This window comes from Leptodactylus fuscus, chromosome 4 (assembly GCF_031893055.1).
Source record: "Leptodactylus fuscus isolate aLepFus1 chromosome 4, aLepFus1.hap2, whole genome shotgun sequence".
Lineage (NCBI taxonomy): Eukaryota > Metazoa > Chordata > Amphibia > Anura > Leptodactylidae > Leptodactylus > Leptodactylus fuscus.
Window position 1 is genome coordinate 135526030 of NC_134268.1, and position 127303 is coordinate 135653332.

The 127303-nt window shown below is 40.7% G+C and overlaps 3 protein-coding genes across 9 annotated transcripts in view; 1 reads left to right on the top strand and 2 right to left on the bottom strand.

Annotated features, from left to right (window-relative positions):
• The window catches only part of NKD2 (NKD inhibitor of Wnt signaling pathway 2), a 71073-nt gene extending 46666 nt beyond the window's left edge, over positions 1 to 24407 (bottom strand). The window contains exons 1-3 of the mRNA XM_075271173.1: positions 24204 to 24407; positions 23319 to 23345; positions 22185 to 22282 (exon numbers count right to left, since the gene is read on the bottom strand). Coding sequence (XP_075127274.1) covers positions 22185 to 22282; positions 23319 to 23345; positions 24204 to 24228 — 150 coding nt within the window. The 5' untranslated portion in view covers positions 24229 to 24407. The remainder of the gene's footprint in view (positions 1 to 22184; positions 22283 to 23318; positions 23346 to 24203) is intronic.
• Positions 24408 to 33498: 9091 nt separating this feature from the next.
• TRIP13 (thyroid hormone receptor interactor 13) lies at positions 33499 to 71103 on the bottom strand. Its single transcript, XM_075271144.1, has 14 exons — positions 71082 to 71103; positions 59507 to 59613; positions 55261 to 55420; positions 54133 to 54262; positions 50579 to 50634; positions 50239 to 50329; positions 49999 to 50071; positions 49366 to 49429; positions 47789 to 47875; positions 41720 to 41826; positions 38687 to 38840; positions 37401 to 37513; positions 36419 to 36488; positions 33499 to 33601 (listed from the first exon to the last, which is right to left on the bottom strand). Exons 2-14 carry the CDS (start codon positions 59596 to 59598, stop codon positions 33506 to 33508), a joined length of 1293 nt encoding a protein of 430 aa, XP_075127245.1. The 5' UTR covers positions 59599 to 59613; positions 71082 to 71103; the 3' UTR covers positions 33499 to 33505.
• An 86-nt stretch (positions 71104 to 71189) lies between these two features.
• On the top strand, positions 71190 to 100277 carry BRD9 (bromodomain containing 9). Of its 7 annotated transcripts, none has more exons than XM_075271051.1 (16): positions 71190 to 71386; positions 76744 to 76967; positions 79464 to 79596; positions 79687 to 79744; positions 81722 to 81866; positions 83080 to 83190; positions 84582 to 84760; positions 85442 to 85462; positions 87105 to 87237; positions 87330 to 87402; positions 89979 to 90074; positions 93728 to 93860; positions 95579 to 95690; positions 96110 to 96212; positions 96366 to 96533; positions 99692 to 100277. In XM_075271051.1, the coding sequence occupies exons 1-16, from the start codon at positions 71302 to 71304 to the stop codon at positions 99778 to 99780; spliced, it is 1863 nt and encodes a 620-aa protein (XP_075127152.1). In that variant the 5' UTR covers positions 71190 to 71301; the 3' UTR covers positions 99781 to 100277. The 7 variants fall into 7 exon arrangements, with proteins under 7 accessions (XP_075127152.1, XP_075127151.1, XP_075127156.1 ...); XM_075271050.1 differs by having other exon boundaries at positions 79684 to 79744; positions 99692 to 100276; XM_075271055.1 differs by having other exon boundaries at positions 84642 to 84760; positions 99692 to 100276.
• The last annotated feature ends 27026 nt before the right edge of the window (positions 100278 to 127303 follow it).

The following is a 127303-nucleotide window of genomic DNA, read 5'->3' on the forward strand; positions in this document are numbered from 1 at the left end:
CATCTTTTTAAGTGGTGGAACTTGCACTATTGGTGACTGACTAAATACTTTTTTGCCCCACTGTATATCCCAATTTTCAAAATGTGAAATGCTCTGCTTTTCAGACGGTCATACCAGCCAAATACATTAAAGGGATTCTACCACTAAAACACTTTTTTTTCTAGTTACCACGTCGGAACAGCCTTTAAAAAGGCTATTCGTCTCTTACCTGTGGAAGTGCTCTCCGCCGCGCCGTTCGTTCAAAATACCGGTTTGCACCGGTATGCTAATTAGTTCTCTCGCAGCGATGGGGGCGTCCCCATTGCAGCTCGAAAACCGACCGCAGCGCCGCCTCTCTGGTCTTCGGTGTCCTCCCCTTGCTTCTTCAGCGTACTGTCGGACGCCTGCGCAGTACGCTCTGTTTGACGAAGATTGCCGAATGTACTGCGCATGCGCGAAATTGCGGTCCCAGCCATAGTGCGGGCACCGAACTTTCGCGCATGCGCAGTACGTTCGGCAATCTTCGCCGAACAGAGAGCATACTGCGCAGGCGTCCGACAGACGCTGAAGAGGCAAGCGGAGGACACCGAAGACCAGAGAGGCGCCGCTGCGGTTGGTTTTCGAGCTGCAATGGGGACGCCCCCATCGCTGCTCCTGCGATGGGGACGCCCCCATCGCTGCGAGAGAACTAATTAGCATACCGGTACAAACCGGTACTTTGAACGAACGGCGCGGCGGAGAGCACTTCCACAGGTAAGAGACGAATAGCCTTTTTAAAGGCTATTCTGACGTAGTAATTAGAAAAAAAAGTGTTTTAGTGGTAGAATCCCTTTAATAACTGCTCTCTACCATTTCTCTGTTTATCGTGTATATTTAATCATCCTTTAATTTATTTTGGAGGTTAGAAGACTTAAAGAGGACCTTTCATCAGATCGGGCACATGCAGTTTTATATACTGCTGGAAAGCTGACAGTGCGCTGAATTCAGTGCACTGTCGGCTTTCCCGATCTGTGCCCGGTGTAAAGCGCTATCGGTCCCGGTACCGTAGCGCTTTAGTGTCAGAAGGGCGTTTCTCACAGTTAGCCAGGGACGCCCTTCTGCCCAGCAGCGCCTATCGCGCTGTACAGTGAGAGCGGGGAGGAACGCCTCCTCCCTCTGCTCACACAGCTCGTCCATAGACGAGTGTTATCAGGAGCGGGAGGGGGGGCGTTCCTCACACTGTACAGCGCGATAGGCGCTGCTGGGCAGAAGGGCGTCCCTGGCTAAGTGTCAGAAACGCCCTTCTGACTGTAAAGCGCTACGGTCCCGGGACCGATAGCGCTTTACACCGGGCACAGATCGGGAAAGCCGATAGTGCGCTGAATTCAGCGCACTGTCAGCTTTCCAGTAGTATATAAAACTGCATGTGCCCGATCTGATGAAAGGTCCTCTTTAAAGTGTAAGACCAATTTTCCAGATTTACAAGAAAATTTCCCAAAATAATTTTTTAGGGACCCTGTTCTGAAGGGAATAATAAAGGCCTATATATTAGAAACCCCCATGAATTACCCCATTTTTAAAACTGCAAGTAATTCAAAACATTTTGGAAGTTTGTTAACACTTTAAGCATTTCACAGGAATTAAAACAATATGTTAGTGAAATTTAGACATTTCATTTAATTTCAATTATCTATTTCTTTAGCCCTACATTGCATCACAGATTGTTATGCAATTTTCCTTGAGCAAAGAAATACCCACCTATCGGTGTAAACACTGAAGGGAAGGAGTGACACTTAGCAATTGAAAAGGATAGTTTTATTCTCTATCCTGCTTTGGCCCCAATGCATGTCTGGCCGCCATCTTTTCCCAGCAATCCTGGAGAAGCTTTTCAGTTGGGGGCCCCTGTGCCTCCCAGCAAGCTGATCAGAGGCTTACACCATCATCCACATGGCCTGCCGGCTTCTCCGCACTGCATGAATGCCCTCATCGCGCATCTGCTGCTGATCCCATCAGTTTGCTCCCCCAAGCAGAGTTTAAAAGACTGATGGCACCAGAACTTCAGCTTGTTGTGCTGCATGGCCGCCATCTTGTTATCATTGCCCAAACCTCTCCAACTTCAACACTGCAGGTAAATACTCCTGCACTCCTCCCTTTTATCTGGGGAAAAACATAATTCAGTGTTTCCCTGAACCCTTGGTTCCCACCTTTACCTTCAGTTCTACTGCACGGAACCCTACTGTCCTCCCTGCAGACTAGGCCCATTTGCATTACATTGCTTTGTTTGAGATCAGCAAGAATACTAAGTCCCAGGTCCTGAGCTTGCTCTTATACCCAAAGTTAATAGGTGTGAACCCGCCAAAATTCTGACTGTCACTGAAAATACCCATTTTGCAGGTGCCTTAGTCGATATGTTCTTTTGTACACACTTGACGACCACTGAATATAATTTTTTCCTTTTTTCCATTGCAAGCCTGTTACATTTATCTACCTGACTTTAGGTGCTACAGGGTTTGCTGAACTCCTTTTAACCTTTAATGGTACTGTTGCTTATTGTTACTCTTTTCCCCCTTTTGCAGCGCTGCTTTTACATGGACTGTGTTGCCCTCTTTCCGTGCAATTATTTAACTCCCTCAGGAACCCGTCCCATGAGTAAGATCATATTGCATAATGTAAGGGGGTTTAACTTCCCTCGATAATGCCACAAGGAGTTACTTCTAAACGACAAACTGAAACCTGACATACTCTGTAACCAGAAGTCTCCCTTCACCCTCACCTCATTCCCTAAATATTTTTATTCTTGTTATACCCTCATAACCATACCCCTAATCAGTCTAAGAGCAGAGAAGTGATCTTCCTTCAAAATTCTTTCCCCATCCAGGTTGATAGTACGATTGGAGACCTCCATGGTTGCTACGTTATTCTCTGGTGACACCTCTATAGCCACCATCTCTGATCTGGTCAATTTGTATGCCACTACAGAATCCAACATGGCTTATATCTATGAACTACGCACTCTACTAGAGCAATTAGACTCTTCTAAAATTGGTGTGGGGATTTTAAACTTCACTATCAATGCCTCCCTGGACCACTCCTCCTACGCAGACAAGCTCTCCTCTAAAGCCAAAGTCTATAGTGGCAACCAGGGAGGGTACATTATATCTCTCCAGTTTATCACCATTATAGAAAAGATAGCATTCTCCTCTCCACCACCATGCTTCCTGACCTTATTTACACAAACCATTTACCCTGTGCCTGATCAAATTATGACCTAGTGATGATTGATATCACATCTACTATCTACCACCGCATGTAGTGGCGTAACTAGGAAAGGTGGGGCCCCGTGGCGAACTTTTGACATTCCCCGCCCCACCCTGACGCTGAAGACCTTGACCGATCCCCTCCTCCGCATTTCTGAGCGCTCTATTATGCCCCTAGTGGCCCCTGTACACAATATTATGTCCTTTAGTGGCCCCTGCACACAGTATTATGTCCCTTAGTGGCCCCTGCACAGTATTATGCCCTATAGTGGTCCCTGCCCCCATGTGATTCTCTATATGCCATCTGCCCCTCCTCTCTGTTTAATGTTGGTTTTTGACTTTTCTTTTTCCACCTTTTTCTGCTATATTACAGTACCATTTTACTCATAAAATTTTGATGGTTTATATGGACAAACCTGAGGAATTAAAAATAATGGTTTTAAGGCTCTCAAAACACTATAATAAAAATCTTTATGATCAACATATTGCAAATGATCAGTGCATTACAATAGGAGAAGTAAATGACAAATAAGGAAAACAAATGAACCAGCAAAGAGACTAAATGAATTGTCTATGCCCTAATATCATACAATGAACCAACACATTATGGTGGTTGAGAAGTCTCCCAAAGCTAAGCAAATCCCCAGCAGATACTGTATGCACATTAGCATTAGTTCCCAAACCATTACTAAATACACCGTATGTCTCTTGTCTGGCAGTATGCATGTACCCATTCTGTTTTAACATTTTAATTAATATACTATGTAAAAGCAAGTGACTGTTCAAATATGTGCAGTATCCTGCACATCAAGAAACCATCATGCAGTACTGAAATATGGGAAATATTATACATGTTACATGACACAAAAAATGTGAATGCACCTCAGATAATTGGAGAAAAGAGGAACAAAAGATATACAAACCAAACATTATACTTGTTTGATTAGTGTGTCACCATTTCTAAACAACTGCTTACAGTAATGCTTATCACGCCTTCTGTGGTGGTTTCTGAGGAATCTAGGATTCCTCAACATATGTTGAGATGAGGGTGGTCAGTGGATCAAAGGATAAATATAACAGTTGCAGATTCACAATTTAGGTTTTTTTGTTTGTTTTTTTAAATTAGTACTTATTAGGCTATACAAAACCAGTAAATATTTCTTTACCTGTGTTTTGTTAAGAAAATGCACGTAAAAAGGAAATCTGGCACCAACTTCATGCTGAACGCAGCATATAAGTAGTGACAGAGACACTGATTCAGGCTCAGACTAGCCTAGGATCTCAAACCTGATGACTCTGGATCCCGACATCAGGCCTGGGCTGTATTGATAACAGAAAGGGGCACAGCATCATGTTCCACAGGGCCCCTTTCCAAAAGAAGCCTGTCTAGGGGACAGGAGAATATTATACTCTGGGGAGCATATTATATGGTGTGGAGCATTATATACCATGTGGAGCATAATACTGTGGCAGCCCTGTGTGCTATGTCTGCATCATAGCTCCCTCACTATCAGAGCCGCCATCAGCACCCGGCAAATCCGGGCAAGTGCCGGGGCCCCCCCGAGCTATATATATATATATATATATATATATATATATATATATATATATATATATATATATATATTATATATATATACTGTAAGGGTGTGAACCTAGAGGACGCTGTAGAGCGACCAAAAGCAGGGTTAAAAAGGACTCTGATCACACCCAGAGAGAAAGGGGCTCTACTCCAGAGGGAGTGCACACAGCAGGAGAGTGCTGTTAGTGACCTGCAGGAGGACTGTGGAGCAGTTGGAGACAGACACGAGGTCTGTCCCAGAGGACTGGATTCCATAAAGGACTTTGTTAAGCTCAGTGTGAACTGGACTGGTGAGCTGAAACCTCAGAGTATCTTGCCCCAATAGATTAGTGAGGGTTCAAGAAGTGAGGTATTGCCCTGTGTGTGGGCTAGGCTTTGTTTGTTGTTTTGTTCCTGCATTATGCTGAATAAAGCCACTTCGTTTGGTTTGCATTACCCGATCTGCTGTTTGGCACCCAGCGTCACCACACCAACACCTCTGTAAATCCAGGAAAACTGCTTACCTTTGATGCTAAATTACCCCCAATTGTCACAATACTTATACTCACCTGTCCTGGGCTGAGCATCTGCACCAGAGCTCCTTCCTGCGGTAGATGCTAAATCCTAGTGGGCTAAAGGACCTTTGATAACGTTATAATGTCATCAAAGGTCCTTTAGCCCACTAGGATGTGATCACACTCTTGTGTGGATGGAGCTATTCAGGATTGTACAGGACAGTATGGAACTGCTGGGAACGAAGTCTTATGGAAAATAAGGAGGACATATGTGTGAGCAAGAGGGGGACATGGGGGTTAAGGCTGTGTGTGAGCAAGAAGAGGGAATTGGGGTGCAGGTTGTGTGTGAGCAAGAGGAGGAATGGGGGTGTAGGCTGTGTGTGAGCAAGAGGGAGGAATTGGGGTGCAGGCTGCATGTGAGCAAGAGGGGGGAATGCGATGCAGACTGTATATGGGCAAGAGGGGTATATGGTGGTGTAGGCTGTGTGTGGGGATGGGGGGGGGGGGGGTTCAGGCTCTGGGGGGGGGGGGGGAACTGCTAGCACATAATACTGTGTGGGACCATTGTGAGCATATAATACTGTGTGGGGGCCACTGTGAGGTACTCCGGTTTCCTTACACACTCCAAAGACATACTGATAGGGAATGTAGAGTGTGAAGCCTATATGGGACAGTGACTGACTAGGTCTATAAAACGCTGTGGAATATGATGGCACTATATAAGTAAGAATAAAATAAAACCTGTTTGGGGGCTGGCCACTATGGAGCATGTAATACTGTGTGGGGTCTACTGTGGAGAACATAATACTATGTGGGGTTCACTGCGGAGCATGTGTCCCAGTATTGTTTACATGTCAGGTGCTGAACTGCTCACTCACCGTATTCTGAATAACTGCAGTTGTGGGTACTAAAGCCATATCCCTTTCAAGTATCTGAGATATTGCTTCAGCACCTATAACTGCCACTATCAAGAATTCGCTCTAGGAAGTGGTGAGGGGCCCCGGACGAAAGTTTACAACTGGGCCCACAAGATTTAAGTTACACCACTGGTGGCCGCCATTAATACATCATTTACTTTTAACTAGATTGGAGTCTGCAAAAACTAATCTAGTTAAAATGCTTCCAGCAACTTGTAAACCGCAAGCCACATGAGGTCTGCGTTTTACAAGACAGCGAGAACGTAGACAGACGTCTGTTTCTCAGCACGGGTGCCGCGATGATGTCATAGCATCACGCTGCCTGTGCTAAGACAGATGTCCTGCGTGTGGAAACAGAGGAGGAGGCGGCTCTGTTCATCAAGATCACAGGTAGGAGGGGGAATTATGAATATAAGGGGGGCATTTATATAAGGGGTATTAGGGGGCATTATGAATACAAGGGGGAAATTATTTAAAAAAGGGGGAATCTTTGATGTTAGGAGGCATTATGAACATAAGGGGGTGGTCATTGATATAAAGGGTCACTGGGTCGAGGTATTTATGTCGGGGGAATCGGGCATAATATGAGGGGGTAATTAATTTCATTAACGTGGCACTTGGGCTTTATTAATACTAAGGCTGCAACAAAAGGCCATGTAGCGGTCTGCAACAAAATAACACTGAAGGGAAAAACGCGGCAGTAGCTGCGTTTTTTTTCCCGCAGGGCTTTTCAAGGAAAGTACACAGAAGTTTCCGATGCGGACTTTCTGCTTCCATTATACCTACAGGGAAACCACCAGGGTTTTCGTGGTATAATTGACATGCTGCATAATCTCAGCGTTTCCAGTGTACAGATTTTTCCACAATGTATGAATGGGATGTGCTAGAATCCCATTCACTTTGCAGGAACTATAAAATACCAGGGTATTTTTCTGTGGTGTTTTCGCCATGTGGGGCCCCATCCCCACTTTGTGGTAAAATAAAATACATACTGCGATTTCCAAAACAGTCACGTTTTTGGAAATGGCAGCATAACTATGGAAATGCCAGGGGTTTAGATATAATTGAAGCAGAAAGTACAAAGAAGAAACCTTTGCAAACTTTCTGTGCAAAGGGCTGCAGGATGAAACGCGCTGTGTCACCGTTGCAGTTTTTGCAGCAGCACTTTTTTGCTGCAGGATGCTACATGGGGCCTTAGGCTTTATTAATGATCCATCCTCAGAACAAATCATCATTAAAAATCAGTGACTCCCCAATGACCAGCTGTATGAAGGGGCTATGGCGCCTGTTTATATCACACGCTTTACGTTTATACAGCCCGTGTGATGTAATTCCTGCCTAGTCACATAGACGTGTATAGGACGAAGCTGTAGTTACATTACATGGCCTCTATGAAATGTATGATACTATACAAAACAGCAGTGGTCATGGCACTTAAACAGGTACCATGGTTCATTCAAACAGCTAATCAGTGGGGGTCCTGGGTATTGGGGGATTATTCATTATGGGGGATATATTATATATTTTATAATTGGGGGTAGCATTAGTATGGATATGCAGGTAAGGCAATGTGGGTCAGATGACTGGAAAAGTGAGGAGCCTAAATTGTGTGTGCTGCAAACTTTACAGAGACTGGAATAAACGGCAGTCCAGATGAAAGAGATGGGGAATGTGAACGGATTAGTTAGAGACATCACCTGTAAGTCAAAAAATTACTGTATTCAGTTACTGCACTGTATTCACCTAAATTGTCTGCAGAGCTCTGTGTAGAGCCGATATATACCACTATACGGTCACCATATAGTGATATCATCAGTATACCTAAGTTGGGGGCCCACTTGAACATGTTTGCCCTCCCTTGTGCTGAACCCCTAGCTACACCTCTGGCTAGGTGGTTTGGTTCAGACCGCTATGGGACTTTATGCCATGTGCAGAGGCCACTACGGGACATTATACTGTTTGAAGGGGCCAGTGTGGGATATTATAGTGTGTTTAATTGGGGCATTATACTGTGTGGTGGCCAGGAAAGGGGGCACTGTGCTATGGGGGCACCCAAGTCAAAAGTATTCTATGGGGCCGAGTCTTTTCTAGTTACGTGCCTGTATATATTTATTATACCCCGTCTGTGTATATATATCTGTGGCCCATTCAGTCTCTGCATTGAGCACTTCCATTAATACAGATGAAAGTGTTCATTGCACTGTTAACAGAATCCCTGTTCACAAGGTGGAATCTGGTGCTGATTTTCTCAGCGGCAGATTATTTCCTCATTCTGCCTGCCATTGTAAACAAATAGCGCAGGATGCTGAAAAAAAAAAAAAAAAAAAGAAGGATCTTGCTGCGGATTCTGCAACAGACTCAGAGGCTGTGGCACGAGAGTCACCCCTGATTAGACCCAATTGCACATGGGTTGCTCCAAAGGCCCACAAAAACCTACAGCCAGCCCTGCTCACTATAATCTTGCACATACGTGTAGTGCTCCATGGTTGTGTCATTCCCCATATAGTACTGTGAATGAATCGGCCATGCAGCTATTGGGATAGTAATACTGGGAAAATATTCAGGATGGTTAGAACATATGTAAGATTTCAGTAAAATAGCAGTGGTGTAAAGGATTAGTAGGAAGTTGTTGGGTAGGCCCCCCCCCCCCAAAACAAAGTTCCTCTGGTGGGCCCTAGGAACTTCACTCCGACGCTGTGCTGATTCCACTGGTGTGTCACAATCTTTCTAAGCAAGCTTGTAAAAGTAGTTGTAACTTCTTTAGAATACATGTAATTTTACAATGTAGACACTTCATTTCAGAAGCTGCTGAAGTGGCTGTCTACGTGTGAAAAGAATATGGACATACTTGTAGAGCAAATGATTAATTCAAATATTATATTAAACCTAGCATCTTCTAAAAATAGCCATCATTACATAAGAGTTGTCTATGTTCACGTAACAAAGTAATACATCAAAACTCTGTGTCAGACAAAAATATAAAATGCATCACCATGGCCAAACTATAGTAATAGGAAAGGTCATTCAGAAATGTTTCATATATAATTATGAAGTGGAATAAAAAGGTCCATAAAATACAGACTTTCATGCCCATTTGTCAAAGTTGATGACCGCTGGGTAAGTAAAAGAAAAACAAGGTAAATCTATATCAAAGTCAGCCAAGTGTTGTAAGGGAAAAGGTTTCACAATTGAAACAGGAGGTTCACCATGTTCTTGGCGATCATGTAGAATTTGCAGGCCTACATTCCCAGCAACAGGCCTGTCTAGGACACTCATGGTGTTCATGCAATAGCTTAGTTTAAGGGATCTGTTTTACATTCCAAAAGCAGTCTTCAAATCTGTCAGCCCAGCTAAAAAAAACTATTCCTTTTTTTAGTTAGGGCAAAACTTTCCCAACAAAGAACAAACAAAATATATCCACATCACTATACACCATCCATGTGGTCCATGTATAGGCTGGCCCGAAACACCCTGGCCAATGACTTTTTCATGATGATCCCATCTTACTTCTCTCATTAAGCTCAGAATTCATTGAGCAGCAGGTCCTCCTTCGGATAAACTCCTATTTCTGTTCTAACTCACTACTTGATCAGTTATGATCTAGCTTCAACCCCATCACTCCATTGAAACCGCCATAACCAAAGTTACTAATGATCTACTTACTGCCAAAAGCCAAACAACACTACTCTGTTCTCCTTATTCTAGACCTGTCTTCTGCCTTTGACAACAGGGCTGAGAGCTGTCAACTGTGTCAAACTCTTATGCCTTGGCATAACAGACGTGGCCCTCTCCTGGGTCTTCTCATATCCCTGATGTTTCCCTTTGCCCTTCTTTTCTGTCTGTGTCCCACAAAGCTTTGTTCTTGGCCCCTACTCCGCTCCATCTATATCTTGGCCCTAGGATAGCTCATATAATCCAATGGCTTTCAATACCACAATTATATGAGTGTCAAAAATATCTCTCTGGAACAGACATTGCTGCTTTGCTATCTAGAGTTTCTATGAACTGTAGTCTCATTCTTGTTCTCACATTTCCAAAAACTGAACCTTAACGGGGCTCTATCAGCAAAATTATGCTGTATGAGCCCCACATATGCGTGAATAGCCTTTAAAAAGGCTATTCAGGCACCGGTAATGTTATTTTAACCCCACCGCCCACCCCCACACGTTTTAAAGTAAAACCATAAAAACATATAGGTATGTAAATTATCGTGGGTGGTGATGCACAGCCCGACGTCATCTTCTGGCACGCCTTCCTCTTCTTTCAGCAACGCCCTCTGGTCCTGGCTCTTCCCCAGGTTCATCGTCCCCTTCTTCCGGCGGGAGTGGTTGAAATCCGGCGCGTGCAAAGTATCGCTTGCCCCAAGGAGCGTACTGCCATTGCCAAAAATTGCGCAGGAGCGTGCCCAGTAGCGCTCCAGAGGGAGCGCTACTGCGCACACACCGGATTTCAACCAATCCCGCCGGAAGAGAGGACAATGAAGCCAGGGAAGAGCCAGGACCGAAGGGTGTCACTGAAAGAGGAAGGCGTGCCAGAAGATGACGTCGGACGGTGCATCACCGCCCACAATAAGTATAATTTACATATATGGTTTTATTTTAAAACAGGGAGGGGTTTAAAATAACATTAGTGGTGCCTGAATAGCCTTTTTAAAGGCTATTCACGCATATGTGGGGCTCATACAGCATCATTTTGCTGATAGAGCCCCTTTAAACAAAACTAAGTATAATACGCTCTACAGTGGCCCCTGCACAGTATACGGTATAATATGCTCCACAGTGGATTTTGCATGCTTCATACAAGAGACATAAAAAGGAAGTAAAATTATTTATAGTATTTTTCAAAGTTTTTAACTTTTTGAAATTTATTAAACCAAATTTTTAAATTATATAAATTTACAGAGAATGCCATTATAACAAAACCGTTAGAAAATGCAACAGATGTAGGTTTTTTTTCTAATTCTACACCATTCTAAATTTTGTTCCAGCTTCCTAGTACATTATACGCAATATTAAAATGTTATCATTACAAAGTACAACTTGTCCCACAAAAATAAGCTTTCCTCTGTGAATGGAAAAATACTGCTTTAGGAAGCGAGGGGTAAAAACAAAAATAAGGAAAAAAAAAAATTGTTGTGGCAGGAAGGGATTTAATGTTAAGTTTTACTTTTTGGATGGACAACTCCTATGAACTGAAAACAGAGAAAATGGTTAGGACAATTTCTCCCACCATGTGAACTTATAATGCAGAGATCATATCTCTGTACCAGCTAGTATTTCCTTGGCTGAATTCATTATTTAGTTTATTTGTAAAAGATAAGCCAAATTTTGATAAAGCTCTCTAGAAGTCAAAGAGGGATTATTCAAGAAAATCCCTGAAACATCTATTTTAATGGACTAACCAGAAGTATTCCCCTCAATCACATTTAGAAAATAAGTCCAAAACATTTATTTCACCAGTTGCACTGGATAGATTTGTTTTTTTTTTTTGCTTTTTGTTTTAATCTGACAAAGTTCTCATGAAATAAAAAGAAAAATAAATTGTCCCGTCAAGGAAATATATTCTAAATTACCTGTTAAAAATGTATACCATTTATATAAAAGTTTGTGTTTATATAGTAATAAAATACATTTTGAGCATGCTCAGCCTCTCAGTTGGATTTTAGATGAACTGCCAGCCACAACTGTCTGGAAACACAATTCAGACCTTGAAGCTGTGTTTTCCATTCCAACTATTAAACAGTTTCAGATGTGACAATGCAGTTTTATAGGTTGAATACCACCAACATTTGTAAAAAGAGGTTCTTTAGGGGGAACATCAGAGACGTATTGTAAGATATGTGCTGTCCTTCTGAGCTTTCTTACTCAGTACTGAACAAATTATACACATGAATGTATTACAGGCAACATATATATCCCAAACAGGACTTATTATTATTCTTCTATCCTATTATTCGGTGTTGTCAGAAACAAACATAATATAATAAAGCAGCACAGCACATAAATGCCAGGATATATAGATGCATTCGGACCTTTTAACTTCTGCATATGTTAATATCTTCCTCTGGTGTTGAAATGTATTTTCCCTTTTAAAAGTGAAAAGGAAACAAAATCCTGCAGAAATACAAGAATTCCATTTTACTAAACTAAACTGTGTGTTCCCTCTACGAAAATAAACGGTGAACTGCTAAAACAGTTATCTCTGAATTCAGTAATGGGACCCCAACTATTAAGGGTAATTGGGAAATACTGCAATAAACTTTCCCCCTATTTTTTAACCAATTGACATAGTTTTCTGTGGAAAAATACCTTGCACACGAGAATGTAATAAACCTTTAAGCCTGGCTCTGTTGTTTTTGGCCAGAGGATGCAAAGGATCAAACAAGGAATTAAATGTGGCAGACCAAGTTAAAAACGTGTAGTTCAAGTCAAAGTATTTTCTTTAGTCTTTGATATCAAGTACTGGGAATCTAAATGTAATTTAAGCAGCTAAAAAAGAAAGCTTAACTTTAAAAAAAATAAAAAATCTAATGTCATATTTGTATGGATGGAATTTAAAATGAACAATAAATGTCTTGTATTTTTTAAGGTATTGACTGTGTGAAGAGAAAAGATACCGTATAATATGTTTTTTTAACTATTGGCAAATAATGTTTTGAGGTTTTTTGTTTTTTCTATATAGTGGGCGGATTTAGCAAAGTCAGGATTCTTATGCCAATCTTTTAAAGGCCCCAATTGGTGCACCAGCCTTTTAGTAAATCAGGTGCGCGTATATTCGCCAGAGTGGTGATCTTAGTCAGGAACTGGCGTAGATTTCCTGTTTAACACTCAATTTTCTGGTGCGAGTTATAAGTAAGTATCTCAGAGTGATGCATCACTGCCCCATATCTTCACCCTGCGCCAAAGATATACAACATTAATGCCCAATTAACACCAGAAAACTGGCATAGATGAGTTGATAAGTTCCCCACTACTGTATTTTCCTATAGTACTATGTACCGGTATATGACTGAAGAACCCTTACTTCCCATTAATATAAATATGCATGCAAACACAGCCCTAACTCTTAGGCTTCATTCATATGAACATGAGAAACTGACATATGATGGCAGTTTTATGTAATGATCATCACATGGCCATTTACAAAACCCATCAAAACACTGGAACTATTCACAATTTTTTTTTTTTTCTTTTTATATTTAAAAGGATCCTATCACTCACACACTATTTTTTTTTCTAGGTACCACGTCGGAATAGCCTTAAGAAAGGCTATTAGTCTCCTACCTTTTGTCGTCTAATCCGCGCCGCCGTTCACCTACAATCCCGGTTTTTCTCGGCATGCAAATTAGTTCTCTCGCAGTACTGTGGGTGGGCCCCAGCGCTCAAACAGCCCCAATGCTGCCAGAGAACCCTCTCCAGTGATGCCTCCATCTTTGTCAGCAGTGTCCTCTTCATCCTCTTCTTCCAGCGGTGGCTTGTAAACTTCTAGGCCTCGGGCATTGGGCAGAGCAGACTGCGCATGCCCACAAGAAAATGGCCGCATACAATACTGTGCAAGCGGCCATTTTCTCGTGGCCTGTGGGCATGCGCAGTCTGCTCTGCCCAAGGCCCAAGCCCTAGAAGTTACAAGCCACTGCCGGAAGAAGAGGACACTGCTGACGAAGATGGAGGCGGCACTGGAGAGAGTTCTCTGGCAGCATTGGGGATGCCTCCAGTGCTGTTTGAGTGCTGGAGCCCACCCACAGTGCTGCAAGCGCGCTAATTTGCATACCGAGAGAAACCAGGATTGTAGTCGAATGACGGCGTGGAGAAGACAACGAAAGGTAGGAGACGAATAGCCTTTCTTAAGGCTATTCCGACGTGGTACCTAGAAAAAAAAATAGTGTGTGAGTGATAGGATCCCTTTAAGTTAAATTTTTTGAATATATTTACGTAACAGTAACCACCATCCTTGTTTAGGTTAGAATACAGAAAGTGAGAAATAATATATACTAGCTGGTACCCGCGACTTCGTCTGCGGTGATTGTAGCAGTGGGTATATACAGGCGCGGGTAAGGTTTTCGTAGTGTGTATAAGGTATGAGATATGAAATGTAACTTTGTATCTTGTTTTTGCTGTAATTCAGAGAATACGTGAGACTTTTGTGTTGGATGTAATTTGTATTTGAGCTGCTATATATACGGTGTTGTGAGAAACTTTGCATAGTGACTTTGGGACAGAAGTATTTGAAGTTAACCCTTTCCCGCCGATGGCATTTTTGTGATTTTGGTTTTTAGTTTTTGACTCCCCTCCTTCTAAACCCCATAACTTTTTTTATTTCTCCGCTCCCAGAGCCATATGAGGTCTTAATTTTTCTGGGGCAAATTTTTGTTCATGATGCCACCATTATTTATTCTATATAATGTACTGGGAAACAGGGGAAAAAATCAGAATGGGGTGGATTTGAAGAAAAAATGCATTTCTGCGACTTTCTTACGGGCTTTGGTTTTACGGCGTTCACTGTGCAGCCAAAATGACATGTCCCCTGTATTCTGTGTTTCTTTACGATTCCGGGGATACCAAATTTATATGGTTTTATTTACATTTTGACCCCTTAAAAAAATCCAAAACTATGTTAAAAAATGTTTTTTTGAATAGTCGCCATATTCCGACAGCCGTAACTTTTTTATACGTCCGTGTACGGGGATGCATAGGGCGTCTTTTTTTGCGGGCCCGGGTGTACTTTGTAGTTCTACCATTTTTGGGAAATGTTATTGCTTTGATCACTTTTTATTCAAATTTTTATCAGAATCAAAACTGTGAAAAAACGGCAGTTTGGCACTTTTGACCATTTTTCCCGCTACGGCATTTACCGAACAGGAAAAATATTTGTATAGCTTTGTAGAGCGGGCGATTTCGGACGCGGGGATACCTAACATGCATGTGTTTCACAGTTTTTAACTACTTTTATATGTGTTCTAGGGAAAGGGGGGTGATTAGAATTTTTAATCCTTTTTATTTGTTTTTATATTTTTTTTACTTTTTTTTAAACTTTTTTTTTTGCATTTATTAGACCGCCTAGGGGTATTGACATGGGTGGGCGGTGTCTCGGATTGTCAGAGCGGTGGGGGTCGGCAAACATGGCTGCTCCGGAGCGTTATAGAGCGCCTCCTGGAGTATCGTTAAGGTGAGGGGCAAAGTGGTAAAGTATATGTATATGTGATTGTGTGGGGTTAGGGGCGAGGCTGTAGAGGGCAATATGAATTTTGTGGCTTGCTATGGTCCAAAGTGTGTGAGATTGCAGAGATGGTGGTGTGAGTTTGGGTTTTGTGGGGGTCCTGGCACAAACGTATGTGCGCTATTGTGACGAAAAGTAGCCTATTGCGCAATCGGGTGTATTAACTATGTTTGTGGAAAATTTCAGCCAAATCGGTCAAGCGGATTTTGCGTGATTGAGGAACAAACATCCGAACATCCAAAACTCACAAACCCACAAACTTTCACATTTATAATATTAATAGGATTTAACAAATAAATTAGAGGCATTGGAAAAGTATTGAACCGTAGATGAAGTATATTAAATTAAGATGCATAGCAATATACAAGGTAAAGAATAACATAAAAACCACAAAGATAACGTTAATAAGAACAACAAAAACATAGTATTAGAGCAACAATAGGATACTAAGAATGATTCAATGTACAGTGACTTGAAAAATTATTCATACCCCATGTCCACTTTGTGGTTATACATGACAGACCAACACAAAGTAGCACATAATTGTGAAGTGGAATGAAAATGATAAATGGCTTTCAAAATTGTAATCAAATAAAAAAAAATCTGAAAAGTGTGACATGCAAAAGTATACCCCTAAATATAATCTAGTGCAATCAACTGCCTTCAGAAGTCAGTTAACAGGTAAAGTCCAGCTATGTGTAATTTAGTGTCAGTATAAATACACCTGCTCTGTGAAGGCCTCAGTGGTTTGTAGAGAACACTAGTGAACACAAACGCATTATGAAAACCAAGGAGCTCCCCAGACAGCTCAGAGATAAAGTTGTGGAGAAGTTTAAAGCAGGGTTCGGTTATAAAACCATTTTGCAAGCTTTGAGGAGCCCAAAAAGCAGTATCCAAAATTGGAAAAAGTATTCTACAACTGCAAACCTACTAAGACATGGCCGTCCACCTAAAATAACAGCAAGGAGAACACTGGTCAGAGAAGCAGCCAAGAGACTCATGTTCACTCTGGAGGAACTGCAGAAATCCACAGCTCAGGTGGGAGAATCTATGCACAGAAAAACTATAAGTCATGCACTCCACAAATCTGACCTTTATGGAAGAGTGGCAAGAAGAAAGCTCTTGTTGAAAGAGAAGGACATAAGTGCCATTTGCAGTTTTCCATAAGCAATATATGAGACACAGCAAACATGTGCAAGAAGATGCTCTGATCAGACGACCAAAATTTAATTTTCTTTACTTAAATGCTAAGTGTTACGGTATGTTTGGCGGAAAAGTAACACTTATCACCCTGAGCACACCATCCCCACTTTGACACATGGTGGTGGTAGCATCCAGTGGCGTAACTACCATCATAGCAGCAGAGGCAGCTGCCACAGGGCCGGGACATTAGGGGCCCGGTGACAGCTGCTACCGCTGCTATCATTATTCTTGGAGGTCTTTTCGGACCCCCGAGTATAATGATCGGGGCCCCCTGTTGGTGGAATACTTTCCACCAACAGGGGGCCCCGAAGCTGCAGCAACGGCTGACACACAGGAGCTGCAGGTCTGGCTCCTCTCAGCGCTTCAGGACGCTCCCCCTCCCCCTCTCTCCCCCCTCCCTTTCTCTGCCCACCAATGAGATGGCTGAGGAGAGCCCAGGAGGCGGGGCTTATCCCTGCCAAGCTCCTGCCGTCCTGCACACAAGAGGAGAAGAGGAAGAAGGAAAATGAAACTAAAGATTTACAGGTACCAACTGGGGTTACTGTACTTATTAATGTCAGGCATTTGGGGTGATTACTTTTGTTTTAGTAACTCCATGTGCCTCATATTAATAGCAGTTAACCCCATCATGTCCCTCACATTAACCCCTGTGTGCCTCACCATAAGAGTTACTAATATGTGAAACATATGGGGGTAATAATAATGAAGATACTTTATTATTACCTCCATGTCTCTCACATATCAGTAACTCTTATGGTGAGACACACAGGGGTTAATGTGAGGAACATGATGGGGTTAACTGCTATTAATATGAGGCACATGGACTTACTAAATTGTAATGCACGTGACCAGATTTTTTTATCCACAATTGTCCTGGTATAGCGGTCAGCGGTGACGTGACAGTATTTAGTCCTGTAGGGGCCACTAAGGGACATAATACTGTGTGCAGGGGCCACTATGGGGCATAATACTGTGTGCAGGGGCCACTATGGAGCATAATACTGTGTGCAGGGGCCACTATGGAGCATAATACTGTGTGCAGGGGCCACTATGGAGCATAATACTGTGTGCAGGGGCCACTATGGAGCATAATACTGTGTGCAGGGGTCACTATGGAGCATAATACTGTGTGCAGGGGTCACTAAGGGACATAATACTGAGTGCAGGGGCCACTATGGGCTGCTTTTTTTCACTTCGGTGTCGGGGGGGGGCCCCCATGTCAAAAGTTCGCCACGGGGCCCCGCCATTCCTAGTTACGCCACTGGTAGCATCATGTTGTGAGCATGCTTTTCTTTAGCACGGACAGGGAAGCTGGTCAGAGTTGATGGGAAGGTGGATGGAGCTAAACACAGGGCAATCTTGAAAGAAAACCTGTTGGAGGCTGCAAAAGAATTGAGACTGGGAAGGAGCTTCACCTTGCAAGACAATGACCCTAAACATACAACCAGAGTTGCAGTGTAATGGTTTAGATCAAAGTGTTAGAATGGCCCAGTCAAAGTCTAGATCTAAAACTCATTGAGCATCTGTGGCAAGACCTGAAAATTGCCGTTCTCCATCCAATCTGGCTGAGCTTGAGTAAAAATCTCAGTCTCTAGATGTGAAAAGCTGGTAGAGACATAGCCCAAAAGACTTGCAGTTGTATTTGCAGTGAAAGGTGACTCTACAAAGTATTGATATAGGGGGGCTGAATACTTTTTCATGTCACACGTTTCAGATTTTTAGTAAAAAATAAAAGTACCCGGCGCCTCAGTGTCTTAGGTTGGAAAAGGATTGAATGCAGTGTCAGCTCCTACACGGACAACCACCCATGGGTGGTGAGGATAAATGACCATTCCTGTGCCATTCCCGTCTGTCTTTTGGAACCATTAAATGAATAATTTATTTATTTTTGGCTTCCTTGGACTTTTTCAGTGGCGCTCTCTACACATCCTGGGTTTTTTTCACATTTTCAGATTTTTATTTGATTTAAAAAATAAATAAATACATAGCTGCAGGAAAAACTGCGGCAGCAATGCATCTCAGTTCTTCCTGCAGTGCCTTAAACAGAAAGTTTGCCGAGTTTTCCTCCACGGACTTTGTTTCAATTATATCTATGGGGAATCTGGCGTTTCTGTAGATATAACTGACATACTGCAATTTCCAAAACTGCACCTAAAGGGGTTTTCTCTGTTTCAACAGGTCTGTCAATAGACTCAAATAAAAGGGTCCCATATGGATGCAAAACTGGCATCATAAACACACCAATAGGCCATTTTTCGACAACTGCTACACAGTCACTGTTGTATGAATATAGTCTTGAAATGCATTATAGTGCACCACTACAGCTCCAAAAGTTTAGCCACAGGTCAAAAGCAGATCCACCATAATCAGTAGGTTTAGAAAATTAAATAACGGCCTACTAGCCGATAATGAAGACCGAGATTGCTCCTCTGCAACATTGACAAGCGAGACAATATTTGTTTTTCTTTGTTTTATACCCATTAAGAGAAGCCGTTTGGCGTGGATTGGTAAACTTAGCCAGGATATTCTAGTTTCACAATCCTACAACATTAAAGAAATGGTTCACTCACACAGCTAAAACTTTAATCAAAGATAGATTTCTGAGATATATTGCGAATGAACCATACTGGATTTCCTTACATTGCCTTGAATCAGATGGCTTCATTAAAGCTATTAGTATAGACTTGATCCATCTAACTAAAAAGGTGCAGCATGGCTACACTCAGTAAATGTATTGAACCAGTGGCGTAACTACTGGGGTAGCAGCGGTAGCAGCTGCCAAAGGGCCCAGGACATTAGGGGCCTGGCGACAGCCACTACAGCTGCTTTTTTTTTTGTTTATTTTCACTAGGCCGTTATCGGCTGGAATTACATCAAACATTAACAGGCCCTATTTACTTACTGATCCTGACAGACCCCTGAGTATAATGATCGGAGGCCCACAAGAGGTAAGGGAACATAAAAAAACACTGTTACTTACCTCTTCGGGCTCCAGACAGGCTTAGGCCTATTTGTGTGACATCCCTGACGTCACATAAACCGGGCCTGCGTCCCAGACATCATTGAAGATGGCCAGCACCACCGAGGAGTGCAGCGTAGCCAGGGAGAGTTAAGTAACAGTGTTTTTTTATGTTGGTATCCCTCCTCGGTCTCCAATTATTATACTCTGGGGTCTGAAAAGACCCCAGAGTATAATAATTGTTCATGGGTGCCCACAGTGGGACAATAATACTGTGTGCAGGGGCCACTATGGGGCATAATAGTGTGTGTAGATGCCACTATGGGGTATAATAGTTTGTGTAGTGGCCACTATGGGACATAATAGTGTGTTCAGGGGCCACTATGGGGTATAATACTGTGTGCAGGGGCCACTATGGGGCATAACAGTGTATGCAGGAATGGGGGGGGGCGAGGTTTCGGTGGGGGGCCCCCTCATGTCAAAAGTTTGCCACAGGGCCCCGCCATTCCTAGTTACGCCACTGTATTGAACAGCTGATTGGTTAATGACTTTAGGAAAAAACGCTAGCGTAAAAGCACTGATAATCCAAGCACTGACTGTGGCTGTATTGCAGCAGATGTACTGTGTAGCAGCACCCTAAAAGGCACAAGATTTAAGCTCCTCACCAACTCAATGAAGTTCTGCTTGTGCCAAAACTGTTGCCTGAGGGAGTGCTTACATGTTCGTCTTCCATATGAAATTGATTTTTTCCCCCTCAAATAGCTTTTCATTCTGCAAAATAGTTACATAGTACAGTTGAAAAAAAAAAGACATATGTCCATCATAAATATCACTGAGGGATTGTCACTCTATAGAAAGCAGTTCACTGAAGGAGTAACTAAAATTTAACTTTTATTGGATCCGTTAAAACAATTATTTCAAGGATAAATTAAGTCCTAAAAACACCAAAATGTGGGTGGCTGGACCTTTCAATAGTGTGTGTGGTCTAAATATACAGCACTTTAAATCCTCCCACAGGTCTCTGCCCAACCTCACATCAAATAGAAGCCTCAATACAAAAACTCCAAGGCTCCTTCAATAGCAAGACATCTAGAGTCACATAGATTAAAGGAGAACCCTGACTTAAAGGCAAACAGGACTAGTCTCATTCATATTGTGTGCACCTAGACTCAATCTCTATTCTTAATAAAATGGTTATAGAGAGTTTGCCCTACATCCTTTTATCCCCTAGTCCTGTTTGCCTTTAAGTCAGGGTTCTCATTTAATCTATGGGACTCTGACTAGATGTCTTGGTATTGAAGGCGCCTTGGAGTTTTTTGTATTGAGGCTTCTATTTGATGTGAGGTTGGGCAGAGACCTGTGGGAGGATTTAAAGTGGTGTATATTTAGACCACACACACACACTATTAAAAGGTCCAGCCACCCACATTTTGGTGTTTTTAGGACTTAATTTATCCTTGAAATAATTGTTTTAATGGATCCAATAAAAGTAAAATTTTAGTTACTCCTTCAGTGAACTACATATGTCCATCATGTTCAGCTAGGGAATTGGAAAGGGTATGACATTCTATAAATTTCCGTAACGAGCAATGCTACTTTGCTTTAAAGAAGCATTTAATCTTTTATTGAAGCTGTCGCTGTTACCAGCTCCTGGGGTAGGCTATTCCACAGATTTACAGTCCTTACAGAGAAACAGCCTTGTCTGCTCTTGAGATCAAACCATTTTTTCCTCCAAACCGAGGGAGAACCCACTTGACTTTTGAGAGGATTTTACATGGAACAACTTTTCAACATATTTCTAGTATGGCTGGGTTCACACCAACGTAGGTTCTCTGTACGGGAATTCAGTTCCCCTTCTTTGCATGAAAAATGCGGAGAGAAAAGCGCTGCAAGCAGCGGGGAACTAAAGCAGAACTAAACACTACCGCCACGTTTTTTTCCTTTGGTCCTTTTTCATAGAAAGTTGACTTTCTCCTTCCATTGTACCTATAAGGAAACCACTGGCATTTCTGTAGGAATAACTGACATGCTGGGATTTCCAAAATCGCAACGGTTTTGGAATAACGAAGCATATCCGCTGCACATATTTTTCTGCAAGATGTGGATGGGATTTGCTACAATCTACATTTCCCCTTCCATGCAGCAAAAAACTCAACACAACTGCTCAAATAGTGAAATTATTTGTGACTTTCATTGCGTGCACCCCAGAAGCCATAATAAATCTACTCATTTCTGTGCTATAAATGTAGGAATTATCTTCTGATATGTCTTATACACCAGTGCATGCACAGTACAGCATTGAAGCTAAGGACTGTGCACATGTTTGGGAAGCACAACACCATGGCATGTCAATCAAGAATGTTTTTATAAATCACTGTCACCAATGGTGGTTCCTAAGTGGCAGCGCACTTTGAAGTCCTCACATTCTCAAAAGTCACGTTTTATGAAACAAAAATCTTGCAAATATTTAAGCAAAACAATTTTAAAAATACATTTTTCAAAAATTACATAAAACACCATATCGTACAAAGTGAATATACAAGAAAACATGACACAAAAAAAAACCAAAAAAAAAAAACCCACATTTCCACATCATACCTCATGTCCGTTCTTTAACTTGCTTTCCAATCCCATAAAACGCTCACAGCCGTCAAAGCCCTTGCGATTAATGTAAGAATTCACAACAAAACTGTCTCCTGGAGCACAGAACATAAAAGATATTAGCAAGACAGTTGAGAAAAAAAAATTACATAAACATCACAGCCTTCCACCTGAAAGCATCACAGAACTCCACAGATTAGTAACCTTTTGTATTTTCTCTGGCAGAGGAAACATTGAGACAGTGAAGACTTTGTTGTGTGCTGGTGATCAAAGCCTCCTGTCCTGGTCATCAATCATTCCTCCACAGACTAAGGGTGGGAAAAAGAGTAGAGGACTCAGCTAAGGGTGGGGGAGGCTCTGGCCAAACTTGTTCCTCTTTTTCTACATAAACAAGCTAACTTTCCACAGATTCATTTACTGCACATAGAAGAGATCAGAGATTAGGGATATGGGCCCATATTTACCAATAGTAAGACGATGAAAATTTAGGCTTGGTCACACTAGTGTTCAGGGACTCCGTCCCCCATTCCACTTAAAACATGGAGAGAAAAGTAGCAGGACTTTTCTCTCTACCGATTTGGACCAGAAACATGGATTATAGTCTAAGGGGGTCTGTGGGTTCTCACAGATAACTGCTTTTCCAGTGTACCCGAAGAACGAAAACCTGAATGCTAGTGTGAACCTAGTGTTATGCGGTTTGAAAATACAATAGTTTTAACAAAGTGGATGATGAGGGATGAGAAATATTAGGGTACATTCACACGGCGGAAAATGGTTTCTGCCGTGCAGACTTCCACTTCATCAGCATTCAGTTGCGACATCCCGCTCCTGATTAGGCACAAATGTAAGAGCCTAAACAGGAGCGTGTCTCAAGCCGCGGACATTGCGGCTAAATCAGCTGCAGAATCCGCGGCAAGATAGGGCATCTCACTTTTTTCTGCTACTAGCTAACTTCTTCCCACTTGGGAGAAGTGGTTAAAGTCCATAATATATTGCATCTGAGTGAGCGGACTGCATAACATCTCCTATGAGGAGCAGATCCTAATCCATTAGTACAGGAGCTCTGGAACATGCAATCTATCAAATGCCAAGTTTGGATCCCTCTCCAAATGATAAATGAAATCATCTCACCTTCAGGATTCTCTCTTCTATTGCTTGCTGACAATTCCAAAAGAGAGCCCAGCAATCATAGGGAAAAAAAGAGGCAAAAGGGTTTTAATATGACTAGTTTAGATTAATCCACAACACATCATTAACACAGGGCATACAGGTATGTAATTAACCAGAGGATATGCATGTGCAATGATGTGTAAGGATACACACACTTATACTATGTGATGATTACAGGGACATGTATGTGCAATGCTGTGTAATGATACACACACCTATGCTATGTGATTACAGGGACATAGGGATATACATGTGCAATGCTGTGTAATGATACACATACCTATGATATGTGATTACAGGGACATGTATGTGCAAGGCTGTGTAATGATACACACACCTATGCTATGTGATTACAGGGACATAGGGATATACATGTGCAATGATGTGTAAGGATACACACACAATACTATGTGATGATTACAGGGACATGTATGTGCAATGCTGTGTAATGATACACACACCTATGCTATGTGATTACAGGGACATAGGGATATACATGTGCAATGCTGTGTAATGATACACATACCTATGATATGTGATTACAGGGACATGTATGTGCAAGGCTGTGTAATGATACACACTTATGCTATGTGATTACAGGGACACGCATGTGCAATGCTAATTATACAGGGCATGTAATTCACAGAACTATGTACTATATAATGACACAGTGTTGCACCGTTAGGTCTTGTTGCACACCTAAAGTGTTTGATAGCATACACACACGTAGTCACACATGTATGTAATTAATCAGCACATGCCAGTAATACTCTGGAGCTACATGCACAATACTGTGTAAGGTCTATACAATTCTAAGGGCCATATATGACAGAAGTCTCTACTCACCGTGCTTGGAGTGCAGCTTCCCCATGTTTCCCCCTCACTCCACTTCACGCTGACTCTCTCACTTCAGGAAAAGCTACAGAAACACTTTGTGATCCAAGTTCTCATCCCAGCACAGAGACCAGACTCCAGCAAGTGTCTGCCGAGTCCGCACGGTTCAGGTCATTGTCGTCAGTGAGGCCACATGATAACCTGATAACGTGTTAGGTAAATCTCCCTATTGTGCTGAAGAATCCCCAATTCCTGCTGTGTACCAGATGAGCTCGTCTGCGTACACATGCAGGATGTAGCAGCAGTGACTGCGCCCCTAGCGGCCTGCCTCGGTACTGCACGGTCCCTGCCCCTCACTTAGGCCTCCCTTTCTCCCTCTCCTAATGTCTTTCATCTGGAGTCAGGCGGAAGAATGCGGCGCTGCTGGGGTGGAAGGAAACCATTCCTTTAAAGTGCCATATACTCTGAAAGACTTTGATCAATTAGAGGAGGGCTAGTTATGTTCATGCAAAGTTTCTGTACAGCTTCAGGCTCCAAATATGGTCCTCATTATATGTGAGCTGGTAAAATGCCTACAAATCATTGTGTTCTTCCTCAGAAAGTGGCTGCTTAGTGGAAAATTCCGAATTATTTACCACATACTTTTTACATGGAGATTTACCATTGTGAATGATACAGAGCTGATGATTCAGTTGGAGTATGGCGCTGTGGGCGTTGTTGGATTATAGTCCCATACAGTGAATGGGGCATCGATCACTCAATCGCCCTTGCACTCCATTTATAAGGAGGCCTTGGGGGGGCCTTTTGATCCTCCATGCTCCAGATCACGGGGGGACCCAGCAATCGATCACCCAGTGATCAGTCCCTTATTCCCTGTAATGTGGATAGGTGATAAGTGTCCACAACAGCACAACCCCTTTAAGATCTTTTCAGGGCAGCCATAAGTTAGAAGGAGGACTTCTAAAAGGCATCCGTGGTGGACTTGGCTGCTAAGTCTCTGACAACTACAGCAAACTTAGGGGGCATTCACACGGAGTAACGCCGGGTGTGTATTACAGCCGATAGCGGCGTTTACGAGCGCTCCCATTGAAGTGAATGGGAAGTGTTTGGCAGTCTGCCGTAACGCCGGCGTGTACGGCTGTAATACACACCCGGCGTTACTCCGTGTGAATGCCCCCTTAGCGAGCATTCACACAGAATAACACTCCACTCATTCTGACACGTAAACACGTGTCGGAGTGACCACTGTAAAACAGAATCCAATTGACTTCAATGGGTGCCGGTCTTATGCGCACTACACATTGAAATCAATGGGTTTAAAAGCCCCCATTGATTTCAATGTGTAGTGCGCGTAATACCGGCACCCATTAAAGTCTATGGGATTCTGTTTTACAGCGGTCACTCTGACACGTGTTTATGTGTCAGAATGAGCGGAGCGTTACTCCGTGTGAATGCACCCTTCCTATACTGATCTATGACGGTCATCACATGAGTATAGTCAGATCTGCTAGGTTTGAGCTTGTGGTGGTCGTTGGCTACAATTTCCAATAGTTGGTGAATTATTATGGGATGTAGTAGAGCTTTCTGGTCAGACGTCTATCCCTTGCCAGGGCACAAGTAGTGTTCTCCCTGCCAGCGGCGCACCACTATCGGAGGGGTGGCAATTTTACAATTTTTCCCCCTAAACTAGCACAAGAAAGGCCGCTCTGAAAACAAAACTGAGCGGACCTGTCCTGGGTTGGCTTAGACCTCTGCCTCTCGGCGCAGGCGGCAATGCTAAGACGTTATAACGCCTCCTGAGACACAGACTTGTTTTGCTTGGGTGAAGAAAAGGAGGCGGCGGCGGTTCCATCAAGGGATCGCAGGAAGGTTGTTTGTAGGACTTTTTTCTCTGCATTTTTCATACAGAATGGGGGATAGAATCCCCGAATGGTCATACAGCGCAAGTGTAAACACAACCTTAATTGCTTCCCTTTTGACGTTACATGGATAACGATCCAGTTAAACATCTAAACATTGGCCATTTAGCAACTTCCACCTGAAATAAATCTTTGGACTGAATTATCCGAATCTAAGACAAAATGAAGAGGTTCGCCCATCTCTACTGCAGATCATCATCACAGAAAGCAGTAAAATCTTGCTTCTGTTTCTAACAGCACCCTTGGCATGGTGTAAGCAGCGCTAGTTTGTTTTAACCCCTTTCCGACATTTTCTGTAATAGTACGATGGATTCTGGGTCTTTAAAGGTAATAGCCACTCTGCTGCATGGTAGCCGCCATTGCTACCGGGTCTCCACTGATGCCCACTTTTTGTCAATAGAGACACGCATGCCTAAAACCAACAAAGTTGGTTGTAAATTGCTGTTTGGAACACAGCATGGGTCAGAAGGAGAACTGCACTTTTTAGTTTTTATATTTGGAGCTTTTCAGATTTAGAGGGACTGGTTTTTTTTGGTTTTTTTTAATACCATACTTAACAATATCATATGTGGGCAACTATCTGTTACAGCTGACACCGCTCTGCAGGTACCATTACCACAACATAATAGTACGTCATGGAACAGGAAGTTGGCCCGTTCCATGACATACTATTATGTCATGGTGTGGAAAGTGGTTACGAAAGATGGTTCATCTTCATAGGCTAACATCAAGAGGAGGAGGGGTCTATACACTCAAAAAATGCACTTTTGTCCAGTTGAGAAACTTTGAGATGGGCACATCATTCGGATGTAGGGATGGTCATTTCAATGAAATGCCCACCATCTTGGCCATACTGTACTAGGATGATATTGGGAGCACTGGTTATATGAGGGCAGCGGTTACTTGAGGGCATGGATATATGGTGAGTTTCAGATGGCCCAGACAGACTACCAGTAGAGAGGATTGTTTGATTCACCAATAAGTACAAGCAGCACCCACAGTTTCCTGTGCTCTGATACTGCAATCACATATTTCAACTCCTTCGTGGTGCATTTTTTTTGTAACTGACTGTATTAGCAGGTTCAATATGATAACTGAGTATTTTGCTATATACAGTTGTGCTAAAAAGTTTACATAGCCTGGCAGATTTTTTTTTTTTTTTTTTTTTTTTTTGGGGGGGGGGGGCGGCTTTTTTTCCCCAGAGAATATGAATGATAACACAAACTTTTTCTCCACTCATGGTTAGTGGGTTTGAATCCCTGCCAGGAATCACATCTGCAAGGAGTTTGTATGTTTTCCCCGTGTTTGCGTGGATTTCCTCCCATTCTATAAAGACATACTGATAGGGAAAAAAAAAAAGTACATTGTGATCCCTATATGGGGCTCTCAACCTACATAAAAAAAAACAAAAAAAAAAAAACAACACAAAATAGACTTCACTGCCAGAAACCAGGTGACAGTATGATTTATCTATTTATTTTTTTAATGTTTGACCTACCCAGCCTCCTTTGTCCAATTTCTGGACAACCCTTTAACAGAAAAGGGGCATTAGTTTGCAATATTTATGTGAGAGGGTATAAATAATAATAGGGTAATTGGACAATATTTCCAAATGGCATGCTCACTGTACTAGCTCAGGTTACCGTATTTTTTGGACTATAAGACGCACCCAGGTTTTAGAGGAGGAAAATAGGGAAAAAAAATTTGGAAGCAAAAAATGGTAAAATATTTAATATATGGGAGTTGTAGTTTTGCAACAGCTGCAAGGCCACATTGACAGGTGACCCTGCAGCTGTACGGGGACGCATAGTGTTTTTTTTTGCGGGGCCAGAAGTACTTTTTAGTTATACCATTTTGGGGACTATATATTGCTTAGATCACCTTGTATTGAAAAAAAAAACGGTGGTTTATGATATATGATTTTCTACTTTTATATATATATATTCTAGGGACAGGAGGTGATTTAGAACTTTTATTTATTTCATATTTTTATTATATATTTTTAAAGTTTTTTTTGTTTTTTTTTTACTATTTTATTCCCCCCCGGGGGCTTGAACCTGCGGTCACTTGATTGCAAGTCCCATAGACGGCAATACAACTGTATTGCCGTCTATGGGACATTCTGTCTATTAGTATTACGGCTGGTCCTAGGCCCAGCCGCAATACTAATATATAGCAGTGACAGGCCTGGGAGCCTCATTAGGCTCCCGGCTCTCACCCGAACAGGTCGGCTCCTGCGATATCGCCGCGAAGGAGCCAGCCTGCAACTTCACAGGTACGGGGCCGGTGGGGACCGGCCCCGGGGGAGAAGGGGCCGCTGATACTGACCCGGCATCCGCTGTACTAGAGAGGCGGATGCCGGCGAGGGATAGACGCTGGCACAGGTGCCGGGGCCTGAGACATCGCTCCTCTGCCCTGCATGAAGCCAGCGGCAGGGGGGACGGAGGAGCGGAATAGCATCGCCGCTGCTGGCTTCATGCAGGGCAGAGGAACGCAGCGATGTCTCAGGCCCCGGCGTCTATCACTTGCCGACATCTGCCTCTCTAGTACAGCGGGTGCCAGGCGCCACATTCAGACTATAAGACGTACCCTTCTTTTCCCCCCAAATTTGGGGGAAAAAAAGTGCGTCTTATAGTCCGAAAAATACGGTATTTTAGCTGCCAGAGCCATGATCGCACACCAGTGGAAATGTGTGCCCTGCTTGAAGGTAGCGGAATTCATCCAGCATGTCATTCTGGCTTATACCTTGGAGAGGATTTTAGCATCTAAGAATCATGGGTATGCTAGCTTCCGGTTTAAGTGCGTACTTTGGTCTGACTATGTGGATCGTATTGGTGGTCTTCCACCCAGCAGGCCTGACTCCCCCTTCCCTGTAATTTTCCTCCATATGCTCTGTACCATGTTTTCAGACGCACACTATTGGTACTCCTAGCTTTAGTTTACTCTCTTTATAAATTTATCGAGCTATGTGATGTTATGTTGTTCTGTTTTATCCTTGCCCCATCTCCTTTCCCATCCAATATGTGTGCGCACCTTTTGTCTGCCTTTTTGTTTTTTGTTTTTTTTTAGGTTCGGACTTTGTCTGGGTACTCACTTCACACACAGTACTTATACTTCTTCCTGTTTGAAACTGCAAACTGGTTGTATTATATCGTTGTACTGGATGTTGATACGTTGTATTTACTTTCCTTTTTCTTGTCAATTTTTTTTCCCTTTTTCTCAATAAAAACCATATTTGAAAAAAACAATCTATGAGGTAGAGGGGTCACACAAGAGGTAGCAGGAGTGGCATCAGAGATAGCATTGCTTATACGGTGGATTATTAATGTGCCCTTTTTAAAAAACATTTCTTGCCTGAAAAACCCCTTTAGCTAAGAAGATGTGGGTGCTAATGTGGAGTAGGGAAAACAGCCCAACTTAAAGGGGCTCTATCACTGGGAAAAGTCATTTTTATCTAAACACATCCTTGCATAGGCTTTAGAAAGGCTATTCCACACCTACCTTTTGTATGTAGATTGCCTCAGTGGTTTCTGAATAAGTCCGTTTTTATTAATATGCTAATGAGCTTCCAGCCAGCTCAGGAAGTTCCCAGCAGCCTCCTCTCTCCTATTATCTTCTGTGTGTGTGAAGCAAACAGGAAGCTGAGTCATCATCAGCAGCAGTCTCCCATAGAAAACAAAAGGAGAGGTGTACACCATCTATCGTGCACCAGTCTAATTAGCATATGAATAAAAACGGACTTATTCAGAAACCACTGAGGCAATCTACATACTATAGGCAGGTGTGAGATAGACTTTCTAAAGGCTATGCAAAGGTGTGATTAGTTAAAAATGACTTTTCCTAGTGATAAAGCCCCTTTAAATAGAGATATCCGAGGGGTCAGGAGACTATAAATATAATAAAGGAGGAGAATAAGTTACATACCATAAGGGAAGAAAGAAGCTGGAGGCTCGTGGATGCCACAGCAGAAACATGGGAATAGTAACCCAAAATAGGATTAAACAGTGGTTTGATGCATGAGGACATCATCACGCTGCTTCACTGATGAAGTCACCACACATCCTCGGCCCCAGCAGAATACTTGAATGGAGATTCTGTTGCCGGAACTTATGACAGTCATATGATTTCTCTAACTCTTCTTTACAGTGCAGATTTGACACTACAACCTGACTAGTTTCCTTGATGGTAAGAACAGTTATCTCCTGCCCCTTGATTCCCCCTGCCTCCCCTTTTGTACCCCCCTCCCCTTCCCTAGTTCTCCCCTTCTCTAGTTCTCCCCTTCCTTAAGTTCCTAGTATCTGCTAATAGGTGCAGCTCCACTGATTCCAGTGTAATTTTAATGCTTGATGTACTGTTTGACCTCTGTAATGTCAGATGAACACTGTCAGACGGGGGCGTGATTCAAGAGTCCCAATGATAGACAGCCAGTGTCAGAGCTCAGAATCACATCTATTATCTGCTCCTGTCTAACACTGTCCTTCTGATAGTACATAGCCCTTCTGTACATTAGAGCCCTAAAGAGCATACAGTGTTGGCCAAAAGTATTGACACCCCTGCAATTCTGTCAGATAATACTCATTTTCTTCCAGAAAATGATTGCAATCACAAATTCTTTGGTATTATTATCTTCATTTAATTTGTCTTCAATGGAAAACTACAAAAAGAATTGTCAAAAAGCTAAATTGGATATAATTCAACACCAAACATAAAAAAGGGCGTGGACAAAAGTATTGGCACTGTTTGAAAAATCATGTGATACTTCTCTAATTTGTGTAATTAACAGCACCTGTTACTTACCTGAGGCACCTAACAGGTGGTGGCAATAACTAAATCACACTTGCAGCCAGTTGAAATGGATTAAAGTTGACTCAACCTCTGTCCTGTGTCCTTGTGTGTACCACATTGAGAACGGAGAAAAGAAAGAAGACCAAAGAACTGTCTGAGGACTTGAGAAGCAAAATTGTGAGGAAGCATGAACAATCTCAAGGCTACAAGTCCACCTCTAAAGACCTGAATTTTCCTGTGTCTACCGTGCGCAGTGTCATCAAGAAGTTTAAAGCCTAAGGCACTGTGGCTAACCTCCCTAGATGTGGACGGAAAAGGAAAATTGACGAGAGATTTCAATGCAAGATTGTGCGGATGGTGGATAAAGAACCTCGACTAACATCCAAACAAGTTCAAGCTGCCCTGCAGTCCGAGGGTACAACAGTGTCAACTCGTACTATCCGTCGGCGTCTGAATGAAAAGGGACTGTATGGTAGGATACCCAGGAAGACCCCACTTCTTACCCAGAGACATAAAAAAGCCAGGCTGGAGTTTGCCAAAACTTACCTGAGAAAGCCAAAAACGTTTTGGAAGAATGTTCTCTGGTCAGATGAGACAAAAGTAGAGCATTTTACTTTCTGGTCAATTTCCAGTGAATCCCTTAAAGCAGCTGTAAATTGTGCTTAGCCAACAGAAGCACGAATGAAATGCATGTGAATGTTTTGCAACATTATGGCCTGGAAAATCAAATGGTGTTATCTCCACTCGATTCTTGATCGCATCAACCACATTGCAGACACCGCACCATGTGGCTATGTCCTCACTAGTGTTCCCATAGGTCTGAACAGCATTTTATCATTCAGTAATTGGAAAAAAGAATACAGCATTTTTTTAAGCTTGACAAATATGCAAAAATAGAAGAAACTGGGAAGGAGCAAATAGTTCTTCACAGCACTGCAGCACAGTTTAACTATCTTCAATTAAATAAACAATTGCAAAAAAACTACTTGACTTTTTCAGTAGATTTTGTGATAATATACAACACTACAGCAAATTAACCCTAGCAAAGTGGACATACTAGTTGCCGGGTCTCTGATTAACTCGCGTTTAACGACTTAGGTGCCATTTCATCTGAGTGGTTACTTTCACTTTCTTTATTACGATCAGTAACGAGACTTCCCCCCAATAGTGCAATTGAGGGAGCCATTCAGTTACCAAGAAAGGAAATAAAAATGATCAAAAAAATAACACATTATCCAACATGGTATGAAGAAAAATTACATATTGACCTACAAAAACAAAAAAAAAAAACCACCTTACACAGCTTTGTACATTGAATAAAGCTAAAATAGTATTTTTTACTGCACAGTGGAAGCCATAAAAACAAAACCCATAAAAAGTTGTGGTACTGCATTTTTAAAGTATTATCTTATCTTATTTTTATCCAATTCCACCTCATTCAAAGGACCAGGGAAAGGTGACTGGCACATGCTGTACTGGACAGTGGACACCGAAGCCCTGGGGACAAGGAAGGATGTTTTTTTTTTATATTTTATGTTTCACCTTTCCAGGTCTTCCTAGACAACCCCTTTAAAATTTGCTACATCTGTACATTTTCTCTGAAATAAGCAAAAACACAAGACTTTCAATTATTTTACTTTACAAAACATTTAATAAAAACAGGTTTTTTTTTTCTGTTATTTAAAGAGGACTTGTCACCATACACAAAATGCTAAATGTCATTCACTGCTACTCTGCCCCTAAACAATTTGACATTTATTGACACTTAAATTGTTCTGGGGCACAGCGGCAATTACATAATGTATAGCATTTAGCATTAAAGGAGTTTTCCAAGATTTGAATATCAATGATCTATCCTTAGACTATTAATGATCATTGATATGGAGATCCAGCACCCCACTTGTCTGCTGGTCCTAGAACAATGTTTGGAGAGAAGCAGAGAGCTCTGTGATTGTGTTGGGTTACTGTAGTTGAACTCCCCTACACTTGGACAAGAGCTGTGCTATAATAACCAAGAATGGCCACTACAGTTCTCTGCTTTTCAACTCTGCACACAGCTTCTATCTCCCAGGATTAGCTGTGTGTGGGTGTGCCTGATGTCTCCCACCAATCTGGTATATTCCTAGGATAGGTCATCAACATCTAAATGAGGGAAAACGCCTTTAACCTCCATGTCATGGAGTGTAGTAGTTTCATGTTTCTCCTTCAACATTTGCTAAAACACATCCAACAAAGTAGGAAAATAAGCAGATAAAACCAAGAGGATACATGAGTTGTAATAGATCAAAAGGAGAGGAGATTAATAAAAATTGGTGCAAATGAAACTGGAATAACTACCCATAGTAGCCAGTCATGTTAAGTGCTCCTGTCGACAATATATTTTAATCATTTTAGTTGTCAAAGCACAAGTGTTATTAAGGCACAACTCAGTAAAGGAATGGTTGATGCTGTGTTTTAAAATTATGTTGAGCTTTTACTAAACAACATGACAATAATTTCCCTCCTAATATACCACATACAACAGAATAAACCCTCTATGCACATTTATAAGGATATGTATTTATAACATATTACAACAAACATTTTTCAAAAAAAATGTTACAGTCGTTGTTAAATGTCCTCCTTTAGGGTTCTCCTTTCTTCAAATTGCTTATCTACTGCCAGTGAAAGGGCTTCAAGGAATTTTTCAATTGTAACTGTAGGAGACTTAAAAGAAAGTGTAAGGAAATAAAAGTAAATACTATGACACGATGGCAATGAAAATATCATTGTCTTTAATTTTTGCCAACCCATTTTGACATTTGTTAGAGATATAAGGATCCCTAAAAAGAATTTTTTTTCCCAAGAACAAGACTTTACGAGAGACAGTAATAACTTTATTTAACCCTCTAATAATCACATTAAAATTGTAAAAACCTTTCTGAAATTGTTACTTATTTTTTACTGCAGATTTTGAATTTATGGCTCAAATAAATATTACTGAAACATAACTCCAATGCCTTATACGGTCATTTTAACCCTTTAGGGTTCAAACCCATTGTAGCCTTAAAACCAGTAACATTAACTCTCTATATTCCAGCTTTCATAACTTTTTGCATTTTATTTTAGTGGTTGCTACAGATGTGGTCATACCAATTGTGTTTTTTTTTCTTTCATTAACAAGGAGGCAGAGGAATTCTATTTTTACTTTTTTTTTTTTGTCTGTAAAATAACTTAGATGCTGCAATCATCATTGACCACAGCATATAAAAGGATAAATGGCAAGTCTGCTTCTGAATGGTAATGGGGGTCTGATAAACAAAAATTCATAGTATCCCTGACTCTGATATTATTTGAAGTGAAACAGAAAGGAGGATGATAAAATAATTTTCTTCTCTTCCTGCGTTGTCAGTTGCTTGTGTTCTCCTGTACAATAGTGGTAACTAAATCTATGTGGGCTATAGACATCATCTTATTTTAAAGCCATACTCAAGTATGCCTCATCATTGTGAGGTGTCCAGGAGATCCCGTGCACTCGGGGTGCTCTGTAGCAAGGATCACTGAGTCCATCTATATCCCCTGATGAGCAGCCATTTGTAGGATGTGAAATGCGTCAAAAAGGAAACAATAACAGGGATCAGCTTTAGGGTCAGCTTTGGGACCAGCCTTGTTATGATGGGAGTCATATTTCTGCAGAGATAGGGTTGTGTAGACTATTCCCCTGTACCCAGTACGTTCCATCTGCCTCTGAATAACTTGTGACCCTAAGTGTGTGATGACTTACTATGTGCTGGCACTGGTAAGAGCGTTCCAAATTATTTTTATACACCACTTAAATTTAGGGTTGATTTGTCATTCCATTTTATTAGCAATTTATTAATTATGTTAAGTTTTATTAATATATTTATATTGAAGGATCTATGCTTATAGGTATAATAACTATGTTTTATAAACGCTTTTATTTAAGGACTATGGTGGATTTGGTGGAGAAAGTACCAAGGTACAAGTACAAGAAGATAGTGTGCTCCCTACATTTAATTGTAGTGTCCCTACAATTAAATGTAGGAAGCACAGGGAGCACTATATTATAAGTATTACTCGTGGTCATTAGCCGATGGCCGTGAGTAACCCTTCGTAGCAAAAATAATTCCAGCACCCCTGTGTTGGGTTAACAGGGTCACGTGATTTAACTCCTGTGATCCTTGTTTGCATTATAATATCCCGGAAAACAATCGGGTAGCAGACGTGCCATTTCAAATGAAATGGCATGCCTGAAAAGAAGTTGGAGAGAGCTATATCTGAAGGTGTGGGTCCTAGAGGAGGTACCTTTATCTTTCAGATAATTATGGCATATCTTATTGTTTTCTCATAAATGTTTTTCTTCCCCAAATGTTTGTGACAATAAATAAATATACTGGGTTCTTCCATGATTTCCTTTTTGTACAACCCCCTCTTAACGGAGGGACTTACATCAGCTTTGGTGCGACCATGGAGTAGGCTTGGCCTTTTCCGTGTCGCTGACTTAATAGACCCGCTGACGTTGGTGCTTAGGCCCTTTGAGTATTTTGTGTCAGAACTGCATCTACCCGCCACTGAATGGTTGCATTACCAGCAGATTGTCCATTTCATTTTTACCCACTACGGCTCTCTGAAGGTGTCCCCACCGACTGTCTTTGAAAAACTGTGTCGTGCGAGCACCTCTACTACAGGCCTTATCTCTGGTATTTATGGTGTCCTCTCCTCCTCTAGACGGCAGGGCCCCATATCGGATAAATATATGGAGAGGTGGTCTGGGGCCTTGAACAGGCAGATCTCCCCAAACCAATGGCAAATTATCTGGTCCCGTGCAGCTAAATCCTCCACCTGTGTTACGTTCCAGGAGACCCAGTACAAGCTACTTATGCACTTGTACCATACACCAGCCTTGCTCTACTCCCTTAATCCTAACATTTCTTCCCAGTGTTGGCGTTGCCGGGCAGGAGTGGATACCCTGTATCATATTTTTTGGGACTGTCCAGGGATCTGTCCATTCTGGCTGGAGGTCAAGTCCCTTACAGATGCTCTATTTATTCAAGGTGTCCCTTTAGATCCCCTCATCTATCTCCCCCTTGCTCATCTGGGTAAGCACACCTCTAAATTGTTTCTTTATCTCTGTACCGCAGCCAAAACTCTCATCGCTCTCCAATGGAAGAGTGCCTCTCCTCCCTCTGGCTCTGATCTTGTAGCCCGAGTTAAGGATGTCCGTAGCATGGAGAACTTGACAGCCACACTTAATCATACTGTTGAGGCGTTCCAGGCTATATGGTCATCTTGGGACGCATACTGTATTTTGAATGGTCTCTGACTCCTTCCCCTTCCTCCCCCACCCCCTCATTTCTACTCTCAGGTTTTTGTGATGTGTATACATTCCCAGTCTATTCGACATTATATGCATTGCTTCATGTTCATGTTTTTTAGGTTTTCAACTTTTGTGTTGTATTGTATTTTACAAAAATCCTTTCAATAAAAATTACAGTTTAAATAAATAAATATACTGGTACCTACTTGTATAAAAAGCGCATGTGCCAAAAAAGGAAGTTTCCTAAGAACTCGACCACTAAGACCTTCACTTTTTCTACAACACAAAGAAAGGAAATAAGCAAAAATATCAGTAGCAAATCAAGAAACAAGGATTTGTGTTTCAAAATATTACACAGTAAAAAGCTATATGAAAACAACTTTCATCTACTTAGAGAGCATTAAATAGTGCGGGATTTGGATCTCGCTGAAGATACTTGCTGCTGGTGACGCAGTGAAGAGGATGAGAAGGAGCATTCATATGCAAAGAAGTGGGCATCTTTAAACAGCAAGGAGGTGGAATGCATGTGATGATGATGCTGTGCTCGGAGCCTTGGCTCCCTGACCTTAATTAGCATATCAGTAAAAAGGGTTTCATTCAAAAACGGCTTTCAGTAACAGAAGAAGAAAGGTAGGAGTAGAATAGCCTTTCTAAAGGCTATTCCAACATGTGCTTAGCTAAAAATGCATATATCGAATGATAGACTCCCTTTAAAGGGGACCTTTCACCAACTCTACCTCTATGGATGCCTGATCTCGATCTGCTACAGCCCACCTGACATTGTGAAACTAACTGCACTTATTGCTCAGGAATAATAGGGGCTTTAAAAAAAAAAAAAAAAAAAAAAAAAACCCTCCATCGGCCCCAGAATCAGTTGAGAATAGTTAGCATCCACTGAAGAATGCCAACAGTTGGAGTTGCTAGAGGTGGTGAAAGATCCCCTTTAAATGGGATTTAAATGATGCAGTAGAAAAAAAAGCACTGCAGTAAAAGCATGAGTAAGGTTTTTTTTTCTGTCTATTATTTTATATATGTGCTAATCTGTCCATTACCACATAGCGCATGTGAACAGCAGCTACATTAAAATAAAAACTGGAACACAAGCAACAAAAGTAGAAAACATTTCATTATAGGTAGAATCAAAATCATTAGACTAAGTATTTGACCAAGTTAATAGAAACAACTTACCTGGAAATATCATTTAACAATAAACTAAGCTTGGATACATTGTTTTCCACAAAGCCAATCATCTCTAAATCTCTTAATGTAAGTAGCTGTTGTCTGGGATAAATTATCTGACACTAAAAAAAGAAACAAACAAAACCAAACACAATGAAGCCATTGTGATTATTTATTATTAATGTATGTAAAACATTTACAAATAAAAGTACCGTATTTTTCGGACTATAAGACGCACTTTTTTCCCCCAAAATTTCGGAGGAAAATGAGGGTGCGTCTTATAGTCTGAATGTGGGGGGAGGAGCGGATTTACAGCATGGCCGCGCTACTGCCACCGCTGGTTTTCTTCAGCGGCAGGAGCGTGACAATCTGCAGGCCCCGGCAGCTAAGACACTCCCCGGCATCCGCCGGTCTATTACAGCATGGCAGTAGCGCGGCCATGCTGCAAATCCGCTCCTCCTCCGCAGGTCCCGGCAGTCAGTTAGCCCCGGGGCCGGTCCCCACCGGCCCCATACCTTTAGTGATGCAGGCCGGCTCCTGCACGGCGAGGCCGCAGGAGCCGACCTGTTCCGATGACAGCCGGGAGCCTAATGAAGGCTCCGAGGCTTGTCATAGATATATATTACTATCGCGGCTGGTCTATGACACTCCGCGATAGTAATGTATAGAATCTCCCATAGACGGCAATACACTTGTATTGCCGTCTATGGGACTTGCAATCAAATGATTGCAGGTTCAAGCCCCCTAGGCGGGGGATAATAAAATAGTAAAAAAAAAAAAAAAACACTTAAAAAAAATATAATAAAAAATAAAATAAATAAAAGTTCACCTCCTTTCCCTAGAATACATATAAAAGTATAACATTACTGTGAAACATACACATTAGGTATCCCTGTGTCTGAAAATGCCCGGTCTACTAATATTTTTATGTACAGTGAACATCAAAATCAAAAGTGCTAAACCGCCGGGTTTTTCTCTCTGTTTTGCCTCTGAATTAAATAAAAGGTGATCTAAGCAATAAACATTTCCCAAAATGGTATAACTAAAAAGTACACCTGGCCCCACAAAAAAAAACGCCCTATACATCCCCGTACAGCTGCAAGGTCACCTGTCAATGTGGCCTTGCAGCTGTTCCAAAACTACAACTCCCATACATTAAATATTTTACCATTTTTTGCCTGAAAATTTTTTTCCCTATTTTTCTCCTCTAAAACCTGGGTGCGTCTTATAGTCCGAAAAATACGGTATGTAGTAAAGTAACCTTTTATTCTAAGAATACAAATTGTAAACATTACCTTCATAAGCTCTTCTATGCACGAAATGTAAATGTTAAAAATTGCTGCAGGAGATGGTGGGCCAATGTATTGCTTTATATCTGCTCTGTCAACAAAGGCCATATCTATTTTCTCTGTAATGTTTGACGTTGTCAAGATAACTACATTGGGATACCTAAAAGAAAAAACACAGAACATGACATCAAACTCACATAACGTTTAAGCCTTTGGCACACCATTCTGTAACAGACACAGTGACTAAGCGATGATGGCTGATGTCATCAAAGAGAGCCAATCACTATTAATGGGCCTGGGACCAATTGAATTGGTGCAGACTGACTAACCGTAGCCAAAGTGTAAGTAGGAGGAGCGACTGGTACTGGAGCCCGTGCTCCAACTGCCTTATATCAGAAAAGAAGTAATTGGAGAAGAGAGCTTGGATTGATCCTGCGGTTATAACAGATCACATTGCTAATTTTGATTTTTACTGCTTTACCCCTCAGAACCCCTGTCGTCCTATTCTGTTGCATAACTGCCTGATCAGGATCCCCATCTCCTCAGGATCACCCCATTGACCGTATCAACACCACCATCTTCCTGAGCATGAGCACCCCCATCATCCACATTGCTGCACCAAAATTACAGGGCTCTAGGGCTAAATGAACATATTAGCAAAAATAAATTGAAAGATGTAAATTTTATCTCAATGTTGCCTTAAAGGGGTTGTCCGGGATAAAAGCTAATCCCTACACTAATCTAAACACCCTCCCCCAGCATTACTTTCTAAATAACATAATTTATCATAATTTACATTTGCCCATATCCCTGGGGCGGACATTTGCTGGTTATCCAGTGCCAGTGACAATCTGTTTCCCGGACATGGAACATCACTACTGCTCCCCTCCATCCACACCATTACATTTACTCCATTTCTCTTCCTTCCAGGATTCCTATTGCACGACGGCTCCTCCCTCTTTTCTTACTGCCTACGTACGCAATAGTCCCAGTGCTGCTCTGTTCTTTACAGCTGATTATCTACGTCTACTGCGTAGTTGTGGGGGAGGAGTGAGGTGAGAGGGAGCTAGTGTGGAAGCTACGTAGCAAGAAGCTGAAAACAAATGCTGAAGATGCCAGGAGCTCCCAGAGACACCAAGATATCACTCAAAACACTGAAAAAAGTATATGGGTGCATTTATTAACCCATTAATAGCGCTAAGACTTTTTTTTAGAGAAAACATTTTTTTCCTGGAAAACCTCTAATTCCTCTGAAGCGCATATAGGGTCAAGAAACTTTGTATCTGCTGTTTTTACTTAATCAGGGGGTGCAGCTTTAACAATGGAGTATATCAAATACTTACTTTACCTACTGTAATGGCTGACACCCGCTAGGCATACTGCGCATGCACTTTGTTGGTTGGGATTAAGTATAGGGATAGTTTTTTTTTTTAGGTAGGTCAAAGGGTTGCCTTTATGTGAGTGTGTGGATAAGATCCATATAGTTACGGGTGGTTTTAACGTACACTTTGAAGTATCTTGGGTTCTGTATTCTGTATAGTTCTATCTCTAGAGGTCTCGACCCCTCAATATGCTATCTTGGAAGTGTATTTTACATCTATACCAATATGTTTTTATGACTATGCCTGAAGCTTAAGGCTGTATATTAAATGAGCTTCTGCTAAGGTATGTTCACCCAAGGGGGTCACAATACTTATGATGAAGGATTGAGTCTCTCCTATTTTTTAATCGGAAGTATTGCTTTGAGCTTGACTCACTATTTTTTAAAACTGTAATTCTTCCTGCTATTGTTTATTTATTTCAATGCTATATGTTTTTTTATTTGAACTATATTATATGTTCAGTATTTCATACTTTTTTAGCTAACTAGGCAAGATGCATCCCTCTTCATGAGGTTTTACTTGTGTATATGTATGTATTCTCTTTTAGCTTTGTTCTTGCACTTGAAGAGGGACCCTTGAAGGTCCGAAACGCGTCGTGCTTTTGTTTCTTAATAAATCCATACGTGGACAATTGGTCTTTGTGTCACTACCTATCAACAACCAGGGAGCGCAGTTTTTCCACTTCATCTTGAACCTCTGGTTCTTGCCTTCCACTGGGTTCTGTATTCTTGGTATTGTTTTGTGTATTTGTATTTACTGTTTTATACATATAATCTGGATAACATATTGTGAATTAGTATTTATTTTGTATTTAGAGTTTAGTGTATTATTGTTAGGTAATAAACATTTTATTATACTATGTTGAGTATACATTGTATACAATAACATGTATCAATCCTTCATTAACATTGAATAAACCCCACAGTATAAAAGCTTGTGAATACTTTAATAACTAAACTGAAATAACTGACGTGCTCAAAATCAGATTATCCAGATTGACAGTCAATTCTGGTAATTTTTCAAATAATTACTCAGCCCTACCTAAAGGTAGTCTACCTCCTTCCCTCAAGTATATTCAACTGACTTTTCCATGTTAAAGAGTACATTACAGGTTTAAAATTTTAAACAAATGAGACAGTTGGTGCACTGGGGATGGATCTTCAGCTCCCTGGAGCACTGCTCTTGCCACTCAGACGCCTACCATCTCCTGCCTGCAGTACCCTCTGCAGTGAGAGTTGATTCTCCCACTGCTATTAAATCACCTCTTTGGCAGGAAGAGTAGTGCTCAAAGGAGCTGAAGGTCCGCCCCCAGGGCACCACACGCTTCATTTGGACAAGACTTCAAAAAATATTTTTCTCCAATTGTAAGTGACATATATAGCAAAGGTATCATTTTCATCACTGTAATGTGCTCTGTGTAAGAACACTGTTTGGCATTGTTCTGGGAAATTATGGTACATAGCAGTCTTGTGTGGGGTATATTTATTTTGTATTGTGGTATTTATTATTAACATAAATTATATTGTGAAACAAAAACTGACGGTGTCCATTTTGCAGAGTCTTTTTTTTTTTTTTCCCTTCAATATTTGTGCTCTTCAGGCTTTAACATTGTTGACAAAGCCAGGTTAGAGCCATTAAATAATTGAAAAACATATACCTTTTTATTTGATCAATCTGTGTAAGAACAGCATTCACTACACGAATAGCATCAGATGGTTCAGTGCCTGCTCTGGACGCACTTCGTGCTGCAGTGAGACTTTCAACCTAAATATGAGAAAATATTTACTTCTGCAAATGCTAAAGTCAGTCAAAGTTGTCAATTTAACCTGAAGAACAATTATTATTTTTATTATATTTATTAAAAATGCAGGTAAATTCTGTTATATTTCTACAGTAATAGCTTACATACCCCTATACATGCATCAACTACAAAAACTCATTCTCTCAAAAACAATGACAGAAGACAAGCAATATTTTGCTGTTATTCATTACTAAGTTAAAAATCTATACTGCACCTAGCCGACTGTGACAGATACCAAAATCAATTTTTTTTGAGATTGCACAGCAATATATATATATATATATATATATATATATATATATATATATATATATAATTTTTTTTTTAAAGGTGTAGGAGTTAAAGAAATGCCAAAATCGCAGAAATGCGCCAAGCTATTTTATGCATGCAAAATAAGTAGGAGCTTACATAAGTATATAATTTTCTATCCCACTATGAAAATTGAAGCAATTTATACGTTCATCTCTACTGATAATCGGTATTGCTATTATTTTAGCGTGCAACAGATATCACTTGGGAGGTGTTTAACCGGTTAAGGACCAGGCCCAGAAGTACATTAAGGACCGGGCCTCTTTTTTCAAAACTGACATGTGTCACTTTAAATGGCAATAACTTTGAGACGCTTTAACTTACACAAGTGATTTTGAAATTGTTTTTTCGTAACACATTATACTTCATGTTAGTGGTAAACACTAATCAATATTTTTGTATTTATTTATAAAAAAACTAGCAAATTTGATGGAAATTTGGAAAAAATTGCAATTTTCAAAATGTGAAATTCTCTGCTTTTCAGGCAGATAGTCATACCATCCAAATACATGAATAAATATTATCTCCCATATCTCTGCTTTATATCGGCATCATCTTTTGATCGTCTTTTAATTCATTTTGGATGTTACAAGGCTTACAAGTGTAACAGCAATTTTCCAGATTTACAAGAAAATTCCTCAAACTAATTTTTTAGGGACCACTTCAGTTCTGAAAGGAATTATAAAGGCCTATATAATAGAAACCCCCATAAATCACCCCATTTTCAAAACTACACCCCTCAAATTATTCAAAACAGCATTTGGGATGTTTGTTAACCCTTTAAGCATTTCATAAGAATAAAAATAATATGGAGGTCAAATTTAGACATTTCATTTTTTTTCACTAATACATTCATTTAGACCTAAAATTAACACATTCACAAAGGGTTAAAGGAGAAAATGCATCTCACATTTTGTTATGCAATTTCTCCCGTGCACAGAAATACCCCACATGTGGGTGTAAACTGATTTTTGGGCACACGGCAGTGCACGAAAGGGAAGGAGTGACACTGGGTGTTTGAACAGCATATTTTGCTGGAATAATTTTCAGGCACCATGTCACATTTGCAGAGCCCTTAGCGTACCAAAACAATGGAAACCCCCCAAAAGTGACCCCATTTTAGAATCTACACCCCTCACGGAATTCATCAAGGGGTATAGTGAGCATTTAGACCGTACAGTTGTTTCACAGATTTTACTAACATTGGAATGTGTAAAAGAAAAATTACTAAAATGTCACTTTATCCCCAAAGTTTTCATTTTCACAAGGGGTTAAAGGAGTAAAAGCCCCCCAAAGTTTGTTAAACAATTTATCCTGAACACGGCAATACCCCATATGTGGCCATATTCTGCTGTATGGGAACATGGCGGGGCTCAGAATGGAAGGAGCGCTATTTTGCTTTTGGATGGCAGATTTTGCTGGAATAATTTTTAGGTGCCATGTCGCATTAGCAGAGCCCCTAGAATACCAATACAGTGGAAACCCCCTAAAAGTGACCCCATTTTGGAAACTACACCCCCCACAAAACATATCAAAGGGTAGAGTGAGCATTTTGACCCTACAGCTGTTTCACAGATTTTATTAACATTGGGACATGAAAATGAAAATTTACTTTTTTTCCAACAAACTGTCAATTTAGCCCCAAATTTTTCATTTTCACAAGAGGATAAAGGAAAAAAAGCTCCCTAAAGTTCGTTACACAATTTCTCCTGAACACAGAAATGCCCCATATGTGGTAATAATCTACTGTATGGGAACATGGCGGGGCTCAGAATGGAAAGAGCGCTATTTGGCTTTTGAAGGGCAGATTCTGCTGGAATATTTTTCAGGTGCCATGTCGCATTTGCAGAGCCCCTAGTGTACCAATAAAGTGGAAACCCCCTAAAAGTGACCCCATTTTGGAAACTACACCCCTCATAGAATTTATCTAGGGGTTTGGTGAGCATTTTGGCCTCACAGCTGATTCACAGATTTTATTAACAATGGGACGTAAAAATGAAAAATTACTTTTTTTTCCAATTAATCGTCCATTTAGCGCCATATTTTTAATTTTGCAAGTAGCTGAAGAATTAAAAGCCCCCCAGAGTTTGTTACACAATTTCTTCTTAACACGGCAATACCCCATATGTGGCCATAATCTGCTGTATGGGTATACGGTGGGGCTCAGAATGGAAAGAGCGTTATTTGGCTTTTAGAAAGCAGATGTGGCTGGAATAGTTCTCAGGTGCCATGTCGCATTAGCTGAGCCCCTAAAGTATCAATACAATGGAAACCCCCCATTGTGACCCCATTTTAGAAACTACACAGGTGACAGTAAACTGGAATTCACCAAGAAGTGACCCCATTTTGTAGGGACAATTTTAGGGCCTCTGCAAATGTGATGTGGTGTCCAAAAACAAAGAATATAAATCTGCACTCCAAAAGCACATATTGCTCCTTCACATCTGCGCCCTGCTGGGTACCCAAATAGCGGTGTATGCCCACATGTATGACACTGGTGTACCCCCGGATAACGGACTTAATGCCATATGTGGGTATAAATGGCTGTTTGGGCACAGCCGGGCACAGAAGGGAAGGAGCGCTATTTTGGTTTTTGGAGCACAGTTTGGTTTTAGGACACCATGCCACTTTTGCAAAGCCCCTGAATTGCCAATAAAGTGGAATCCGCAGACATGTCACCCCATTTTGGACACTAGCCCACTCATGGGATTTATCAAGTGGTGTAGCGAGCATTTTTAACCCCTGAGTGTTGCATTTATTTAGTTTCCAGAAATGAAATCACAGCTGATAATGAGAAGTTAAATATGAAAAATTTCCAGAGATTCGCCATTTTAGTGCCCGATATGTTGTGCCCAACTTATGTCAGCAGAGACACTCCAAAAACTGGTAAGCGGGTATCCCGGGCACAACAGCTTTTAGAGCGTTCATCTCTGATACAAGGCGGGCACAACATATTACGCACTGAAATGACGTATTCCTGGAAAAATGGTCATTTTCACCTTTCACAATCAGCTTCGTATTCATTTATGGATAATAAGTTATAGCAACACTTGGGGGTTAAAAATGCTCTCTGTACCCCTGGAGAAATCCTTCAGGGGTGTAGTTTCCAAAATAAGGTCTCATATCAGGGGATTCCACTTTACTGGCGTTTCAGATCTACAAAAGTGTCATGGCATCCAAAAACCAAACCGTCTGTGCTCCAAAAACCCAATAACCCTTCTTCCCTTTTGCGTCCAGCTGTGCCCTAATATCAGTTTATACTCACATATGACATTACGTCCGATATAACGGGTACACCAGTGTCATACATGTGTCATAAACTGCAGTTTGGGCGCACAGCAGGGCGCAGAAGCGAAGGAGCGCGATGCGGCTTTTGGAGTACAGATTTTGATGTTTGGTATCTGGATGCCATGTCATGTTTGTAGAGCCTGTAAGGTACCAGAAAAGTGGATTCCCCAAAGGAGTGACCCCATTTTGAAAAATGCACCCCTCAAAGAATTTATCAGGGGGTGTAGTGAGTATTAGTATCCGGACGTGACTGCACAGCGGATGGCGAAGAGGGAATATATAAGCTGTGCGGAGAACATTGCAGACACCAAATTCCCTACTATGTCCCAGTAGCTCCTATGATTGGGGGAGTCACTCTGGGGGTCACTTTGGGGGTCACTTCTGGTGTTTTTTCGCTCATAAGCTGTAAATCTGAGGTGTCCCCTGATATTCGCTCGCACAGCTTATATATTCCCTATCTGCCGCAGCCAGTTGTGTTCTAATAATTTGGCGATTTTTGGGGGGTTTTGCCTTGACATTGCTAGATGCTATATTTTCTTTATTTTTCTGGTGACATGGCCATATAAGGGCTTGTTGTTTGCAGGATGAGATGCATTTTGTAATGGCACCATCTTTGGGTGCCTACAACTTACTGATTACATTTTATTAACTCTTTCTTGCTGGATTAAAAAAAAAAAAAATCAATCCTGCATTGAGTTTTACATTTTAAATTTTTCGCCATGCAGCGTACAGCATAAGTAACATGTGTCCTTTATTCTGCGGGTCGGTACGGTTACGGCGATACCTCATTTATGTTATTTTTTTATGCGATACTAAGTCTGCAGAACAAAAACACATTTGGGGACATAAATCAGTGATTTTTGCATCGCCATCTTCTGAGAGGCGTAACATTTTTATTTTTCGGTTGACAGTGTTGGTTGAGGGCTTATTTTTTGCGGGAAAATGTGCGCTTTTTATTGGCACTGTTGTGGGGTGAATATGACTTTTTGATCACTTTTTATAGCATATTTTGTAGGATGAGATGGCAAAAAATCATTATTTCCGGCGAGTTTTTTCCGGTTTTTTTTTCCGACGTTCACCGTGTACATTAAATATTATTTCAGTTTTATTGTACAGGTTGTTACGGACGCGGCGGTACCAAATATGCATTGCTTTTTTTAATTTTTAGTGCTTTTTTTTATATAATTCATTTTGTATAGAAAAAAGGGATTTTTGGACTTTAGAACTTTATTACTTTTTTCATACACTTTATTTTTTTTTTTTTAACTTTTTTTTAACTTTTTCATGTGTCCCTTTAGGACACTTGAATCAGTTGATGCTTTGATGAAAGCATCAGCTGATTCTACACAGTAGCAGACAGGACACGAGCAGGACATGAGCCTGCTCGTGTCCTGTAAGCTGCAGAGGAAGTGAGACACATCGCTCACTTCCTCCACCGCCTGGCAGGATCACCAGGTATGTGGGGGCTCCGGTAGTCTGGGGTCACTGGCCAGACCCCAGACTACCTTCTACTGACATCGGCACCCCCCGATCTCGCCGCGGGGGGTGCCGATCTGGTTAACTTGTCGGCGGATCCCTTTCGATCGCGCCGCGATGTTTGACGGCGCGATCGAAAGGGTTAACACGTCCAGTCGGACTCAGTTCCGACTGGACGTTATGGAGGAAGGGGTTAGGTGTTAGTAACACCTAACCCCTGTCCCCCCCGCACCCCTCCCCCCGCCAGAAAGGTACCTAAAGGCCGGACGTATTTCGGCAATAGTCCGGTCTTTAGGTACCAGCACATGAGGCCGTAAATTTACGTACGGCGGTCCTCATGTGGTTAAAGATCAGGTATGGACACAAATGTAAACTTTATTGGTGACTTTGTATATGTATACTGTGGTAGCGCCAGGGAAAGTTTCCTACCCCATTCCCATAGTGGTGCACGCTGCATTCGGTATCCGGTTGCTTGGCATAGGCACAATTGTGACATAGAGATCTTAAAGCCAAAAATCTATTTAAGGCTGCAAACGCGGCGGAAAAAACCTGGAATTTTACAGTGACAGCAAAGTGGATTCTAGCAAATCGCATCCCCCATGTTGCATATAACAAGCACTGCTGATACACCGTTGCAGTTTTGGAAATCGCAGCACGTCACTTATACCTACAAAAACACCAGCTCTTTCCCTATAGGTATAATTGAAGCAGAAAGCTGCAGAGGAAAACTCTGCAATCTTTCTGTCAAAAGAGCTGCCGGAAGAACCACCATGCATTGCCGCTGTCGTTTTTCCCACAACGATTTTTTGCTGCGGGATTACCACATGGGGCCTTAGGTTAAAAATGACTTACCTCATCTATTAGCACAAATACTAGAGAATCCTTGTCATCAATGACTTCATGAATCTTCTGAAACATCTTTGTAACTAGCTTGCCACTCTGAAAACACAAGTGAAATAAATGTGATTAGGTGTAATATTTATACAAATAAAATATTCACAGCAACATTATTATTCATACAAAGCTACATAATACAACTTGTTTACATTAAAAATAGTTTGGGCCGCTTAATATAGCATTGAGTGTCAAAAACTTCAAGCAAACCTGCAGCTTTTGATCAAGTTTTATTCAGAATTCTTTCAGGCCGGGGCCCAACAAAGCGGAAAAATTGTAGAAAAAAAATGTGGCGGTTTACAGTCCCTGCATAGTGGATGGGATTTTAGAGAACTCCATCCATACACTGCAGAAACACGTGCAGTAGATACGCTACGATTCTTGCCTGGACAACCTCTTTAAGGCATTTGAAGAGTAGCGATTCATGAACAATCAGCTTAAAATGCACTGACCTTCAGCTGCACTGACAACTTTCAGAGATGGCATAGTATTTTGGGACCAATTTACAGCGGTGCTTGGATTTTTGAGTGGTCATGTTGTGGATGAATGGTATGGTAGAGTTTCATTTTATGACTTTTCCCCTCCTCCCCCTTTTGTTCACACAATTATATATTTGATATATATATATATATATATATATATATATATATATATATATATATATATTTTTTTTTTTAAAAGTCACCAATTTTAATGGTGGGTCAATTAATAACGTTCGTTTCTAAAAAAAAAAAAAAAAAAAAAACTTATTGGTCCAAAATAGATTCCAAACGTTTACACAGACAAAATAGTCAATGGGTGTCTGTCAAAAAAACTGTCCGTGATTGACAAAACCACTCCCCACTTTTTTCATTCTGAGCATGTGCAGAGGGAAAAACGGATTGCAAAACGGACACAGACTACTATCTTTTGGTAATCAGTTTGTGCTTGTCTTTCATAGACCTTAATGGTAAATGAAACTGATTTATTGCTGTCCATCTGGAAGTCTTATTGTTTGGACGGAGAAAAAGTCATTCAAGTACAAAAGATAAATCCTCCAAGGTCCATTCATCCAGGCCTAATCTGATGCAATACATCAGCATCCCATCACAGCTAGACTTTGGAGAAAAATGAAGAAAAATTCCTCTTCATTTTCCGCCACGTGGACATACACTTAATTTTGCTAAAGCCGAATTTTCAGCTAGGAAAATTTCCTGTGTGAACTGCCCCTAATACAGAAAGTGAAGAGGTAGCATGATTTGGACAGTCACATGATACTGCTGGGAAACTGAACCAAGCATGATAATTATGGAAGAATGTGCATGGTAAGAATATTACCTACAGTACTATTTACTCCATGTCTATTACAAACTGGATAAAAAATAAAAAATTGTTCCAAGAGTGTTGCTTTATGTGGATTGACAGTTCCTTTGCAACTATTTTTCAAGTCCCATGCAGACAAAAGCAATGTATCAATAAATTATCCATTCATGCCAAGTACTACAGTTATAGTAAAGGAATTACATTTACTTTTCATCTTTATTTAATATGCTTACCTCTGAAAACCATTTTGAGAATAGACTGTGGCTATTAATCTCTATGAGTTGACCATATCTATATCTAGAAAATAAAAATGTACAGGGTTAATCACTATAATCATTTTAATGTCTAAAGAAAAAAAGTCAACAGCCACCCATTAAGATTTCTTGTCTTACTTATGCTTCGTTCACACTTGCTCCCCTGTCTAGTATTTGCCCTTTCACCGGGTTTCCGTCCTCAGCTCCGGCGAAACTGGACAGGGGATGGAACCCCAGCGGTCAGCTTTAAAACCCATTCACTTGAATAAGTTTGTAAAGGTGACTGCCAGTGTCCGCCCGCGGCCTGTCCGTGGAGAAACACGTTTTTTGGGTTTTTTTTAGCTGGACACAAAAACGGACATGCAGGACTTTATGTCCGGCTAAAAAAAACCTTGCTTGACCATTTGCTCTTTATTTAGGAGCGTTTAATCCTAATCCATTTTACAAACCATTGACTACACTGCAGAAACTGTAGCTTGCAGCAGGAGGAGAAAGTCACTTTTAGGCTCAGTCCAGAAGGGGTTAAAATGTTGACATGAATTTCAACCACTATTGGTGAGGCCGTATTAGAAAACAAATGCTTGAGAAGATTTATATTATAAATAGCACTACCTGCTTGACAATCTGATGGACAGCTTCTGAGCCAATGCTTTACAAAGTGATGTTTTCCCAGTACCAGGTGGGCCTAATAGATGGGATGTAAAAACAGGGCATGTGACAAAAATCAGATTATACAATTCTAAGCAGTTTTCCAAATCATACCAATTTCTGTATCATGGTTATATTTTTAAAGAGACCATTTTAGAACTGTTCAAAAAACCTGAAAACTCACACAACACAATAAAAACTCACCATGCAAAAGGACAACTCTGTTCCATGCAATCAAATTGCTATCAACATTTTTGTCAGAAAACAGCAGCGTTGTTGTAACATAATCTAAAAGCTAAAGAAAAAATGATGACCATTTATATAGCAATTATTAAATACAGTAGGACATTGAATGTGAATCATATGTCCTGTAAGACCGCTTATTCCTTGTGTGAATCACATTACATTACATGAAACAAGAGACTCCCAAGGTTATTTATTTGGTTACAGGGAATAGGAGAAGTCAGATGTAAATTGTATGCAAATTTAAGTAACCATTTAGCCCTCGTAATATTTTTTTTCTTTCCACATTGAGCATACTTACATTTGACTTTATTTTGCTGTCATATATCAAACTTTCCCAGAGCCTATGAAAGTCAGCTGAAAAGACAAAAATCAAAGAATAAAGCACGAGTGCTACATTGTATATACTCACAGTAAACATTACTTAACCACTAAAGTATATCTGTCATTTCAATTGACTTTTCACAAAAAGCTGCCATCTCTATTGAACGCCAACCATCAGCCTACGCATGGGTTTACTTTTATTTTTCTCCTTGTCACTTCTCCCTCATTCCCTCTCCATAGACCATGGAGCCCCCTGAACCTGTGGCATATACCTCTTGGGGTATGTGTAAAGCAGGATGAGAACCACTGGGTTAGCCTTATTTGATACACTTTCACGCGTTCTCCAGCTGAGAACAATGTGGAGTGTACGCAACTGTATAGCACACTGCCCCACAGAGTACTTTGGCATAACTGGAAAAAAAACAGTACAGAAAGTTCCCAAAAATGTTTGCAAGCTGTTAACTTTAGATCCACAATGCCCATGAGAAAACTTCCTCTGACAATATATAAACAATGATGGCAATGATTTTGACCAGTCTGATGTAAATTAGTGCACATGTAAATCAAAGTGAATGAAACACTGGTTGAGAAATCCATAGCAAGCCTTGGGATCTCCATCATAATGTTTCGATATAGGAAAAAGAAGACCAAATGAACCACTGTGTAGAGGAGGATGTTGCTAAAATAAGGAACTGTAAATTGCAGGGTGCTTGGAGCAGGAGTAACCAGGAGCATAAGTACCATGGTAGCAGCTGTAGCGTCTGCCATAGGATCCGAGATCTAAGAGGGGCCCATGGGAGGCGAGAAAACATAAAAAACAATGTTACTCGCCTCTCCTGAGATCTGATGTGACTCCCTGCAATTTTCAGGGAGTGCGTTGGAGCCCAGGAGAGATAAGTAATGCTGTTTTTTATGTTTGTCAGCTTCTCTGAGCATTATACTCTGGTTTCTGAAAAGACACCAGAGTACAATAATAGTTTATGGGTGGTCACTATGGAACATTACACTGTACGCAGGGGCCACTGTGGGGGATAATACTGTGCGCAGAGGCACAGTAAAATTATTTAAGGAACCTCAAATTTGGTATTTTCTGAAATAATACCTGTACCATAGGCCAGACAGGAGATTAGGAGGTAAGCAATTGGTCAATAGTTAGTGCAGCTATGAGGCTTTGGGATTTTAGAGAATTGGGCCGACAACTGGTTCTATGCTAGGGATGGGGTGCACCTCAATAGGAGGGTGCTGGGGGAGAAGATGGCTAGGCGGTGGGTGGAGTTTTTAAACTAGGAACTTGAGGGAGAATCATAATAGACATATAATGTATGTAATGTAATAGATATTCGAGACAAAGAACAAGAGCTAAGGAAGTTAACTGGGATGAAGCGATGGGGAGGTGAGAACAGTCATTAGGGAGAGGAGGAGGATAAACACATAAAATGTATGTATACTAATGCCAGTTTAAATAACGAGAAGTGACAGTATTGGAAGAGGACTATGACATAGTAAGACATGGCTGGACTCTAGCTATGATTGGGCTATAAATATACAGGGAGTTTGTTTATAAAAGAGCATACAAATAGGAAAGAAGAACGGCTTTGTTTATATATGTATTATCCTTATGGGTAGAAGTAAGAGGAGGGATAAAGAGTAATAAAACACTGTTACGAGTTTGTTATAAGTACCCAAACATAATGGAAGAAGCAGAAAATCTAATAAGACAAACAGATGAGGCCACGGAACATAATTAAGTTATTACTTTGGGGGACTTCACCTACTCCAAACTAGTAGCAGCGTGGACAGCACCATAGTATATAGCACTAAAGCGGATGTCAGGAAAGGGTTAAATAAATATTTTTTAAAAAAAATCAACAACGTTTTAAAGTACTAAAACAATAAGACTATGTTCACACAGTGGAAAATTCCTCTTCATTTTCCTCTGCTGGCATTTTCGCCTGTGACGAGATGCTGATGCAGTGCATCCCACTTCTATGGCCAAGATGTAAGGGCCTAATCAGCTAGGAGTCTTGAGCTACGGACTTCGTGGCTGAATCAGCCGCAGGATACATGGCAAGATTGGGGCAGAAAGTTTATTTTTTCCTTGTCCTTTTTCTGGGCAAAATTTGCAGCAAATTCCGTCATGTGAACACAACCTAAGGTAGTGACGCAGCATTAAAAAATTCTAAAGAGAAAAACAGATTGTATAAAAGACAAAGGCTTCAAAGATCGAGGCAGAGGGAATAATTGCCAAGGAAATTAAAATAATCCAGAATTATTCCACAATTACATAAATAATATAAAAGAAAAAACTGACAATATGGGCCCTCTCAAAAATAATCTGGTATATAAAAGGTCTCTACTGTAGTTACACTGAAAATTCATTGACCATAGACATGACTGGGTTCACATTGGCTCAGTTATGGGAAAGAGCCCCATAGGGTTTATTTTGCCTTCCTCTTCCTCTCAACAATGTAGGGTTATAAATTCAACTTGATAGACCTGTGTCTTCTTCAAACCTATGTAGCATATTCTCTGGGTTAGCGCCCAGCATCAGACCTACAAAATTTTTAGAATTTTTTTTTAAATAAAAATCCTCCAAAAAAAATAAATTAAAAAATGTTTAACATAAAAGTTGATTGAAAAAAGTAATTTTATGGTGATACATTAATATTTTGGTTATGGAGGAGGACTCTGAACATTGACTCCTCAAAAAGTGAAGAACTACAGGCTGCTTGAAGATAAGGAAGGTGTCCTTTCATATTACAAAATTTCATATATTTGCATATACTGTTCTATGTTCTACACTCTTTCCATTACTCCCATTTACCTCTACAGAAGTTAAAAGGAGTCTACCACCTATCCCAAGCATATTCAACTGCCTCCACAGTGTTATAGAGCAAAAGACAATGATTAACAACATACGTTTATCATGTATGTCACATTTATAGATTTGTAGAAAATCAACTATGACACTTTAAGCAAATGAGGCAATTGATGCACCGGGGGTTGGATATCAGTTTCCCAAAGCACTGCTGTTGCTGCTCAGACCCGCTACGATCTCCAGCCTGCACAATCCCATGCAGTAACAATTGATCCTCCCATTCCTCTGATTTCCAAGTTGTCTTTCTCCAAATCTACAAAAGTGACATAAATAATTGATGTGTGCTATATGCCATCACTGTAATGTGCTGTGTAACATTGTGTTGACAGTTGAATATTCATGGGGTTGTGGAAATAGCACTCCAAGCTTGCCATTTTCCGTATCTCGCAACCAACATAGGGAGGCAGAGACAGGGCTATTCACATCTTAGCCATGAAAGGCTGTTATTTATCAAGGCTGGCATTTCATACATCAGATCTCCTGCACTCCAGATTGAGATGTGTCTAATTTATTAAGAGGCACGTGCTTTATAAAATTAGTCACATCATTCTTGTCTCTGTGCTCCAGAACCAGGAGAATGATAATTTTCCTATGTCACCAATTTGTACGATACATGCAAGTGAAAGACAAGATTTTATCAAAAGAATTCTCACCAGCAGGTAGGAGCCAGTGGTTAGCTGCCACAAGCTCCTCATTCTCTTCTTCTAAATTCTCTGTACTTGGTCCTTCTTCATTCAGTTGAAATACATGAATACATATATTGCACTTTGTAAGCTCAATAGGCTTAAACACAAAAAAAAGTCAAATACATTAACTGTAACAGCACATCGAAAAACAGCAAAAGCAACAAAAAAAAGTGCAAAATACTGCAACATTGCAGAATATTGTAACAATCATGTAAAGCTAGGGTCACATCTGTGTGGTAATCACCAGTGCAGATATGTCTAAAATCAGATCAGATGGACATCCAATGGACCTTATTATAGTCAAAGAAAAGATCTATTTTGCTGTTCTTTGGGTTCTCTGACAACCAGAAGAAATGAAATACCGATCTAGGTGTAAACCTAACATTAAAGTGTTGTCCCATCACAAGGATCCTATCTATTCTGCTAGTTTATGTGGATTTAAGACTTTTCCTAAATGCATTACTTTATAAAAACTGTTTTTTTTGGCCGCTATCTTAATTTATTAACTTCATTGTTTACACTCCGTTTCTATGACCCTTGGGATTATCTGCTCATTTGTCAAGTGATGTAGCTGCCTGCTCTCAGGGGGGGAGGGGCTGGGAGCAGCTCTGAGCTGTTTGAGAAGCTCTGCTACTTAAATGACACAGAAAGAGGAGGTGAGAGCTCTGGGATTTCTTATCAGTCGGTTTAATTGAATTTGGCTGATAAGGGCTGAGATAGGGAGTCCGATACCTCTGTATGTAATGCAAGCTGACTCAAATCCAGCTCTGCTACATCAGCTTCACACTGTGGTAATTCATTTACAACCAATCCCGTGCAAGTGAAACCCCGCCCACCTATGTGCCGAGAGACGCAGGAAGTGAAGAGAGCACAACAGCCTGCAGGTTAGTGAACAAGCGTCATGAGAATACCCCTTTAAAGATATTCCTACGTGCTAGGGAGAAAAAAAACGGGATTCAAATGCACTTAAGACACCTTAGTTATGTGCCAAGTATATTTACTTGAAGCATGAATTAAAAATATACAATAAAAAAAATATTTTTTCTTACTATTTCAATGTGTTAACCTTTGTTAAGAGGTTAAACATTTTCTTACCTTTCTGTCCTTTAGCTCTGTATCCACTACAGCGACAGAGTTCACATGTTTAATCAAAAAAGGGTCATCAAATTCTGTCCAGGTGTAATCTCCAAATACAAGGCAGTGTCTGTGTACTAACTGTATCACATGAGCTTTCACATCTTCAATCTTCGCAGTGCTGGAGCATGAAAATAAAATACTAATGTATTAATGGTCACAGCAACAAACAAAAGGTACTGTTAACCGATCAAAAGATAGTAAATATACAGTCACAATAAATTAAATGAAAGGGAATGTGTCGTCAGAAAATGGACATACTTCAAAACAGAAGCGTGTTTCTCCCTTCTGCATTTCCTTATTGAGGGAAATAAACCCTGCACATATACTGAAATTCCAAAAACAATATGGCGTGAATTATTATATTTATTTATTTTTTTATGTAGATTGTGAGCCCCATATAGAGCTCACAATGTACATTTTTTTTCTTCCTATCAGTATGTCTTTGTATGTTCTTCCCATGATTGTATGTATTTTCTCCCATTCTACAAACTCCAGATGTTGTTCCTGGCGGAACTCGAACCCAGGACTCCAGTGCTGCAAGGCTGCAGTGCTAACCACTGAGCGACGGTGTTGCCCCAACTGACGTGAATTAGTAACAAATGAACATCCAAAAGTGGTGAAATTAAAAGCCAACATATACCTCAGCACTTTACAAATCAGAAGTTACATGAGCAGACAGTATTAGACGACAACGTAGTGTGACAAAAAAAAATAAAAAATTACCATATCACACAATAGGAGTGAGGGCCCTGCTTGCAAAAGCTTACAATCTATGAGGAAACAGGGAGACACCAGAAATGAGATGAACTGTTCAGTACAATGGTCCAGCCATCTTTTAATAAAGTCATACAGTGGCTTCCATAAGTATTCACACCCCTTGAACTTTTTCACATTTTGTCACTTTCCAACCACAAATTTAAATGTATTTTATTGAGATTTTAAGTGATAGACTAACACAAACACAAATTACAAAATAATTGTAAAGTGGAAGAAAAATGATACATGGATTTCAAAATTTTAATCAAATAATGGGGTATGTCTCTACCAGTTTTCTGCATCTAGAGACTTTGGCCCATTCTTCTTTGAAAAAAGCACAGGCTCAGCCAGATTGGAAGGAGAGCGTCTGTGAACAGCAATTTTCATGTCTTGCCACAAATGCTCAAGGGGATTTAGGTCTGGACTTTGACTGGGCCATTCTAACACATGAATATTCTTTGATCTAAACCATTCCACTGTAACTCTGCCTGTATATTTAGGGTCATTGTCTTGCTGGAAGGTGAATCTCCTTCCCAATCTCAAGTCTTTTGTAACCTCCAACAGGTTTTCTTCCAGGATTGCCCTGTATTTAGCTCCATCCATCTTCCCATCAGCTCTGGCCAGCTTCCCTGTCCACAGCATGATGCTGCCACCTCCATGTTTGACAGTGGGGATGGTGTGCTCAGGGTGATGAGCAGTGTTAATTTTCTGCCATACATAGCGCTTTGCATTTAGGCCAAAAAGTTCAACTTTGGTCTCATCTGACCAGAGCACCTTCTTCCACGTGTTTGATGTGTTCCTTTTATGGCTTGTAGCAAACTGCAAATGGCACTTCTTTTCTTCTATGTCTATCTTTCACCAATTGTTTTCATCTTGCCACTCTTCCCTAAAGGCCAGATTTGTGGAGTCCACAACTTATAGTTGTACTGTGGACAGATTCTCCGACCTGAGCTATGGATTTCTGCAGCTCCTCCATAGTGACCATGGGCCTCTTGGCTGCTTCTCTAACCAGTGCTCTCCTTGCTCAATCTGTCAGTTTAGGTGGAAGGCCATGTCTTGGTAGGTTTACAGTTATAGAATACTTTTTAATTTTTGGATTGATCACTGCTCCTTGGGATATGTTTTAATAACCTAACCCTGCTTTAGGCCGGGGCCCCACGAGACGTAAACGCCGCGATTTGCCTGCGGCGGAAACGCTGCAGGAAAAATCACGGCTTTTACAGTGCAAGCAAAGGGGATGGGATTCATGTGAATCCCATGCCCACTGTGCGCAGTGCGGACAAGCTGTGATTTGCAAAGTCGGTGCAGCTTTGCAAATCGCAACATGTCAATTATATCTACAGAAACGCCGTTGGCTTTCCCGTAGATATAATGTTAAGAGAAAGTCCGCAGAGGAAAACTCTGCGAACTTTCTCTTAAAAGCGCTGCGGAAAGAACCTCAATGCGTTCACACTGCAGTTCTTCCGCAATGCTTTAACGCTGTGATTACGGCCCATGGGGCCTTAGTCTTAAAGGGGTTTTCCAGGCAAAAAAAAAAACAAAAACATTTTTTAAAAAAGGTCTATTAGTGCTGTTAATGGATTATTAAATGCCAACAAATAACTTTAGCAGTGTTTTGAGTGATTTCTGGGGCTCAGCAAGCTAATAGTACCCTCTGCATTTGTTTACATCCCTAACGCCTGGTTCACATCTGCATTCGGGGAGTCCACATGGGAACCCCGAAGGGAATACCGAATGCATTGAAAAGCGGTAAGCTTATGAAAGCAGACGGACTCCATAGATCACAAACACTTCCTCTGGTCCATGTTCAGTGTGGTACACACCATTTCACCTAACAGCACAATGAGTATCTGTAGCCCTATATACAGGCCCACTGACTCATTACATTGTAGACTGTAGACACCTGTGACGCATCATATTATTTTCAGGGGTACCATCATTTCTGTTCAGGCCTGTTTCATGAGTTTTATTTATTTGTTTTATTCTGTTGAAGCATGGTTGAAAAGCAATGTTTGACTTTCATTTGTTCATTTTCATACTGTAGAATTTTTATGTATTATTACTTTCGTCAGATTCAAGTTATTTCTGTGACCATTGTGGGTTTTTCTTTCATTAAACGAGAGGAACCAACAATTTTGTCCATGTGTGTATGTGTGTGCGAAAGATCATGTCACATATGTGGGCATTGCTATATATCACGCAAGTGATTCAGATATGTGATGTTACAAAACCACAAATCATAGTTTACAAACTTGTTCAACCCTCTCATAAACTACTATAGAAGGGAAATATGTCTGCTGGTAGTAGTAGTTCCACATCCGCTGTAAATCCAAACATTATGGCCACAATGTCATTGTGGCTTGTATGTCCCTGTTTATACTGATCTCGGCAATGTAGTTGATGTTTTTCATGTCACTGTGACCTGAGCATCTATAAGATTTTTTTTTTTGTATGTCTAATCCATGTCTAATACATAATACTTTATGTCACACAATAACCACAAAGCTCCACGAATAAATTCTTCTATGACTTATATTGCATATATCAAGATTCCATCCATTTTCTTTTTGCTTTACACATATTTTGATTTGCACACCTATATCACATTGTCCAGCCTACTTTACCATTTTTTTTTTTTTTTTACCAGGATACAGTGTCACAATCATCTTGTGTGCTGTGAACAAAAGTAAAGATCACATAGTTGAACAAGTTTGCCATTATATAAATTCTGTAAAAGTTCTTTTTCTAAAGCTTATTGGTGCTGTTGTAGCACACGGCTTATCTGTATCGTGGTGTATTTATTATCTTATGTCCATATAAGAGGTCATTCACACGGAGTAATGCCGGCGTGTATCACAGCCGTACACGCCGGCGTTACGGCAGACTGCCGAACACTTCCCATTCACTTCAATGGGAGCGCTCCCATTGAAGTGAATGGGAAGTGTTCGGCAGTCTGCCGTAACGCCGGCATGTACGGTTGTAATACACGCCCAGCGTTACTCCGTGTGAATGCCCCCTAACCTATGCGAGATCACACACATATTAATTCTGTATGGGTTGTGTCTAGAATGGAGTAGGTAAGTCTTCCATCCAACAAATAGGATCTAGTCACCTTCCTAGTGAATAGTCTAGAATGGACCTGCGACTGAAACCGAGATAGCCTTAGTACAGCACTCTGCTATCTCTATTGCCTTCATTAAAGTAAAAGAGTGAGGGATGCCTCTGCATCATCCAAGGGCTGCATCTGCCTTCGCTGTGGCTACATTGTCAACAAGGGTAAAACACCTCACCCCCATTCTTGGGATCTTTGTAGGTCTCAGTAGTCAGGCCCCCACCAATCAGCAATTTACTTCTATCCTCTTGGTAAAAGGATAAAAAAAAAAAAAAAAAAAAAAAAAAAAAAGAGTGTACACTGTAAGCAATTAACAGACATCCCTACAATACAAACCTGTGGGATTTTTGATGTACTTCTACATGTACGTGAAGAGAATCAACTAAAATTGGAAGGGCTTGTTTTAGATCTCCTGCTGCTTCATCCATTCTCTTTGGTAGATTCTGTTTAAATAAAATAAAAGATAGAATTCGGAAATATTTTATTGTAACAAATGGTAGTCAAACACATTAGATAAACTTAACAAAACACAATTCCTGATTCATGCATAACTGCGAAAAGAAAAATCCATTCCATTACATTATGTGCATAGAATTTAGCAAAAATTGAATAGACCAGTTACAATTTCTGTAACAAATCTGCTACTTATACAACATGCCAACTGCATATAGCCATAAAGAAAGAAAAATAGTTTATTATTTAAACGGGTTGTCCAGACAAAACTAGACGTTAAATTTAATCTTTAAATAGGCCGGAGGCAGTGAAAGGGAGAAAAAACAAAAACAAAACTATACTAGTGCCTCCCAGCACGGTCCAGTCTTCTTGGTCCAACGATGATATATGTAGTGTAACACGTAACTACTGAGGACTACTAGTCCTACCTTTCTTCTTCTGTTTCTGACATCCGTTTTTGAATTAACGGTCACATGGCAGTGCTTGAAATGGAAAGAGCACCAATTGGTTTTTGAAGGATAGATTTTGCTTGGATACTTTTCATGTACCATATCCCATTTGCAGAGCCCCTGAGGTACAAAAACTGTGAAAACCCCCTCATAAGTGACCCCATTTTGGAAACTAGAACGCTATCCACAATTTGTTAAGCAATTTCTCCCGGCGAAATGCCCCACATGTGGATATAAAATTCTGCGTTGGTGCACAGCCTGGAAGGAGCACCACTCAGCTTTTTGGAGGGCAGTTTTAGCTGAAATTGGTTTCAGTTGCCATGTTGAATGGCAGAGCCCCTGAGGTACTCAGCACCGTGGAACGCCCCAAGAAATGACCTTAATTTATAAACTAGACCCCTCAAGGATTTATCAAGCACCCAAATGTGTTTCACCAAATTTATTACCAATGGGATGTGAAAAAGAAAAATAACTTTTTTTTTCCAATAAAATGTCACATTAGGCCCTCCCTCATTTTCAGGTGCCTTGACGCATTTACCCACAAGGTACTAATGCAATGAAGAATAACAAGAAGTGACTTGATTTTGGAAACTGCACCCCTCAAAGGGAATAGTGATCATTATGACCCCAAAGACGCTTTCCAAAAAAGAAATACGCAGCAGATGGTGCAAAATGAAAATTTTAATTTTTCCCAGATAGGTCATTTCAGTGCCCAATTTGCCATGTCCATCGCATAGCACTGTGAAAAGTCAGCTTTCCAGTTATTGTGCCGTTTTCTATTTTTACATGAAACATTTCATATCATCAGAAATTTGGATTTTTAAGGCTTTATTCATGTATTTTTTTTGTCTTCTGATCGCTAGTTCAACATGTACTGTATACACCACAAAACACTTATACTGCACAGCAAAGGAGGCTGACAAGCTATAAGGACACAAAGGCTCATAGCCTACATTATGGGCAGGATCAACCAGGTATGTGGCAAAGCAGCGGCGGGGCAGACAAATCTGAACACTGGCACCCCTGAACATGTTGTGGGGAGCTAGAGGATGGGGAAAAAGTACAGCCCTAATATATAGTAAAACCCCTGAAATGAACCCTCCTGTGGTCATCTTGGGGGTTAACAACCGTGATCAGAGTTCAGCTAGGCACGGTGTGCACATAATTTCTGTAATAGTAATAGCATGGCAACTTGCGGGAAGTGCTTCTCTATTATGGGTGATGTTGGGAAAGTGTTAAAGATTTTCTCTAACTATCTCATTGCTGACAGTCTGTTGTCTTCATTGGTTGCTGATGGATACAACCTTGAAAGCAAAGCCTTTCTATACCCTGAAAACCAACCATGACTTTCTTATTATAGTCAACTTTTCTTCTTATATGTGTAGTGTCTCTATCTGATAACCTGTCCACAATATTACAAGTCCCAGACAACAGAAGGTCCCTGCATTCATGGCCATATCCATAGACAACAGGCTGTCACCACTAAAACGGTTAGAAAAAAATCCATCAAAGTCTGGCTATTTATATTAAAAAAATGTTTAACTTTAATGATGAGATCCAACAGAAACAGCGTTGTCCACACCTGGGAATCTGTTCCTTTTGGAATGGAAATACTAGTTTGACAGTAATCCCCACATCTTGTTATTAGGCTTATTGAAAAAAGTCATGCATGAGGTTAAGGGGGCATTGTATTCCTACTTACATCCTGGAAAAAAGATTTGCATATATTTCCCATAATCCCCCAATACAGCGAAAATGGCTTGTAAGTCTCCATACGCCTGTAAAGGTGCCCACCCCCTAAGGAGTGGTATTATCCCCTGACTCTGGTCTATAGTCTCTCACCATGCCAAACTAGCATCCCTACTCTGTGCTGATCAGATCCAACAGATTGAAAAAGCACTGTCCACAGCTGGGAATCTGTTCCTTTTGGAACAGAAATACTAGTTTGGCAACAATCCCTGCATCTTGTTATTAGGCTTATTAAAAAAGTCATGCATGATGTTAAGGGGGCTGTCCTAAGAGACAGCGAAGAGAGGCATTGTTTTCCTACTTACATCCTGGAAAACAGATTTGCATATATATCCCATAACTTTAAATAGTCTGCAAATCTAAATGGCTATGTTTGTTGGACTACCCCTTTGTTGAAGGAGGATAACTTTCCTAGCAGTTGGAATCTCACTGCTAGGATGTCTTTCAAGGACAGCACATAGGTAAAACAAAGCATTTCTGCTCAATCATTCAGAATTACTATGGTGGACATGACAGAGCTATACCAAACAATACAGTACAGTACCTAACATACTGTTGGGTGATTTAGACTGTAGCCCTGTATTGCATAATGACTGACTGTTTGTGCAGTCATATTTTGGCGCTGTAGTATTCAGCAAAATAAATATAAACTAAATAAAAGTGACCACATTTTGGAAAGAAAATTTGCAAGAGGTATATAGTAAGCAGGATTTTCACAGAATTTATTAACATTGGGCAGTAAAAATGAAAAGACACTATTAACCCCTTCCCGCCGATGGCATTTTTTGATTTTCGTTTTTGACTCCCCTCCTTCTAAACCCCATAACTTTTTTATTTCTCCGCTCCCAGAGTCATATGAGGTCTTAATTTTTGCGGGACAATTTTTTCTTCATGATGCCACCATTATTTATTCTATATAATGTACTGGGAAGCAGGAAAAAAATTCAGAATGGGGTGGATTTGAAGAAAAAATGCATTTCTGCGACTTTCTTACGGGCTTTGGTTTTACGGCGTTCACTGTGCAGCCAAAATGACATGTCCCCTATATTCTGTGTTTCGGTACGGTTCCAGGGATACCAAATTTATATGGTTTTATTTACATTTTGACCCCTAAAAAAAATTCCAAAACGGTGTTAAAAATTTTTTTTTCTAAAAGTCGCCATATTCCGATGGCCGTAACTTTTTTATACGTGCGTGTACGGGGATGTATAGGGCGTCTTTTTGCGGGGCCGGGTGTACTTTTTAGTTCTACCATTTTCGGGAAATGTTATTGCTTTGATCACTTTTTATTCAAATTTTTATCAGAATTAAAACAGTGAAAAAACGTCGGTTTGGCACTTTTGACTATTTTTCCTGCTACGGCGTTTACCGAACAGGAAAAATATTTTTATAGATTTGTAGAGCGGGCGATTTCGGACGCGGGGATACCTAACATGTATGTGTTTCACAGTTTTTAACTACTTTTATATGTGTTCTAGAGAAAGGGGGGTGATTTGAACTTTTAATTCTTTTAATATTTTTTAATATTTTTTTTTACTTTTTTTTTTTTTTTGCATTTATTAGACCCCCTAGGGGTGTTGAACCCCAGGGGGTCTGATCACTAATGCAATGCATTACAATGCTAATGAATTGCAATGCATTGCAAAAAATCATCATCTCTTTTGCAGGCTGTATACACCAGCCTGCAAAAGAGAGAATTTGCAGACCGGCTGGGAGCCTTTAACAAGGCTCCCGGCTGTCATGGCAACGGGGGGTCGGCCCTGGAGAATGCTCCAGGAGCCGGCGATCCCTGCCAAAATGGCGGCGCCCATGCGCCGCCGGGAAAATGGCGCCTCCGGCGCCTTTGACAGCAGCGCCGGAGGGGTTAATGCCTCCGATCGGTCCGGGGACCGATCGGAGGCATCAGAGCCGGTTGTCTACTGCTTAAAGCAGTAGACACCCGGCGGCTATGACGGCCGCCCGGCTCCCGGGCGGTCGCCATAGTTACAGACCCGACACGCGCCGTACTATTACGGCGCATGTCGGGAAGGGGTTAAAAACAAAATATCCCAAAAATCAGCGTGCAAATTTCCACATTTTTAAATACGCCAATTCAGTGTCCAATATGGTCACTTTGTGTCAACAAACATAAGCACGACTTTTTAGCGGGTTATTATGGTTATATCAAATTTGTATATGTAGGCAAAAATTGCAGTTTGAGCAGGATGCAGAAGGGAAGGAGTGGTATTTGGAGAATAAAGTGTCTGATAAAAATGAATTTATAAAGCCCCAAAAATTCCCTTTTTTTTTTAATAGAAAATTATATTTAAAAAAACAAAAATTAATAAAAAGAATGCATATTCGGTATCATCGCGTCCGTAACAATCTATATATATAAAAACTCAAAATCTGTAGTAGTCTGCTCCGTACAAATCCACAATTCTTGTCCGATTTGGGTGAAATTTGGCACACCCCCTCTCCACCCACAGTAGCAGAATACTGCGCAAGCGCCCCCCCCCCCCCCCCCCCCCCCGTCATGAGATTTTGGCCCCCGAAGTTATTGTGAAAGAGACGGATTATAGCGACGGTGCCTAAGAGTCGCTGCTAAAGGGGCCACACCACCACACACAACAATCTCACAAACACCATATGAATATCACACAAACAGCACACGTACACCAACCCACAAGCACACCACCACACAAATGCCGCAACACACAAACACCAGACCACTCTAGACACACACAACACCAAACACAACCCCATAAATAACACATGCACACCATACACACGCACGCAACACAGTCGGATGGATGCACACTATACACAAAAGGACGAACAGAACACATGCGTACTTACACACAACTACCACAAGCATGGACACTTGCACTGCGCACGCATAACACATGGATCACATGCGCACATACAAACATACGTGGACCACATATTTGCATGCACACACGCATACATATACGTGGATCACACGTGCACGCACGCGCACACACACTGACAAAACACCTCTGGTATCCTTAGTGGCTGCTTGCACACTGCAGTATTTTTCACAGGCCTCCAGGCCATGGATTTGGTAGCTCCATAGACCTCTTAGTGCACAAAGCTGTGAATTTTGCAGGCTCCATAGAAGTCTATGGAGATGTAGAATCCACGGCCTGGAGAATGTAGTGTTACTGTAATGGGCAAGCAGCCTGAGTAGCAATATTGGTCAGGTGAAAATTGCCTCAATATAAGATTGTCATTATTGCTTACTATACAGGGAGCTTTCATCACTGAAGCTGCTGAGGTAAAGGGAAAGCTGAGCTCTGATTGGTTGCTATGGGCAACTACACAAGCCTGCCTATAACTAAAGCGCACATTGCGGAAACGCAGCTTTTTTTTTTGTTGTTGCAGATTTTTCTGCGTTTTTTTGAGCCAAAGTCAGGAGTGGATTGAGCAGAAGGGAGAAGTATAAGAACTTCTTATATATTTCTCATTCTTTTTGTAGCCATTCTTGACTTTGGCTCAAAAGACCGCAAGAAAATCTGCAACAAAAAAAGCTGCGTTTCCGCAATGTGGGGCCACAGCTATGAGGCAGTTTTCATTACTAAGATGTGAGCTCCTTCAGGTCATAGTAAAACTGTGTGAGGGCTGCTCTGTATTTACTCTTTATCCAATACATCTCTTATCAGCGTCAGGTGAATACTAAGGGTCCATTCACGCAGACGAAAATGGTGAGGAATTTGGTGTGGAATTTTCCACGCTGAAAAAAAAAAAAGCCTCCCATTGACTTCAATTGGTGCTCATAGCTTTTTTTCCACTAGCGGAATTTTCCGCTAGTGGAAAAAAAAGCTAGTGGAACCCATTGAAATCAATGGGAGGCATTTTTTTCAGCGTGGAAAATTCCACACCAAATTCCTCACCACTTTCCTCCGTGTGAATGGACCCATAAGGGTCATAGTTTCATAGCACTAACTGTTCTGCATTTCACGGGACAGTCCTGATTTTAGACCTCTGTCCCGCACGGCTTACCGCATGTCCCGCTCTGCCCCGGAAGTGTTTTGCTTATTAACAAACTTTCCCCCGATCACCATCCACTCTTATAACAGATAAAAGGTTGTAACTGGGATAACAGTGGGGGGTGATTGGGGGAAAGTCTAACTACTCTACTCAGAAAGACCTGTGTGACATCAGATGGTTATGTGACTAGGTAGGTAGTGTCTTTGTATCCCGTGCAGTGCAGTCCAGGAAGAGATGGAGAGATGTGTTGGCTAAGGTACTGGGAGAGGGGGAGATGCAGGGTGGACTGTGTGCGAGGGGGAGAGATGTGAGACGCAGAGTACACTGTGTGAGGGGTAGATGTGGGATGCAGGGTGGACTGTGTGTGTGTGGGGAAAGATGCGTGGTCTAAGGTACTGTGAGGTGATGTGGGATGCAGGGGGGACTGTGTGTGGGGGAGATGTGGGGTGCAGGGGGGACTGTGTGTGAGGGGAAGATGTGGGGTTCATGGTGTACTGTGGAATGCAAGGTTGACTGTGGGAGGAGGAGAGATGTGGGGTGCATGGATGTACTGTGGGGGGGTGAAATGTGGGGTGCTTGGGTGTACTGTGGGGGGAGAGATGTGGGGTACAGGGTGTACCCAATGAGAAATGGATGAGAATGGGCAGAGTCTATTTAGAAGTGGGTGGAGATAAATTTGCCGCGACCCACCAATTTGTCCCTCTTTCTGTCCTTTAAAAGTTGGGTGGTATGTAGTTTATACTACGGGTCATTCCATATCAAGTGATCCAAATAGGAATATTTTTTTTACCTGACGTCTTTAGATTTTTTTTATTTTTTTATGAAGTACAACTTAAGTTAATTACAAATAAAAAGTTTTGAATTTTTTTCTTCATCAGTTAATTTTTTATAGACTTCTAAAGTTTTGAAAAAGTGTGAATTTTGGCCTGGTATGGCTTTACATTTTTTAACATATCTTGGGCTAGAATTAAGATAAATAGGTAGGAGAGGCATCATTTTTCTCAGAGCGGTACCGGCTTTCATTTGATATGTCACAAGACGATGTTTCTTTATATTTTGTTTTGGAGAAATCAAATTCAAAATTTTGATGCACATTTGTGAAAAAAACGTATGTTTTAAAATTGTGAAAAAATGCATTTGTGTTACTTGTGTTCTTGGTTATATTTGTACAGGGTTTCAACTTGGGACCAAATTGGGATCAATTTTAATTTTTTTTTTTTAAGCCTTGAATCATCTGATTTTATGTTTGTGTGAGCTTCTTCCTTTTTTCTTTTCAAATTACAACTTGCTGAATTCAACATTTACGTGCAAGAATAAAGAAACATAAAAAACAAATACCGTAAGTGCCAGAATAAATCCATCTTATCATCAGAACACAACTTGTTCAGCATTTTCAACCTGAATGCATTGAACAAACCGAAAGAAAAAAGCTGCTCATATCCTCAAGTGCGATTTTCTAAATAGTCTCATCCTAATTATATGTTAACAAGAGTACAAAAAACAATATTTATAACACCTATTTCTACATGTAACAATTGTTTTTTATTATATCACTAAACATGTAAACTGTTATATTGGGGGGGGGGGTTATATTGTTTATTAACATTCATCTGTAATAATAAGGGGCATGCATCAAACATGGAGATTAGGACCTCCTTTCTTCTTGTTATCTGAGGTGCACTACAATAAGTGTCCTTCCATACTACCTAGTAATTGTACATTAGCATCAAGTCCTCAGTCATTCCTTACATCAGTGACTGCATCAACATATACTGAGCAATGCAATATGAAAACATAACAACATGACTTCTGTATTAATTACTCTACTCTACCTTTAATAATAAGGGACATGCATCAAACATGAAGATTGGAACCTCCCTCCTTGTGGTTATCTGAGGTGAACTACAATAAGTGTCCTACCAGAAACACACCTCTGAGAGAGATGGTCCCACTCTAGTGTCATATTACAGGACCTGTATACTGCTAGTCTGACACTAGTTAACATTAACATTTTGTGAGGTGGATCATTCTCTGTACATATCTCACATATAGACCCCACACTTTTAGACCACAGGCTGAACAGATCTGAATTCAAGATTTTCGGAATGACACTGCAATAGTTATATTTTAAAATATTATCCCATCGCGATCCCAACTTGAATTTTGGTACAGATGTGGCTAAGGGCATAGCAGGCCCATGTGCATTTTTTTGAAATTTTTAAATAAAACGTTTTTTTCAGAAATGTGTTTTAAAATTTTGCATTTGCGTTCACATAGGTAAAATATTAACAAAGATACTCTTGTGACATATTTGGTGAAAGCCTATATAGTTCTGAGTAGAATGGCGTTTATTTTGTTTATCTTTTTTTTAGCCTAAGTTATGAGGAGAAATGTAAAGGCAGGCAACACAGAAATTCACACTTTTTCTGAACTTTGAAAATCAATTAAAAATCCAAAAAAATTTCTAGAATTTTTTTTTCTTCACATTTTGCATTCTCTGACACACTATTACCAAATAACAAAATCTCAAAAGAATTAAAAATATAGAGGGAAAAAATCATTGGTTCACTTGACACGGAATGACCCCTACATAATATGTATTGAATACGTAAAATCAATAAAAATGTTGTTGTTCACATCAATGTTACGGCAAATTAGTAAAATGCCAAAATAAAAAATTTAAGTGGAAAAAAAGATTTACTGTAGCTCTCTGAAAATGTCAATTTCAGTGTGAGACTAAAAATTTTTATGTTTGCTAGCATAACCAACAATTTAACATACTTTTTTTTTTTTTTTAAATCCAGCAAAAAAAGGGTTAATAAAATGTATTCAATAACATGTAGGCACCCAAAAACGGTGTCATTACAAAATGCATCTCATCCCCCAAACAACAAGCCCTTATATAGCCGTATCACCAGACAAATAAAGAAAATATAGCATCTAGCAATGTGAAGACAAAAACCCCACAAAATCGCCAAATCATTAGAATACAACTGGCTGCGGCAGGAAGGGAATATATAAGCTGTGCGAGCGGATATCAGGGGACACCCCAGATTTACAGCTTATGAGGGAAAAGACACCAGAAGTGACCCCCAAAGTGACTCCCCCAATCATAGGAGCTACTGGGACATAGCAGGGAATTTGGTGTTTTCAATGTCCTCCGCACCACTTATACATATTCCCTCTTCACCATCCGCTGTGCAGTCACGTCTGGGATACTAATACTCACTACACCCCCTGAGAAATTCTTTGAGGCGTGCAGTTTTCAAAATGGGGTCACTCCTTTGGGGAATCCACTTTTCTGGTACCTTACAGGCTCTACAAACATGACATGGCGTCCAGATACCAAACATCTGAATCTGTACTCCAAAAGCCGCATAGCGCTCCTTCCCTTCTGCGCGCCCAAACTGCAGTTTATGCCACATGTATGACACTGGTGTACCCCGGATAATGCACGTAATGTCATATGTGGGTATAAACTGATATTAGGACAAAGCCAGACACACAAGGCAAGAAGGGTTTTTGGAGCACAGACGGTTTGGTTTTTGGATGCTATGACACTTTTGCAGAGCTGAAACGCCAGTAAAGTGGAATCCCCTGATATGTGACCTTATTTTGTAAACTACACCCCTGAAGGATTTCTCCAGGGATACAGAGAGCGTTTTAAACCCCCAAGTGTTTCTATAACTTATTATTCATAAATGAATACGAAGCTAATCGTGAAAGGTGAAAATGACCATTTTTCCAGGAATACATAATTTCAGTGCGAAATGTGTTGTGCCCGCCTTGTATGAGATGAATGCTCTAAAAGCTGTTGTGTCCGGGATACTTAACAGTTTTTGGAGTGTGTATCTCTGCTGACATAAGTTGGGCACAACACATTGGGCACTGCAATGGCAAATATCTGGAAAAATTTCACTTTTATCTTCTAAATAAATAAATGCAACATTCAAGGGTTAAAAATGCTCGCTACGCCACTTTATAAATCCCATCAGTGGGGTAGTGTCCAAAATGGGGTAACATGTCTGCGGATTCCACTTTATTGGCAATTCAGGAGCTCTGCATAAGTGGCATGACGTCCAAAAACCAAAATAGCGCTCCTTCCCTTATGTGCCCAAACAGCCAATTCTACCCACATATGGCATTAAGTCCGTTATCCGGGGAACACCAGTGTCATACATGTGAGCGTACACTGCCATTTGGGTACACAGCAGGGCGCAGTTGTGAAGGAGCGATATGTGCTTTTGAAGTGCAGATTTAGATTGTTGGTTTTTGGACTCCATGTCACATTTGCCGAGACCCTAAAATTGCCCCTACAAAATGGGGTCACTTCTTGGCGAATTCCAGTTTATTGTCACCTCCAGGGCTCTGCAAAAACAACATGGTGCCCAGAAAGTTCCTCTAAATCTGTACCCCAAAAGCTAAAAAGTGCAGTGCTCCTTCCCTTCTGAGTCCTGCTGTGTGCCCAAGCAGCAGTTTACACCCACATATATAATTTTTATTTTGCAGCCGCAAAATAACATGGTGTTTACGATCCACGCTCCCATTGAAATCAATGGGAGCGTATACGGCCCGCAAAATCTCACACGGCGTATACGTGCCAGGTCACGCGGCACGTTACACCGTGTGAATGCACCCTTAGGGAGCCTTAACACGGAGTAAACGCGCATGTATTTTTGCAAAATACACAGGTAAAAATAAGACTCCCATTGACTTCAATGACATTTTACAGGCGTATTTTTACACGTGTAAAAATATCATTGAAGTCAATGGGAGTCTTATTTTTACACGTGTATTTTGCAAAAATACATGCGCGTTTACTCCATGTGAAGGCTCCCTTATACCATTAGAATCCATGGGGTCAATGTTGTGAACATCTTACAGAGAAAGCCACTCAGCCACTAGACATAAAGCTGCCATTCATGGCGTATCCTAAGGGCGCTTATATAACACTATTTGTCAGATGTATGAAGTCTCTATTACACACTCCATCACTCTCTTGTTAGGTGAGCAGATGGATAGTTACTCATTTCTTCCCACTACTACCGTCTCCGGACAAGTGTGTATTGTAACGTATTGCTGCAGCACGTCAGGACAATTCTCACCACAAGAAACACTACTAATGAAGTAACACAGCCAACAGGTACGAGCATTCCCCTATAGCCGCCCACAACAGCATATACGAGCCATATGTGACCCCCATACAGCAGCCACTTGAGGCAGAATTGTAATAACAACATCCATCTCCGTATAACTCAGCCCGCGCTTACCTTTGTATAGAACCGGAAGTGTATGCGTCTGACGTCTGACGTCTCACGTCAGACGTAGTCGATGACGCGAGTTCTCGGTCGCCATTTTCTCAGCGCCCATTTTCCAGTTCTAACCAACCCGGCCGCTGTGTGGGAGGAAATGTTCTCTGTTTCCTTATCCGGACACTGGATTTGTTGTGTATTTCAATATTAGTGTTGTGTATTCTCGTACGGATTGAACATGGGGAAGAAACACAAGAGGCATCGGTCTGAATGGAGGTCGTACGATGCCGGAGACCTGAGCTCTCCGCCGGACCAGTCTCAGTGTGAGTAAATAGTATTTGCAGATCGCACAATGGATGTGTTTCAGTTGAGTTATAGCTAGTTATAGCCACTTATGCCTTTCCACTGCAATTCACCGTCTCATCTCTCTTTACCGTCTCTCTAGATTTCAGAAGATGTCATGTAATCGTATGCAAGTGTTTGTAATAAGAAATCGCATATATATTCTCTACGATTGGCATGAAGTACACAAATATATCCCTTCATGCAATCTAGTTTCATATAAGATAGTGTAGCAGATTTCTGAGGGGAGTGATCAATGTTCTCCTGGCATGTCAGTCATATGTATACGATGATGATAGAAATCCTGTGATTTCAGCACTTCTTCCATTATAAAGCAGCTTCATCACCTCCTACAAGTCCAGTTAAGTCATTTAATAGAGGCTGCTGCACTGATTTTTGGCACAGTTGGAATTATTTATCTAGCCTTCACCCTTCCTGGTCAGTCAATGCTGTTATCTTTAATGTATGATATGCTATTTAGACACTGTAGTGTCAGGTAGGAGCAGGCAAGGGGTGTGATAGTGAGCTGTGACACCGGCTGCCTTGGATTGAAGCTCTCAAGCACACCCACCTGCCTGACACTGCCCTCCGACATTACAGAGCTTAAAGGGGTTATCCAGTTTTATAGGTTTTCCCAGTTTACAAAAACTATCTGCAAATATATCCACAGTAGAGCTAAATACTCAATTTTCCCTCGTGTACCCTTTGCTAGTCCTTATTTTACTTGCTGCTCCTTGTGTCACTTTTATTCACAATCTCTGGACAAACTATATTTCCCATGATTCATCTGCCTGCTCTTACTCTCTGTGTACCCCTCCCTTTTCCACTATCCCCTACAATGAAATTGCAGGTAATAAATCACTCCCACATCTGGGGTCACCTATTGCTGTGATGTTTCATTTGCTGGCTGAATTGCTTACAGGGAGAGGTAGTGAGCTTGCAAACGAAAGGTAACATCTGTCAGTGACCTGAAATTCAATCAGAAAAATGCTGCAAAATTTAAACAGATATAGGAAATGTTTTGCATTGGTGCATTCTGCTATTTGGCCCATATATTTAAAAAAAAAAACAAAAACAAACTGATAACCCATTTAAAGGGGAACCTTTCACTTCCCTGTAGATGTGCTGGAGATATGGGTGCATTAGTTTTGGCACTGATATCTTCCTACTGTCAGAAGAATGGGCTTTACAGCCTAACATCATCACTATATCTTCCTGACGGACCAGTGATGACGCTAGACTGTAAGACCCGCCTTCTGACAGTGGGGAGATTTTGGTGCAGAAACTAACAGCACTGATATTGCCAGCACTGGGACACATACTGGGAGAACCTATAGGGCAGTGAATGCAGTGGAGGGCTGCCTATTAACAGATGCAAAGAACTTGTGGAGGTGGTGAAAGATCCTCTTTAAAATTCTCCATAGATCACTTTAAGACTTTTGGTACCAGTAAAGATTTCTGATCTGACATAAATTTTATTCTCCAATAATAGCAATGAGTGATATTTGCTAGCATTATTAATAGCAATTATTTTCTAGTGCCTTTACTCTTTTTATTCATCCAGGAAATGTGTGGGTGTGTGGACATATCTATCCTATTAATCCTATTAATATTATAAATAGAGATGAGCGAGTACTGTTCGGATCAGCCGATCCGAACAGCACGCCCGCATAGAAATGAATGGACGTAGCCGGCACGCGGGGGGTTAAGCGGCCGGCCGCCGTCAAAGCGGAAGTACAGGTGCATCCATTCATTTCTATGGAGCGTGCTGTTCGGATCGTCTTATCCGAACAGTACTCGCTCATCTCTAATTATAAAGGTGAAAGTTTGTGGGTTTGTGTGTTTGGATGTTTGTTCCTCAATCACGCAAAACTCGCTCCACCGATTTGGCTGAAATTTTCCACAAACATAGTTACTACACTGGATTGCGCAGTAGGCTACTTTTCGTCACAATAGCGCACCTGTTTTTCCCAGGGCCCCTACAAAACCCAAACTCACATCACTATCTCTGCAATCTCACACACTTTGGACCATAGCAAGCCACAAAATTCATATTACCTCTACAGCAGAGGTCAGCAACCCCTGGCACACGTGCCAAGAGTGGCACTCCTGCCATATTTCGCCGGCACGCCAGCAGCACAGGACCTGCAAGAGTTAAATGAAGTCGGAGTGTCCCTTCAGTGCTCTGCTAGAGCTGAGGCATAAGGACACTCCCCTTCTCTCACTGCCCTCCAATGAGAGGGGTGCAGGAAACCCAGGGGGTGGAGCTTAACCGCTTAGGTCTCTGCCTGCTATAGTGATAGCTCCTGCCGTCTGCATCCTGCAAAGGTTCCTCGAGGAGGAGAGGAAGCTGCTAGCAAAGTGAAAGTAACAAGCACACAGCTCCCTTCCTTTAGTTCCTATTCTCATTAATGTCAGGCATTTGGGGTTATTAGTTTAGTGTTAGTAACTCCATGTGCCTCACATTAATAGGAATAAACCCCATCATGTCCCTCATATTAACCCCTGTGTGCCTCACATTAATAGGAATAAACCCCATCATGCCCCTCGTATTAACCCCTGTGTGCCTCATATAAAGGTTACTAATATGTGAGACATATGGAGGTACTAATAAAAGACCTCAATAATGAAGATACTTAATTATTACCTCCAAGTCTCTCACATATCAGTAACTCTTACACAAGGGTTAATGTGAGGGACATGATGGGGTTAATTGCTATTAATAAGAGGCGCATGGAGTTACTAAACTGTAATGCACAGGGCCAGACTTGTATCTACAATTGGTCCTGTACATTTCAATGGGCCCATACACATAGCTCCTGTTATTGCGGCTGTGTTTCCGGGACAAATTGAGCTGTAAAATATAGAGCAGGTACTATATAGAGCAGGTCCTATATTTGTCCTATACCTTTCCTACACCTGTCCATATTTGCAGCCCTGTCAATTTATTTTTAATCTATAGGTCAGTGAAAACCATATCAGTGCCATTTCTGTGCAGGAGGCCTAAGGCTGAAGCACCACGTTGTGTTAACACAGCGTTTTAGTTGCAAATTTTGCTGCAGTTTCATAAGCCAAAGTCACCGATGTACCTTTTCAACCCACCACGAACATGTAACGGTCGATAATAATGTCACCAATCTGCCCACCTTAGAATTACTTGGCGTCCCTTCACATAAACCAGAACTCAAAATTGGCATCCCTGTTCTACTCTTGCGTAATCTGGATGCACCCCGATTGTGTAATGGCACTAGGCTACGTGTCACACAACTAGGAACAAATATCATTGAAGCCACTATTCTTACAGGAGCAGCTACAGGTGACAGTGTGTTAACCCCACACATTCCAATTATACCAAATAATTTCCCATTTCAATTCAAACGACTACAATTTCCCCTTAAATTGGCTTTTACAATGACCATTAATAAATTCCAAGGACAAACGCTGAAAGTAGCAGGAATACATTTAGCCACAGCAGGCTTCTCACATGGGCAACTTTATGTGGCTTGCTCAAGAGTATCCTGTGCCCAAAACTTACATGTACTGGCGGAAAATAACAAATCATACAATGTTGTATATCGAAGTATATTCACTTGTAATACCTCTGTCCCAAAGACACTATGTACAGTTTATAACAACACCGTATAACAGCTGAAATATAAATTACATTCAACACAAAAGTCTCACGTATTCTCAGAATTACAGCAACAACAAGATACAAAGTTACATTTCATATCCCATCCCTTATACACAGTACGAAAACCTTACCCGCCCCTGTATTTACCCACTTCTACAATCACCGCAGACGAAGTCGCGGGTACCAGCTAGTAATCTATAATATAGAAATATTTTGACGCAGAATCTGCCTCAAAAAGCACCTCCCATTCATTTCAATGGGTGATTTTTTTTATTTTTTCCCTCTAGCTGATTTTTTTTCAACTCAATAGAAAAAGTGACATAACATATCTACTGGCGGATTCTGCCTTGGAAAACCCATTGAAATCAAAGAGAGGCAAAAAAATGCAGTTTTCCATGTCCAGGAAACTGGAGAGTTAAAAAAAAAAAAAAACTTGCTAATTCCTGAAGCTAAATTTTTTTTTTCAGCCTGAAAAATCTTTTCCCATTTTACCTATAATGATTTTGAATATCATAATTTAGGGCTACATATAAACTTTTACTGAGGGACAGTTTCAGCATAGACCGTCACACCTCAGCCTTCTATGTATTGTGTCAATTTGCATTGTAACATTTGTGACACAATAATATATTTATATTATATTTTTTTTATAATATATTTATATTATGATATATTTATATTATAATATTCTAATTTATATTTGACCTCAACCTAAAACTGAGCACATACAGAAAAGGCTGTCTAAGCCAGTGATGATCTAATGTGTACAGGAAGGGAGACTCAGGAATGCCGGATTCCCTTTGTTCCTTCATTGAGAAACTCAGCACAGAGGAGTATGGGTGTGTATGGTGGATTTGGGAGAAATAGTTAAGAGGTGAATGAAACAACTATCCCATGTATAGCTAGCTAAGTAATACTCTAGTGTTCCTCCTTATATGTGAAGAAATGTAATTAGTTGAGTAGTTACCATGTATAGTTATTTTTTTTTTATTACATACTTAATTATTTGCATTGGGATTTTCCAGCATGGAGTCCCAATGTCCTTTCTGTGCAGCTATCATCTACACTGGTGGGTTCATTAAACAGTCAATTCTATTGGCAAAAAATGTTTAATAAAAGTTGAGTTTTAAATTTGAGATATATTAAAATTAGTGGTGCAGAATTGAGGAATGAGGTATTGGAGCATTGATCTCCGTTGTTCCCCATGCACAAATATTTGAAATATGCTCATATATAGATTAGTTTTATCAGAGTGTCTTTTCATCTAGCACCCTATCTGGCTAAAACTGGCCAGTAGTGGGTGTTGTATTTTTAAATTAACTTCTTCAATCCCCGGTGGTATGTAGGATGTCTTGGACACTGCATACTGGGGTTAATTAAATTTAGGAGTTAATTCTGCATCACTATATGTATGTAATTTTAATATATCTCTAATAAAAGTTGAGTTTAAAATTTTACATTTTTTGCTAATAGAATTGACTGTGCAGTTATCATAACTTGAAGAATGGATATACTGAGCACAGAAAACAGTCCACTACTGACACTGGGCAATCAAAGCTATAGTATCAAAATAACAATCCTATTAGGCATTGAATACAGAATATTACTTGGTAAATACTATACTGGATTTATTTCCATTAGGATACACTGGCCAAGATTTCTTAATCTAACAAATCTTTAATGTACATTTTTGTAATTCTTCAGATTATGTGGGTAAACCTTCAGAAAAGCCTTTGAAATTGGTTCTTAAAGTTGGAGGAAGTGAAGTGACTGAACTGTCTGGATCTGGGCATGACTCTAGTTACTATGATGATCGGTCAGATCATGAGCAACGTGAGCGTCATAAAGAAAAAAAGAAAAAAAAGAAGAAGAAGTCCGAGAAAGAGAAGGATAAGCATGTAGATGATGAAGAACGGAGGCGGAGAAAGGTAGGAAACTATCTCATGTATACATTATTACGTCTTTGCTATCAATTTGTCCTGACTTTCTGTCACAGTGTATCATTTGTGTGGACACTACTATTTATCTTACAGTTACTTGATTTATTTTATAGTTAGTAATATTAAATGGTAATTAAACTTTTGGACAACTTTTGATTTTTCTGGCAGCATTTGTAATAATAATAAATCTAGCAAAATACTTTTAACGAATTTTGGCTCCTTTCCTTGAAGAAATCCTGCATTTTTTTCACTCTTTACAACTACTACCTTGTAAGCCAGAAATGAGGGTAGGTAGGTGGGTAAGATAAATCCGCCCTAATGAGTACAAGTTTTGAATAATAAGCAAGAACGTATAAGTAGCTGCTTATCTTTCTCTGTCTTGAGGAAGTCCATTTCCTCAAGAGTACAGGTTCCCCAAGATAATAGCAGTTCTGGTTTGGACATGTTTGGCCTAAACAAATCTGCAGGCAAATCTCACAAATAATGTAATAAAGAAACCAAAATGAAGAAATGAAATGAAGAAATAAATAAACAGTGTTGGTTTGTGTAGGAAGATAAGATAAAGAGGAAATAATTAAATGGACCTAACACCTAACTTTAATTTGATTATTTAAAATCTGTTGAGACTCAACAAATTGGACCTATTGGCCCCACCTCTGTATATTACAACCCTAAGAGGGGGCCAGTAATCTCCTTTCACTGACACAGCAGCCGGCTGGATGCCATGCTCTGTGCTCCGTGTGCACAGCAAAGCCGGCTGCTGTCTCTTCTGTTGTAGGATGAGCTCTCCCAGCTCATCCCAGAGGCAGCAGCAGGCTTTCCTGTGCACATGGAGCACGGCTGCTGTGTCAGTGACGTGGGGATCGCTAAGCCCCGCCCACGAAAGCTCCGCTAAACCCCGCCCAGCACTGCCGGGATGAACAGCAGCACCAGCGCTGCTAGGAAGAAGGGAAAGGTAAGTATGATACCTTCCCCCCCCTCCCCTACACTACCTACAACCAGCAGTCATGCCGGAGCTCCGCTAAGGAAGTGCCGGCATGACTGCCGGTTGTAATAAGACGTCCCCCGAAAACAAGACATGTCCTATATTTGGGGTGACAATTTAATATAAGACACTGTCTTATTTTCTGTGAAACACGGTAGTATACCATTAAGTACCTGGGGAGAAGAATCTAAACCAGATAGAACTGTTACTGCAACTGATGCTGACGGAGCAGATAGATAGTAGTATAACCTTACACTGCCATAACTGTGCCAACTGTCCCATCCTAATTTGTGGAGGCCTTCTTTGTGTACATGATCTTTCAGAGTTGGCCATTATCCTGCTTCGTAATATGAAGATCCAGGAATGAGATAGCTGTCTCTTGTATCTCATAGGTCAAATACAAGTCCAGATCATTTGATTAAATATGTCCACCAACTCCTTAAATCTAGCTATTCTATCCTGCCAGATGATTAAAATGTCATCTATATAAAGCAACCAGATGGTCACTGCATCCATTCACGGCTCCAATTATTCAGAGAACACCACATTCCTTCCCCACCAGCACAGGTATAGGTTGGCATATGTGGGCGCAGAGGGACTCCACACCCCTAAGCTGGTGGTAGATGCTCTGCACAAACAGGAGGTAGTTGTGTTCCAATTCAAATTTTATCAGGGACACTGCGAACTCGTTATGCACCGTTAAGTACGTACCCCTTATCCCGAGGAACGATTCCACAGCCCCACACACCTTATCATGGGGCATGGAGCTGTAGAGCGCCTCAACATCAATGTTCACCAAATAAGCACCTGGTTCACAGGTAATGCCCGTCAGTTTGAGCAGAACATCTGTGGAGTTCTGCTACGAATGGGCGCAAGATTTGGTCAGCGTAAAGACTCACATTTTGAGATAGAGAAATGATCTCTGATGCAATAGGTCGAACTTTTAATTGCTATATACTTTTATGGACTTTAGGTACCCTATAAAAAGCTGCTGTAGTGGGAAACTGTGGTAGAAGGAACTTAAATTCAGGTTCCATGATTAATCGTCTGTCTTTAGCCTGCTACCCCTTGAACTTTTTTACATTTTGTCACCTTACAACCACAAAGTAGCACATAATTGTGAAGTGGAATGAAAATAATGCATGGTTTACAAAAGTAAAATCAAATAAATATCAGAAAAGTGTGATGTGCAAAAGTATTCAGCCCCCTGTACTTTGATACCCCTAAATAAAATCCAGTACAATTAATTGCCTTCAGAAGTCACTTAATTAGCTAATAGAGCCCAGTTGTGTGTAATTTTTAGCCTTGGTATAAATACATCTGTTCTGTTTAGGCCTTAGTGGTTTGTTAGAGAACACTAGTGAACAAACAGCATCATCAAGTTCAAGGGGCATAAATACTTTTGCAAGCCACTGTAGACCCGTCTTTGGATATTACGTTGTTTGTACCAAATTGTAAAACTGTGCCTCCCTTCTGTTTTTTCTTTTTGCTATTTTTAGGAAGAGAAAAAGAGAAAACGCGAAAAAGAACAATGTGATTCAGATGAGGAAACTGAGTATTTTGAACCAGAGAAAAAAATAGAAGTTGAAACCCCTACAGACCGTCCAGTCAGAGCATGTAGAACACACCCAGGTGATAACAAATATTAATGATTTTATTTAGTTGGACTTCTGCTTAACTACTTATGTTATTAGTTAATGATAATATTCTGTCTTACAGCAGAAAATGAAAGCACCCCTATACAGCAGCTTCTGGAATATTTTCTCCGACAACTGCAGAGGTAAACTGGATATTTTGTGTTTGTGTCTCTCTCCTGTCTGGGACAAATGTGTGAAAATCTTGACTAATAGGCTGAAGCCCTACATTGTGGAAACACAACTTTTTTTTTTTTTTTTTTTTTTTGCTTAAATTTTTATTGAATTTTCATAAAATGTACAAGGTAACAGAAAAAGATTGAAAAATGAAGAGTTTTCCTGAATATATATTTGAGCAATGCTGCTTTGTTTGCCTGCTATGTGAAATTATATCTCTGATTTTTTTACACAGCGTTTTTATAGGACCTGTGTGTTAAGCAGGATAAGTGAAGTCACTCACTGTTATCTACAGCTCTGTTATTCAGCTAATTGCAGATTGTTGATAAAGCAGTGTCTGTTATCTCTCTATGTAAACACACAGATAACACAGAGTCCATTCTCTAGAAGCATGTGCATATTATTTTATCAGCATGAATATTAGACATCAGGCTGTGACAGTTTTCCAAGATATTCCACGCATAATGGGGTCCACTAGGGTTTTTGTATTTCTACTAGTAATAGCAGTACTGTCTACTGTGCTGTACTTTCTTCTAAAAGTATACACGACTAAATATAGGGCAAAAATTGGCAAAGCAATATAAATAGAACACTATGCTAAAAAAGCGCACTGCCACAGAAAATGTTTAACAAAAAGTATATAAAGCTTTATTTAAATACATTTTAAAACATATATGACAGAAATAATGAATGGGGTGATACAACCAAACAGAACAATGAAGGCCCAAGATGGAATACTAATGGTTGATGATGAATAAATGACACTTACATTACATATATATAAGGATATGTGAAACATCCATGGTTTCTAAAGTGCATATATAACATACATAGTTTTTTAAAGTGCAAATATTCTGTGAAATAACATGATGCCAAGTAGTAAATTACCTATGGGTGGACCTTCATGTAGTGAACGCGCCCCGACGCGCGTTTCGCCACTACCGTGGCTTCGTCAGGGGGAAAAAAAGATGATGAACATCTTTTTTCACAGAATATTTGCACTTTAAAAAACTATGTATGTTATATATGCACTTTAGAAACCATGGATGTTTCACATATCCTTATATATATGTAATGTAAGTGTCATTTATTCATCATCAACCATTAGTATTCCATCTTTGGCCTTCATTGTTCTGTTTGGTTGTATCACCCCATTCATTATTTCTGTCTTATATATGTTTTAAAATTTCTTCTAAAAGTGACAGCCAAATTAGAGCCCTAGCTACACAAGTGTGTAGAGAGCCCAAGCATAACAATGCAGTAGAAAAAAAACATATTTGAAAGCCATGAGAAATGGCTGACTTTACCAGTGCCAGACAGACTCCATTGGCTTACAATAGAGTTCTTTGGGTGCTGACTGAAAGAATTTGTTTTTATGAGAAATTCAGTGCTGCATGAAGAGATATTTTTTTCATAAAATCTGCAGTTGAGCTTTCTGAACAGATGTGAACAGAACCTGAAGCCCTTGAGTTTTTTTACTTGTATTTTTGAAGTACTTTGGTGGTTCTAGGAGGTCTTTTTTTAAATGTCACTGACATTGAGTGCCAATTCTTTTGCTCGAAAAAAATAACTAACAAAATAGAGCACCATGCCCTCTTAGGGTAAGTTCACACAGACTTTTTCAGGCAGATTTTTGAGGTGGAATTCGCATCTCCCAGCTCTCCCATTCATTTCGTGGTAGCCATGCAGATTAGTTTCCTCTATTTGGGGTAAAAAAAAAATCACCAATATTTCCTATTTTCAGGCGGATTCTACCTTGTAGTCAGTCAGTTGAAGTAGAAAAAAAAAAAGATTTTGAGGTGGATTCTGCTTCAAAATCTGCCTGCAAAAAACTCCATGTGAATATACTTTTATGTTTAATGGCAGTAAGAGATGTGTTTCACGGTACAGTAAATGCATTGCTTTTCTGTTTTATGTTCACAATGCTATTTCTTTCTGACTTTTAGGAAGGATCCCCATGGTTTCTTTGCCTTTCCTGTCACTGATCAGATTGCCCCCGGTTATTTCATGATCATAAAACATCCAATGGACTTTAGCACTATGAAGGAAAAAATAGCTTCCAATGAGTACAAATCTATCACAGAATTTAAGGTATGTGAACGGCTGGCCATTAGTATCTGTAGTATCTTCTGCACTTTCTGACGACCTTAACAAAATAATTTTTTATCCTAATATACCGTATACATGTAACTATGAGGGCACTAATACTTTATTTGTCTTAAACACATCCCTATCTCACTATTGGTTGTGGAGCATGCCTCCTCATAAATCAGGCGTACCTTTTGCCGGGACCACGTGCCTGCGCTGAAATGTACACCAGGTCACAGGTATGGTTTTTTTCAGGCATCAGTTTTGGCCAGTTTTTTCTGGCATAAATGGTAATAAATGTTATCAGGCCCCACCCAAGTCACACCACTCCCTCGTCATTCCTTCTTTCAGGAGAGTGGCGGCAGTGGCATTTAAAAGATTAATAATTTTTGTGCAGAAACCCGACTTATGGAAAAAAGTTGAACTAGTTAGTTAGTTAGTGCCTGTTTTCATTTAAAAGACATTCAGATAGGTTTATAAAGTAGACTACAAAAATGTTCGCCAAACATGCCTCTACACAATAGTAAATAAAAAGTGAAATGGCACGTTAACAATTGTGTAATTCTTCACTTTTCTTAAACACTGAGAAATTTTTGTAGGGTTTTGCTGGGCAATCTGGTCTTTGGGTGTATAAACCCTCGTATATGGTATCCTATCAGTGTTTCTGCTGCCAGTAGCCCCATGACTGCAGCACATTTTGAATTTTTCTTATTGGCCAGTGCTGTACAAAGTATAGTAGTCATCCCACCTATCCATTACTACTACTACTAGTTTCTTTACATGAAATTCTGCCAGATGTAACTGTAAAATAGCAAAAATAGCTGAGAAAAGCTCAGGCAAACATCTGTAGGCAAACCAGGAACACTGGGCTTTAAATTTAAGTTATAATGCACCTAAAAAGAGAAATTTGACCAAAATAAGGGAAGGTACTGAGTGACACAATCTGCTAGTCAGAAGTAGCTAGACTTCTCTGTACACTCAGCGTGAGCAGTTGCAGACTCTTCTCTGAGCCGTGTACAGGCAGGGAATACAGAGTTGTATGTTTGTATTTCTTTACATATAGTGTTTTGCTAGATTGCTTATCCACACGTCTGTCAAAATAATATCTAACTTTTAAAATGTCTGCTTTTCAAAATAAGTTTGTGTGAAAGGCAGCAGTGAGCACCACAATGATTTCTGGCAGTAATATTTTAGTTTACACTACTGTGTTTCACAGGCCGATTTTAAGCTTATGTGTGATAATGCAATGACCTACAACCGTCCAGAGACAGTCTACTATAAGTTGGCAAAGAAGCTCCTGCACACAGGTTTCAAGATGATGAGTAAGGTAAGGGTTAAGCTGATTAAAATATTTGCTAATTTCTGTTTTAAATATTTCTTCCTTTTCACATCTTTTGTTTGATTTTAAGTTTATCATTAGCAAACACCGCAATAGAAAATGCAGTTTAGCAATAATTTTTGACCTCAGGCCCTCACAGTATTTTGACCCCACAGTATTACATCAAATAATTTTCCACAAATCAATGCACAGCATATGGTGAAAAGAGAATATCACGTGTGGAATTCATTGAGTATACCGAATGCCACAATATTTTTCTATTACCTCCTAAGCTGGGTGGATATTTTAAGGGTCATTTCTGTCTGTTTTCCATTAAATATTTGATGAACCTCAGTCTTCACTTGTTAGCCAAAGTAATACCAACAACCACAGGGGTCAAAATGCCTGCTTCTCCCCTAGATAAATTATCCAGATCCAGCCCTTCAAAAGATATTAGTGTTAATGCAAATTAGCTTAGTTGCAGAGTAGGCAAGTGACACTCCACGACCTGCAGCACAAAGAGACGCTGCCCCAACAGAAACCACAGGGTTAATATTCCCTACTTTGTATAAACCCTAACTGGGTTTATATCTTCGGAATCGCTGAATGCATTTGAGTGACAAAAAAGCCTAAATACCTTAGTGTGACAGTTTCTAATCTATAGGCCTTTGAAGAGGCTTCTTACTGTGGGACAACTTTTCTTTCTTTTTGACTGCTAGTGCTTGCCTAGCGCTGCTCTGTTGCCGAATCCACCTCTACTTTGTAACTTCCATGTTTAGGAAGAGGTCAGGTTAGGGAGAGCTAGTAGTGGGTGGGATAGCTAGAGGGACAGGGAGGGGGTCTATGGGATGGAGGGGGAAAGGAGGGAGAGATGAAGGGGGGGTGAGGTGAATGGGATTAATGTGTAAGTTACATAGAAGGCAGCTGAAACATGTAAACAAATGCAGAAGATACCAGGAGCTCCCAGAGACACCCAGAAATCACTCAAAACACTGATAAAGGTATATGGGGGCATTTATTAATGACACTAACAAACCTTGTTATTAAAAAATAAATAACATTTTTGTCCAGAAAATCCCTTTAAGTGATTCTAAGTATTCCAAAGCAGCCAATTTAGTAACAGGGGTTGTTGTTGTTGTTTTTTTCCCACATGGTTTGTTTTATATTTTGCATGCGCTGCATAGTTTTTAGCTTGAACCTTTCATTTCTCTCATTTCATTTGGAAGCTTTGATTTGGCTACATTATATTTTGGTGTTTTTCTTGACAAAATCATGCCGCATGAACATTCAGAAGTAACATTTAGGACTGAGGTAACTCCATTTCCATCTCATCCATCATAGCACCTTTTGCTATGAAGGGAAATGTAAAGTTCCTGCTGCTCTGTCCTTTCTGATTCTAGGAACGGCTTTTAGCTTTGAAGCGCAGTATGTCGTTTATGCAGGACATGGATTTTTCTCAGCAGGCTGCTATTTTGGGAGATGAAGACACCACAGTTGAAGAACCTTTGCCAGAAGTTGCTCTTCCAGCTCCTGTAGAAATTACAAAGAAATCTAAAAAGCCAAGCAAGGAAGTTATTAGGTAAAATCTGTACAAAGCCTGTATCTGGCCACCATGGTTTGGCACATTTAGACAACAACCCATCCACTGTAGCTAAAAGCCACGCAATGTTGCAAAATAATAAATCAAGGTATTATTTTGTGTGGCCCCTAGCTTCCATGAGGGGGGGGGGTTCGGCCATGTGCAGCTTACCACACTAGAATCTGCTATGAGTGCCGTCACCCTAACATACATTGCTATAGTTATACTGACTATAAGTCATAGTCAATAATTGTAAACACCTTATCTCTGTAGTCTGCCTTAAAGCAAAGGGCGAAAAAGTCTTGCATGTACATGATTTGCGCCGACAACTTTCATTTTAAAAACAATGGTCACCCAACGGACCCCATTACTTTGTAACCACTGTTTTAATGGTCCAGCAGTCCACCTGTCCTTTTTTCTGGTCCTGCGATGGAGCAGAACAACAGACAGCGTGGAGCAGATGTGAACTATCCTACTGTTTTTATTAGTCTGTTAGTGTATTATTTTGCTCTGCTTTTGTTGAGAACAATAGGGTGATGTCTGGAAGCTGTTGCTGACAGTTATTGTTTTTTATATAGCTGTATTATATTATATATTATATACTTTTTCTTAGAAGTATTGTATCAAATTCCTTCAGACATGCTTAATTTTTATGTTGGTTTTTTTTTTGTACTTTTGCAGGGCTATTGAAGATGATCAGAGGTATGCAATTTTAATATTGGTTCTAAACAACTTGTTTTTATTAAAAATACTTGTCATAATCATTGATACTAGGCATAGTATTACTTTGCTTCACTTAATACAATATTTTATTCCCATACACTTTTTGCTAGGAGCTATTGCCATTTTTCTGTTTCGCCATTTTTGACCACTTTTTATAGAAGTGACAACATCAGTATTTTCAGTATAACTCATTTTCACTTGAAACATATTTTTGTGTGGATTTTTATTGCAGATTTTAGCACTGTCTTTGGCCCAAAGTTCAGTCTGCTAGATATAATTGTTCACCATAATCCAATAGAGGTTAGATTTATATAGGTCTAAGGAAATATCACAAGTGCATTATCATCACTATAGTAACTTTCGCCCCAAGAACACATTGTATAAATTTATGGGTATGTTTTGGGACTGACTTCAGTGGTTCACCAAAACCACAGTCAGGTTTCTTTGCAAGAGATGTTCAGTCGCTACATAAATACTCATAAAGGTCCCCAGAATGCCTTTACAATAGGCCATGGTGCCCATATTATTACAGTGCCAAAAGCAGTGGGGTGTGAACTGAGGACAAATTCGGTACAATATACAGGGTGTCCCACTCGAGAGTACAACTTTAAAAAATGTGAATTACTCACGAACGCATAAACGTAAAGGCGAGCTGTAAGAACTGAAGGTACCTGTATTTAGTGGAAAACAAGTCTTACATTACAAAAGGTGCTGAAAAGTCCTCGACCCCCCCCCCCCCCTCCCCCCCGTTGTCCGCACACAAGTAAACGCGAAGCTCCACATTTGATAATGTCCTCTGCAACATGTCACTGTTGATGGCTGCAATTTCACGTTCGATGTTTGCTTTCAGTTGTTTGATGGTCCTGGGTTTGCTTGCTTGGGTTCTCAACCAAACCAGGGTCTATAGCTTGGGGCCACAGTGATAAGCCATTGCTTTGATCTGCACCCACTGTGTGTAATAGAGTCTAGCAAACACATCAGTTAGCTTGGCCATTTGTGTGGCATTATAATATTGATTGAGCTCCTTGGGTATGTAGGGTGCGCGCCCCTGAACACAAGGTTCCCTACTCCACTAAATAACACACACAGTTCCCTATGGGAGATGCTGACCAATATAGCCATGAAAAGATAGAGAAGTTCAGATAATAGGTGATGGATCAAGATAGGTGACATGTGGACTACGTCTGTATTTCTCTGTCCACTTGACGAAATAATACCTGTTAGTTTGGGTATTAGGTATATGAATGCTGTTAGATTGTGCAGAGAGGCTCTCAACAGTTTTGCATTATAATCAATATAAGCCAGTGTCAGATGGGGAGAGGGGAGTGTGTCTGAGCATTTGGGGCGACAAATTCCCTGCCACCAGGTCTGTCTCCTTTTTGTGAAAAAAAAAAATAAATGTTGGCCTATTTTGAACAACCTTTTTATGTGTCATCATATACATGCATTATTTCTTGCATGTTTTTTTTTTAAATACTATAGATATTAAAGTAGCATCTGGCCACAATGTTTTTGAATATTAAAGCAGAAATAAAAATAAATGAAAAGTTCTACAATAGGTGTGTGATAGTAGCCTTGAGATCCTGTTGCCTTTTCATACAGTTGTATTCTTTTATTTTAGCTGCATTTTTGAGCCAGAAGGCAATGCATGCAGTTTAACAGACAGCACTGCAGAAGAACATGTGCTTGCTCTAGTGGAACATGCTGCTGATGAAGCCAGAGACAAAGTCAATAGATATTATCGAAATTGCAAGGTATATCCCTTACTCAATATATAAAACTAGTTCTGTTTTATAGTAGAAATAAGTGATATATGTAGTTTAATTTTTTTACATTCTTCTTTTAGATTGGTTACCTTAAAAAGAACATGGATAGCAGTTTGATTTACACTGTAGTAAATGGTGATCCAGATGCAGATGGTAAGTACATTTATTCACTATAAGGTAAATGTTATTGTCCTTTATTGGAGTATAAACCTGTTTACATGTTTTTTTGAAATTTTTGTTCAGTGTTCTTGTCAAGAGTTTTTCCCAGCATACAACAATACATTTTCAGACTACAATTACCAGAGATGGCGGTTCTTACTACAGAGCATTTAATTGTTTGGTTCTCTAGGGAAAACTACATTTCCCAGGTGCACCATGCTCTATACGCTTCACTGGTCATTTATCCTAACAGAAGTTATTCATGTACTGTACATGCCCCATCTTTTAGGATCTGATAAACAGCTACAGGGGGCGATAAAAAAGACTATGCATTACCTGGATGAAGGCAGATTCCATGACCTATCCAGTGGCAACATTGATCAAACAGTTGTAGAGAAAGGGGGATTTCATTGTGCTATTTCTAGTGATGTATAGTATTTGGCTAATTACCTTCAATGAGTGACAAGATATTTTCCATAGTACTTTTATGTGAAATTTGATTGTTGTTGTGGGAATGCCCCCTTAACCCCTCAAATCTCTGTAAGCTTACTGCATTACATCTGGCACTAGCCCAGTGGGACTCCAACTCGGGCGGATTAATTTAGTTAATGATCACAGCATCCCACCCCTGTGATGAAGTATTCCCACATGAGTATAAGTTCCCACTATCCAAAATAACATTATTTATCCCATACAGAGAAGGCTGTAAAAAAAAATATATATATATAAATAATATATATATATATATATATATATATTGCATATACACCTAAATGCACACATTAACTTATTTTGGTCACTTTGCTTTCCCCAAAAAAATAACAAGTAAATAAAAAGTGATCAAAAAGTCATACCAAACATTGACACCAGTAGAAAGTACAACTTTCCCCGCAAATAAAGAGCCCTGACATATCTCCATCAACAATACAGTAAAAAGATTATAGATGTCAGAATATGGTGACCCCAAGAAAATTAGTTAACTTTCAAAACATTGTATTTGAAAAAGCAGTCAAATACAATAAAACTAGCATAAATATGGTATTGGTGTATTGACCTATGGGTCAAAACTTCCATGTCATTTTTATTGCAGAGTGAACGTTGTAAAAACAAAGTGCAAAAAAATTATGATAGAATGGTGTGTTATTTCACATAGACCCCCAAAACACTTAAAGCTATACAAAATGTTAATGTACAAATAAAAGTACAATAAGCCCTCACATAGCTATAGCAATAGAAAAAAAAAAAAATTTTCGAAGGAAGGGATATGAAAAAGTCACCAAGCTTTAACATATAAACTACCCTAAGTCCTTAAGGGGTTAACACTTTGTTGTAGAAATTAATCTAAAGGATTGTTATCCATTACTGTGTTCATACAAGTTGATAGTAGTGTGCTGTCACTCGGTATTCAGAAAAGGCATCTCTCTGTTAGTGCCAGAAATTCCTTTCATATATGCTCATACAAGTGATTATTTTCTAATTTGCCTTTTACAAGACAGAAATCTGTCCGTCAGCCTTGGACTTCTGTCCTGTATAATGCAAATTAGAAAATAATCACTTGTGTGAACAAAATTCTAAGGCTGACGCACAGATTTCTGCCTTGGATTTCCAGTTTCCCCTGCCCCTGATCCTCATGAGAATTAGCCCTATTACCATCCAGTGGGACTAATTCTAAAGTTTTGTCCCCAAAATGAGTGAAAGAGAACTTATTTCCACATCAGAAAACAATATTATGGACGCGAGACAGGTTACGGAAACACCATTCTCTTGTATGGGATGCAGATTTTAAAAATGTGGTGTGTAAACGTACTCCTACAAGTTTCATTCATCATTTCTGCTGTCTAGCATTGTAAAATAAATGCAGTATATATTTTCCTCTTCCTGTGAAGGTCATGTTTGGTTTAAAAAATAAAAATAAAAAATTAGGACAATATTTCAGAACATATTCGTTTGTGACACAAATTGTGGACTCTCAAGTTGCTTTATCCCTATCAACTCTTTGGTAAAGCAGAGCTTTGTGATCTTGGCCCTCTCCTTCCTCCCTATTCTGATTTGCTATGTTCAGCCTCATCACTTTCCTGCTACTATTTCTGAGACAGGGCTACTGTGTGAGGAGGAAAAAGAGAGCCAGCAGCCAGGTCTGACAAAAAAAAATCAACCTGATTTCTGAAAACTGTTCTAGTAGTTTTTTCAGCTTCCCATTACATCCTACTGAATATGAAATAGTAACTTTAGGAAGTACCATTTGTCCAGCAATAAATAAACCCCCATGTGACACTATGAAGGGAAAAGTAAAAACAAAAATTCTGACATTTGGAAGGCAGGGAGTAATGACAGAAATACAAAGGTGAAAAATGTCAGGTCCTGAAGAGGTTTTAATGTCCTCCAGGAGGACTGATGGTCCAGTGTTTCAATAATAATTGTTTCTTATATATATTGTTCATATGGTTAAAAATACAGGTTATTGAGTTTGGTGCTATAACAGGAGACTTGGGAAACAGATACTCGGGCCTGTTTTGTCAATTATGTGAAATGATTATCAAAAAAATCATCATTGTTCTTATTTTTTGTAGAGGAAGAGACTCATCCTGTGGACTTAAGTTCTCTGTCAAGTAAACTTTTACCTAGCTTTACTACATTGGGCTTTAAAGATGATCGCAGGCATAAAGGTAAGAATGAGTTCAGTAAACAAATAAAAAATGTCTCTGTTACCAAAGCCACAGCCATCTAAAACCACCCTGGTACCTTGAAATACACATCCAAGGAAGTGATTGTGACCGAGTTCTAGGCAAGATAGATAATTTACCTAGCTGAGCAGTAAAGCATTTCCTCTTCTATTGGCATAAGAAATGATGAACAATTTAATGGTTTATATCAGGGGTCTCAAATACATGGCCCCGGAGGCTGTCACCTGTGGCCTGCAGACAGGGCTGGGATGCAACAGTTTCTGGCAATTCAGCTGTTAAAAATGCAGTTGGATTGCAGAAGTGGGAAGAAGAGCCCTGACTCTGTTCTGAAACTGGCAGAATAGAAAGCCATAGGCTTCCTGCCCTACCACTTTCCGACTTGTTATGCTTATAGCCTATAAGCTGTAAGTGCAGTACGTACCTCTCTGCTCCCTGGCTACTCCGCTCTTTCCTGTTCAAGGTGCACATGACATGTCACTGCAGTGTATCCAAAGGAGGGGAAGTGAGGTAAGAACTGTGGTTACACTATGGGCTAACATAAGGAATGTGTTCCTTCAGCTTCCAATTTATTTTTATGTTCTTCCCATTTTACCCAGCCAAGTTTGAGACCCCTGGTTTAGATGCTAATGTGTATCCTAAGATTCAGTAAAAAATAGAAAAAAAGGCATTGCAGCTAATAGTGCAGTAATCCCATAAAGGACAGGCATGAAATATGTTTAGCATGCAGCATGCTGTCCTCTATTGATTGCGCTATCAGAAGCTCCATTTAGTTATTTGTAAGTGGAGTGTCAGCCGCAGCTGCCTCCAAACTAAAGGGGGCTTAGATCACCATTGTATGACTAGTAATATTTGTGCCATGGGCAACATATGCAGAGTTCTTTGTTTACTTCTTTCAATGGCTGAACCTGACCAGGCAGTAAAGACCTGTTTACAACAAGGATTTATAATGGGAGAAAAACACCAAAACCATTGGGTAAATGATATCATGAGTGTTCTGTTTCTGCTGTGTGGACATAGGAATTGTCACATATGATTTCATAACCTGATGTTTTGTGGTTATTTTTTTGCAACTCCATGTTGAATGCAGGTCTTTACTACATGATCTGATGTGGCGTTGAAACGCATAAACAATTATTTCTTTATGGATTCTGTCTATGGTCAGCTTTAGCCCTATCTTCCATTTTGTGCACTAGTATTTTTTAAAGGGGCTCTGTCATTGGAATAATGTGTTTTTTGATATACATATGCCTGAATGGCCTTTAAAAAGGCTATTAAGGTGCTGCTACTCTTTAAAAAAAAAAAAAAGACCCCCCTCACCCCACCCCCGTTTTTATTACATACCGGTAAAACTGATATGTAAATGAGCCTGTCAGTGCATCCTGGGCGTTCCTCCAAGCCTGCGTGCACCCCCCTGCGTCATACCTTCAAACCGCCCCCTCTGCAGCTTGTGCTCAAAGTTAGTCCTCCTCCTCTCTCCATGTAACCCCGCCTCCAGCGTCTCTCATATCGCTCCTGTACATTGAAATGTTGGGCATGCGCAGTAACGCTCTCTTCACTGCACATCCCCGAGCGCCATTTTCTTGTGCACTTTCTTCCACTGTCCACAAGAAAATGGTGCTCAGGCATGTACAGTAGCGCTCAGAAGGGAGCGTTACTGCGCATGCCCGACATTTCAATGTACAGGAGTGATGTGAGAGATGCTGGAGCCGGGGTTACATAGAGAGAGGAGGAGGACTAACTTTGAGCACAAGCTGTAGAGGGGGCGGTTTGAAGGTATGATGCAGGGGGGTGCACGCAGGCTTGGAGGAACGCCCAGGGTGCACGGACAGGCTCATTTACATATTAGTTTTACCGGTATGTAATAAAAATGGGGGGGTCTTTTAAAAAAAAAAAGAGTAGCAGCACCTGAATAGCCTTTTTAAAGGCTATTCAGGCATATGTATATCAAAAATACACATTGTTCCAATGATAGAGCCCCTTTAAAGTGTATGTTTAACAGTTTGGTGAATATTGTAGTGTTTCTATGGCATTCCATAGGTGAAATTGTGTAAAGAATACTGTTACTAAATCTGATTTCAAATCTGGTTTTATTTGATCTTGTGTCATTAAAAAAAAAAAAAAAAAAATCTGTCAGCAGAGAAAATTGATCTCAAACCAATCACAGTACGTTGTAAGGCACACTATGCTGAGCAACATCATACCTTTTGTATAGTCAAGTAGATGAATCACTGCAAAGTAAATTCCATTTTTATAACTATGAAAGAGTTTCACATGCACTGGGGGCCTACCCATATGGGCTCAGTCTCCAACTTTGAACCTTTGCTGAAAAGCCCACCCAATATTGCCCCCTACACTTATTTGACAGACTCTTCAAATCGCATGTGTCATTTGGGACAGTACTGCTCATGCACCAGCCTGGGAATGCTGGTGATCAGTGAAATAGCCTGGAATGAGAAGAGGCTGTCATTCTAGTGTAAGGGATGACATTGAAAAGGGTTTTCAGTGGAGATTCCAAACTGGAAATTGAGCCTTTGCAGGTTCTGGCACACGTCTCCACTGTACCTGAACCTATTTATTAAAATGTCTTTTTGATTGAAATGGTGCATCCAGGCTCAGATTGGCACACTGGGGTACCAGTGAATCCCCTGGTGAGCCTTGTGCCTTTAGGCAGGGTTAGCGTTAGGGAAGGAGGGCAGATTGGACAATTGGCCAGGGCCCCCATCCCCAAAGGGACCCCACAGGATCCTGGAGTCAGGACCAGCCACATTTGATAATGGAAAGGGTCCTGGCGTCATATACCGCAGGGACCCTTTCCAAAAGAAGCCTGGCCAGAGGAGGTCTGTAACAATAACAATCATTTCATTGTCATCTTCTGGCCTGTAGTTGATGTCATGCGTTTCAGATGTCACCGCTGAGGCCTGCGATTGGGCCACAGTGGTAACGTGGGGAGCTGCTGGGGAGCATATTGTACTCGGTGCAGCCACTAAGGGGTATTATATTGTGTGAGGGCTCTGTTACGCATTATACTGCGTTGGGGAGCATATTATATAGTGTGGATCATTTATATACCATGTAGGGCCATTATGGGGAAGGCTCAGGGGAGCAGTATATGTGGAGCAAAATTCCTACTGGCTGCCCTATGTATTATACATAGAGAATACAGAATTGAGCATGAAATGGCCATGGAGCTGTTGGGGAATGCACAGTATTATTGGGAATGACTACATTTGGAGCATACTCAGCAATGCCGGATAGTCAGCACACATGTAAGATGTCAGTGAAGGAGCCATGATGTTGGCTATTAGCAGTAAACTGTTTGGGGGCCCTAGAACAAGTTCCACTGTTCAGGGGGCTCTAGAACAAGTTCCACTGGTGGGACCTAGGCTCTTCAGTCTGACACTGGGTACATCCATTCAACGAGTTAACAATATATTGTTGCTCAGCACAGTGTGTCCTACAATAGGTTTGCCCTTCTTACAGATCCCATTTAATATAAACTAAGCAGTACAGTCAACCTTTACATTGCATATTCTGGTGACAGATGCATTTGCATTTCTTAATCATGTTGTTGTATTTTGTTATTGTACACACACACGGCAGTAGTGTGTATTTATATATATTTCTTTTTTTTATAGTCACATTTCTTAACAGTACCAGTACAGCCCTGTCTTTACAAAATAATACTCTCTTCACTGATCTTAAGCCTGATGAGATGGAATTGATGTATGCTGCTTATGGTGATGACACAGGGATACAGTGTGCACTTAGGTAAGGGTATTTAATAAGACCAAGTAAACTTTATTGTAATATATTTTAGAATTTGTTAAGAATGTTTACACATGGTTGACTTTCAAATAACCATTTCTTTTGTAAAAAGATTAGCAAATCAGGTATTGTGTTTCCATGCACTACCACTAGGGGGAGTTCAGTACTCATAAATAACAGCACCCATTAGTCCAAATTGAACTTTGAACCATCGTTTGGATGTATTTCACTGTAAAATAGCGTCTTGCATTCTGTGCAACATATTTATTAACACACATAAAGCATCAACTGAAACTGCACTAATACCACTTCTGATACATGTGGAGCACTGAGATCAGTAGTAGCAGCTGTGCTGGAGTACTATAGCTCACCATTCCGGCATGACCACTATACAGAAGATAGAGCCTTATGCTTCTTGCTCCATCCCCTCTATAGGTTGCAGAGCTGGAGACTGCTTGGAAGAGCTGATTATGGTGTGGGCCACAGCGAAAAAACATAGTTCCTCTGCAGACTTTCTGTTTCCATTATACCTTTACAGAAACTGTCACCGTTTCTGTAGGTACAATTGGTACGCATTGGTCAGTTTTTGAAATCACAGCATGTCCGCTAAGGATTTTTCAGCAATGTGTGGATGGGATTAGCCAGAATCCCCTCCACTTTGCAGGTACTGTTAATCACGGCATATATGCAGCATGGTGCCCCGACCTTAAGCAGCTTAGCCAGTAAGTAATTGGTGCACTAAAATAGTATTTACCTGCATTCTAAACAATGAATGACTATTCTAGGAGGGAATCCGACAAATATCAGGGAATGCCAGAAGTATGTAATAATATATAGACACAGGAGCATTCTTTGTAAATGCTTTGAAAATGTGAGGCCTTATTGTGATCTGTTAAACCTTAAACTTAATGGTGATACTAATGTTATGTGTTTAAAGGAAGTCTTTCAACAGGAAAATCTGTATCAAACTATAACATCTTCTTCACTTTTCAAAGATCCCTGCTTTATTCTGTATTGCAGCTCCATTTCCTTGAATATCAGTTTTTTGTTGTGCAAATTTGCTGTAAAGGTGGTGTTTGTTCTCCTGCTAGGGTTCACTTTCAACTCTAGATAATTGCCCCTAACTTTAAAAATGGAAGATGTAACTCATGCAGTGGGGAGGGGATGGAGCCCCTGGGGAGTTATGGGGCGATTATCTAGAGCAGAGAGTGAAGCCCAGCAGGAGAAGGAACGCCCTTAAAGCACTCTTCAGCAAATCTGCATAAGAATAAAACACTGATGTTCATGAAAATGGAGCCTTGATACAGATTTTCCTGCTAACAGATACCCTTAAAAGCGGTTATGATGCTCAAAGTGTATTTTTCATACTGTTAACTTAACCAAAGGTGTCTCCAGTGGTCCAGGTCAGCTGTTTTGGCAGTCTCCAGGCAGTGAAAACTGCTGCAATGCACAGGGAACGCATGCAGGCTAGTCCTATTCAAGTAATAGGGGCGACACTTTAGTTCCCCAGAACCACCGCTATATATAGTGGATGAGGGCTGCAGTGCTCCTTATATTACTGGAATAGGAACAGTCTGCATACACTTCTTGTCCACTGCAGCAGCCTGCAGCTCCTGGAGGCTGCCAGAACAACTGATCTGTGCAGGGTCCAAGTGTCTGATCTCTGGGGGTCCAATACTGATGTATTTTTTTTTTTTGTACTTTTTTTTTTTTTATTTTAGCCTTCAAGAGTTTGTTAAAGATTGTGGGAGTTATACAAAGAAAATGGTGAATGACATGCTGGACCAGATAACAGAAGGAGATCATTCAAAAATTCTATATCAGCTAAAGCAGGTGAATTTCTTGCTCATCTTCATTTTACACTTCAAAGTAAAATACAAGAGTATCATAAGAAAATACTGTCACTTTATGATTGATGGGGTCTGACATCTGAGACCCCTCACTCATCCTGAGAATAAGAAAACTGCAGCAGGGGTTTAGTGTTAGACACCTTTGTAGATTTCACCCTGCACAGTGGTACTCCCAGCTGGCCCTTTCCCTTGAACAGCACAGCACGTAGCCAAAGACCATCCAAGCAGAGCTACATCAGACCTGTCACATCTAACAATCACTGTGGGTCTCATAAGGCAGACCCCCTCTGATCACAAAGTGACAACATAGACTAGAGGTATTTCATCACCTTAGAAGTTGAGAGGAGAGCACTTATTTGACTACATGCTTTTAAAAGTGTATTTCATTTTCTACTACTTTAGATTGGAGAATCTGTGGGTGATGGCAGCAATTCTGTTCTTGATTTTATGTCCATGAAGTCCTATTCTGATGTGTCACTCGAAATGTCAATGCTAAATTCATTAGGTATGTATACATTGCAGATTTACTTGTGCAATTTTAACACTTTTTCTGATCAGTCCTTGAGTACTTTCTTGTTACAAATATCCATAAACTATGAGGCTTTGTCCATGTGTAATATTAAAGGAACTTTTTTTTCCTTTCTATGTAAACCATTAGGAAAAGTGAAGAAGGAGCTTGACCACGATGATGGTCATCTTAACTTAGATGACGCAGCTAAACTCTTGCACGACTTTCATGACGTACACAATGACAGAGTTGGATCTAGACCGCCTTCCAATATAAGTTCTTTATCCAACAACTCGGAAAGAGATCATCATCATCTTGGTTAGCTTTATGCCTTCTTATTTCATGCTCTCAATGTGAATTTCTGCTTTTGCTAACTTTAATGCAAAGAGATGCCTTTCTGAACCTGAGATGCAGGCAAATTTGTGCTATTTATTTTTACAATTCTGAACAATTTTAATAGAAACTCCAGTCCAGTTTTCAATGGCACATTAATGACCCCATTCCCGAATGAAGGGTTTGATATCTTTGTGGAATGGAAATATATAGTTTGGTGCCATGATGCTGCAATTCCAGTTGCACTTTATTAAATTCTACCATGGGCAGAGCTTAAAAGGATTGTCCAGAATGAGAAAAGCATGGCTGCTTGCTTCTAAAAATCTATGCTACAACTGTTCATGGATAGTGTCCAGTATTACAGTTTAGCTCCATGAAGTGAAAGGGGCCGGGCGCCAATGCTGCACACAATATATGGGCTGGTGTGGTGGTGGTTTTGGAATAAAGAAACCATGTCTGTTTTGTTTTTTTTATTTTCTTTTTTTTGTTTTTATTTATTTTTTTAATCCTGGATAACCCCTTTACCTTAAACTGTGTATATGCTTCAGATGCTTTTGTAATAAAATGGAGTCTGACACTTACTTTTCCGTGCCAGTAATGTTAATGCATAGGAAATTTGTGCCACTAAAATGTCATTAGCTGGCTTAATTTTTGCAAACTACCGTATTTTTCGGACTATAAGACGCACCTAGGTTTTAGAGGAGGAAAATAGGGAAAAAAAATTTTGAAGCAAAAACTGGTAAAATATTTAATATATGGGAGTTGTAGTTTTGCAACAGCTGCAAGGCCACATTGACAGGTGACCCTGCAGCTGTACGGGGATGCATAGAGCGTTTTTTTTGCTGGGCCAGCCGTACTTTTTAGTTATACCATTTTGGGGGATATCTATTGCTTAGATCACCTTGTATTGAAAAAAAAAACAGGAGGTGATTTAGAACTTTTATTTATTTCATATTTTTAAAGCTTTCTTTTTTTTGTTTTACTATTTTATTCCCCCCCGGGGGCTTGAACCTGCGGTCACTTGATCGCAAGTCCCATAGACGGCAATACAACTGTATTGCCGTCTATGGGACATTCTGTCTATTAGTATTACGGCTGGTCATTGAGACCAGCCGCAATACTAATACAGCAGTGACAGGCCTGGGAGCCTCATTAGGCTCCCGGCTGTCACCCGAACAGGTCGGCTCCTGCGATATCGCCGCGCAGGAGCCGGCCTGCAACGTCACAGGTACGGGGCCGGTGGGGACCGGCCCCGGGGGAGAAGGGGCCACGGATACTGACCCGGCATCCGCTGTACTAGAGAGGCGGATGCCGGGGAGGGATAGACACCGGGGCCTGAGACATCGCTGCCCTGCCCTGCATGAAGCCAGCGGCGGGGGGACGGAGGAGCGGAATAGCAGCATCACTCCTCCCGCTGCTGGCTTCATGCAGGGCAGGGCAGCGATGTCTCAGGCCCCGGCACCTGTAATGGCGTCTATCACTTGCCGGCTTCCGCCTCTCTATTACAGCGGATGCCAGGCGCCACCTTCAGACTATAAGAGGCACCCTTCTTTTCCCCCAAAATTTTGGGGGAAAAAAGTGCGTCTTATAGTCCGAAAAATACGGTACATATTTTAACTAAGTTTAAAATATGGTCCAGACTGTATTTACAGTGTGCAGGTAAGAAAAACCCATGACACAAATTATTTAAGCTTTTATTTTAAACTGAGAGCTTTCCTTTTAAATTGGCCCCATAGATCACAAACTTTTTCTCTCTTGGAGTTTACACCAGATAGTGATAAAGAGAGAGCGTGGTACCTTGTCTGGTATTGCACTATGGTGCAGTTTAGCCCAGTTTGCTGGAATAGGAATGAGTTGTAACACCAGACAGCTGATGGGTGAAAGTGGCATGGCATTAATCTTATAAAACAGATTGCTACATCACCAGTGGGGGTTTCCAGAAGTTAGACCCTCAACAATCATATATTAATGGTATATCCTAAGGATAGCCCACCAATATCTAATGGATTAAAGTTACTTCTATACAAAAAAAAAAAAGCAACTAATAGTTACCTAACCCGGCCACTGTCATTTCTAGCTCTGACCACCAGTCCTCAGCTATTGGATCTATTTGCATTTCAGCAGGGAGATGCCATATGCACAGATCACTCCTGCAGCCAATTACTGACCTTAATAGTGAGGTGCTGTATACTGCTGCGAACCTGCAGTCAATGACTGACCTTAGAGGGGTTCTATCATTGGGAAAAGTCATTTTTAGATAAGCAAATCCTTGCATAGCCTTTGGAAAGGCTATTCCACACCTACCTTTTGTGGTTTTTGAATAAGCCTGTTTTCATTCATCTGCTAATTAGCCTCTTGATTCACCCCAGAAGTCTCATCATGCACCCTCTGCCTATTCTTTCCAATGTATGTGTACAGCATACAGAGATGACTTCCTGCTTCCTGTTTGCACACGCAGATAGGAGAGAATAACAAATAGGAGGCTGCTGGGAACTTCCTGTGCTGGCTAGAAGCTAATTAGCATATGAATAAAAATGGGCTCATTCAAAAACCACTGAGGCAATTTACATACAAAATGTATGTGTGGAATAGCCTTTCTAAAGGCTATGCAAGTATGTGCTTAGTTAAAAATGACTTTTCCCAATGATAGAGCCCCTTTAATAGTGAGGTGCTGTTTACTGCTGCCATCCTGCAGCCAATTACTGACCTTAATAGTGAGGTGCTATATAATGCTGTGCTGTGATTGGCTGCAGCGGTGATCTGTGTGTATCCGGCCACCATCCAGTTGCAGTGATGTAAATAGATAATGATGCTGAAAATTGGAGGTCATTCATTTTTAGGACACAACTCAAAAAACTTAAGTCAGAGAAACCCTTTGTAGCAGGATTTAAGTGTAAAAATAAGAGTAAATTCTGACAGAATTCTTAGGAGATTCCCTCCTGCCTCTGATGCAGACATAGGACCACATCTGCATGAATGTGCTTTTATTCGGTAGGGGCGTTATCATGCTGAGGTAAAACCATCAGGAGAAACCTAGCCATATCAGCAGAGTTAAGAACAAAGGGAAAGGGCACTAACACATGCAGCCCTCCAATAACCTTTTTTTAATCCATTTTAAATGTACTGTGTTATTTCATCTACAGGTAGCCCTTCTCGTCTCAGTGTTGGAGAACAGCAAGACATTCCAGACCCCTATGAATTTCTACAGTCTCCGGAGCCTGAAAATAATTAAAAGGATATTCTGGGTTTTCATTTTTTTTTTTTTCTTTCCAGTTTGTCTATTGGAGTCAAAACCATACAATTTTGTAATATACTTGCATTTTAAATTCTGCTCAAGTACATATATTATAATAGTGCAGACCACTTTTGGAACAGCAGAATGGTATCCCATGTATCAGTATTGTGTAATACACAATAATAATATAATATTAATAATAAGATTGTGTAATACACAATGGACAAACAGTTGTTATGCTGTCAATATAATTACCTGGGGGAAAAAAAGTCAACAAAACTACCGAACAGCACAGGCATGAGAAGAATATAAAATGTGCTTCTCCACAGACTACATGGTGATTCCATAACACTATTGTATATATTTTTCTCTTCAATAAACTACTTCATACCTGTCTTCTGGACAAATAGTGGAATGCCATGTTTAGTCTTAGGGTGCATGCACACTGAGTAACGCCGGGCGTGTATGAGAGCCGTACACGCCGGCATTACAGCAGACTGCCGAACACTTCCCATTCACTTCAATGGGAGCGCTCGTAACAGCGGCGTTTACGAGCGCTCCCATTGAAGTGAATGGGAAGTGCTCGGCAGCCCTGCTGTAACGCCGGCGTGTACGGCTCTCATACACGCCCGGCGTTACGTAGTGTGCATGCACCCTTAGGGTGCATTCACACTACGTTTACGGCAGCTTATTCTGAACGTAAAACACGTTCAGAATAAGCGGCGTATAAAGCAGCTCCATTCATTTCTATGGGAGCCGGCATACGAGCGCTCCCCATAGAAATGAATGGGCTGCTTCTTTCACTGCGAGCAGTCCCATTGAAGTGAATGGGAAGTGCCGGCGTATACGGCAAGCTCTGCTCATGCCGAGCCGTACACGCCGGCACTTCCCATTCACTTCAATGGGACTGCTCGCAGTGAAAGAAGCAGCCCATTCATTTCTATGGGGAGTGCTCGTATGCCGGCTCCCATAGAAATGAATGGAGCTGCTTTATACGCCGCTTATTCTGAACGTGTTTTACGTTCAGAATAAGCTGCCGTAAACGTAGTGGAATGCACCCTTATTTAGTTCTCCTGCAGATGCATTTTACAGGACTGAAAATGGGCCATAAAATGATTTTGTTTTTTTTCTTTAGAGATTGACTACTATACTGATATAGTAAGGATGTGTGAGCAAAATGTTAAATCCGTGTATGATATTTTCTACACGAATAAGTTAAACATGAAAACCAGAATACCTCTTTAAAATGTTTTTAAAATTCTATTTATGGGTCTTATGTTTTGTATTAATATTTATTTATGTAGCAAGCAGCATCTTCCTTTTCATCATGCAGCTCCACTGTAAATGTTTAGAGCGATCTTAACCCCTTCCCGACATGCGCCGTAATAGTACGGAGCGTGTCAGGTCTGTAACTATGGCGACCGCCCGGGAGCCGGGCGGCCGTCATAGCCGCCGGGTGTCTGCTGCTTCAAGCAGTAGACAACCGGCTCTAATGCCTCCGATCGGTCCCCGGACCGATCGGAGGCATTAACCCCTCCGGCGCTGCTGTCAAAGGCGCCGGAGGCGCCATTTTCCCGGCAGCGCATGGGCGCCGCCATTTTGGCAGGGATCGCCGGCTCCTGGAGCATGATCCAGGGCCGACCCCCCGTTGCCATGACAGCCGGGAGCCTTGTTAAAGGCTCCCAGCCGGTCTGCAAATTCTCTCTTTTGCAGGCTGGTGTATACAGCCTGCAAAAGAGATGATGCTTTTTTGCAATGCATTAGCATTGTAATGCATTGCATTAGTGATCAGACCCCCTGGGGTTCAACACCCCTAGGGGGTCTAATAAATGCAAAAAAAAAATATAAAAAAATATAAAAAGTATTAAAAGTTCAAATCACCCCCCTTTCCCTAGAACAGATATAAAAGTAGTTAAAAACTGTGAAACATATACATGTTAGGTATCCCCGCGTCCGAAATCGCCCGCTCTACAAATCTATAAAAATATTTTTCCTGTTCGGTAAACGCCGTAGCAGGAAAAATAGTCAAAAGTGCCAAACCGCCGTTTTTTCACTGTTTTAATTCTGATAAAAATTTGAATAAAAAGTGATCAAAGCAATAACATTTCCCGAAAATGGTAGAACTAAAAAGTACACCCGGCCCCGCAAAAAAAGACGCCCTATGCATCCCCGTACACCTATGTATAAAAAAGTTACGGCCGTCGTAATATGGCGACTTTTAGAAAAAAAAATTTTTAACACCGTTTTGGAATTTTTTTTAGGGGTCAAAATGTAAATAAAACCATATAAATTTGGTATCCCTGGAACCGTACCGAAACACAGAATATAGGGGACATGTCATTTTGGCTGCACAGTGAACGCCGTAAAACCAAAGCCCGTAAGAAAGTCGCAGAAATGCATTTTTTCTTCAAATCCACCCCATTCTGAATTTTTTTCCTGCTTCCCAGTACATTATATAGAATAATTAATGGTGGCATCATGAAGAAAAAATTGTCCCGCAAAAATTAAGACCTCATATGACTCTGGGAGCGGAGAAATAAAAAAGTTATGGGGTTTAGAAGGAGGGGAGTCAAAAACGAAAATCAAAAAATGCCATCGGCGGGAAGGGGTTAAAGGTAAGGAGAGGTTCTACATTCAGAACTATGTGTCCACTGAAAAAAAACTGTTTCCAGGCGGAAAGGCTGAAAAACACTCACGGGCGGTCACCTTTTAAAACCTATTGAAATAAAGGGTTTTAAAGCCGACCGCTCGCAAGCAGTCTGCTGTCTGGTTTCCCTGGGTTTACAGTGGACAACCCGGGGCGGACAACAGCGGTAGTGTGAACACTTCCTAAGACATATTACAAAGTTTCTTATATTCACCTGTACCATTTTTGAGTTTATCATTTTTGCTAATGAAAAGTTAATAGCTGTTTTAAACAGTTGTCATTTGTGTAGTTCAGTCCTGAAGTTATGTGATTCTCCTGGCCTCCATCTACTCCTTGTAGGTTACAAGAAGAGCTACATTTTAGAGTCATTGGAGCACAAAAAAAAAAAAGATTTATTGAACCGAACAGCAAGAGATTTTGATGTTTAAGGTTGTCCAAATCATTATATATTTGTGTTTTGAAAGTTTTTTAGGCCGGGATCACACTTGGCATAAACACTCCAGTTTGACCACGGCGAAACACTGCAAGATAAAAAGTGGCATATTACAGTCACTGAAAGTTGCTTGCAGGACTTTTCTCTCCGCTTATTTTCAGCGGAATCTAGGACGGAGGGCCCTAGTGTGAACCTAGAGTAACAAATCATGTTATTTTATTTTCTTAGGGCAACATAGGGATTGTGTAGTTTCTGTATTTTCAGTACTACTTTTCTACTTTTGCTTGCAATAACTTTGAGATGCAAAAAAGTTATGTACCATAAAAATACTATACATTTTTTCTGTTTATGTAGGTTTTGAATAGCATCAGTTTTTGTATTCCATTATTCCAATTATTGCTGCCATGATGTTTTGTAACTGTAATAATATGTACAGAATAATAAAAGTATTATTTTTTTTATGGTTGTTAATTTTTTATATAATGTATATTTTTATTTTCTGAGTGATCTATTGAGGTGCAACATATTATTTGCATTAAGTCTGAAAGGGCTTAGAGGGTGCAGATGACAAAATGCTACTATTCAGAAACACTTTTTTTAAAAAAAAAAAAAAAAAAAAAAAGAGAACCTTTCACCACTTCCACCAACTTCAATTTACTGGACAGGGACCGGATCACTCACCTGACAATAGACAGCAAAAATCGGTTTGAAATTAGCAGCAATGTGCGCTCATAAATTGTCAGGCCTACAGAAAACATTCCAACTGCGCTGAAACCCTCTTGCAGTAAGCGGGGGTGGTAAAAGATCCTCTTTAAGTAGTCCTCTGTGTGCTTTAACTTCGCCAAACAGTCTCTCTTTCCTAATAATTTGCTACATTGGTCAGCATAGCGATGACAGATTTGCTTTAGGCTGGAATTGGATAGCATGTAGCAATTTTTGACGCAAAGTGAGCAATGGATTCAATTTGAAGAAAAAGCATGAAGACTAAAATCTCATTTGTACCCACAACTTTGGCATTAAAAAAAAAAAACTCTCACACAAAAACTGCTTTTGAGGTTCCAGCCATTCTGCTTGTTATGTAGTTTCTGAAGTTCAGGCGGATGGAGTGTTTTTCTGTTACAGTTTGAGCAGTTCAGCAAACACTGAGGAATATAAACTAAAATTGTATATTATTTAAAAATTACAAAGTTAGACTAGATAGTCTTAAACCACACCAGATTTTCTAAAGTGTCGCTGTTTGAAAATCTGCTGCATTTTTAGGGACCGTTTCACATGACCGAATCCTGTCTATGAAAAATGGCCCATGTACACTGTATTTCCTGGACTGAACTGTGCTATGGGCATAGGAGTCGCTACATCATAGCTATAAGGCTGTGAGCTCCTGAACAGTAATGAACTGATGGCGTTATGTCAGTTCTTTTCTGTAGCGATTGGGCTGTTCGGGAGCTCGCTGCATCATATTTAACTATGATGCAGTAACTCCTATGCACAAATCAGAGTTTAGTCTAGACTACTGTGTCTCACACATGGACTGTTTTCCACAGACAGGACTCAGTTGTGTGAAAGGACCCTTAATGAATATAACTTTAGGGTTTGTTCACACTAGCTATTGCATTCCATCTGGAAGGAGTCTGCATGGACACCCCCCGGACCGAATACAATTGCAATTGGAAGCGATGTGCTGTCAAAGCACACGGACCCCATAGACTATAATGGGCTCCGTGTGCTTGCCACGCACTGCCCGCATAAATCATTCATGACAGAATATAGAGCAACAGCTGAAAATTTGGTGCAGCTTCTTGCTCATAATTTAGCACAGTGTTTCCCAATGTCTTCAGACTTGGGGCACACATGGGAGAAAAATATTTTCCTCGCAGCACCCCTACTAAATAATTTTTTACCAAGCACGAAAAATGGCAGTTTTGATATATGTTTTAGCTCAGGTTCTGAACCTACAACTCGAACATAAATTTCTTTCACTTGAAAATCTAATAAACCTCAGTTGCAGTTTTGATGCAATTTTAGCAGCATCACAACTGTACCATGTGAATACACCCTTTAAAGCTACAACATCCTATACTTCCCATTGATCACATATAAATATTCACCATCACCAGGTTCTCTTACTGGCCCCTTTGTCGCCCAATAAATAGTATATATAATTCCCCAGCAATTGATTGCACTGGATTTTAATTAGAGGTATCAGAATACATGGGTCTGAATAGTTTTGCATGTGATACTTACCAGATTTTTATTTGATGAAAATTTTGAAAACCATGTATCATTTTTGTTCCACTTCACAATTATGTGAAAATTTTGTATTGGTCTATCACTTAAAATCTCAAATTACATTTAAGTGTGTGTGTGTCAGTGGTTAGCACTGCAGCCTTGCAGCGCTGGAGTCCTCGGTTCCAATCCTGCCAAGGGCAAAAAAAAACATCTCCCCGTGTTTGCATGGATTTCCATCCCATAGACCAGGGGTGCCCAATATGTCGATCGCGATCTACTGGTAGATCGCAAAGGACGTATGGGTCGATCGTGGGATGGATTGAAGCCAGATATAATTGGACTCGAGGAGTACAAATGGTGGAGATCACTAACAGGCTAACTCATTGCCCTCTAAACTTTGGATTCATGGATAGTGAAACCAGGAAAAGTACATAGTAGATAGAGGTACATAAACCCATACTAGGACAGCTTCTATGCATTTTGCCCCAAAAACAAAAATAAACCAGGGGGTTCATCAGGAGACAAATTTATCAAAAAAGACTTCATATACTTATAAGTGAAAGCATCAGTAGCTGCAGTTATTAACTCTGGAACACTGTGCAGTGAAGGCTGGCCAGGTACTGAATGCAGCTGTGATCATATTCAGTCTACCATTTGGCAGCAGCCAAATTACATTTGTTTTTTTAGTCATTGATCACTAAAATTAAAAATAGAGGATTTCAACTTATTGTGCATTAGCATACAGCTTAAAGGCATACTAAAAAAAAAATAGGATTACTGCATTATGTCATTACTGCAATGAAAAAAAGACATATGCCAGTGGTAACACACGGTGAACTTGGATCGCTGGTGCTTTCACTTCTGTGTAACGCTAGACTCCCACTAGCGGTTGAGTTTCAGTACAAGACTCCGTCCCCCATTCTGCTGAAAATAGGCAGAGAGAATAGTCCTGCAAAGAGGGCTTTTCTCTCCACCAATTTCAGCGGACCCCATTATAATCTACGGGGCCCACAGGTTTCCGCATGTAATCGCTTTTTAAGGATCGAAAGACCGAACACTAGTGTGAACCTAGCATAAGGCCTCATTTAGTTGGCTGCAATCTGTGGTCTGACCCCAGGTCTAATGATCTATGATACTGAAAGTTTCAATATTTAACATATAATAAGTGAATACAGTTTGTGCCATAGGATACAAAATAACTTGGAGATTGGTGAGGGTTTGGACACCTACCCATCTGGAGAAAGGGGAAATTTTGTTCCCAATGGAAAAAAATTGAATGGACTGTCAAAGAAACTAACTAGCCATGAAACATAATGTTTATTCAGGGGCGTAACGATCGTGGTCGCAGGGAGCGCAACTGCGATTGGACCCGGCAAGATATGGGGCCCGTGGCCAGTTGGAGATGGCCCAGCTACAGTTAATAACATGCCAGGAGCCATGCTACTCACCTGCCATACGATGTACAGTGCCTAAACCCACCGCTACACCATGTATGGCAAGTGAGCAGTTGGAATTGTTACCATTACCTGTAGTTGCACTGCCCTGGGCGTCTGCAGAGGTCCTGGCTGTCGGACCTCTGCAGGTGTAATATTGATGGCCTATCTTAAAGAAAATCTATCATTGGCAATAGCCATTTTTAACTAAACATATCTTTGCATAGCCTTTAGAAAAGGCTATTCCAGGCATACCTTTTATACAATCATCAGCATCGGCGTTTTGAATGAGCCCGGTTTTAGTGATATGTAAATTACCCTGCACGGAGCAGCAAAAGTCACTGTTGCTTGAGCACCGCAGCATCATCAGCCTTCCCCTTCTCACGGTCTCCTTCTTTACACAGGATCCCTCCTCCTACAGTTCTTCAGTGCTTCCAGAGGGCGGTGAGAAGGGGAAGGCTCATGATGCTGTGGTGCTCAAGGAATAGAAGACTTCCGGTGCTCTGTGCTGGATAATTTTCATATCACTAAAACCGGCTAATTTAAAACGCCGACGCTGGTGAAACAATAAAAGGTATCCCTGGAATAGCCTTTCTAAACGCTATGCAAATATATGTTTAATTAAAAATGGCTATTTCCAATGACAGACTGCTTTTAAGGACAGGCCTTCAATATTAGAAAGATGGATAATCCCTTTAAAGAGGTTTTCCAGGAATTGGAGCCACCCAATGTAGTGAATGGGTGGTGTAAAATTAAAAAAAAAATAAAAAAAATAGCATACTCACTTGTTGCTGGAAGTCGTCATGTGACCGCTAAGATCATTATGTACAGGATCTCCATAAAGGAGGCGCTGCCATGAGACCGAACAGGCAGGGAACAGTTGAGAATGTTTTTGGGGTTGTTTTTTTTTTTTTTTTTTAATTTTACAGCTCCCTGGCTGACTCAGGGGTCACTACAATTTATTGAAACCTCTTTAATCCTTAACTGCTTTGCGCCATACTATTACGTGACGCTGAGCATTAAGTTAGCGCTCAGTGCCATAATAGTACTTAACTGTAATGCCGCAGGCACAGCTCCTGTGCCTGCAACATTTCTCTCAGCTTCCGGCTGTGTTAGGGTGCATGCACACTACGTAACGCCGGGCGTGTATGAGAGCCGTACACGCCGGCGTTACAGCAGGGCTGCCGAACACTTCCCATTCACTTCAATGGGAGCGCTCGTAACAGCGGCGTTTTCGAGCTCTCCCATTGAAGTGAATGGGAAGTGTTCGGCAGCCCTGCTGTAACGCCGGCGTGTACGGCTCTCATACACGCCCGGCGTTACGTAGTGTGCATGCACCCTTACACAGCCAAGAGTCGGAACAAGCTGTCTCATTAACCACTGGTCAGAGCTTGAGGTTTTATCCCTTCAAACATGACCACGGCATCCAAGGAGTTGCGCAATAATAATGCCCCCTCGGCACCCCTGTGGTGATATCGGGGGGGGGGGGGGGGAGGGAGCCCGATCTGGCCAGTGACTCCAGACTGCTAGATACCGTATTTTTCGGACTATAAGACGCACTTTTTTTCCCCCAAATTTTGGGGGAAAAGAAGGGTGCGTCTTATAGGCCGAATGTGGCGCCTGGCACCTGCCGTAATAGAGAGGCGGAAGCCGGCAAGTGTTAGACGCCATTACAGGTGCCGGGGCCTGAGACATCGCTGCCCTGCCCTTCATGAAGCCAGCGGCGGGAGGAGTGATGCTATTCCGCTCCTCCGTCCCCCCGCCGCTGGCTTCATGCAGGGCAGGGCAGCGATGTCTCAGGCCCCGGCGTCTATCCCTCCCCGGCATCCGCCTCTCTAGTACAGCGGATGCCGGGTCAGTATCAGCAGCCCCTTCTCCCCCGAACCTGTGCTTCCCCCGTACCTGTAAAGATGCAGGCCGGCTCCTGCGCGGCGATATCGCAGGAGCCGACCTGTTCGGGTGACAGCCGGGAGCCTAATGAGGCTCCCAGGCCTGTCACTGCTGTATTAGTATTGCGGCTGGTCTCTATGACCAGCCGTAATACTAATAGACAGAATGTCCCATAGACGGCAATACAGTTGTATTGCCGTCTATGGGACTTGCGGTCAAGTGACCGCAGGCTCAAGTCCCGGGGGGGGGGAATAAAATAGTAAAAAAAAAAAAAAAAAGCTTTAAAAATATATAATAAAAATATGAAATAAATAAAAGTTCTAAATCACCTCCTGTCCCTAGAATATATACAGTCCTATGAAAAAGTTTGGGCACCCCTATTAATCTTAATCATTTTTTGTTCTAAATATTTTGGTGTTTGCAACAGCCATTTCAGTTTGATATATCTAATAACTGATGGACACAGTAATATTTCAGGATTGAAATGAGGTTTATTGTACTAACAGAAAATGCGCAATATGCATTAAACCAAAATTTGACTGGTGCAAAAGTATGGGCACCCTTATCATTTTATTGATTTGAATTCCCCTAACTACTTTTTACTGACTTACTGAAGCACAAAATTGGTTTTGTAACCTCAGTGAGCTTTGAACTTCATAGCCAGATGTATCCAATCATAAGAAAAGGTATTTAAGGTGGCCAATTGCAAGTTGATCTCCTATTTGAATCTCCTCTGAAGAGTGGCATCATGGGCTACTCAAAACAACTCTCATATGATCTGAAAACAAAGATTGTTCAACATAGTTGTTCAGGGGAAGGATACAAAACGTTGTCTCAGAGATTTAACCTGTCAGTTTCCACTGTGAGGAACATAGTAAGGAAATGGAAGACCACAGGGACAGTTCTTGTTAAGCTCAGAAGTGGCAGGCCAAGAAAAATATCAGAAAGGCAGAGAAGAAGAATGGTGAGAACAGCCAAGGACAATCCACAGACCACCTCCAAAGAGCTGCAGCATCATCTTGCTGCAGATGGTGTCACTGTGCATCGGTCAACACTACAGTGCTCTTTGCACAAATAGAAGCTGTATGGGAGAGTGATGAGAAAGAAGCCGTTTCTGCACGTACGCCACAAATAGAGTTGCCTGAGGTATGAAAAAGCACATTTGGACAAGGCAGCTTCATTTTGGAAACAAAAATTGAGTTGTTTGGTTATAAAAAAAAAGGCGTTATGCATGGCGTCCAAAAAGAAACAGCATTCCAAGAAAAACACATGCTACCCACTGTAAAATTTGGTGGAGGTTCCATCATGCTTTGGGGCTGTGTGGCCAATGCCGGCATCGGGAATCTTGTTAAAGTTGAGGGTCGCATGGATTCCACTCAGTATCAGCAGATTCTTGAGAATAATGTTCAAGAATCAGTGACGAAGTTGAAGTTACGCCGGGGATGGATATTTCAGCAAGACAATGATCCAAAACACCGCTCCAAATCCTCAGGCATTCATGCAGAGGAACAATTACAATGTTCTGGAATGGCCATCCCAGTCCCCAGACCTGAATATCATTGAACATCTGTGGGATGATTTGAAGCGGGCTGTCCATGCTCGGCGACCATCTAACTTAACTGAACTTGAATTGTTTGTCCAAAATACCTTTATCCAGGATCCAGGAACTGATTAAAAGCTACAGGAAGCGACTAGAGGCTGTTATCTTTGCAAAAGGAGGATGTACTAAATATTAATGTCACTTTTCTGTTGAGGTGCCCATACTTTTGCACCGGTCAAATTTTGGTTTAATGCATATTGCGCATTTTCTGTTAGTACAATAAACCTCGTTTATTGTACTAAGACGTTTAAAATATAAAATATAAACTTTATTAGAAAATCGTTTAAAAAAAGACATACTATAGGATAAAGTGTCAAACTCAGGTGAATGATAGGATAAAAAATCCACCAAAACTGAGTGACCTCACTCAGGAGCATTTGACTAACATGCCAAAGAGATATATTGTAAAGCTCTAAATAACATATGGCAAGAAGTCAATATAGAGGCCAAAAAAATCCCAAAGGGATACAAAAATCTGGATAATCAGGTTAAAAGCTCAGCTGCTAGTTCTGATATATAACTCTTGCAGCAGAGAGCTAAGATATAAATGATAGGGTTAAAAGTACCTAGCTGTATTGATTTATGACAGCTATTGCACTAGTCCCACAGCCTGACTCCAGTGTTTACTGACAGCTACAAAGCTAACTGCAGCTACCACACTAAGTGCTCCAGCCACACTACGGCTGATAACACCTATCTAACCTAAAGACAAATGTTTCAGTATACTAGCTGTTAACTCCTGCCAGCATACATCTTCAGAGGCATACATAAAGAAACTAGCTAAAGAGGTGGTCTGACCACTTTTGATATTTATAGATTAGTGTCAGCAATTCCCACACCCTCCCGCTCCTGTCGGCACTGATATTCGGCCCAAATAAAAGGAGCTACTGCACAGCTTACAAATTCACTCTGTCGCCATCCGCTGTGCATTCACGTCTGGGATACTAACACTCACTACACCCCCTGATAAATTCTTAGAGGGGTACAGTTTTGAAAATGGGATCACTCCCGAGGGAATTCCACTTTTCTGGCATCTTAGAGGCTCTGCAAACATGACATGACATCCAGATACCAAACAGCTAAATCTGCTCTCCAAAAGCCACATAGCATGCCTTCCCCTCTACGCCCTGCCGTGTGCCTAAACTGCAGTTTATGCCACATGTATGACATTGGTGTACCCAAGATAACATACTTAACACACAGAAGGGAGGGAGCGTTATTTGGTTTTTAGTGCATAGATTTAGACAGTTTGGTTTTTGGACGTCATTACACTTTTGCATAGCTCCTGAAATGCCAGTAAAGCGGAATCCCCTGACATGTGATCCCATTTTGGAACAATACCCCTTAAGCAATCTATCCAGTTGTACAGTGAGCATTTTTAACCTCCAAGTGTTGCTATAATTTATTATCCATAAATGAATATGTAACTTATTGTGAAAGGTGAAAATGACAATTTCTCCAGGGATATGTCATTTCTTTTTCTTTTTTTAACTTTAATTTTTATTAAGATTTTTAATAAATTTACATAACAAAAGAAAATAGTGAGACCAACAAAGAAATCTCAAAAGCGTCCATGAGAACCTAGGACATTATAAAGCAACTGATACAATTGAAAGACAACAGGAAACGAGAAATTAGACAAAATAAGGGAAGGAGGGGAAGGAAGAAGGGGAGGGTTGTGAAGACAAGGAAAATACAGGTGAACAACAACAAAAGGAATCAGTAGCCATGAGTGATACAGTAAGCATCCCAGGACAACCAGATGGAGTTAAAGCTATCCACCATGTGGTTTAATGTCGCTGTCATATATTCAAGACTACAAACATCTTTCATACCAGCTATCAATTCAGACCACGCGGGCGGGAGTACGTCTTTCCAGTGTGGGGCAAGAAGCGTTTTAGCTCCAGTACACAGGTACAAAAATAGACGAGAGGTCTTCTTACCCAATTGTCTGGGGGGGAGGTTAAGCAGGTAAACCATTGGATCCAACAAAACTTCCTGGATAAAAAGACCTTCTGTAACGAGCTGAACCTCCTCCCAAAAAGAACAGAGGAGAGGACATTCCCAAAACAGATGGTACACCGTGCCCAAAGAGGATTGACAACGCCAGCATAGAGGGGAAATAGCAGGGTTAAGCTTATGCAACAATGTAGGCGTATGATACCAAAACATAAGAATTTTAGACTGAGTTTGGGATACATCATTTCAGTGTGCAAAATGTTGTGCCCGGCTTGTATCAGGGACGAATGATCCAAAAGCTGTTGTGCCCGGGATTCCCACTTAACAGTATTTGAAGTGTGTGTTTCTGCTGACACAAGCTGGGTACAACATACCGGGCACTAAAATGGCATATTTATGAAAAAATTGCAATTTTCACTTTTTATTATCAGCTGCACATTCATTTCTGGAAATTAAATTAATTACACAAGGGTTAAAAAAGTTCACTTCACCACTTGATAAATCCCTTTAGGAGTGTAGTTTCGAAAATGGGGTCAAATGCCTGTGGATGCCACTTTACTGGCAATTCGCGGCTTTGCAAAAGTGGCATGATGTCCAAAAACCAAACTGTGCCCAAAAACCAAAACAGCACTCCTTCCCTTCTGTGCCTAGCTGTGCCAAAACAGTAGTTTATACCCATATATGACATTGTTAAGTACGTTATGCTGGGTACACCAGTGTCATACATGTGGGCATTAACTGCATTTTGGGCACACAGCAGGGTGCAGATGTGAAGGAGCGCTATGTATTTTTTTATTGTAGATTGTTGGTTTTTGGCAAGTTACTGGCACATCCAGGGCTCTACAAAAACAACATTGCGCTCAGAAAGTCTAAATCTTTACTCTAAAAGCTAAACAGAGCAGTGCTCTTTCCATTCTAAGTATTGCTGTGTGCCCAGGCAGCGGTTTACACCCACATACACAACTTTTTTGCACCCAGGATAGCCCACTTCGTAGTTATACGAGTGCATCTCTCAAACACAAAGTGGGCCTAATATATCAGGCACTGAAATGGCATATACAATTCGAAAATTGCAATCCTCCTTCAGTACCATTTGCTGTACAGTACCACTTAGAAAAGCCTGTGGGGTCAAAATACTCATTGTACCTATAGATGAATACCTAAAGGGGTAAAGTTTTTAAAATGGGGTCACTTCTTTGGGTTCTCAACAGTACTGGTACCTCAGGGGCCTTACATACATGCCTTAGCAGAAATGCTTTTATACTGCCAAATCCATGATCCTTTTTCATTCTGTGCCCTGCCTTGTGGTCAGGCATCACACAAAAGCCACATGTAAAGTATTGCCATATCCAGGAGAAGCCACATTACAATTTATGGGGTCTATGTCTGTTAAATATCTTGTATTTGCCGGTGAGACTTGTGTCCACTGTTAAATATCCGTACCTGGCCTTGAAATTGTGGGATAGACTTATGTCACGTGTTGTAGGCCTTATCCACGATAGGAAGAAGTCAGCTTGTTATAAATCAGTGTAGAGGTTTATTAATATCTTGAAGGAAAACACAGGAACAGGGAAAATGTCCAAATAACACAAATATCAGTCAATTGTCAATAGCTTACATCTTCAGATAAGTTAAATCATCTGGATATCTTGTAGTTACAGCTTGGTTCATGCTTGATCATCTGGTTGGTGGACTTGGGCTGGTTACGACGTCCATGGATGTCCATCTGCCTGGACCACCCACCCTGGTGTTCCCAAAGACAGACCTCCTGGTCTTCCCCTGGTCTTCCCAAAGACAGACCCAGACATGTGTATTTCTTACTCATTTATATTCATGAGAGTGGGTGTTACCTTCCATGTTACAGCTATGTAGGGAGATTTCTAAAATGGTGTACTCTAACCGCACCCATGTCCCCAGAATAATAAGACTATGATGTCAGTAGAGTGTTAACCCCATGTCTGCTAGAGAATATTGTAAATATATAATATTTAACATTTCCCCCTTTTGAGAGTGAAATATCTGTTTGAACTCTCAATATATACCATACGACAATATTCATACAATTAGATTATATCTTCTTTCTTCTTTGCTGAATACTGGAACTTAATTTTCATTGATTGTCCATATAACAATAATTTCATCAATTTGCAATACATTTTGACATTAATAAATATTATGGTAAACTGTGATTAAAGATGAAAACAATTTGATCCACTATCTAACCTACACCTGATGAAGGCTCTTCTTTCATCGTCTGGTCTTCTGGTCATCTCTTTTTCCGTCATAATAGAAGGCTTATTACCACAAATGTAGTTCTTGACTTAAAGTCCTTTAGATTTCCTCCGTGTTGTGCAGATATTATAACATTGTCCATTAAAGTTCATATTATGAAGATATTGATATAACAACAAAGTCCATATGTTATGTTTCACTTCACCAAGACATAGACTGTAGAGGAGTTTCCTTTGGTAATTCCCTTGACCACCTGTCACTGTAGAATCATGTGACACTTCTGGAGCAATACTGCAAAAGCAAGGCAAGTGTGAATTCTGACATCATCCCTGCTGCTTGTCAGTAAGGTTCAGTCCTGGAATCTCAGTCTCTTGGATACACAATATCTGTGTTCGGGTTTTATCATTTATAACCCTTTTGCTCACCAAACACCTTGAAGTCTTGAAATAGAGATGATTCCACCAAACATTGATGAGGACATCTTTATATCTGTCCAATCATCAGCTGATCAAAGGTTCCAACCTCCAGTAATAATTTTTAAACACAGTCCTTGGCATAAGCTTAAGCATATAGCATCATACCTTCAGATTTTGTCTTTTCCCGCACATCTTCTTCTTGTAACTGTTAAAGTCTTTTTATTAACATTTGATATCAAACTTTATCATAATCTTGGACTTGATTGAAGATAAGTTTTCTTTCCCTAATAACTAAGCCAAACTAGGCAATTAACTAAACTATAATATCACAGTGTACCATACCACTCATTTATATATCATACTTCTCTTTATATTGTATCAATATTTATATTTGACTTATAAAATATTGATATTCAATACATTTATCAAACTATCTGATAATAGTACTTTGGATACAATAATCTATATAAACATCATATATCAACATATATATATCTTTATATCTATATGTATGAATATGTATGTGTACTTTACTTGTGATGACAAATTGCAACATGACTTTGAAATATAATGTGATCTCATTATTAATTACCATTCTATAGACAATCACAATATTTATTCTTTAGTTAGAACTTTTCACCAATTATACTAAACATATGTTCCTATATGAATGTGTTATCATACTTATCATACATTTTCTAAAGTTTAGTCACTTTATTTTCCTTTTTAATAAGAAATAATTTTATTTTGAACATTCCTTTATTAAAAACCATTGTGTTCTTTATTTGAGACACAATATTAACCTTTATTCATGAAACTTTTGTGCCTAAAGTTTCCTCTTAACACCTCGTCTCTTCACAGACTCCTGTGACCTTCTTAACCTTTCAGATACCTCCAATACCAAGAATAGAGACAACACTTGTGCCAACACACTCTTGTCTCTGTCTTAAACTTAACTGTATATATTCTTGTGTACTGGCTGTATGTGAATACCATATATATGAAATAAGTATACAAAACATAAACATTTCAAAATATGTCACCTCCTATAATCAGAAGTTTAAAGAATAAACCAGAGACTATCACTCTTGATATCCCATATTCTTTGATGATATTATACTTTTCCTTTCATGAAGATGATAAGCTTATCTCATTTGCATATAAGACATTTATGTTTTCCCAATGTTTGTTTTCCCAATGTTTGTAGATGTTGATGTGTGTAAGTGTATGTAAGTGTGTGCGTACATGTAAGAATACATAATCAATAATAATACAATAAAACACTAAAACAGCACTGGCTATAGCTAACTAGATTTTCCATCATACCTAATATATTTATTATCCCATGATCCAATTACCCCAATAAACCTTTATCATTTGTCAGGTTTGAACAAATATATTGAAGAGCTATCTATATCTTAGCCAAAAGCTTCTTCTTTTGCTACAAAATATTCACAAACTAAAATAACCTTCACCCTACTGCATCTGTCACCTTTCCTCAGCTCATGTGACTTAAACACTTGGTTTTCCTGTAGGTATAAACATATGAGGTTCCTTTTGATGGATTTCAAATATATTTGCTGATTTCCCAATTTAATATAGAGGATCACATAAGATAAAAAATAGAAAATAGAAAGAAATAGAAATTAGAAAATAGACGACTTTGCTGGATAGATATTTCTTTTTCCTTGTTGGATGCATCCTGATTTTCTTAGGCCTATTTGTGATGTCACAGATCTGTTGTATACACCAGTCGACACATAACACTTAGCACTTATACTGACCAGCCCATTAGGGTCACAGGTCACAATGTGTTGCTGTCAATCAACTGACCACATGAACGGACACTTAATTCACAATAAGTAAGAGCTCCATGCCTAGTTGCATGCCTTCATACATAATGGATTATAACTTGAAAATCCTAAAAACATGGACTTTACATGAAACTATTGAAAAACATGCTTGAGGTAAGTTAGAACTTCTATCACTTTATCATGCATTGTTATTAGTCACACCATGTTAATTTGTTTACTCATTAAGAGTTACACACTCCATGCATTCTTTTGGCTAGAAGGAAAGAATGATGAATGAATGGACATCACTGATTGAACTGCTGCATTTTTCCATTTATCTATATCTGAAGAGAAAAATAGATAAACTTTAGCAAAAACCAAATTAATACAATAATGATTTAAACCAATGGAAAGTTTAATAACTTTATGGATTCCTAATACTATTTGATCATATTCATATATTGTATATAACATGTTCCTCCTCTCTCTGCATCTAGAGAATGGACTATGACAAAAATCTGTCACCACACATCAGACTCTCCTCCTGTGTGTATGTATATTATGATTATGATCCATAGTATTATTCACAATAGCATAATTAGGATTATTTTACAAACATTATCACATAATCATGTGGGTTATACCTGATCATTGGAGTTCTCCTCATATAAAAGGGATTTCTCTTTACATAGCCAAATAGTACATAAGTAAATCTCAATAGACAGTCATTCCTTCAGAGATACTTTTAAACTCGACCCCTGACCTTCCTGTCAATCACATCCCACAATAACTCCACCAGGTCATTAGAGAATGCCAAGCTTGCCCTTTTCCTAAAAATATTAGGTAGCTCAAATTCCTCTTGGTTACTGGGAAGATCTGACATTTTGGAGACAACTGGTACATTCCCAGATACATTCTTTTGCAGATACTCAATAGATTTGGCTGGCTGCAATTCTTTAATTTCAGTTAATAATGGAATTTCAATTTGTGGATTTTCTTGCATGGCATATGGTTTATATGCAACATGTAATTTCCTACGTTTCTCATAGATTTTGTCACTTTCCCTCCTATAGATAGGGGACACTATAACCTGATTTGACAGATGTCTTTTAATAGGCTTTGCTTTTTGCTTTGGACACATTCGATTTACATTTGACATATGTTTCTGATGTCTTCTGGCCATGTCCAATAAACTAGCAGATTCAAATAAAGTCTTCTTATCTGAGGCACTGGCAAGGGTGACTGCATCCAAGAATTTGAACTTTTTAACAAAACTTTTCACCATAGATGAAGAGTTCACCTTTTGAATGACAGTTTTGTATGTCCTTTCAAATTTAGACATGAATGCATATGTACATTCTTTTCTGCCAATCTTTATCTCATTCAGTATGTCAGGTGTTGGCATGCTGTCACCTCTAGTGCACCAGATTAGTTTCTTTAATCTCTCCACATCACTGTATTTTAACCATTCATTTGACTCATTATCATAAGACATTTTTGCAGATAAACGCTCTGTAAAATCAATAGGAAGCCATATTTTAAACAATTTGTTTCTTTGTTCAATATTTAGATCAAATTTCTCTGCATGGCTTTCAAAAATTTCTGAGTTTCTACACACATGGATCTTTACATCATATGTGGGAATGGCTTTACTCAGATTGATCAAATATTCCTGAGATTTTAATTTCAATTTAGTTTCTTCTTTAGTTTCTTCCTCACCATCTATGGCCATTACTGCCACGTGGTGCTCTTTGTCAACATATTGTTGAGATTTCTCATTATCTGTCTGAACAGATTTATGCATACTATTACGTAATTTCTTCTCTGTTACCACATCATTACAAATCTTTACCATAGAAGCTATATTCCTAAAGATCTGCTTCTCTTTTGTAGAACAAATTCTATTTTCAATCTTAGAATTTGCCTGCTCACATTGTGTATACAAATCTTGCCATATACTCTCTAAATTGTCACTAGACACAATTTTAAACTCAAAGTTACACTTTTTAGACAATGACTCTAACTTTTCCATACTTTAAAAGTAAAATCTTTACTCACCACTGTAGAAAGCTTCACCTTTAGCTTGTCCTTGGAACAGTTGGTCCCTGTCATCAGAACGTCTCAGTACGTCTGGTACTTGTGGTCCTTCTGTGTTTCCTCAAAGGCTTTCCTCACACAGGCTTCCGTATCATATAACACGTGCAACAGTCATCTGTATCTCACCAATATAGGTTCTTTTTCGAAGTCTTCCTGAATCTTGCAATTCATACAACTTGCAAAATAGTCCTCTCTTCCCCCTTAATTGCAAGTGAATGGAACGAGAAAAACAGGAAAAAAAACGACCGTGCTTGGCTCGCCACTGTTAAATAGCCATGAATTAACGGAGGAAGGCTGGCTCGCCACTGTTAAATATCTTGTATTTGCCGGTGAGACTTGTGTCCACTGTTAAATATCCGTACCTGGCCTTGAAATTGTGGGATAGACTTATGTCACGTGTTGTAGGCCTTATCCACGATAGGAAGAAGTCAGCTTGTTATAAATCAGTGTAGAGGTTTATTAATATCTTGAAGGAAAACACAGGAACAGGGAAAATGTCCAAATAACACAAATATCAGTCAATTGTCAATAGCTTACATCTTCAGATAAGTTAAATCATCTGGATATCTTGTAGTTACAGCTTGGTTCATGCTTGATCATCTGGTTGGTGGACTTGGGCTGGTTACGACGTCCATGGATGTCCATCTGCCTGGACCACCCACCCTGGTGTTCCCAAAGACAGACCTCCTGGTCTTCCCCTGGTCTTCCCAAAGACAGACCCAGACATGTGTATTTCTTACTCATTTATATTCATGAGAGTGGGTGTTACCTTCCATGTTACAGCTATGTAGGGAGATTTCTAAAATGGTGTACTCTAACCGCACCCATGTCCCCAGAATAATAAGACTATGATGTCAGTAGAGTGTTAACCCCATGTCTGCTAGAGAATATTGTAAATTTATAATATTTAACAATGTCTCTGGTGGCACATGCTAGGCACAATATATTGGGCACTAAAATAGCATAAAAGATTTGAAAATTGCAATTCTTCTTCTGTACCATCTGCTGTGCAGTGCCATTTAGAAAAGCTTGTGAGGTCAAAATGCTCACTGTATTCCTAGCTGAATTCCTTAAGAGTTTTAGTTTCCAAAATGGGGTCAATTTGGGGAGTTTTCCATTGTTGTGGTACCTCTGGGGCTCTGCAAATACAACATAGCACTTGTAAATCATTCCAGGAAAATCAAAGCTACAAAAGACAAATAACGCTCCTTCTCTTCTGAGCCCTCCTCTTTGCCCAAACAGTGATTGTTAACCGCAAATGGGGCTTCGCTGTACTTGGGAAAAATTGTGTAACAAGATGGGCTACTTTATTTCCTGGTAAAATGGAAAAAAAATATGAAAAATTACATATAACTACCTTCTGTTTTGCTTCTTATATATTTCATTTTGTTAAAACTTTTCAATAAAAATTGCAGTTATAAAAATAAAAAAAATAAAAAATACATATAAATGGAGAAATTATATTTTTTTCTAATTAACAACCAAATACAGATAAGTTCACTGAAAAGCCTGGGAGTTAACAAATGTCATGTCATCCCTAGATGAATTCCTTAAGGGGTCAGGTTTCCAAAATGGGGTCACTTGTTGGGAGTTCTCCACTGTTGTGGTACCTCTAGGGCTCTACAAATGCGACATGGTACCTATAAACCATTCCAGTAAAATCAGAGAGATTACACTCTTTCACTTTTGAGCCCTCCTATGCACCCAAACTGCGGTTCTTGACCACAATTGGGGCATTGATGTACTTGGGAGAAATTGTATAATAAGATGGGCTACTTTACTCCCTGGTAAAATTTTAAAAAATACGAAACAGTACATATAACTATAGAAATTATAATTTTCCTGATTGACGGCCAGATTCAGATAAGTTTAATGAAGAGCCTGGGTGTTCAAAATGGTCAAATCTAGTTTCCAAAATGGGGTCACTTTTGGGGGGTTTCCGCTGTTGTGGTACCTCTAGGGCTCTGCAAATGCAACATGTTCTCTAAACACTATACTAATGAATTTGCTGTACCAAAATCCCTAAAGGTGTTGTTTCATTTTTGAGGACTGTGTTTGAGTCAAGTTGCACAGAAGGGCCACATAAGGGACATTTGTAAAAACCACAGAATCAGATTAATAAAAAATTATGGTATGTTTTGCTGTTAACCCCTTGTTTGTTACAGGAAAAACTGATTTGAAATGGAAAATGTACATAAATTAAATTTGGAAATTTCACCTCCATTTTGAATTTATTCCAGTGAAACACCTAAAAAGTTAGCAAAGTTCCTATATAAAAAGGACATTAAACAAATAATGCCAATATAAAGTAGATATATGGTAGATGATGATTATTAAGAATTTTGTGTAATATGACGGTCTGTGTTTTACCAGAAGAACAGAAAGTTTCAAAATTCATAATTTTATGACATTTTCAGTAAATTGTCCCTTTTTTAACAAACAAACACAAAGTATAATGACCAAAATTTACCACAAACATAAAATACAATGTGTCATGGAAAAACAATCTTGGAATCACCTGGATAGGTAAATGCATTATGAAGCTATTCTCACATAAAGTAAAAGATGTCATTTTTGAAAAATGGGGTCTGAGCATTAAGGACCAAAGTACCCTGCGTCATTAAGAAGTTAAAGGGGTTTTCTGGGCCTAATTCTTTTTATGGCCACTTGACCTGTGACCCTTATACAGTGGCCTCTTTACTGGTCCCCCATACTGGATGTTTTTTTTGTTTTTTTTAATGCCTTATTTTAAGGAAAAATACCTGATTGGTAAGGGGTTGACACACAGCCCCATCAGCTGTACATGCCACTTCCAATACTCGTTCTGTACACAATACAGGGCCAGAAGCAGAGAGCTCCATCCAACTGTATAGCGACCTGGCTCTATCACTGCAGCTCAGCTGCCACTGACATCAATAAGAACTGAGATGCAGTGAAGGTGCCTGACCCCTTAACGATTATGTATTTATGGCCTATCCCAAGGATAGACCATAAAAAAAAATTAAGCCTGGAAATCCCCTTAAAAGAGATTGTGCAGCATTTTTTTTAAATTATGCTAGGGTAGGTTAACCCCCCCCCCCCTACACACACACACACACACACCTGTCCCCGATGCTTTGGTGTCCTCCCAACATGGTCAAGTCATTCTGCTCCGCTGTCTTCATTTGGCAGTAGTCCTCACTGGCAGTGGCGTAACTACCGGTGAAGCAGCTGCCACAGGGCACGAGACATGATTTTAACAACTGAATCAGTAGAACCAGGGGGAACCTTTCTGCATTTACTTTTATTTATTTTTTTAAGAACATTTTTTTATTTATTGAATTTTCTTCCAAGTTCAATACACTGCATTTACTTACCACTCCCCACTCCTACTTGCAGCCTCTCCTCTTCGGCCTTCAATAGGCCCTGTGGGCTGCACATCAGGTTGTGATGCTGTAATGTGCAGCACATAGGGGCTCCCTGGGGGATGAGAGGTCATGAGCAGACTGGGAAGAGGTAACCAAATAGGGGCCATTTTCTCACCTACATTGCCAATTAAAAAAGTAGTGGGGTCCAGTATGGCCCCCTAAAAGTATGGGGCCCATCAGGGTATTTACGAGTCCCCCTCTGGGCCAGTCTAAGCCTGACCTCCAATACTATGCCTGTGTGGGTGGCTGGACTATATTAGTGTGGGTATCAAGCATCAATTTGTATCCGATATTGCTCAATACACTAGGCTGTGGTAGTGATTGAAAAGGGGTGTTCTTTTTGGTTTACAAAGAAATAATACCGAGCAACCACAGATGATACACTTAAATTAATTGTGTACAAAATACAAGAGAGATTCACAGCAGCAGTGATTTCATCCAAAAACCCCTTGGGGAACGACAGATGCAGAAAGATGACCGATGGATGTGAAGAAAATTGCGCTACTCTCTTGGGATAGACAACACACGCACTTTATTTAGTTTTCTTAAAAACACGACGCTATACACAGCGTTTCGGGGATTCCCCTTTTTCAAGTGTAACAGAAATACACAATGTACCCTGAGTACTGGAGACTGCCAACTACTGTCATTCACTCCGTGGACTTTGAAGTGATTTTAGTCAAAGTGTGAGCATCTTTTTGGTTTATTCTCCTTGATTCCACCCCTATATATTGCTGATTGTGTAAACTTTTTTAAGCTTTTAATTTATTTACGCATTGTAAATGACGGACCTTCAGAGTAGGCTGGTTGTTAGGTCAATCAGGAAGACGGAGGCAAGGATAGCAGCTCACAGCTATAGCTTTACTGGTGGCAGTTCACACAGTCCAGCAGTATACAAATCAAAATAGCTTGCTTCAGCAAGAAGGTACAAAATCAAATAACATAAAAGGCTAGTTCACATGGGGCACAATGGTCAGGATTTTGATGCGGAATCTGCGTCAAAATCCTGCCCCCTCCCATTCAATGGGAGCCGGTCATTTCCTGTTCCCACTCGCAGAAAAAAAGCGAGTTGCCCTTTCTTCAGGCGGATTCCGCGGCTGTTTCAGCCGCAGTGTCCGCCTCGCGACACCACCCTCCGGACTAGGCCCATTTATTTGGTCCTAAACCGTAGTGAAAAGCCGCAACTGGATGCCAGCAGCCGCAACAGAATGTGTTCACGAGGAACCCTGTGTGAACTAGCCAAATAGTCCTTACTTCAGGATACAAAGAAGTTAAGTCTCCAAGGTTTTCTCACTAATACACAAGGTGATATTTGCATCTCTCCTCCAGACAAACAGGGCAATGTGTACACCAACTTCCTCATGCAAGAGACGACTACACCCCCTTCGCTTGTGTCCTCACATCTTTTACAGCAGATCCCTTGGGTCACCTACCAAACCAAGAATGGAGTATAAGCCTGGGTCTACAACAACTCCTAAATCCTGGACTCATACTCCAGCCAGTCACCATGTAGATACCAGCCACCTCAGTGGAAGGTACCTGCCATCTACAACTTTTCCATCTGCCTGTCTACAGCATCAATAAATGTTATTTTCTATGGCTAGTTATTTTGTTTCTCCCTTCTGTTATGGTTATAAATACTGAGTCATTCCCGATTCACATCTGCGTTCAGGATTCCTTTCGGGGAGTCCGCATTTTCTAAGCTAGAGCACTTTATTTTGATATTGTATGTACTGTACATGTAAAAGAATTTCAACCTTTCGTCATTTTCTTTACTGTTTTTTTACAGCTGTGTCCCTGTGGCAACAACACTTTTCACATCCTGATCCACATCCTGGAAATATACCTCACCTTTAGGTAGGAGTATTGTGTTTTTCTCTAACCACCAATGACATATTTTGCCTGAAAGGTGTTATGCCATGAAACATTTTTATGTTTTACCAGAAAATTTTCTAAACCCACTTTTTTGTGACCAATTTACTTAGGAAAGGGATTTTAAAGTTCTACATTTTAGAACCCCCCTTCCTCCACATAAATTATCCGATATTCAGAACTGCACCACTCAAATAACTCAAAACAGCATTTGGGAAGTCTGTTAACCCTTTAGACTTTTCACAGGAAGTAAAGCAGAATGGTGGTGAAGTTTAGACATTTCATTTTTTTTTTTTGTTCATTAACTCCTTAAAGGGATTCTACCATTAGGCGGCATTCACACTACGTATACTGAAGCTTATTCTGAACGTGAAACAAGTTCAGAATAAGCGGCGTATAGAGCAGTTCCATTCATTTCTATGGGAGCCGGCATGCGAGCGCTCCCCATAGAAGTGAATGGGCTGCTTCTTTCACTGCGAGCTGTCCCATTGAAGTGAATGGGAAGTGCCGGCGTGTACGGCTCGGCATGAGCAGAGCTTGCCATATACGCCGGCACTTCCCATTCACTTCAATGGGACTGCTCGCAGTGAAAGAAGCAGCCCATTCATTTCTATGGGGAGCGCTCGCATGCCGGCTCCCATAGAAATGAATGGGAAGTGTTCGGCAGCCCTGCTGTAACGCCGGCGTGTACGGCTGTGATACACGCTGGCGTTACGTAGTGTGAATGCACCCTTAAACTACCTTTTTTTCTAATGAACATGTCGGAATAGCCTTAAGAAAGGCTATTCGTCTCCTACCTTTAGACGTGGTCTCCGCCGCGCCGTTCCGTAGAAATACCGGTTTTAACCGGTATGCAAATGAGCTCTCTGCAGCAATGAGGGCGGGCCCCAGCGCTGAAACACCGATGAGCGCGTCCCCATTGCTGCCCAGAGCTCTTTCATGCGCCACCTCCTTCTTCTGCAGCAACTCTGCAGCAACTCCGCTTCTTCTGGCTTCTCTTGCTCTTGTAGTTCGATACAGGAGCATAGAGAGGCCACCCCAATATGGCCGCCGGCCGGCTACTGTATTGAACTGCAAGAGCGGCTACCCAAAAATGACCGCCGGTGGCCATTTTTGGGTAGCTGCTCTTGCAGTTCAATACAGGAGCCGGCCGGCGGCCATTTGGGGGTGGCCTCTCTATGCTCCTGTATAGAACTACAAGAGCAAGAGAAGCCAGAAGAGGCGGAGTTGCTGCAGAAGAAGGAGGCGGCGCAGAAAAGAGCTCTCGGGCAGCAATGGGGACGCGCTCATCGGCCTTTCAGCGCTGGGGCCCGCCCTCATTGATGCGGAGAGCTCATTTGCATACCGGTTAAAACCGGTATTTCTACGGAACGGCGCGGCGGAGACCACGTCTAAAAGTAGGAGACGAATAGCCTTTCTTAAGGCTATTCTGACGTGGTACTTAGAAAAAAAAGTAGTTTAATGGTAGAATCGCTTTAACGCAGGGTAGTTCAGGCCTAAATGCTCAGACCCCATTTTTCAAATCTGACATATTTTACTTTATAATAGTGCGTGCAGGAATGCGGAGGAAGGGGGGTTCGGTTGGTCGGGGTCTTCGGCAGGGGGGGGAGGCATGTCAAAAGTTCGCCATAGGGCCCTTTAATTCCTAGTTACGCCACTGTTGGTGGGCAATAGGGCTTAAACCTCTCCAACGACACTTATTAGGAGCCTGCTTCCTTGCAATAGTCATTTTTTGTTTACACAATCCCACCAGGCGCCAGAACAAGAAGAGTTTTATATTCCACCTCCTGACCAAAATTGTAACTTGAAGCTCCAGGGTCCCAATGCAGAATAGGCCACAGGATCCCCTCCTAGCTTGTCCTATCCGTAAATATCTTGTCTTATGTTGCAAACAGGCTAACGGGCCCTGAAACTCCTGGGCTTAGCTTAGATAACTTTGCATCCTTTATGACTACCAAACCAAATCTCGCGCATGTGTTGTATGCTCAGTCACTTGGGCGTGGTTGTGCACCATTTTGGATTTCTTCTTACATGAGCAGGCGCAGTACGCCTGCTTGTGTACAAAAGAAGCAAACAAGAGTAGGAGAAGGCGTGAACTTCAATCAAGAAGGGGGCGGTGATGCAGTTCCAGGCTGATGACATGGGTACAGGGAGCGTTCCCGTGAATCCTATTTTACTTAAGAAAAAACGTGTTTTTTTTCGTGAAAATCCCGGCAACAATCTGGAAACAAAAGATATGCCTACACATACCTCCCAACCGTCCCGATTTCCGCGGGACAGTCCCGATTTGGGTGACATGTCCCGCGGTCCCGGTTGGAGGGAGGTATGTCCCGATTTCAACTCAGATCTGCGTCCAGAGGACGCAGATCTGAGTTGAACACACATGCGGCTGAAGGAAGGAGCTGACACAGGTCAGCTCCTCGCTTCGCCGCTGCCCGCCTCTCTCCCTGACACACGCGGCTGAAGCTGATCGCGTGCTCGCTTCGCCGCTGCGTCTCTCTCTCGCTGACACATGCGGCTGAAGCGAGGAGCTGACCTGTGTCAGCTCCTCGCTTCGCTGCTGCCGCCGGCTCCTGGCTTGTAGACACGATGTACACGCTAGGAGCCGGCGGCAGCAGCGAAGCGAGGAGCTGACACAGGTCAGCTCCTCGCTTCAGCCGCATGTGTCAGCGAGAGAGAGAGACGCAGCGGCGAAGCGAGCACGCGAGCAGCTTCAGCCGCGTGTGTCAGGGAGAGAGGCGGGCAGCGGCGAAGCGAGGAGCTGACCTGTGTCAGCTCCTTCCTTCAGCCGCATGTGTCAGCGAGAGAGGCGGCGAGGGAGCGGAGGAGAAGGTAAGTTTAATGTGGAGGTGGAACGTGAATCTGGGGGCAGATGAAGGAGAGGACGGCATGACATTGGGGCAGAGATGGGGGACATGAATCTGGGGGCAGAGATGGAGAGGACATGAATCTGAGGGCAGAGATGGGGGACATGAATCTGGGGGCAGAGATGGAGAGGACATGAATCTGGGGGCAGAGATGGAGAGGACATGAATCTGAGGGCAGAGATGGGGGACATGAATCTGGGGGCAGAGATGGGGGACATGAATCTGGGGGAAGAGATGGAGAGGACATGAATTTGGGGGCAGAGATGGAGGGACATGAATCTGGGGGCAGAGATGGAGGGACATGAATCTGGGGGCAGAGATGTGGGACATGAATCTGGGGGCAGAGATGGAGGGACATGAATCTGGGGGCAGAGATGTGGGACATGAATCTGGGGGCAGAGATGTGGGACATGAATCTGGGGGCAGAGATGTGGGGACATGAATCTGGGGGCAGAGATGGAGAGGACATGAATCTGGGGGCAGAGATGGAGGGACATGAATCTGGGGGCAGAGATGGGGGACATGAATCTGGGGGCAGAGATGGAGGGACAGGAATCTGGGGGCAGAGATGTGGGACATGAATCTGGGGGCAGAGATGTGGGGACATGAATCTGGGGGCAGAGATGGAGGGACATGAATCTGGGG

Bases quoted from the DNA above. Each gene is read 5' to 3' on its own strand.
- TRIP13 (XM_075271144.1), bottom strand. From the start codon at position 59,598: ATGGATGAAGCAGCAGGAGATCTAAAACAAGCCCTTCCAATTTTAGTT. The intron at 50,635-54,132 runs GTGAGAATTCTT...TTGTCTTTTCAG, and splicing joins CCACTGGCTCCTACCTGCTG to CTGACTTTCATAGGCTCTGG. The intron at 47,876-49,365 runs GTAAGCATATTA...TTGTGTTTTCAG, and splicing joins TCTCAAAATGGTTTTCAGAG to AGTGGCAAGCTAGTTACAAA.
- BRD9 (XM_075271050.1), top strand. From the start codon at position 71,302: ATGGGGAAGAAACACAAGAGGCATCGGTCTGAATGGAGGTCGTACGAT. The intron at 84,761-85,441 runs GTAAAATCTGTA...GTACTTTTGCAG, and splicing joins CCAAGCAAGGAAGTTATTAG to GGCTATTGAAGATGATCAGA. The intron at 96,534-99,691 runs GTTAGCTTTATG...TTTCATCTACAG, and splicing joins AAGAGATCATCATCATCTTG to GTAGCCCTTCTCGTCTCAGT.